General features: G+C 43.5%; 1 protein-coding gene across 5 annotated transcripts; it reads right to left on the reverse strand.

Annotated features, from left to right (window-relative positions):
- Positions 1–8,638: 8,638 nt before the first annotated feature.
- On the reverse strand, positions 8,639–103,139 carry ZFP64 (ZFP64 zinc finger protein). 5 transcript variants are annotated; one of them, XM_078375489.1, is made up of 9 exons: positions 102,953–103,139; positions 98,755–98,988; positions 77,368–77,529; positions 76,191–76,253; positions 72,027–72,278; positions 24,886–25,035; positions 23,959–24,021; positions 12,783–13,034; positions 8,639–9,905 (listed from the first exon to the last, which is right to left on the reverse strand). In XM_078375489.1, the coding sequence occupies exons 1-9, from the start codon at positions 102,996–102,998 to the stop codon at positions 9,196–9,198; spliced, it is 1,932 nt and encodes a 643-aa protein (XP_078231615.1). In that variant the 5' UTR covers positions 102,999–103,139; the 3' UTR covers positions 8,639–9,195. The 5 variants fall into 5 exon arrangements, with proteins under 5 accessions (XP_078231615.1, XP_002747723.5, XP_017827606.4 ...); XM_002747677.7 differs by having other exon boundaries at positions 98,755–98,994; XM_035298948.3 differs by lacking the exons at positions 8,639–9,905; positions 12,783–13,034; positions 23,959–24,021; positions 24,886–25,035 and adding an exon at positions 64,103–66,258.
- Between the last annotated feature and the right edge of the window lie 41,040 nt (positions 103,140–144,179).

Here is a 144,179-nt window from a genome sequence, read left to right on the forward strand (position 1 = left end):
AAATTAGCTGGGTGGGGTGGCATGCACCTGTAATCCGAGCTACTCAGGAGGCTGAGACAGGAGACTTGCTGGAACCTGGGAGGCAGAGGATGCAGTAAGCTGAGACTGTGCCACTGAACTCCAGCCTGGGAAACAGAGTAAGACTGCTTCAAAAAAAAAAAAAAAAAGAACTGATACTCAAGGTGATAGACACCCCCCAGAATACACTGACTAGGTCATGGCACATTCTATGCATGTAACAGAATATCACATGTACCCTACAGATAACTACACATATTAATAAAAAAATTTTTTAAAAAGAAAGTTTAAAATTTAATACCATATTTCATAAGCTGTCTGACCGGCTAGAGCAGGGGTTAGGAAATTAGGGCCTATGGGTCGACTCTAGCCAACAACCTGTTAGTTAAATTGAAATTGTTATTGAGATAATTGTAGATTCACGTGCAGTTGTAAGAAGTAACACAGACCAATCGCTTGTACGCTTCGCCCAGTTTCCCCAGTGGTAATCCACCTGTTTTAGGTAATCTACCACCATGAGCTAAGAATGGTTTTTAGATTTTTTTTGGAAACATGGAAACAGGATTTTTCTCTGTTGCCTGACCTGCTGTGCCTCTAGCTGGGCTAGAGACTGGGCTAAGATTCATGAAGGAATGAAAATTCTGGAATAAAAATTCTTTCAAAGATTAAAAATTCTAAATGACATTTGCACCATTGATTTTTTTAAACATTGATATAAAAACTGTTTTCTGGCAACCGGGGCAAATGGATAAGTGAAGTACAGCTGATATTTGTTTTTTCTCAAAATCCAGAGTTGTCCATTCATTCATTCATTCATTCATGACAATTTCTGTTGCCCAGGCTGTAGTGCAGTGGTGCAATCATACATCATAGAAGCCTCAATCTCCTGGGCTCCAGTGATCCTCCTGCTTCAGCTTCCTGTAGCTGGAACTACAGATGCACACCACCATACCTAATTTTTAAAGTTTTTTGTAGGGATGGGGTCTCCTTATGTTGGCTAAGCATTAGCGGGAAATCAGTCTTTTGTGACCTTTCAAGAAATACGTATCACACAGAGTGAGAAAGAGCACAAGTGCAATGCCTTTAGAATTTAGGGAATGACAAATGTACATCTGTTTTCTGTATGTCTAAGTCACTCAAACTAACACATGAAGATTGACCCATCTTAAGAGCAGTTTATGGGAAAAAGACTAATAGAGAGGTATTACAAAGAGCCCTGTTTGGAGAATCCTTCCCAAATGCAATGGTTTTTATAGACTTTTATTTTTTATAGAGACGAGGTCTCACTATGTTACCCAGGCTGGTCTCAAACTCCTGAGCTCAAGGGATCCTCCGGCCTTGGCTTCCCAAAGTGCTGGGATTACACGCGTAAGCCACTGTGCCTGGCCCAAAGGGTTTTCTTGATGTGGGAGTATTAAGTATTCAAATGCTGGTTCTACTTGTTCTGGTTAAGATGGAAGCAACTGCAAGTCAAAATTTTACCAAGAAAACTGGATCCTAGAAAATCCTTTAACATCAGAGACTTTTTTTTTGAAGACAGAGTTGCTCGTCACCCAGGCTGGAGTGCAGTGGTGTGATTTCAGCTCACTGCAACCTCTGCCTCCTTGGTTCAAGCGATTCTTGTGCATCAGCCTCCTGAGTAGCTGGGATTATAGGCACATGACACTATGCCTGGCTAATTTTTGCATTTTTAGGAGAAACAGGGTTTCACCATGTTGGCCAGGCTGGTCTCGAACTCCTGGTCTCAAATGATCTGCCAGCTGTGACCTCCTATAGTATTGGGATTATAGGTATGAGCCACAGTGCCCAACCTTAACATCAGAGACCTCATGTGAGCTCAGGGCGATGCTGTATAGAATTTTGCAAGTCTAGGAACTTGGATGTGCAATAAAATCCTTTATTTTAAAAAACTTTGTGTAGCGACAGGGTCTCATGAAGTTGTCCAGGCTGGTCTCAAACTCCTGGCCTCCAGTGATCTGCCCACCTTGGCCTCCCAAAGTACTTAGACTACAGGCATGAGCCACTGCACCTGGCCAGAAAATGAATCTTCAGTTTCACTAGGCTCTGAATGAAATCCAGTATTTCTGCCAATTTTGGATGTAGGCACCAAACCACATTAGCCAGACCTGTGCTTTAGTCAACAAAAGAAACTGGGTATTTTCATTAAACATCATGGCCATTGTAGATTGCTACTTCAAAATAAAAATAGTTACTAGATCTGCTGCAATAGCTTGCATTTAATGTTAATAAAAACATACCTAATAATTAAAAAATATTTTGGTAACTATTTTAATGGTTGTTTCCTTTTGCAAACTTATGCTTTTTTTTTTTGAGACGGAGTTTCGCTCGTTACCCAGGCTGGAGTGCAATGGCGCGATCTCGGCTCACCGCAACCTCTGCCTCCTGGGTTCAGGCAATTCTCCTGCCTCAGCCTCCTGAGTAGCTGGGATTACAGACACGCACCACCATGCCCAGCTAATTTTTTGTATTTTTAGTAAAGAAAGGGTTTCACCATGTTGACCAGGATGGTCTCGATCTCTTGACCCACGAGGTGATCCACCTGCCTCGGCCTCCCAAAGGCATTTTATTCTTTTAAACATCACTGAGCAGATTCATGAATTTCATCGAACTGCCAAAGGGGTCCATGACTCAATGACTGTGTCTCAAAGCAGGCCTCCTAAGCAGGGGGCATGGCGTACTGAAAGAGGCTCCATGTTGGAGACGACACATGGGTTCCAATCCTGACAAGCTGCTTGACCTCAGACAGGCTTCTCTGTTTCTCATGACTTCCCTTTCAGCTCTGCTAAAATAGAAGTGGGCTAGGTGCAGTGGCTCACACCTGCAGTCAGCACTTTGGGAGGCCAAGGCAGAAGGATAGCTTGAGGCCAGGAGTTGAGACCAGCCTGGTCAACAAAGCAAGACTCCCATCTCCACAAAAAAGAAGCGTCTGAAGCAGCACTCAGGGAAGTCAGCAAGATGCGATCCTGAGCATCTCCTGAGAGTGGCTTCTCGAGCTCAGGTGGCCACTTAAACTCAGGTAAATCCATGTTTGATTACCAAAGTTCAGCATTTAAGCAAAATTTACAATTTTGTAACCTGCCTACGTCAGGGAATGCAACGTCGGTCATTCCTACAATACTTGCGCCAGCACACAGGCAGCCCAGCCACATTTTTCCAACCTAATGATACATTTGAAATGCTTTCCCTTCCTACCATAGATCTTCCCCATCTTGCAAAAAAGACCTTGTTCTAAATGCCTCAACAGTTAGCTGTCCCTGAGCTGCCTACCTCTGCCAGTGGTGAGAGATTAAGGAAGCTGGCCAGGCACAGTGGCTCATGCCTGTAGTCCCAGCACTTTGGGAGGCAAAGGTGGGTGGATCACCTGAGGTCATGAGTTTGAGACCAGCCTAACCAACATGGAGAGACCCCGTTTCTACTAAAGATACAAAATAAGCCAGGTGTGGTGGTACGTGCCTGTAATCCCAGCTACTTGGGAGGCTGAGGCAGGAGAATCACTTGAACCTGGGAGGTGGAGGTTGCGGTGAGCCGAGATTGCGCCATTGCACTCCAGCCTGGGCAGCAAGAGCTAAACTCTGTCTCAAAAAAAAACCCCCAAAAAACAAAAAAAAGATTAAGGAAGCTAGTGGAAGGCCCAGCATGGTGGCTGACACCTGCAATTCCAGTACTTTGGGAAGCTGAAGCAGGTGGATCACTTGAGGTCAGGAGTTCCTGAGGTTGCGAGTTCGAGACCAGCCTGGTCAACATGGAGAAACCCTGTCTCTACTAAAAATACAAAATTAGCCAGGCATGATGGTACATGCCTGTAATCCCAGCTACTTGGGAGGCTGAGGCAGGAAAATCACTTGAACTTGGGAGGCGGTTTAAGCCTGAACTCAGGTGAGCTGAGATCCTGCCATTGCATTCCAGCCTGGGCGACAAGAGTGAAACTTCATCTCAAAAAAAAAAAAAACAAGTAGAGGTGCCCTTGTATCTCCCCCAAGAGACAGATTTCAAATACCAAAGAGGCTCCCGGGAACTGCTGCAGGCAGGCACTGCAGTAGAGCCTTAGAATGCCTTGGAAGCCTGTCATGGTCCATCAACCACAAGGAGCAGGCAAGACCGTCCCCATGAAGCCCTGATAAGACACACACTTGTGAACACCTCAGGGTCTTTAGGACCCATATCATGTGCCTCTCAGAAAAAGCAAGAGGCAACCTCCATGAGCCTGGCTTACTGTGCAGAGAGCAGAGGAGGCTCACGGGTCCAGCATCTCCCCTTCCAGGTTTTAACTGGCACAGACCAATCCAGAGGAACCTGCTTCCCAGTGTCCTTTTCAGAGCTATGGTGTGTGACTAGGTGGGGAGGTGAGCTGCAGCTTACGTGCGACTTTCCAGCAGTGTTCAGGACTCGACCTTCTCTCCTGGGTTGGAGCTTAAGGTGTCACCTAGGACTGCGTGTTGAAGATGTGGGGTGGGTGGGTGGGGGAAACGGGAAGATAGAAATAATGATCCCTGCTGATGGTAAGGCCACAGTATTTAGGTCATGGTTATCCCTCTTCCCCCTACAAAAGGGAAAAAGCAAGCAGGGGTCAGGGGGTGGGAGAGACAGAGAGAAGCCAACTTCCATTAAGTCAGTAGATTGCAGCATTAGGCCAAATGCCTGGCACGGCCCATTTTACAGAAGAGCAAAGACTCATATGACATCCCTCTAGCTGAACAAGGCAGGGGGTTTCCCATCTTCAGCCCTGTTAGCTTAAAACTAACAGGTGGCTTCTCAGAGCAGAAGGATGGTTGCCAGGAGCTGAAGAAACGGGGAGATGCTGATCAAAGGGTGCAATCTTTGTTATGACATAAACACGTGTTGGGTTGTAAGGCACAGCATGGGTGGCAGCGGCGGCTCTGTTGATCTAGTCATTACACGATGCTTAGGTATTTCCAATCAACGCATTTTATAGACACTGAATATATGCTGGCTTTATTTGTCAGTTAAATATTTAAAAGAGGCAGCTTCTGGCTGGGTGCAGCGGCTCATGCCTGTAATCCCAAGTAGTTTGGGAGGCTGAGGCGGGCAGATCATGAGGTCAGTAGTTTGAGACCAGCCTGGCCAACATAGTCAAATCCTGAATCCACTAAAAATAAAAAAATTAGCTGGGCGTGGTGGCAGGTGCATGCAATTCTAGCTACTTGGTAGGTTGAGGCAGGAGAATTGCTTGAACCCAGGAGGCAGAGGTTGCAGTGAGCCAAGAGTATGCCACTGCACTCCAGCCTGGGTAACAAGAGTGAAACTCCATCTCAAAAAAAAAGAGGCAGCTTCTTTAGGATGTTACCATCTTACTCAGAATTATTACTGGCTCATACTGTTCTGTTTTAGGAAGTTTCTTCCCCTTATCCTTCAGTTTCTGCATTTAAACAAGGGGCAGGGGTGAGGTGTGGTGGGAGAGGCCATGGCCTCAGGCACACACTGAAAGTGATATCCCAAATCTCAATGGATCAAGGTAAATACCATAACTTTTTAAAAACCAATAAATGCAAAAGAAACCTACAATGAGCAGAATGTCAGAACTGTAAATATGGGCTCCAACCCTGCTTACACAGCCCTGACTTGCCCTAACCCAGGCCAACTTTCCACAAAACTACGAAAACAAAGCAGATGACCTGTGAGGTCACCGTTTGCCAATGTGCATTAAAGTATTTTTTGAAGACTGAGTTCCCAGCACTCCCTTAAGTCTCCTATCCCAGGCGAGTGCCTCACCCTACCTCAGCTCTGGGCAGCGCCTGGGAGAAAGAAGCACCTGCGGACAGGTAAAGTCTTAGTGCAGTGCTCGGCTGAGTCATGAAGGCAACTTGAATTCAGGCTCATTTGCTTTCTTGGAAGAGGTTAAATACAGGGACATGTAAGATATTCATGTTCTGTAGCATCTAGAAGGCAGCAAGAAACCTTAAGCAGAGGGGCAGGAGACCACCTTGATTTCTAGACTCTTCAGTGGGGGTTTTACAAGCTGATCTGAGTAAAGTTCAAAAGGATCCAGTTTTCCCCAATACCTAACTGGAGATTCATCTGTGGCATGAAGCCACACCTTCCTTAAAGTGGCCCCACGGAATTGTTTTAAAGACAGAGTCACACTGTTACCCAGGCTGGACTTGAACTCCTGGGCTCAAAGAGTTCTTCCTGGCTCAGTTTCCCAAGTAGCCGGGACCACAGACACTCATTACTGATGCTGCCACAATTTTGTGTTAACATTTCTCCTTTGCCTTTTATCCAATCACGCCATTTGTTGCTTTTACGTAGGGTAAGGTTGGCAAACTGGCCTTCCAAATCATGTCCTTTTATAAGTAAAGTTTTATTGGCCCACAGCTAAACCCATTTCCTTCCCTATTCTCTGCAGCTGAATTTCAGTGGGCGAGTTGGAGCCGCTGTGCTACAACAGCAGGGGCAACGGAGCTGATGACGAGTGGGACCAGCAAAGCTGAAAACATTTACTCTCTTGCCCTTTAATAAAAAAGTTTGTGGACTCCCGGGGCTCAGGTGAAATCAAACTGCAAACATACTAAGTTTCCTTCCAGATCCAGAGTGCTCTGCCAATCAAGATAGGTGTAAGAATTGCCATTGTGCTCTGTGCCATGTCAGCTGTCTTTCTGAGAGTCTTGCTCTGTTGCAAGCTGGAGTGCCGTGGCGTGATCTCGGCTGATTGCAATCTCTGACTCCCTGGTTCAAGCGATTCTACTACCTCAGCCTCACGAGTAGCTGGGACTGCAGGCACGTGCCACCACGCCCAGCTCATTTTTGTATTTTTAGTAGAGACAGGGTTTCACCATGTTGGCCAGGATGGTCTCAATCTTCTGACCTCGTAATCCACCCGCTTCAGCCTCCCATAGTGCTGGGATTACAGGCATGAGCCACTGTGTTCTGCCAGTTATCCCTTTCTATTAAGGCTGTTCCTCACTTTTATTCGGTGATTACCTGTACATTTTCAGTCTCATTCTAGCAGGTTTAGACAGGTCAGCCCCCACTTCTGAATGATTTAACCCCACCCACCGTCACCTTCTAATTTCCTAGAAATGGAAAGGTAAGACTATCCCTACCCTAGAAGTTTGCTGGTCCTATGCTCCCTTCTTAGCCTACTTTTCTGAATCTTGGAATTTTTACCAGTCTCAAAAATTCCTTTACATTCTGAAATTTTTTAATACTCATTCAGCCTTATTCTCTTGAACTACATTCTCAGCTTTGTGCAAAGCCCATTTGTCTCTCTGCCAAAAATTTTGGTATCTTTTAATGTGTTTTACAAGTCACACTTGCCAGTTCAGAGCAAAATCCTCTGCAGGAGGGTTTGCTGTATTCCAAGATCACAGGGCCAAATCTAGCCTGCCACCTGTTTTTGTAAAGTTTTATTGGAACACAGACAATTGTTTTTCCTTGCAATCTATGGTTGCTTTTGTGCCAAAAGCGCAAAGCTGAGTTGTTGCAAAAAGACTTATGCCCCCCCACCCCACTGCCTGAAGTATTTAATATCGGGTTCACAGCTTTTTACTCACCTCTGCTCTATTGGCAGTCCGAGTTTGGTAGGCGATACCAGCTTGGATCTAAAACCCTTAAAGCCCACAGCTGTTAACAACAACAAAAGCCTTCTAAACAGGCTGATGTCTTTCCTTTTTATCTGAAGAGCTATAAAACAAGAAGTACGAGGAACGTTTCTGTGATTTCAATCTATGGGCTCCCCCTTGAAGGGTCAACAACCTTCTAGAACAGAAACGCAGCTCAGACTCATGACAAACAGCAGAAAGGTAACAATAGCACCAGCACTCAGTAACCAAACACTTTTCTGATCAAAACCATCATCTCCAAAGAGACTAATTCTACCCTGGGTCTCTGCCATCATTTTAATCTTTTCTTCTTACAATGGAGATTCAGCAGTATACCATCACCCACCTGATGTAAAACTTAACGGGGTCAGATTTGCCCAAATTACCACCATTAACAAAATAAACTAGGTTTCTCTATTTCCCAAGTGAAATAGTCTCTTCTATATAACCTATAAAAGTTGACATCTTTTTTTCCTAATTTATCAAGAACAGTGGATCTACTTAATCTATTTCACTTCCAGAGATATTCAGCTTGATGAGGGCACACAAGAATTTATATTAAAAAATACAGTATTTGAAGGGAAGATGCCAGAAGTAGAAACCAAGCAGCTGTGGGAAAGTTATATATCTCCACTGAGATTTCATAACCTCCTAAGGGTCCATCTATGAGAAAAGGCTGGATTTTCTGTTGTCAGTTCAGCAAACACTACACGCTTTCTGTGATGAAACAGATGCTGGTGTGAGGCTGCCCCACACATCACATATCCTGTCCCCAAGTCCAGGGCCCACTGGGGCTCTAGACTTTTCTCTCCAAATAGAAGTAAACAGTTTTGAATTCCACAGCAGATAATACGCACAGGCTGCGCTAGTTAGCTTGATATTTGGCGCCACCTCCAGGTCAAACTTCATTTCATTTTACTACAGTGGGAACTCACTGAGAAATCCAACGTGCGTTTATAATCAAGCTACTGAGTGGGGTGGGGGTTGGGGATGGAGACCCTTGCACCGTAACTGTCCACGGAGGAATGCAGAACTGAGTGTTCCTTATATCATGCTAGCATGAGTCTGCCTTTTTTATTGTAAGACAACAGGTAAAAGAAACCACACAAACATGTAAGGCAAACACTCTTAGAATGATCACCCAGGTTACGAAACAGAGGTTTTCCAGCAACCCCGGACCCTTCATATATACCTTCCTCACCTAAACCCTTCCTACTTTAGAGATTAGCTTCAGTTTTTCTATATCGTCTAACTAGTTTAATAATTCTACCAGAGATGGATCAGTTTTAAAATTGGAATCCATGACGTAGAAGCTATCCCCATTGGATAAGGAGGGCTCAGCAGACCCCCACGTTTGAATGACCAAGTCGACTTGCTCAATAATCCTTGGAGGAAGAGACAAAGGCGACAAGTGTTTCCAAAGCACTGCTTTGCTTTCATCCCTGTTGCCCCAGCCGTCGCCTCTGGAGGCCTGTGATGTGGGAGCAACCAGCCCTGGAAGTGGTGCCCAGAGCCTGTGTCACTGGCCTCGCTTTTAGAGAGCTGGGCAACAGCACTGGTCAGAAGTCCTGATAGCTGATGATCCTCTTCGGCTGAGCTAGAGGTCTTGGCTGGACTCCAGGGGGACCTCGAGCTGCCCCACAGAGACCAGGGTGCTGAGCTGCCCCGAGGCACTGCTTTCCGGTGGGAAGGTGACCAAGTCTGAGTTCCTGTTCTCACTCTGATCACTATGCTGCTTCTTGTGGCATCTCAGAGAGTCATCCCTGACGAAGGAGGCGCCACAGGTCTCACAGCGAAAAGCCCTCTGCGTCACGATCTTGGCCATGTGTTGGGAGCTGCTCTCTCTGGGCACTTCCTTGCCCGGTGGGGCCCAGTTCTCTGTTTTGGTCTCGTCCCTGTGCACCTTGTCGATGTGCTTGGCCAGGCTGCTGGGCCGCTTTGTGTCGAAGCTGCAGAAGTCACACTTGAAGGGACGGTCCTTACAATGGACTCTGCTGTGCACGCGCAGGGCGGCCGCACTGGAGCAGGAGTAGCTGCACTCAGGACACTTCTCCGGGTGGTCGGCCTGGTGCAGCCGGCTGTGCTCCAGGAGGTCAGCCCGGTCCCGGCCCTGGAAGGCACAGTGCAGACACTTGAAGGTGTGCTTGATGCGGATGTGCGATTTGAGGTTCGCCTTCATGGTGCAGCGGACGTCACAGAACTCGCACTTGAAAGGCTTCTCCCCCGAGTGCACGATCATGTGCCTTTTCAAGTCTGAGCTGATTTTGAACTTGGCGCTACAGAGCCAGCACTGGAAGGGGGTATCCCCTAGCAATGGAAGGTGTGTTTCCATTAGAACAGGCAGGAAAAACAGACCATCCCACCCCAACCTGCCTCAGCACACTTGACTGCAATGAGATGGTTGGGTTTTGTGAACTCCTAACTACCCACAACCTCCTAATGACAATGCTTATTGTGCATATTAATGCAATCCTCACAGCAGTCCTCTGAGTGGGTACCATTACCCCCGTTTTACACATGGGGCAACTGAGGCTCAGAGAGGTCAAGTGACTTGACTCAGGTCAAACAGCAGGGATTTGGAACCCAGGCACTATGGCACTCAAGTCCATACTCTTGATGACTCTTCAGCTGCAAATCTGAACTCCCATTTAACTTGACATCCCAAAATTGAATGTGGAAGAGATGAGATTTAAATTACAAACAACTGCTTCAAATCAAGCTAAGTCCTGTGAACATGCTTAATATAGTGTCTAACCTATACATCAGTTATTCAGCTTGTACTTCAAGTTAAAGGTTCTTACTTTTATAACTACAGGCTGAATTTTACTTATAACATTAATGCATAATTATGGCAGTAGGGGATAAATAATGAAGAGCCATGGTCTCTTCTCTAATTTAGATTCCCATTCCCTGGAGACATTGCTAAGGGTTTTAGTTGTTTTGGAGGTTGCTGCTTTAAATGTCAGTTGACTGTAAGCAAAGATAAGCATCATATCCTACACATCCTCATCCTTTCCCCAACCTCTGCCTGCTCCTACACACCCATCCTTTCCCCAGCCTCTGTCTGCCTTCTGGTGGTTGTAACTTTTACACTTTTAGTAGCTGAGTAGTAGCCTCACATCTTATTCCATCAGCTTGTGAGAATTTTTGAGGAATCACTCCTCTTCTCCACACTTAACTCCTCACTTGTTAAAAGTAGCACTCTTTAAGTAAAAAAAAAAAAAAAAAAAAAAAAAATTCCATTCTGTCTGGTGAATTCTCATACTTTCATCATTTTCAGATATCAAGTTCAGAAGCCAACTATAAACAATTAATTGTGACTGGGAATGTTATATTCAGAGCCAAACACTGTATCAGGATTACAACCACTTCCTTGCAAGTCTGCTGTCACACTTGGGCCAGTGGATGGAGTAACTACCCATCAATATCATTTTCTTTTCATGCAGGCTGCTCATTTTGGGGCATATTTTAGCTTGCTTCTTGATTAGACTATTTCTTGTAAAAAGGAATCTCAATTTCAGACGTCATCCACTCTCATAATTTTGTAACTTTCACAAGGAGTGTTTAAAATGGATTTTTAGAATTTCTGATTTAGTTTCTCTTGATCTTCTACACAACTATCACCCTGGTATTTCTCTTTGCTGCAATCCCAGTTAGCCATATCAGATATTCACATATCAAATGTCTCATACCAGATGTTTTCTCCCTTCCTTTGCTAGAATTTATCTTCTAGTAACTTCCACTAGCATGGTGGCTGGGAGTAAAGTCTTGAGTCCTTGAACATCATTCTATTTTGGTCTCATACTTGAGATAGTTTGGCTGGGTATAGAATTCTAAGTTCAAAATCATTTCCCACCTTTTGAGGGCACTGTTCCATTGTCTCCTAGGAGCCAATACTACAAGTCATATTTTCAGATATAGATCTCTCCTGTCTACTCCCTTCCATCCTGATTGGAATCTTGTGAGCACTTTTACTCTCCTGGCCCCTTAGAATTGTGGACTTCATTTTTCATATGATTTTCTATTTTCACTCTATTTTCTTCTCATTTCCATTTTCTTTTATTCCTAGACCTGGTCAGAAACCAGACTTCAGGAATGGCTGTTATTCTCAGTTCATTCACCCAACTCCCCCCCCCCCCCAATCTCTGAGAAATTAATGTTATAGCTAGCAATCCTAGTTTTATTTCATACCTCTTTGTTCTCATTATCTCTTCATAGGTCTCTATTTGGATGCAACATTTCTGTCAGTGGATAGATGCCAAATAGAATGTGAAAATTACCCAAGTACTCTTTACTTCCAGGATTAGTTATTAGACTTGGCTTATTTTTTATTTCACTAATTTCCTATAAATGACTCATTATCCTTGGTTGACTATATTTGGGAAAGTAGACTGGTTTAATGATTAGACATGGATGCCAGGGATTTCACCTGCTACTGGGTTGGTTGGGCAGTTTTGCCAATAGGCCTTGGCTAGTCCCCCAAGCTTTGTGGCCCTGGCTGTCTACATGCTTGTTCCAAGCCCAGGGCTCTTGGGGCACTTGGATATTGATTGGGAACATTGGCTCCCAACTGTATGGCTGCCTCCCATTTGTCTGTTAGGACACAGTTTTCTATACTCAATTTTAGACATCACTATATTCTTGTCTGTTTACCATTTTCCAGGAATTCATTGGAAAATTTCAACTTGTGAGTATCCTTATGAGTATCCCAAATCCCATTTTTATGTGCCATGATCAGTTAGTCCTATTGTTATTTCAGTGGGGTTTCAAAAAGAAGGGAAGGAGTTGCTAAGATTACAAGTTTGTGATTTTAGTTATACTCAACTGATCTTGCTATATTTCCAAATTAAGCCATGCAGTCAATGTGTACATTTACTAAAACATCTAGTTTATAGGTCTGACTTATCTGGGATACATCCTTGGCTTTCTGGTGGTTATGGTGGGTATCTACCCCCAGCTGGATTCTATACAGTCAAGATATAAAACCTAGCTGTCAGTCATATTTTACCAAAAGCTGTTGTTCCAGCAACAGAAAAATGACAAACCTCATGATCATCACAGAAGTTCCAAATTCTTGTACTTCTACCACACCCCATCATTTAAGTTGCTTGTGTTGTTAAGCAAATAAAGGCTAAGAAACTAGAGAAAAAATAAGAGACCGAGGTTTCTGGGTCAGGGACTCACCCGTGTGGGACCGCAGGTGGACAGTGAGCTGGCTGGAGTTGCGGCTGGCATAGGGGCAGAGCTGGCATTTGTATGGCCGCTCGTCCGAGTGGATCCGCAGGTGCTTCTTGAGGCTGCTGCTGTCCACGGCGGCATAGTCGCACAGGTGACACTTGTGTGGCTTCACACTGGTGTGACACCGCATGTGCATGGTCAGGTTGTCCTTCCGGCTGAAGCACTTGTCACAGAACTCACACTTGTGCGGTTTGTCTCCTTCAAACACATAAGGAGTCAAAGTTAAAGGTTTTTTGGTCAAGATGACTCCAGAGATTTGACCCAGATGGTAGCCTGGGCACATGGTGTGCCTCCTCCTGTCCAAATACCTAGAGAGAAAGACACTGAACTCTACATCAGCATTTTGGGAAACAAGAATGTATGCCATTCATTGGTAGCTCAGAGATCCTAAGGGACAGATTACATAAATATCAGATTGATGGAGAACATTATAGGCCAAACCCTGTTTGGGAAAATGGCAGTGGTTATAGAAGTGCTCAGGGTTAAAAAGTGTCAGCTGTAGGGATCTTGGGCAGCTTCATGAACCACATGGAGAATGGTCAGGTTGACCCCTTCCTCTCATTTCTTCCAACAAGCAAGCAGCGCAGCATCTCTCCCTAAGCTGTCGGTCAAAGGGTGCTGAGGTCAGAAAAAGAATACAAGGGCCTGGTAGTTAGAGATGCCATGGACAGCAGAGGACCACATACCCAGAATATTTCCATCCAGCCAGGTTTCACTATTACACCCTAGCCCAACAATTCCAGGCTGATCTTATCTAAATAAAAGTTAGCTTACCCAATAACCAAATGCTTGGGGAAAGTCAGAACCAGAAAGAGATGCCCAACTCAAGAATAACTTAGTTACTAAAGCCAAGAAAGGAAGTGAAATTACAGAAATGAAAACTATGGATATCAAAATAAAAGTGCTAATAAGGTGACCAGCAAAAAAGGGTGTCAAATGACAGCTATTGGTGGACATGCCATCATACATTTGTCCAAACCCACAGAACGTACAACACCAAGAGTGAACCTTGGTAAGTGTGGTGGCTCACACCTGTAATCCCAGTGCTTTACACTGGGAGGCTGAGGTGGGTGAATCGCTTGAGCCCAGGAGTCTGAGACCAGCCTGGGCAACATGGCAAAACCCTGTCTCTACACAAAAAAAATACAAAATATTAGCTGGATGTGGTGGTGCATGCCTGTAGTTCCAGCTACATGGGAGGCTGAGGTGGGAAGATCATCTGAACCCAGGAGGTTGAGGTTGTCAGTCGAGATGGTGCCACTGCATTCCGGATTGGGTGACAAAGCGAGACCCTGTCTCAAAAAGAAAAGTGGACCTTACTATAAACTATGGTCTTTGGTTGAGAATGTTGTGTCAGTGCAGGTTCATCTATCGTAAAAATGCATGACTCTGGTGAAGGATGTTGGTAATGGGGAAGGCTGTGCATGTATAGGAGCAGGGGGCACATGGGAAATATCTGTATCATTTTTGTTTTTAGACAGAATCTCACTCTGTTGCCTAGGCTGGAGTGCAGTGGTGCAATATCGGCTCACTACAACCTCCACCTCCCTGGTTTAAGCAATTCTTCTGCCTTAGCCTCCTGAGTGGCTGGGACTATAGGCATCCACCACCATGCCCAGCTAATTTTTTGTATTTTTAGTAGAGATGGGGTTTCACTGTGTTAGCCAGATAGTCTCAATCTCCTGACCTCGTGATCTGCCTGCCTCAGCCTCCCAAAGTGCTGGGATTACAGGCATGAGCCACACCACGTCTGGCTGGAAATATCCGTATATTCTGGTCTTTAGGTTCACTTTTGCTGTGAACCGAAAACTGCTCTTATAAAAAAATAAAACAAAACCAAACCAAAAAACCATCTATTAAAAAGTCTTAGAAGTAAAAGATACAGCTAAAGAATCTCCCAAAAGGACAAGAGGGAAAAAATGCCAAAAGGTAAGACATGAAAGCTCGTTCTAGACGGTCCAGGATAGCACAGAGAAGAGTTATTTCCTGACACTGAAGACAGACGTGCATCTTATTTAGAAGCAGTGTGGTCCAATTTCAGAACCCTAAGAATGGTGATATCTGGAAGCTTCCAGAAAGAAAATCAGCAGAAAAATGCTCACATCAGCATAAATCTCCTCAGAACGGCAGATGCTAGCAAGATAGAAACAGGATCTTCAACGTTCTATAGAAACAGTTTTAATAGAATCTTTTTATTTACTTATTTTTAAATTTTCCTGGCAACTTCCATTTAATTAATGGAATCTTATACTTGAATTAGCATTCAGTGAGAAGAGGAGATAGTTGATATGACTTGGTATCACACTTAAAAAACATACACCAGAATAAAAAATAAGGGTGATGGTAAAGGTTACATGGGAATATGAGAAAATAGTACAATGGACAAAGTAGAACTTTCAGATGAGAAAAAACCACCATCAAAGGACTTGGGCACAATGGCTCACATCTGTAATCCTGTAATCCCAACACTTTGAGAGTGTCACTTAAGTCCAGAAGTTTCAAACCAGCCTGGGCAACATACCGAGACTATGACTCCACCAAAAAAAAAAAAAAAAAAAAAAAAACGGATTAGCTGGGTGTGGTGGCATACCCTTGTAGTCCCAGCTATTTGGGAGGCTCAGGTATCAGGTAGGAGGATCGCTTGAGCCCAGGAGGTGAGCTCTGATTACACCAGTGCACTCTAGCCTATGTGGCAGAACAAGAACTAGTCTCAAAAAAACAAAAAAACCAAACACGGACAGCACAAAATAAAAATCACATCAAATATCAGATCACTAGATGTCAAACTAAATATTATAAACAAAAATGTATCACATTTCCCTCTTAAAGATTTAAATTATAGGTCAGGTGCTGTGGCTCACACCTGTAATCCCAGCATTTTGGGAGTCCGAGGCAGGAGGACTGCTTGAGGCCAGAAGGTTGAAGGTTGAGACCAGTCTGGGCAACACAGGGAGATCCTGTCTCTACTTTAATAAAGTTAAAAAATATATTTAAGTTAAACTAAGGAAAAAAGTCTCTAAATTCTCTTTAGATACCTAAATCAAAGTGATAAGAACAGAATAGAAATTCTAGAAAAACGCTTTTTAAAAAGTAGGAATATCAATTTTAACATTAGGCAAAAAGTAGAAATCATGGTGAAATTCATTAAAAATTTCATATGGATGAGAGAATTCAGTATGCAGATAAAAGTCAGAATTCTCTGAATGTAACATGGCTTCACAAACGGTTTTTCAAAAATATCAGCTTGGGGCCGGGCGTGGTGGCTCAAGCCTGTAATCCCAGCATTTTGGGAGGCCGAGGCGAGTGGATCATGAGGTCAAGATATCGAGACCATCCTGGTCAACATGGTGAAACCCCGTCTCTACTAAAAAAATACAAAAAAATTAGCTGGGCATGGTGGCGCGTGCCTGTAATCCCAGCTACTCAGGAGGCTGAGGCAGGAGAATTGCCTGAACCCAGGAGGCGGAGGTTGCGGTGAGCCGAGATCGTGCCATTGCACTCCAGCCTGGGTAACAAGAGCCAAACTCCGTCTCAAAAAAAAAAAAAAAAAAAAAAAAAAAGTCAGCTTGGAAGTTTTAGAATGTCTTTTAGGACAGTTTTTGTCAAAATTAGGTTACAAACTCTAGAACCAGATAAGAGTTTTGTATTTCAAAACATTATCTCTAAAGCCTATAATGGCTTTAGAGAAGTTTGTAGACTTAAATTCATTTTTAACGAAATGCTGAAATCAAGTGAACAGAATGCAATTCAAGAAACAAAAGAAAGAATTGAGACTGCATACAGCACTTGATCAACAAAAGGAAAAAGGGTGCTTAAAAAGGAAGGCTTAGGTCACAAAGAGGATACCAAGAGACCAGGGTTCTTCATCTCAACACTATTGGCAAGTCTCTGCTGTTTGGCGCTTTCTTCTGCATTGTAGGATGTTCAGCAGCATCCCTGGCCTCTACCCACCAGATGCCAGTAGGACCCTTCCTTCCCTAGTTGTGATGGCCAAAGATGTTTCCAGATATTGTCCCCTTGGGGGGGCAAAATTTTACTTAGTCATTCCAATAGACTTCGGAAAAGCAGAAGGGGACTAAAGATAGACAATGTCAATGGTGACTGTTAAACTTTACCCCAATAAATTTAGAAGACTCAGTAAGATGGGTGATGATCCAGGAAGAGGTAACATTGCAAAATCTGGATTAAAAGATTGAAAACAGGCTGGGCACAGTGGCTCATGCCTGTAATCCCAGCACTTTGGGAGGCTAAGGCAGGTGGATCACTTGAGGTCAGGAGTTTGAGACCAGCCTGGCCAACATGGTGAAACAGTGTCAACACTAAAAATACAAAAATTCGCCAGGCATGGTGGTGCAAAGCTGTAATCCCAGCTACTCAGGAGGCTGAGGCAGGAGAATCACTTGAACCTGGGAGACAGAAGTTGCAGTGAGCCAAGACTGCACCACTGTACTCCAGCCTGGGTGAGAGCAAGACTCAGTCTCTCCAAAGAAAGAAACAGATTGGTAACAATAAAAAATGATGTTAAAGATCTACTCTCTAAGGTAAATTGTTTCTTGTTCTCAAGTATTTGCTGTAACTTCAGGGGAGAATTATGCTTCCCTGTCCCAATAGCCTCTGCTTTGGGCATGACTGACTTTGGCTAGTGAAATACGACAGAAAGTGACAAGAATTGTTGTCAAGGGCCACTGTGTGGTTCCTCATACTGGTTTCTCTTGCCCAAGAGGAAAGAAAACTCCAAGTCAGGAGTTTTTTTTTTTTTTTTTTTAAAGACAGAGTCTCACTGTAATCCAGGCTGGAGTACAGTGGCAGCAGGATCTCAGCTCACTGCAACCGCTACCTCTGAGGTTCAAGTGATTCTCCTGCCTCAGCCTTCTGAGTAGCTGGGATTACTGGTGCCAGCCACCACGACTGGCTAATGTTTGTATTTTTAATAGAGACGGGGTTTCACCATGTTGGCCAGGCTGGTCTTGAACTCCTGACCTCAGGTGATCCACCCGCCTCAGCCTCCCAAAGTACTGGGATCACAGGAATGAGCCACTGCACCTGGCCATCAAGAGATTTTATCTGGGGTCTGTGTATAAAATTTCAGGGGTCTAAGACCTTACATGGGAAATGATTACATTTTTATCTTCCCTACCTCTAACTGCAGTTTAGCATTGCCTCCAATTACAAATGCAGGCAACAAATCACACTAATAACAGTGCTGGGAGACCGATCCAAGATGGCTGATCGCTAACATCTCGGGACTGTAGCTCTCAGTGAAGGTGCAGAGAACTAGACGATGCCACAGTTTCAGACAAATTCTGGTCGCTCATGGAGAAGATGATCCCCAGTGGAGGAATCACATGGGTGGCCAGCGCGACTTTTGTGGGCTCAGCGGTTCCACCGGCGCCTCGGTGCGGCAGCTCTTGGAGCAGAGTAAACAGGTTCGGAGGACCCACAAGGGCCCCCAGCACGACACCAGGGCCGGGCGCAGCAGTGCTTGGCGCAGAGTAAACGGGACCGGCTCCCCTTCTGACCGAGGTTTGGAGCCCCGGGAAGGCAGAGTCGCCCACTACGGGCACAAGAAGGCAGCCAGACAAAAGAATCCTGGGCAGAAAAGCACCATCAGTTTTAACGCGCTGCTCTGGCCCTGGGAACTAACAACCTGGACACCCACTTGAGAGACCTAATCTGAAAGTTGGTAAATTCAAAGACCACAGGAGGATAAACTTACAATGACGGGAAGAAACCAGCGTAAAAAAGCTGAGAATACTCAAAGTCAGAACGCCTCTCCCTCTAAAGATGATCACAGTTCCACATCAACAATGGAACAAGGCTTGATGGAGAACGAGCGCATCCCAATGCTAGAATATCGCTTCAGGGAATGGATAATAACAAACTTCGGTGAGTTAAAAGAACATGTTGTAGCCCAACGTAAAGAAACTAGGAACTTTGAAAAAAAGTTTGATGAAATCCTATTGAGAATGGACAACTTAGAGAGGAGTATGAGTGAAATAATGGAAGTGAAGAATACAATACAGGAACTCCGAGAAGTTTGCACAGGTTTAAACACTCGAATTGTTCGAGCAGAAGAAGGGATATCAGAGGTCAAAGTCCAACTTAATGAAATAAAACGCGAAAAAAAGATTAGAGAAAAAAAGGATAAAAAGGAATGAGCAAAGTCTCCAAGAAATGTGGGACTATGTGAAAAGACCAAATCTACGTTTGATAGGTGTACCTGAATGAGACAGAAAGAATGAATCCAAGATGGAAAATACCCTTCAGGAAATTATTCAGGAAAATTTTCCTAAACTAGCAAAGCAGGTCAATATCCAACCCCAGGTAATACAGAGAACACCACAAAGATATTCCTCAAGAAGAGCAACCCCAAGGCACATAATCATTAGATTCACCAGGGTTGAAACGAAGGAGAAAATACTAAGGGCAGCCAGAGAGAAAGGTCAGGTTACCCACAAAGGCAAGCCTATTAGACTTACAGCAGATCTCTCAGCAGAAACTCTACAAGCCAGAAGAGAGTGGGGGCCAATATTCAACATCCTCAAAGAACAGAACCTTCAGCCCAGAATTTCATATCCAGCCAAACTAAGCTTCACAACCGAAGGAAAAATAAAATCTTTTATGAACAAGCAAGAACTCAGAGATTTTATTACCACCAGGCCTGCTTTACAAGAGCTTCTGAAAGAAGCATTACACACAGAAAGAAACAACCAGTATCAGCCCTTCTAAAAATATACCAAAAAATAAAGAGCACCAACATAAAGAAGAATTTATACCAACGAATGGATAAAACAGCCAGTTAACATCAAAGGGCAGTAACCCTAAATTTAAATCAACTAAATCCCCCAATCAAAAGACACAGCCAAAACCCAACGGCATGTTACATCCAGACCTGTTTCACAGGCAAGGATACACAAAGACTCAAAACAAAGGGATGGAGAAAGATTTACCAACCAAATGGAGAGCAAAAGTAAATAAATAAATAAATAATAAAAAAAAAAGCAGGAGTTGCAATTCTCGTATCGGATAAAATAGATTTTAAAGCAACAAAGATATAGTGGTAAAAGGATCAATGCAACAACAAGAGCTAACGATCCTAACACCCAGATACAGAGACTTAGACACAATGAGACAGAAAATTAATAAGGATATCAAGGACTCGAACTCAGATCTGGAACAAGTAAACTTAATAAATATTTATAGAGCTCTCCACTTCAAGTACACAAAATATACATTCTAGTCAATACCACATCACACGTACTCATAGGTTTAAATGAAACATTGGCCATTACTAATACCCATTTTTTTTAAGAATAAAGCAATATTTCCACTCACTCTCCCTCTTTCTCTTCCTCTCCTTTACTCATTTTTTTTTGTTTCCTTCACTCAAAAAAAAAAACAAAAAAACAAAAAAACAAACAAAAAAAAAAAAACAGTGCTGGAGACCCTCGTCAATGGACATGAAATGTGGTCGTACCACATTACATTCGCTGTAGTTCTCCAAATAATCACTTACGCTCATCACTTTTGCAATTAGGGTAGTTAACATGCTAGCCACTAACTCCTGACATTAAATTCAGGGCTTCTCTGGGACTCCTGCGCATACTAATCACCCGGGCTTAGGAGGGTCTCATCAAGATGCAGATTCTGATTCAAGAGGTCTGCGGTGCAGGCTGGGTTCCTGCATTTTGATCTACCAAGCTCGCAGCTGAGGTGGACATTTCTGGTCTTTGTACCACAGTTTGGGTAGCAAGGGTTTAAAGTATGAAAACTGCATATGTAACATTGATGACCAAATCATAATATGGTTTTTTAAAATGTGATACATCTTATTAGATATAAAGACATCTTTTTGAGAAGAGTCCACCCAAATTGCCATGAGTGCATAGCAGAAGGAAGGTCACAAATGCCTTCACCTGGCTGTTCTGGATGGAGACAGATCTACCAACTGGGTCCTGGAGAGAAGACCATAAGGAATGCAGCTGGGGCTGACTGTGGGGGACAGTGGCATATACAGAGCAGTCTTCAGTTGTCACTGATGTTGACATTGCTATCTCAGCCTAATCTATGCCTCCTCCTGTGCTTCTAAGGATTGCAGCAGAGAGGGGATTGTGTGGAAGTTCTACCAAACTTTCAAGGAAAGACATTTCTGTGGTCAACTGTTTCACAGCAAAGAGAAAGATTTTTCTTCAGCTCACTTTATAACAGCTACACGATACCAATGCCAAATGAAGAAATACAAAGTGGGATAAAAACACAAACATAAATCAGTCTCCTTTATGAAGTTATATAGATGCCACAGGACCATCTTAAGCTAGTGATATCGGTGGGGAGAAGGGTGGCTCACACCTGTAATCCCAGCACTTTGGGAGGCCAAGGCAGGAGGATCCCTTGAGGCAGGAGTCTGAGACCAGCCTTGACAACGTAGTGAGACCTCATTGCTACAAAACATAAAATAAAATCAGCTGGGTGTAATGGGCCATGCATGAGGCACAGGCATGAGGATCACTTGAGCCTGATCACCTTCCAGCCTGGGTGACAAAGCAAGACCTTGACTCAAAAAAAAAAAGGAGGGAAATGCAATCCATTTGAAACGCAACCACTATTCCCAATTAAATACACACCTCCGAAAACCAGCCTCAGAAGGCTAAGAATAAACTTGAATGCCATGAGTGATCTTGCCCAAAGTCCCAGGGATTCTAACCCTACAGTGATGGCGACGTCAAAGCATGCCCATAAGGAGGAAGACAGACGATTTGTTTTGACTGCTACTCTTCAATGTGAACTGAAGCACCAGCACCAAGGCACACAAGGTCAAGTATAATGCAGAAAGAGAAAAGTTATTTGCATATGTTCATTTACTTAGGCAATCCAAAAGAACTACATGTTAGAATCCCTGCCTCCCACTCAGAGCTGGGTCAGAGACATGCTGACCTTTTCCCCTCTTCTCTTGGTAACAGAACCTTCTTTGTAGCTGGGTACCCAGCGACACAGGAGTGAACTGCCTTTTCCCAGCCTTCATTTCCACAGCTGGGGGTGGCCATGTGATTAAGTTCTGGCCCAAGAGGTGAGCCTAAGTGATGTGCCTTTAGGGTGGCAGGAGGCCATTGTGGGATGACCAAGCAATGCAGGAATCTGTGTCCCTGAAACCACGGGGCTGGTGCCACCCCAGCCTGATCACTTACATCTGGAACATCACGGGGCAGAAATACTTTGGCTTTAAACTGCCATTACTTGAGTCCCACTAGTCACAAGGGATGCTACTTCTGGATCATGCCCCAAGGGAGAAATACCAGGAGGCCCCCATACCTCTTCTCCTACTTTCCATTAGTTCAATTCAGAGAACTAAAGCAGTCACCTTGAGCCCAGGGAAGCAGCCTCAGTTTACTTACACTAGGAAGGTGCATCTGCTTCCCCGACTCAAGAACAATGCCTTACCTTCTATGTCCTGGATCCCCAGCATGCCCTGCACTACCTCAAGGAAACCTTAACCCAGCTCCTGTGCCTCTCTTGGGTCGACCCCAGCACTGCGGATGTTGCGGGCCTTTAGTTCTTGTGAAGGCTAGCTTGTGAAAGTTAAGATTCTTGGCCTCCGCCCGCTGAATGGCAGTAGCCTAGCCCCAGTTGAGAACAATCGCTCAAGTTATTTTCAGGATTGAGTTACCCATTCTGAAATTCCTTAATCCGAGCTGTCTCATCTTTCCTGAAAGGGCCCCACAAATCTGCATGCCTTTACTGACATCATCATCCTGGTAGCCTGTCTTCCAAGGTGTCCAACATTTCCTTGCTAACACGCTTGTCATGATCCACTGTCCCCAGGCAAAAGTGGCTATCTCTTCTATGATAGCACAATGCCCATCTTTCTGGACAGAGACCTCTGTCTTTGTCTAGAAAGCTCTGTCCTCTCAGTGAAGGGGCTCCAGAGGCTCATCTGGGCACGTGTTGCCCTCTTGAAACCATTCCTCATGCCCCCTTGACGCTTGGTATGGACATCACTAAGTCTTGCTCATGTTTCCCTAAGTCACAAGGGCTACTGCTTCTGGGTCACAGCCCAAGGGAGGTATGCTGTGGCCTGCTTCCATTGCCCACTGGTTAAGAGATGCAGAGAACTAGAGCAGCTGCCTGGGACCCAGAGGCTAAGTCACATGTCCAGGATGGCAGAGCCATTGGACCAGCTGTGGACTATCTGCCGCTGAAGTTGTACTTGAGAAATAAACCAGACTAGGTTTAAGTCACTTAGAGTGGTTTCTGAAAGAACAAACCAATATCCTTGTTCAAACACGCAAGTATAGGATTTGTATTACAGACTAAGGGTTGCCAAAGTGTTTTATAAAGGGCAAGATAGCATTTTAGGCAGGATGGGCATGGTGGCTCATGCCTGTAATCCCAACACTTTAGGAGGCTGAGGCGGGTGGATTGCCTCAGGTCAGGAGTTCAAGATCAGCCCAGCCAACATGGCAAAACCCCATTTCTACTAAAAATACAAAAATTAGCCGGGCATGGTGGTGGACACTTGTAATCCCAGCTACTCAGGAGGCTGAGGCAGCAGAATCACTTGAACCTGGGAGGTGGAGGTTGCAGTGAGCTGAGATTGCACCATTGCACTCCAGCCTGGATGACAGAGCAGGAGACTCTGTCTCAAAAAAAAAAAAAAAAGAAAAAAAAAGTATTTTAGGCTTTGTGTGCCCTACAGTCCCTGTAGTAACTACCCTGCACTTGTAGGGCCAGAAAGCTGCAAACAACAGGGAAACCAAGGAGCATGCCAACAGGCTGGAGCTGCCTGTGGAGTCTGTGGACTCCTGGTATAGATCATGGCACTCCTTTGCTCAGCACATCTTATTTCTCTTCTCAGCAGCTAGCTGCCCTAAAAAAAAAAGCACCTTTAAGAAGCCACCTTATTACTCTATTAAGATTACTACAGCCATAGGTCTGTGTGGCTCTGGCAGGCTCTTTATTTTCATTTCACACCCCTTTTGCTCCTTCTCCCAAGCCCACCCCACTAGACTAAGTTTCACGAGGCAGATGCGGCAGAGACCATCCCATTCATTACTGTGTCCCTAGCACTTAATTCACATTCCCTTCCTATCTTCTTACTGCGCTGTTGAACAGAGTGGATACCTACCCGTGTGGATTCTAAGATGGCGGTCCAAGTCTTTCATGCCGTGGACAGTTTTGAAGTGGCAACCTAGAAAAGAAAAATATAATTTTTTTTTTTTTTTTTGAGAGAGGCAGTGGCATAATCTTGGCTCACTGCAACCTCTGCCTCCCGGGTTCAAGTGATTCTCCTGCCTCAGTCTCCTGAGTAGCTAGGATTACAGGTACCCGCCAATACGCCTGGCTAATTTTTGTATTTTTGGTGAAGACAGGGTTTCACCATTTTGGCCAGGTTGGTCTCGAACTCCTGACCTCAGGTGATCCACCCACCTCGGTCTCCCAAAGTGCTGGGATTATAGGCGTGAGCCACCACGCCCGCCCTGAAAATACAATGCTTAAAACAGAATCTCAGTTGAGTGTGGTGGCTCATGCCTGTCATCCCAGAGCTTGGAAGATCAAGGTGGGAGGATCACTTGAGGCCAGGAGTTTGAGACCAGCCTAGGCAACATCAAGAGACCCTCACCCCCATTAAAAAAAAGTTACCCAGACATGATGGTGCATGCCTGTAGTCCCAATTACTCAGGAAGCCAAAGAGGGAAGATCATATGCACTCACTGAGTGAATTGGAGGCTGCAGTGAGTTATAATCATGCTACTATATTCCAGCCTTAACACAGCAAGACATCATCTTGGGGGCAAAAAAAAGTGTGCCTGTAAATGTATAACCTCAAGATGGAAACGACTATGAATCCGACGTTCTGGTAAGTGCCATGCTGAGCTCTGGATGCTACAAGGACTCTTAGGGCCTCAGAGAAGGCTGTGTGTGCTGATGTGGATGGTCGCGCGTTGACAGCATGCAAGAGTGACAGGAGCAGTTAGCACGAGGATTCACGAAGGGCCTGCTTATCAGCGCTTGGAACGGAGAAGGGGCTCAGCGCGCCGGGTTTTCTTCTTACCTGGGTAGCAACAGTTGAATGTCCTCTCTCCAAGGGTGGCCGTTTGTTCCCTTGACTCTGAGGCAAGAGTGATGACAGGGGCCTTCTGAGGGTCACTACCTTCAGTGGAGAGGCAGGTCGCTTTTGGAACATCATTATCAAGTTCCGAAGCTGAAATCGAGGCACGAGGTTTTGCTTAGTTTCTCAACTATAACCACCATGCTGAGTCTCAGAATACAGTAGGTTTGGCTTATTTCACCTCCCTTCACCTTTCCAAAAAAGTTTAAAACATGAAAGCCATGTATGCCCTAACTAGTCTTGCAAAAGTCCTTTTCTCCTTACTATAGTTCCCAAGAAGTACAAGGGCCAGGACACTGTCACATAAACGGGAAAAATGGCAAAATCCAGACTAAAAAATTTAACATTTGAGTACTTCTTAAATGGTATGAAAAACTAGTTTTTTAAAACAATCCACCACAGGCTGATATTTCTGTAAAATATAAGCACGAATTAGGAGAGAGGTGAAATAAGACACAAAAGAGCCCAAATATCACTACATAGAGCAAAAAGCTGGATGCCATGGCAATGTCAGGTTTTTTTTTTTTTTGAGATGGAGTCTCAGTGTGTAGCCCAGGCTGGAGTGCAGTGGTGTGATCTCGGCTCACTGCAACCTCTGCCTCCCAGGTCCCAGTTCAAGCAATTCTACCTCAGCCTCCCAAGTAGCTGTGATTACAGGTATGAGCCACCATGCCCAGCTAATTATTGTATTTTTTAGTAGAGATGGGGTTTCACCATATTGGTCAGTCTGGTCTTGTGCTCCTGACCTCGTGATCCACCCGCCTCGGCCTCCCAAAGTGCTGGGATTACAGGTGTGAGCCACCACGCCCAGCCCTTTTTTTTTTTTTTTTTTTAAAGATGTTTATTCTGGATTTCTTATTTGTTTTGCCTCAGTTCAGCAAAAGGTCACAGGCCACACATCACTGATCTCCAGAATAAAACACAGTTGTTTCAAAAAATAACTTGAAAGAAGAAAGATGGTTTGCAGGGACATGGATGAACCTGGAAACCATCATTCTCAGCAAACTGACACAAGAACAGAAAATCAAACACCGTATGTTCTCACTCATAGGTGGGTGTTGAACAATGAGAACACATGGACACAGGGAGGGGAATATCACACACAGGTTCTGTAGGGGGCAAACAGGGGAGGGACAGTGGGGGGATGGGGAGTTGGAGAGAGATAGCATGAGAAGCACCAGATATAGGTGATGGGGAAGAAGACAGCACATCACACTGCCATCTGTGTACCTATGCAACAATCTTGCATGTTTTTCACATGTACCCCCAAACCTAAAATGCCAAGAAAAAGAAAGGAAGAAAGAAAGAAAGATGGAAGAGGAGAAAAACCAAAGATTGAGAGACTTGAGATGATTGACAATATTGGGACTTGACTTGGCTCCTGATTAGAATATATGGGAAAAGCTATTTGAGATAGAAGTGTGCTCAGTCACTGAAGAGGTTGTATACTTTTGTGTGAAAATGGAATTAGAGTTTAAAAAGCATTCCCACAATCTAAGGATGAATGCTGAAACATTTACAAGTTGTATGATATGCAAGTTTTTCTGCAAAATAATCCAGGGTGAGAGCTGGGATAAGGAGAAATGAAGGTGGCCACATGCTACTGGTCCTGGTAGATCAATGGCTCTGTGAGAGTTCACTGTATTATTGTTTTTAGGAGGGTTGGACCACGTGAAATTGCCATTTTTGTTAGCCAAAACGGTCACAAAATTTCAGGTTTCAATCTAATATGTAGGTTTTAAGATTTCTATAGCAAAGATTAAGTACTCCTAGAAGATTCTGAAATAACTTATCTCAAAATAGACTTAAATCCGAAAGGAAAAAAGGTCCTATCAGTATCTGAAAATGTTTTCTTGAAGTAGTGTCTCACTCTATTGCTCAGACTGGTGTGCTGTGGCATGATCTCGGCTCACTGCAACCTCTGTATCCCGAGTTCAAGTGATTCACCTGCCTCAGCCTCCTGAGTAGCTGGGATCACAGGTGTGCCATACAACGCCTGTCTAATTTTTGCATTTTTAGTAGAGACAGTGTTTCACCATGTTGGCCAAGTTGGTCTTGAACTTCTGACATCAAGTGATCCACCTGCCTTGGTCTCCCCAAGTGTTGGGATTATAGGCGTGAGTCACCGTGCAAAGCCATCTGAAGCCTTAAAAGATTGACTAGCTTATGAATTATAGGTCAAGGTCTGGAACTTTCTGTCCCAAGATTATCAAAGGTGAATTTCACTTTTTAAAAATTGTTTTTTAGAGATGGGGTTTCAGCATGTTGGCCAGGATGGTCTCGATCTCTTGACCTTGTGATCTACCCGCCTCGGTCTCCCAAAGTGCTAGGATTATAGGCATGAGCCACTGCACCCTGCCTTTTTGTTTTTTAAACAGTAGATCCAGGAAATTTTTAGACGAAGTCTTGCCCCGTTGCCCAGGCTGGAGTGCAGTGGTACCATCTCAGCTCACTGCGACCTCCGCCTCCTGGGTTCAAGCAATTCTTCCACCTCAGCCTCCTGAGTAACTGGGATTACAGGTGCGTGCCACCATGCTCAACTCATTTTTTAGTATTTTCTTTTAGTAGAGGCGGAGTTTAACCATGTTGGCCAGGCTGGTCTCGAACTCCTGACTTGTGGTCCACCTGCCTTGGCCTCCCAGTGTTGGGATTACAGGCGTGAGCCACTGTGCCGGGCCAGATTTCACTTTTATTGAGAGGTTTCTGGGGGCAAAGGGATCTTAGCATGAGAAGTTGTAGAGCACAGTGGTGAGGGCTTCAGCTTTAGGCAGAGGGTATGCTCAGCTACGTGCTGTGGGACTATTGGTGAACTACTTAACCTTTCTGAGCTTCAGTTCACTAGTTTGCAAAAGGAGATAACATACGTGTTGCAGAGTTAAATGTAAAAAAAAAAAAGTAAGTTCTCAGTACAGTGCCCAGTCTGAGTTGAGTAAATGCTCACAACTGTGTGTCTTCAGATGTCACACGTTAGGGGGACTACAGATGTCATGTCACAGCAGTTGTGCTCAAAGACTCTTAACAAGTGATCTAGTCCCATGGGGGCCATTCTACCACCAGAGGACACTCAGTGATGCCTGGAAACATTTTTTTAATTTTAATTTTTACTTTTTGGAGATGGAGTCTTGCTCTGTCGCATAGGTTGGAGTGCAGTGGCATGATCTCAGCTCACTGCAACCTCTGCCTCCTGGGTTCAAGCAATTCTCTGTCTCAGCCTCCCAAGTAGGTACATGCCACTATGCCCAGCTAATTTTTGTATTTTAGTAGAGACGGGGTATCACCATGTTGGCCAGGTTGGTCAACACGCTAGGATTACAGGTGTCACTGCTCCTGGCCCAACATTTTCAATTGTCATAATTCTGTTTGCATGCATATGTGAGAGTGGCATCCAGTTGGTCAAGGCCAGGGATGCTGCTAGACATCCTATAATGTGTAGGACAGCCCCCACAAGGAAGCAATGCAGCCCAAAAGGTCAATAGGGATAGGGCTGACAAAGTCTGCACTAGTCCTATTCCCAGTGTTTCTTCCAAGTGTAATCCTGACACTATCTGTGTCAGTCATGTAGATCATGACTTCAGTGTTGTTTCCCAGGCTTTACCCTAGACTCACTGAAAACTTATGGCAGGGGGAAGGGTGGTAGTGTGGATCAAGTAGAGGTAGATTCCAGGGACTTGCAATTTTTTTTTGAGACAGGGTTTTTTGGTCACCCAAGCTGGAGTACAATGGCACAAATGTGGCTCACTGCAACCTCTGCCTCCCAGGCTCAAGCCATCCTCCTTCCTCAGCCTCCCAAGTAGCTGGGACCACAGGCATGCACCACACCTAATTTTTGTATTTTTTGCCAGTGGTTCTCAGACATAAGTGTGTATCAAAATTGCCTAGAAGGCGGCTTAAAACTGAGGCGGCATGGGCACCCCCTTTGCAGTTCCCGATTGAGTAGGTCTAGGGTGGAGTTGGTGATTTCTCACTTCTAACAAGTTCTCAATTGATGCCCATGCAGGTCTGGGAACCATACTTTGGAGACTTTTGCTCTGTGAGCAAGAAACTGGCTCAAATGCTCAAGGCTGCAGGACTGGAAGTTTTCAGTTCATTGGAACCCACACTCACCAGATCTGCAGCCCATCCTATGGCCCTCAGGGGAAGACAGAAACAAAACTTCTTTACTTAGCAACTCACATACTAGAAAACCATTAAACTTTTTTTTTTGAGATGGAGTTTTGCTCTTGTTACCCAGGCTGGAGTGTAATGGCACAATCTCGGCTCACCACAACCTCTGCCTCCTTGTTCAGGCAATTCTCTTGCCTCAGCTTCCTGGGTAGCTGGGATTACAGGCACGCGCCACCATGCCCAGCTAATTTTTTTTTGTATTTTTAGTAGAGACGGGGTTTCACCTTGTTGACCAGGATGGTCTCGATCTCTCGACCTCGTGATCCACCCGCCTTGGCCTCCCAAAGTGCTGGGATTACAGGCGTGAGCCACCGTGCCTGGCCCAAAAAACCATTAAACTCTTGAGGGTTTTAACTCCACAGAAGTTAAGCAAGACTGAAAACAAATCTAAGTGAGGCACTGTATAACAAAGTGGTTTTGGGGAACAGACTGGGAAGCCAGCTGGTAAGTTTCAAATTTCATTTATTATGCAGTCTTGATCTGGTTGCCCAGTTTGGAGTGCAATGGCATGATCTTGGCTCACTACAACCTCTGCCTCCCAGGTTGAAGCGATCGTCTCGCCTCAGCCTCCTGAGTAGCCAGGATTACAGGAGTGCACCACCATACCTGGCTAACTTTAGTATTTTTAGTAGAGACGGGTTTTACCATGTTGGCCAGGCTGGTCTCGAACTCCTGACCTTGTGATCTGCCCACCTCGGCCTCTCAAAGTGCTGGTATTACAGGTGTGAGCCACTGCACCTGGCCTCAAATTCCAGTTTTACCATTTATTAGTTGTTGCCTCCTGGGTAAGCTACTCAACTTCCCTGTTCCTCAGTTTCCACATCTGTGAAATGGGGATTATGGCCCCTGTTGTCATTGGCTTAGATGAAGTTCTTTAGTATATGTAAGAGAACCTTCTGTGTTAGTCAACACTGTATAAATGTTATTAGTGTTATTCACTGATGTACACACATAAGATTCTACTAGATTCTCGGGGAGAAAAATGCATGTTTTCAAAGAAACTAGATAATAAATAAAAGAGGTGAGTTAAAAGATGACCCAGATAATGCCTCTGATGGGAAGGTGTGAGGGGCCTCAGAAAGGTTTCTTTTACATTTAGACATCCAGGAAACTAAGGAAGAACTGAAGCCCATTCTCCTGGGAAAGGTCTAGCTGGGGACCCACTGCATCTGGAAGTAGGGGTGGGCCACATTTAACAATTGGAAACCAGGTTATCACAGCCAGTGTTTTAACCCCTGGGGAAAGGATGACGTTCCCTCAGTAAGGTTCCTCCCATGGCTCTGTCATTTTATTGGTGGTGATGGGAAGTCTAATTACTTTCCACCGTATTTTCCTCCAAAAGCTACTTGAGTTGCAAAGACACCTGCAAATTAAGAGTGGCCCAACCTTAGTAAAACATGCCAGTGTCGAGAGCAGACCGAAGATGCTAGGATACGACGTCAGTTGGAAGACTGCTTCCTCCCCCTCCCCCCACCAAGTGGCGGCTGGAGTTCAGGCACACTACTAGGCAGGCAGACTTTGCATCCTGCTCCCACAGGAAGGCACCTCAGTACTCCAGGACGCACAACACCCTCCCCGTGCCCGAAACGCTGGGTGCAGCTCCAGAAGGCGCCTTGCAGTGTTGGCTGCAGGAATCAAAAGGAGCTCAGTGCACTGACTTTCAACTCCAGCCCGGGGTTATTCAGCAATTCTCTTCTATAAACATCTCCAGTACCTCCCCAACTTCCCCTAGACGCAGAGAATGAGCAAGAGCCCCGCCCCTCGCCCTAGGGGGCTTGGTCCTGTAAGTCGCACCTCCCTGTCTCTATCCCAGGGAACAAGTGTGATTACGCTATTCTAGTTATGGTAGCTCCACCCGAACAAGCTTTATTTTAATAAACTATTAATTTAGTGGAGCCTTCATTCATCTACTGCCCTCCACCACCTCTTCGGGAAGGTGTGGTCAAAGCCCACCAGACCGACTGCTCTGGAAGTTGGTGCGGAAGCTCGTGCGCCTCTGGAGGTGGGAGGCCTCCCCGGAGAGGGGACCCAACATCCCCCTTTCCGCCCGCGCCAGGAAAGAGCCGGGGAGAAGAGGAAGTCAAGTTACAACTCCTTTCCCTACTCCGTTAAAGGAAAGGCCTCGGCTAACCACGAGGAGCTGGTAGGCAGAAGAGAAAGTAGGAACCTGCAATGTCTTAATCTAAGCGCAAGAGAAGCAGAAAGTGAAGCGCTTTAGAAATGCAGATTCCCCAACCCCACCCCGAGAGTCCAGTGGAGGCAGGGTGTCCCGAGGCGCACGAGGAAACTGGAGAGCCACAAAAGCTCCCTCTCGCAGGCTCTTCTGAAGCAGAGGATCCCCGGACGAGAAACGCTGCCCAGGGGGCTTAGGGTAGCCGAGGATCTCCTTGCTACATCCCGTGTCCACGTGGCAGCCAAGGAGGCGGTGCGGGCCCGCCTGCTAAGTGCAACAGTATCACTGCTCTGCCCCCACCATGACTTTCACTTCGCTCAAATAAAACGCAGAGCTCTTACCGGGGCTCACGGCCGCCCCCCATCCCCAGCCGTCTCCCTCCCCCGCCCGTCACCTCTCCGGCCTCCCCAGATCTCTCGGGCTGCAGCAGTGCTGGCGTTCCTTCCGCCTGGAATGCTCTTACCCCCGCTACCTGCACGGCTCGCCCCCTCCCATCCTTCGGGTCTTCACTTGGAGGTCCGCTCCTCAGTGAGGCCTTCCCTAGACAACGCATTTGAAACGTAACCCCACGGCAAGGAGCCACCTTCTAGGCGCGCAGCCGAAGCCCGGTGACAAGGAGGCCGGGAACTCGGGTGCCCCTGCACCCCAAAAATAGTGTGAGGGGTCCTCAGAGCATCCTTCCAGCGTGTTTGGGAGGCAAACTCGTAGACCAGCTAGCTGTTGAGAGGAGTGGCTGGAGGGATCCAGGAGGGGAGGGGTACGGTTGACTCGAGGAGGGTGTAATTTACAAGGCGGTGGCGGGGACGCCCAGGTCTGAGTCCCAAGACTCCGCGCCGGACTCTTCGCCAGCCCTTCCAGCCCCCCTGCCCCGGTCCCCGTACGCGCGCGGGTCCGGAGAACCTCGGAGCACCAGCCCTCAGCTCCAGGGCGGGGCTCCGGCAGCGCTACTCACCGGGCTCCCCCGCCACCTGCGGGGCCACCTCCGCGCACTCCCGGCGCGCAGGCCGCGGCTCCTCGGAGTTGAGATGCTGGGGATTGGCCTGCTTGCGCCGCGACATGGCGCGAGGACCGGGCTCCCGGCGCGTCCCTAGGAGTGGCCTACTTCACACAACGAATTCCCGGAGTTCGGAAATTACCCCCCTTCAGCGGGAACGCGCATGTCCCAGCAATTCTGCTCATCAGCCGAGCAGGGCGATTTATCAAGAGTCCTGACGGCTGATTGGCCTGGAGCCAAGACCCCAGGGGTCCCGAGGACTTGCGGTCCGCGCCCTGGCAGCCCGCGCCACCTGGGAGCTCGTTAGAAATGCAGACTCTCGGGCTCCGCCCCAGACCCGCTGAATCAGAATCTGCATTTTAACAAGATCCCCAGGTGATTCGCATGCACATTAAAGTTTGAGAAACCGTGTCTGCATTTTAACGAGATCCCCAGGTGATTCGTTTGCCCATTAAAATTTCAGAAGCGCAGCTCTCCTCCAACTTTAATGTGCGTACGAGTCACTGGGGATCTCGTTAAAATGCAGATTCTGACTCAGTGGGTCTGGGGTGGGGCCTGAGCTCCTGTATTTCTAACGAGCTCCCAGGTGGCGCTGTGGCTGCCGCGCTACACAGGCTGCGCTTGTAGATTCGGACTTAATTGGTTTGGGCTGGGACCTGGGCACTGGGATATATTTTAAAAGCCGTCTCCCCGCCGCTCACCACCCCCATCACACACACAGGTTATTCTGAGTGCATCCGAGCTGAGAAGCACGACCTCCTCTCCTAGTTCTCAGCCCCGGCTGCATACCCAAATTTAAATTTTAAATGAGGCAAGAGTGTCTCCAACTGCAGGGAGAACATGTTCTTGGAGGAGCCGGTTAAAAATGCAGATTCCGAAAGTTCTGGATTCCGGTGGCCGAGGCCAGGAATGTGTATTTTTATCCATAAGCGTCCGCTCCAGCCCGGTGACTCGGCCGCATCGGGTCTCGGACCACACAGGAGAACTTGGGGGGCCAACCCGGCGTAGGCCCCGCCCGACAGGTGACAGAGGCACTGTCCTCGGGGGGTTGAGCTAATTAGCTTTCGTGCTCAGACTGGCTGGGACCCTGCTGAGACCCGAGGGAGACCGTTCCTGGCACCAGGTAAGTGACATCAACGGGGATCGAGAAAGCCACCTACAGCCCCCAGGTGTTTACTTTCTTCAGATTGGGGAGTTACTTAAGACAGGGCTGTGCCCCGAGCTTGCCCGAACCTGAGAATCACGTGGGGGCCCTGGTTTCAAAAAGACCTAGCCAGGCTTAGCTCTGAGTTTTTGGGGCGGGGCCTGAGAATCTGTATTTTTAATAGCGCCGCTTTTGAGTTTTACCGGGTGGTCCTGGGGGGTCAGCAGCGTCTGAAATGCGCAGTCTGTGAGGTTACTGTTGGCGAACCCCAGGGCAGGGCCTGCGAGAACAGCATTTTGGCTTGTTTCCATTTCTCAAAAGCTGACCTGTTTTCCTCAAACTCCCTCCTGATTTTCAGGTTGTGAATCGACTTAGGAATGTTTGTGTAATGCCGGCTGAAGTCACTTCAGGTTAAATTTCCGATACTTAAACTTCTTCCTTTTTTTTTTTTTTTTTTTTGAGACGGGGTTTCGCTCTTGTTACCCAGACTGGAGTGCAATGGCACAATCTCGGCTCACCGAAACCTCCGCCTTCTGGGTTCAGGCAATTCTCCTGCCTCAGTCTCCCAAGTAGCTGGGACTACAGGCGCGCACCACCATGCCCAGCTAATTTTTGTATTTTTAGTAGAGACGGGGTTTCACCATGTTGACCAGGATGGTCTCGATCTCTTGACCTCGTGATCCACCCGCCTCGGCCTCCCAAAGTGCTGGGATTATAGGCATGAGCCCCCGCACCCGGCCAAACTTCTTAAAAAACACAAAACTTCGTCTTCTTTGGGAAGTATGTGTAGTTACACGTATCTGTAAAGACATTTGAAAATACATACGTGTGGCCAGGCGCGGTGGCTCACGGCTTGTAATCCCAGCACTTTGGGAGGTTGAGGTGGGTGGATCACATGAGATCAGGAATTCTAGACCAGCCTAGCCAACATGATTAAACCTTGTCTCTACTAAAAATACAAAAAATTAGCTGAGGGTGGTGGTGGGGACCTGTAATCCTAGCTACTGGGGAAACCGAGGCAGGAGAATCGCTTTAATTGGGAGGTGGAGCTAAGATTGCACCACTGCACTCCAGTCTGGGTGACAGAGTGAGACTCTGTCTCAAAAAAAAAAAAAATGCATATATATGTACACACACACACACACACACACACACACTCATGTTTATTGTGTCTCCTTTTGAGGAGACTGGATAAACAGTGGTTGCCTCTGGGGTGAAAGAGGGGTGCGTTGGGGAGATGGGAGACATCTGATACCCCCTTAAACTGCTTGAGGTGTGTCTGTGTGTTTGTATTTGTTGCTATTGTTTCACCTCAGGTGTGCACAATCAATTATTGGTACATGAATCATTATTGGCCTACTCTTAGCCTACACTTGCTTACATTTTTTAGGCTGCTTGCTTGCACCTCTGTTCATTATGATATAATCAGTACCAGGGAATGGAAGGTACTGCCCAAAAGTAGGACCTTAACCACAACATACCTCTCTCTCTATATGGCCTCCTGATGTCCCTTCTCTGAAACTTGACTCCTACAGATCTCATTCGCTTTTTCTCTTAAGCGAGTTTTATTGCAACTACATGCATTCCTTAAAAAATACAATTTTAACATTTAATGAATATAAAAAGGGTATGTCATCTTCCAATAATTACTTTTTTTCACTTAATATTATTTTGCTGAGATCATCCAAATTGCTGTCACTGTTTATTGATTTTTGACTGCTCTGTAAATCTTCCAGTGTGAAAATGCCACCGTTTCCGCACTTACTCTCCTGTCCATGGGCACTTGGGCCTTTGCTGGGTCTTTGCCATCGTGAACAGTGCTGCTATGATCTTCCTAAAAAGTGTCAGAGTTTCTCTTGAGTGAATGTATACCGTGGGGTGGTATAAGAGATAATGCCAAAATGATTGTATTAACTTTCACTTTCCCAGCAAGGTGTAAGAGAACAAAGGCCAGGGCAGTGGCTCACACCTGTAGCTCTAGCACTTTGGAAAGCTGAGGTAGGCAGATCACTTGAGCTCAGGAGTTCAAGACCAGCCTGGGCGACATGGCAGAACTCTGTCTCTACCGAAAATATACAAAAATTAGCTGGGCGGTGACACGCACCTGTGGTCCCAGCTCCTCTGGAAGCTGAGGCAGGAGGATGGCTTGAGCCTTGGAGGTCGAGGCTGCAGTGAGCCATGTTTGCGCCACTGCACTCTAGCCTGGGCAACAGAGTAAGACATTGTCTCAAAAACAAAAACTCCCAAGTTGCACCACTGCACTCCAGCCTGGGCAACAGCAAGACTCTGCCTCAAAAAAAAAAAAAAAAAAAAAATCCATTGCTAGGTTTAAACATGTAGATTGAGGTTCTTATAGGTGACAACTTTTTAATGTGTTCAGCAACCATATCACATAAGAGAATCATAGCCAAACATGCATTTTCTTTTCTTTTTTTTTTTTTTTTTGAGATGGAGTCTTGTTCTGTTACCTAGGCTGGAATGCAGTGGTGGGATCTCGGCTCACTGCAACCTCCTCCTGGGTTCAAGTGATTCTCCAGCCTCAGCCTCCCGAGTAGCTGGGATTACAGGTACATGCCACCGAGTCTGGCTAATTTTTGTATTTTTAGTAGAGACGGGGTTTCGCCATGTTGGCCAGGCTGGTCTTGAACTCCTGACCTCAGGTGATCCGCCTGCCTTTGCCTCATAAAGTGCTGGGATTACAGGCGTCAGCGACCATGCCTGGCCCAAACATGCATTTACAAGTACTTTCTCCATAGGATGTTTCTATTGAAAACTAGTTACTTCCTCATTCTTCATGTATCACCTGTGTCCTGATTTTTATTTTTAATGGGTGTTAGATAATCCCTTTGTTCACACAGAAAGTCAATAAATTTTCAAACATTATCGCTTTGTGGAAGAAAAATGGAGAATATCTGTAATTCTCATAACTCTTAAGTATTTTGCCAAGAGATAAACAGTATACCTCTGAATTATACAACAGATCCTTCTGGTCACTCTACCTCTCTTTACAAACATTATAAAGATTCCAGAGGCAGGATAATGTAGTAACTAAGAGCACAGTCTGGAACCAACCTGAGTTAGAATCCTGGCTCTGGCCAGGCGCAGTGGCTCACACCTGTAATCCCAGCATTTTGGGAAGCTGAGGCGGGTGGATCACCTGAGGTCAGGAGTTTGAGACCAGCCTAGACAACATGGGGAAATCCCATCTCTACTAAAAATACAGAAAAATTAGCCTGGGTGTGGTGGCGGTCGCCTGTAATTCAACTACTCAGGAGGCTGAGGCACGAAAATCGATTGAACCCAGGAGACAGAGGTTGGAGTAAGCCAAAAATCGCACCACTGCACTCCAGGCTGGTAACAGACAGCGAGACTCCATCTCCAAAAAAAATATCCCGGCTCCTGGCTCTGTTTACATCCCACCTGTGTGATCTCAAGAAAGCTGTTCTGTGCCCCATTTTTCTCATGAATAAAATGTCAATGCCAATGCAGTGAGGGTGGCCTGAGAATTAGTGAATTTATATAGTAAACGACATAGAACAATGTCTCCTACAGAGGTACTACTCTAAGTATGAACAGTTATTTATGACAATGGGGTAAAAGTTACAGTTACCTATGAAAATAGCACTCATCTGTAATTGGTTATTCCACTTAACTAGGCACAGATACTGTTGTGCATGGAAATAGATTTGAAGCAAACAAGCATGTGTGATTTTACTTAACTCTGATTTGCAGAATTCCCATGCATTTCAGAGTTTCAATCCATATATTAAATGAGGAAAGCTTACTCTTCTTTTTAAAGAGAAAAAGACTAAAACAAAGTGTCAATAGAACGTTGTCTCTGATTGTCCTGGGCCTCTCAGGATGTGGGCACCCGAGCTCTCTTTCCTTTCAAATTTTTTTTTTTTGGCGGCAGGGGTGGGTGGAGACCGGGAAGGCAGGGTCTTGCTCTGTTACTCAGGCTGGAGTGCAGTGGTATGATCTTGGCTCACTGCAGTCTCAACTTCTCTGTCTCAAGCGATCCTCCCACCTTAGCCTCCTGAGTACAGGCACATGCCACCACACCCAGGCTATTTTTTGTGTGCGTAGAGAATGTGTTTCACCATATTGGTCTTGAACTCCTGGGCTCAAGTGATCCTCCCATCTCGGCCTCCCAAAGTGCTGGGATTATAGGTACAAGCCACTATGCTTGGCTGGGTTCTCCTTCCTAAGCTTCCTCATTTAACTTGTAACATTAATACTACCACTCCACTATGAATACCAGAAGGAACAAATAAATGTTTATCCAGGTACAAATGATTCCCCAAAGGGGTGTAAAACTAGACAGGAACAAATCTGATTTCTAGATCATTACCCTTGCCAGGAATTTATTTATTTTTTCTTAATTTTTGAGATGGAGTCTCGCTCTGGTGCCCAGACTAGAGCGCAGTGGCACAATCTTGGCTCACTGCAACTTCAGTCTCCTGGGTTCAATTGATTATCCTGCCCCAGCCTCCCAAGTAGCTGAGATTGCAGGCACCTGCCACCATACCTGGCTATTTATTTATTTTTGAATTTTTAGTAGAGATGGGGTTTCCCCATGTTGTCCAGGCTGGTCTCAAACTGCTGACCTCAGGTGATCCACCTGCCTCGGCCTCCTGAAGTGTTGGGATTACAGGCATGAGCCACCTCACCAGCAGGAATTCATTTATTAGTTCATTTGATAACAATTCTTTGAGCCCACTTTATTGTCTGGTTCTGTTCTAGGTGCTGGAGATAGAATGATGTCCAAGACAGACAAGATCCAGAGGGGATTCAGAGAAGTAACCAGAGAATGTACAAGGTCACTTTAGATAGCAATAGGTGCTAGGATCAAAACACCCATGGCAGCGTGATCGGGAGTGACTGGGTGGTAGTGGTGGGCACCTGACTTTGGCTAGAAGTGACCTTTGAGCTAAAAAATGAATGCAATAGCCAGCCATGGAAAGAACCAGGGAGCGAGCATTCCTGGGGGAGGGAGGAGCAACAGCAAAGACTCTTAAGAGAGCAACTTTAGGGCTGGGTGTGGTGGCTCATGCCTGTAATCCCAGCACTTTGGGAGGCTGAGGTGGGCAGATGACGAGGTCAAGAGATTGAGACCATCCTAGCCAATATGGTGAAACTCCATCTCTACTAAAAATATAAAAAAATTAGCTGGGTGTGGTGGTGTGCACCTGTAGTCCCATCTACTTAGGAGGCTGAGGCAAGAGAATCACTTGAACCCAGGAGGTGGAGGTTGCAGTGAGCTGAGATGGCACCAGTGCACTCCAGCCAGGTGTCAGAGTGAGACTCTGTCTCAAAAAAAAAAAAAAAAAAAAGACCAACTTTAATATGATTGAAGCAAACTAAGACAATTCAGAGACTAGGTATCTCCCAGATAAGAGAAACATGATATGTAAAAATTTGAAAAAAAATGTTCAAGGTCACTTATGACTAAAGAAACGTAAGTTCAAATAAACCAAAACACTGGTTTCCACATGTCCCGATAGAAAAGATTAAACACACACATGCTGAGCAGGAGCCAGCTATTCTATGCCTTGGCTGTATTTTTCAAACTCATTGTGCAGAGAAGTCACCTAGGGATCTTGTTACAATGCAGATTCTGATGCCAGTGTGTCTCAAAATGTAACATATATACGGATCACCTGGGGACCTTGTTAAAAGTCAGATTCTGACTTCAGTGCTTCTCAAACTTTAACGTACGGAGGAATCATCGGGGGATCTTGTTAAATGCAGATTCTGAGCAACGAACATGGAAGGGTGTTCAATCTTACTAATTGTAAAGGGAATGGGTAGTAAAGCTCATACCCACTGTTTTTTTTTTCATCTATCAGATCAATAAAAATTAAAAACACTCCGGACATCTACTGTTAGCAAGAGTACAAGGAAATTGGTTTTCAAATGCATTGCTAGTGAAAGCATGAATGTTTATAGCCACTTTCGAGGGCAATTTGGCAATATGTTTTAAAATCTGTCCTGCCAGTCTATCAATTCTGCTTTCCATCCATTCTCCTCCAGAGAAACATTTGCACAGGCATGCAAGGGAGAATGTCCAAGAGTGTTAGTTGCAAGTCATTGTTGTAGCAAAAAAAAAAAAAAGAAAAAACATCCTCAATGTCCGACAATAGGGAAGAAGCTACAATAAATTGGGGTTTAGCCATATCATGGAATACCAGGCCAGATTTATTAATATAAGCATGGATAGAGCACTAAGATACATTGCATTAAAGAAAAAAAGCAAGCCCCACATAGTTATATAAACCTAAACACATATTCAAATCTATATTTTCAATGGTGAAATACATATTCATGTAAACCCAGTGAAAAAAATACTGAAAGAATACATGCTAGCTACAGCTCTTTTTTTCTTGGAGACAGGTTCTCACTCTGTTGCCCAGTCTGGAGTGCCATGGCATGATCATGGCCCACTGAAACCTCGACTTATCAGGTTCCAGCTATCCTCAAGCTTCAGCCTCCCAAGTAGCTGGGACTACAGGCATATGCTACCACACCTGGCTAATTTTTATATTTTTAGTAGAGACGGAGTTTCACCATGTTGGCCAGGCTGGTCTTGAACTCCTGAGCTCAAGCGATTCATCCACCTTGGCCTCCCAAAGTGCTGGGATTACAGGTGTGAGCCATGGTGCCTGGCTTATACTAGCTATATCTTAAGCAAGGTGGGGAAAGGAGAGGAGTTTGGAGGAGGGAGGATTGGAAAACCTAAATTTTTTCTCTCTCTCTCTCTCTCTCTCTCTCTCTCTCTCTCTCTCTCTCTCTCTGTGTGTGTGTGTGTGTGTGTGTGTGTGTGTGTGTGTGTGTGTGAGCGCGTGTGTGTGGACATTATGCATAGTAATATTTCTTTTTTTCGTTTCACTCCTATTGCCTAGGCTGGAGTGCAATAGTGTGATCTCGGCTCACTGCAACCTCCACCTCCCGGGTTCAAGTGATTCTCCTGCCTCAGCCTCCGGAGTTGTTGGGATTACAGGCATGCACCACCACACCCAGCTAATTTTGTATTTTTAGTAGAGGCAGGTTTTCTCCATGTTGGTCAGGCTGGTCTCAAACTCCTGACCTCAGGTGATCTGACTGCCTTAGCCTCCTAAAGTGCTGGGATTACAGGCCTGAGCCACTGTGCCTGCCCAGTTTTTCTTTTTCTTTTTCCTTTCCTTTTCTTTCTTTCTTTGATAATACGGATTGTATTCATATGCTACTTTACAGTTAAGAATTAATAATTAAAATAAATAATGATATACTTACTTTTTTTTTTTTTTTTTAAACAGAGTCTTGCTCTGTTGCCAGGCTGGAGTGCAGTGACTCAATCTCAGCTCACTGCAACCTCCGCCTCCCGGGTTCACGAGATTCTCCTGCCTCAGCCTCTCGAGTAGCTGGCACTACAGGCACGCGCTACCATGCCCAGCTAATTTTTGTATATATTTTTGGAGAGACGGGGTTTCACCATGTTGGTCAGGATGGTCTCAATCTCTTTACCTCGTGATCTGCCCACCTCAGCCTCCTGAAGTGCTGGGATTAATGGCATGAATCATCTTGCCCAGCCTATAATGATATACTTTCATACAACAGAATTCTATGAAACTATAAAAAATAATGCATTTCTATGGGCATTCATCTGGAATATTTTTTATGATATATTAAGTGAAACATCTAAAAATGTACAAATTGTGCTGTTGGGCATCTGTATATACACGTACACATACACATGTACACACACGTACACATACGCACATATGTACACACACACGCATGCACACATGCACACACACGCACACATACATACACGAACACACATGTACACACATACATGTACACAAGCACATGCACACATACATACACGCACAGGTACACACACACGCACACATACAGAAATGTACATATGCACACACACGCACATATGTACACACATGTAAACACACACCTATATGCACACACACATGTGTACACACACACCTATGTACACATGCACCTATATACATGCACATATGTACACATACCCAACAGCATAATTTGCATTATACATAATTTGTATATCATAATTTGTATAACAGCATCGCTATATAAATTTTAACACAAATTATATGTATAAACACACATCTCTAAATGGTAACACAAATTGTATGTATATGTACATCTATACACACACACATATAAACTAGTGAATGCATAGGGGACCAGAGAACTAGCAACTTGAGTTGTCCCTGGGAATGAAGACAGCAGTGTTGGCAGTGAGGCTAAGTGACTGAACATCTTACTATATATTTAACTGCAATCTTTTAAGTTATACAGTCTTAAACCATAAAATTTCGCATACATATGAGTGTAAAACGTAATTGTGCAATTTAAGGAATAAAATGAACACCTGTGTAATCACCACCAGCGAAAGACATGAAACATTCTTTGGGCAAAAGAAACCCTTCTGCCAATCCTTCAGCCTCAGCCTCCCAAGTAGCTGGGACTACAGGTGTGTGCCAACATGCCCTGCTAATTTTTGTATTTTTAGTAGAGACAAGGCTTTGCCATGTTGCTTAGGTTAGTCCCGAACTCCTGAGCTCCTGCTTTACCAAACCCTTCACATCCATTAGCTTCTTGTTCCTTCTGCCACCTTCTTTCACCTTCCCTAATTTTATGTAATTATTGTTTAAAAGCTTTGTCGCCTAAACAATATTTGTTTAACTTTGCCTCTATGAACTTTGAGTGCTTTTTCTTCTTTAAGTTTGGGAGATTAAACATGCTGCTGCAGGCAGGTGTAGAGTGAGTTTTCACTTTCCACATCACCTCCACTATATGATTATACCACACTTTATACCTTCTACTGCTAGGAGGTGCTGTGCAATTTGATCTGGTCAACATTTGATTGTGAAACTGCATCTCTACAAAAAATGCAAAAAATTTGAAAACACGTCTCTACAAAAAATACAAAAAAATTAGCCGGGCATGGTAGTGTGTGCCTGTAGTCCCACCTACTCAGTAGGGTGAGGCAGGAGAATTGCTTTAACCTCGGAGGTGGAAGTTGCAGTGAACCGAAATCGTGCCACTGCACTCCAGCCTGGGTGACAGAGTGAGACTCTGTCTCAAAAAAAAAAAAAAACTACTGGTGTAGCTGTTAGCATTCTTTCACTGCTTTTCTGATTCACACATGAAAGTTTCTTTACATCTAGAATCTGTATTTAACAAGATCCTCAGGTGATTCTTCTGCAGTTTAAAATCATCTGCTGAAATCAGAATCGGCTTTTAACAGGGTCCCCAGTGATCCATATACATGGTAACTTTTGAGACACACTGGCATCAGAATCTGCGTTAAAAAAAAAATTCCCACGTGGGCCAGGTGCAGTGGTTCACGCCTGTAGTCCCAGCACTTTGGGAGGCCGAGGTGGGCAGATCACCTGAGGTCAGGAGTTTGAAACCTGCCTGGTCAACATGGTGAAACCTCATCTCTACTGAAAACTACAAAAATTAGCCGGTGTAGTGCCAGATGCCTGTAATCCCAGCTACTTGGGAGGTTGAGGCAGGAGAATTGCTTGAACCTGGGAGGTGGAGGTTACGGTGAGCTGAAGTCGCACCACTGCACTCCAGCCTGGGTGACAGAGCAAAAGTCTGCCTCAGAAAACGAAAGATCCCCTTGTGACTTCTGTGCACAGTAAGTTTGAGAAGTACAGCACAGGCATGGACTAGCTGGGCCATAGAATAGGCTCGAATTCAACCTGCCTAGAGATGCCAAGCTATACATTCCCATAATCATAAATTACCTTTGATGGCTGGGTGTGGTGGCTCACACCTCTAATCCCAGCACTTTGGGAGGCTGAGGCAGGTGGATAACAAGGTCAGATCGAGACCATTCCTGGTGAACATGGTAAAACCTTGTCTCTACTAAAAATACAAAAGGTTAGCTGGGAGTGGTGGCGGGCACCTGTAGTCCCAGCTACTTAGGATGCTGAGGCAGGAGAATTGCTTGAATCCCGGGAGGTGGAGGTTGCAGTGAGTCAAGACTGTGCCACCGCACTCCAGCCTGGGCGACAGAGCAGACTCCGTCTCAAAAGAAAAAAGAATTACTTTTTATTATTTGAGACGGGGTCTCACTGTGCTTGCTCTGTCACTCAGGCTGGATGGAGTGCAGTGGTGCCATCATAACTCACTGCAGTGTTGAACTCCCAGCCTTAAGCCATCCTCTTGCCTCAGCTTCCTTAGTAGCTGGGACTACAGGTGCATACCACCGCACCCAGAATTATTTTATTTTGAGAGACAAGGTCTCACTATGTTGCAGGCTGTCCTCAAACTCCGGGGCTTAAGCGATCCTCCTGCCCAGGCCTCCCAAAAAGCTGGGATTACAGGTGTGAGGCACCATGCCTGGACAATATTACTTTTAAATGAAAAAGACACTAGTTAAGTTACTAGTACAGAATCTTAGTTGAAAAGGGAAATAACCACTCTACAAATCCTAGCTTCTTCCTTCTCTTTCCTCTCTGCTCCCACACCTAATCCATCTTCATGGTTTAGAATTTGAAATGAAATATTGGTGGAGGAGGATTCTGTTTGGGCAACAATGTGGATACAGGTCTTTATTTATAGAGAAAACAGTCTCTAATTCACCTGCTGAGCTGAGGGGATGTTCTCCAAGAATAGGAATTCTAAGCTTCCAGACCCCAGGGCAGGGTGTGGCAGGCCTGGAGGGGTCAGTCATCTTGCCTACTCCTGAAAAGAATGAATTCCCCATCCTTTGTGGCAAGAGTGAAATCACACGATTGTTGTTAGTGTTCTCCTTATTTTTTGCCACATGGTCTGCCTGCCTGACATTTTCTGCTAGGGCATGTCCTGAAGCTATTCATTTGTTTAACAAACATTAATTGGGTTGCCACTGGGGGTAAGGCTCTGCTAACCTCTAGTTAGTCTTTAAAAAGCAAGTCTTTAAAAAAGCCACAGAGCAATCAGGAGGATAAATAAGGAAACAGCTATAGTACAGTGTGCGAATGTGGGATATAGGTTCTCACAAAGTGGGCAGGTAAAGCTTCCTGAGAGAGGTGGATTTGCAGCTCTGGCCAGGATGAGGTCTTGGGCAGGTAAAGAAGTGAAGTAGGTTGGGTGCGGTAGCTCGCACCTGTAATGCCAACACATTGGGAGGCCAAAGTGAATGGATTGCTCTCCCGCAGGAGTTATGGGCCGGCTGGAGCAACATAGTGAAACCCCATCTCTACAAAAAATACAATAATTAGCTGAGTGTGGTGGTATGCGCCTGTGGTCACAGCTACCAAAAAAGGCCGAGGGCAGGAGGATTGCTTGCGCCTGGGAGGTCGAGGCTGCAGTGAACTATGATCACGCCATTTCATTTCAGCCTGGGTGACAGAGCGAGACCGTGTCTCAAAAATAAAGTAAAATAAATAAGAAGTTAAGTGAAGTGGGTTTCAGGTAGAGGGGACAGCTTGTACAAAGACCAGGAGGTAGGCTAGGCATGGTGGTTCACGCCTGTAATCCCAGCACTTTGGGAGGCTGAGGTGGGTGGATCACCTGAGGTTAGGAGTTCGACATCAGCCTACAAATATGTTGAAACCCCAACTCTACTAAAAATATAAACTGCGTAGTATGGTGGTGCAGAGCTGTAATTCCAGCTACTCAGCTACTCAGGAGGCTGAGGCAAAAGAATTGCTTGAATCTGGGAGGCAGAGGTTGCAGTGAGCCAAGAATGTGCCACTGCACTCTAGTCTGGGCAATAGAGTGAGACTTTGTTTAAAAAAAAAAACAAAAAAACACAGACACACACACACACACATATACACAAAAATTAGTTGGGCGTGGTGGAGTGCATCTGTAGTCCCAGCTACCCTGGAGGCTAAAGCAGGAGAATTGCTTCATCCCGGGAGGTGGAGGTTGCAGTGAGCAGAGATCACCCCACTGCACTCCTGCCTTGGTGACAGAGTAAGACTCCATCTCAAAACAAAAATAAAAAACAACCCCTCCATCCCAAAGACCCGGAGGCAAAGAGGTGGCACTTTTAGAAACCTTAGTCTGACTAGCGATGGGGAGAGTATAGGCTATAGCGTGAAGGAGGTGGTGGGTGGGGAGCAGGTATGGAGGGGTTCATATGGCAAGAAGAATATGATTAAATCATTTCCTGTTTTTCCTTTTCGCTGTGAAGGTTTGTGCCTCCTCATGATGAATATGTTGAAATCCTAATGCCCACGTGATGGTATAAAGAATAGGGCTTTGCACAGGTGTTTCGGACCACATCTGGGTAATTTTTGCATTTTTTTTTTTTTTTTTTGTAGAGATGGGGTTTTTCCATATTGTTCAGGCTGGTCTTGAACTTCTGGGCTCAGGCGATCCTCCCGCCTTTGCCTCCCAAAGTGCTGGGACTACAGGTATTAGCCATCACGCCCAGCTTCAACATTTTTACAAAGTTCTACCACTATGATGAAATCAAAGGCCAGTCCTGAAGCGCTGGTACCTGTCCAGCTCTCAGAGGGAAGGAAAGCATTCCTGGTGTGCTGGGGCATCTTTCAGTGTAAAAGCACCTAGGTTTGTTTGCACTGTTCAAGTGAAACCACCTAAGCTGGTGTCCTTGACAAGGACAAGGGCTGAGTTCACAGCAATGAATTCTATGTTGGTATGGCCATAAATTCTACCCAACTAGGGTCCTCATTGTTGGTGACAACAGATGCAACCAGAGCTGCTTTCTCTGGGAATATATCAACTACAGTTTGTTGATTACATGTACCAGAAACTGACACTGGCCAGTTAAACCAGGGCAGGAATTTATAGCAGCATGTGAAGGAGCTGAGATCATTGATGGGAGGAGTGGAGAGCCAGGCTCAGGTGATGGGCAGAAAGTGAGGCAGGCCTGACAGCCATAACCATGACCAAGGCACTCCTCCAAGACTGCCTGTGATGCTGCAGGTGGCACACTGGAACGGATGCACTGGGAACCCCTCGGCTGCACCCCACTGCCCAGAAATACTGCAGCAGCCATCACACACTGGTTAAAGCTCTGCTGAAATGCTGGTACTGTGAACAAATATCAATCCCTTCTCATAGTTTTGTGTGATTCCTTGGTTTTGGGTGGCAGCAGTTGCCTGGCCAAGCCTATATTACCTGCTTGTCGTCCAGCTGCTAGGGCGTGGGAGGGGTGGCTGGTGCCTTCCAGCTTGTACAGTGTGGGGTGGGTCACTACCTTCCACGAAGATGAACGTAATGACTGATGCCTCTGCATAGGGAGAGGTTGGACCTGAGCAGCCCTAATGATGATGACTATAAGCCACTGATAGCTTAACACAAGATATATTGGGAAAGCAAATTATTAGAGCTGCCACTGAATATGGCTACATTAATTGACTGCCTGCTGACTGTGTGCCAGGTACTTAACATGTTTTTTTTTTTTTTTTGAGGCAGAGTCTCTGTGTCGCCCAGGCTGGAGTGCCGTGGCACGATCTTGGTTCACTGTAACCTCCGCCCCCTGGGTTCAAGTGATTTTCCTGCGTTAGTTTCCCTGGTAGTTGGGACTACAGGCACCTGCCACAACACCTGCCACAGCTCCCAAAGTGCTGGGGTTTCAGGTGTGAACTACCGTGGCTGGCCCACAGTATATGTTGTTTTATTTAATTTTTCCCTACAACATTATAAGGTAGGTACTTTTACTATCCCCATTATAGAGGAGAAGAAACTGAAATTCAGGGAAGTTATTTCATTCATCAGGGTCAGATATCAGGGAAGATGTGGCTGGAATTTGAACCCAGTTCTTTCTGACTTCAGAGCCCTTTGCTTAACCATTACCCTCTACTGCCAATCATTCTAGTTCTCCATGGGCCTGTTTAAAACTACAACTCAAGTTTAAAGTCTTTGAATGACAGCACCTGCCTACTTAAAGGTGATTCGGTTGCGTCTATGCTGTGTGCACCGGATTAGGTTGAAAGATGCCCTATAAAGATGACTGCTGGTTGGGTGCAAGAAATTTTAATATGGAGAAAAATTTAAATTCTCCTTGAGCATTCAACGTATCAGTCTTTCAAATTAATCTGAAGTCTGCCTCTCCTGGCGATAAGTGGTAACTTAGATTTAGTGCAAAATGAATAGAATCCTCTTGCGGATTTGATGTAAAGTCTCATAAAAGCTGAGGCATCTCCAACACTTTATTCCTTTCATGCTTCTTCCTTTGCGAGGTGCTGAGTCTCAGAGCCAATAGGGAAAATGGTGCCTTTAATGAAAGTCACCCATATGGAGGCAAATGAGTGGGGGCAGATGGGTGGGGACTTCTATGGGCAGGTTTTCCTTCAGTGGAAAGATAACTGTCCAGAATTATCTTTTTTTAAAGGAAGTGATATGGTTAGACTTTGTGTCCCCACCCAAATCTCATCTTGAGTTATGATCCCATAATCCCCGAATGACAAGGGAGAGACCAGGTAAAGGTAATTGGATCATGGGGGCGGATTCCCCTTTGCTGTTCTCGTGATAGTGAGTTCTCACGAGAGCTGATTGTTCTCTAAGGGGCTCTTCCCCCTTCACTCGGCACTTCTCTTTTCTGCCACCTTGTGAAAAAGGTGCTTTGCTTCCCCTTCACCTTCTGCCATGATTGTAAGTTTCCTGAGGCCTCCCCGAGTCATGCTAAACTGTGAGTTGATTAAACCTTTTTCTTTTATAAATTACTCAATATCACTTTTTTTTTTGACAGTTTCACTCTTGTCACCTGGGCTGGAGGCCAGTGGCATGGCCTCCACTCACGGCAACCTCTGCCTCCCGTGTTCAAGTGATTCTCCCGCCTCAGCCTCCTGAGTAGCTGGGATTATAGGCATGTGCTGCCATGCCTGGCTAATTTTGTATCTTTTATAGAGACAGGGTTTCACCACATTGGCCAGACTAGTCTCACCTCCTGACCTAGGTGATCCGCCCATCTCTGCCTCCCTAAGTGCTGGGATTACAGGCGAGAGCCACCATGCCTGGCCCTCATGCAGTTCTTTGCAGCAGTATGAAAATGGATTAATATAGGAAGCAACACAAGAAGATAGGATGGGAGGAAGTTTTACAAAGACAATTACTTTTTTCACCATACTTGGGTTGAGAGTGACTTTAAAGCAGTATTGTAGTGAAAACATGATTTCACTTACCCAAATATTGAGTACTGTCTATAGCAAATCAGTAGGAAATCATAAGTTGAAGATATTCACTAATAGTCTGTTTAAGACAGTTGTTGCTGTACAACAACCTCAAAGTCTCAGTGATTTTCCACACAAATGTTTATTTTTTTTCCTGGGTCTGTGGGTTCACTGTGGCTCTGTGGAGCTTGGCTCTGGGCTGTGGGTTTGGTTGAGGTCTTTTCCATGTTTGTTCATTTCTGCTTAGTCCATCAGTTACACAGGGTGTGTTTTAAGGCAGATCACTCCAGAGCAAGAGGCTGTGTCAATTTCTACAGCCACATTGAAAGCCCCTGTTCCTGGGCTACATATGGTGGCTCATGCCTCTAATCACAGCACTTTGGGAGGCCAAGACAGGAGGATTTCTTGAGGCCAGGAGTTTGAGACCAGCCTGGGCAACATAGCAAGACTCTCTCTATTAAAAAATAAAAATAAAAAAAAAAATAAAGCCCCTGTTCCCATTAGGTCCACTGATATTCCATTGGCCAAAGCGAGTCGAATGGTTTTGCCCCAAATTAAGGGGACAGGGAAGCACACTCCACCCACCATAATGTCAATGGACAAGGTGGGTAAATATTCTGTAGCTGGACAAAGTACAGAATTTGAGACTATTATCTAGCCTACCATAGCTACTAACATGAAAACAGGAATAAAATCATACAGCTGGGATGAGAACAGATTGATAAAGATGGATACATTTACAGTTTTAATAAGTGTATCTCTAAACTGCTTGGTGGAAAAACCAAACTCATCTGCTCTGTGGCACGTGACTCGTTATTCTTGGACAGCTGGCCGGAGGGAGCTGAAATTCGAAACTGCCTGTGTTGAGTTGCTGCACTCCACCGCTGGAGGGCAGCATTTGTCACCATTTTACAGCTTCTGAGCCTGGTCTTTGTCAGGAACAGGCCGATTTCCACCTGGTCTCCCACAGTTATGATCACTTTCAAAAGTGTCCCAGCTTGGATGATAAACTACACCATCGTCTTATAAACATGGCATAAATGTGGCATTTCTTCTCCAGAAATGAACAACATTCCCAGAAACTGACACTCCACAACGAGCTCTGATCTTTTTTTTTGAGATGGATCCTCATTCTGTCACCCAGGCTTTGCCTCTGGGGTTCAAACGATTCTCTTGCCTCAGCCTCCCCAGTAGTTGGGATTACAGGCGCACACCACCATTCCTGGCTAATTTTTTTGTATTTTTAGTACAGACGGGTTTTCGCTATTGTTGCCCAGGCTGGTCTCGAACTCCTGAGCTCAGGCAATCTGCCCGTCTCAGCCTCCCAAAGTGCTAGGATTACAGGTGTGAGCCCCCGTGCCCTGGTTAACATATTTTTAACTGGTTAACAAAAATCAAAAGAAAATTATATTTTGTGAAGTGAAAATTTTACAAAATTGAATTCTCAATTCCTGTGAACGGAATTTTATCGGGGCACAGCCACGACCACTGCCCTGAATATCGACTGTGGCTGCTTCCCTGCTACCGTAGCAGAGCTGAAGAGCTGTGACAGAGAAGGCCCACAAAGCTCAACTAATTTTTGCATTTTTAGCAGAGATGGGGTTTGCCATGTTGGCCAGGCTGCTCTCAAACTTCCGAACTCAGCCAAGGCATCCCAAAGTGCTGGGATTACAGTTGTGAGCCACTGTGCCTAGCCATAATGATAATTTGATATAGAAGAAATGTCTAAAGCTTGGAGCCCTATGATCACAGAAATAAACGATGTGAATTTCAATTTATATAACCATAATTTTGTTGCTGAGAAGCATGATGAAATAAATAATTTTTAAGATTAATAACATTTCCCACTTTCAAGCCCCTCTTTGTATTTGAGAAATTTTAGAGATTGGTTCTCTCGACCTGACTGGCTAGGATGAGCCAGTGCCTTGCTTTTTTTCTCAACTTTGCTGGGCCCCAGGACCTAGGGCAGCTAAGCAAGGGATCAGATTAGGATCAAACTTTTCATCTCTACCAGAACAGAGTTTAATGACTACTGAAGAGAAAAGAATCTTATGTCCAAGGGTATAATTCATCTGCCAGGACAAAAGAAGTCCCACCTATGTGCCCTTCTGAGGAATATGCTCCAGAAAGCACTCCACACAAATGGAAACGACATCAGAGTAAAGGTGCAACACAGGGAAGCTGAAGGGCATAAGAAATGATGGTGAACAAGGAATGCAGTCATTTTTGGTTAAATCTAAATGGAGATGGTAATTTGGGAATTTAAATGTAAGGAACATACTCTCGGGCAAAACTTAACAAAAGTCTAGAAATAAACTCACAAGCCACCTCAGCAGAACTCAGAATTTGAGGATGGGGGCTGTAGAAGATGATGAAGTCCAAAAGTTTCCTCTCATCAGGGAGGAGATTTCTTAATGGAAGACTGAGGCATGGTTAATATTTACTTTTTATACAGCAGTAGACAAATGTATATTTAACAATCATTGTTCAATATTAGAAAGTAGGCCGGGCGCCCTGGCTCATGCCTGAAATCCCAGCACTTTGGGAGGCCAAGGTGGGCAGATTGCTTGAGCCCAGGAGTTTGAGACCAGCCTGGGCAACATGGCAAAACCTCATCTTTACAAATAATATACAAAAATAAGCCAGGCATGGAGGCATACACCTGTAGTTCCAACTGCTTGGGAGGCTGAGGTGGGAAGATCAAGCCTGCAGTGAGCCAAGATCCTGCCACTGCACTCCAGCCTGGGAGACAGAGAAAGACCCTATCTCAAAAAAACAACAAAAAAATTGGAACATAACTGTCAGCAGAATGGAGATGAATATGTAACTTTCTAGAGAAAAGAAAAAGGAAGAAGGAGAAAACCACAAACTTTAATAAATAGAAAATATTTAAAAAGATGGAAGTGAATAATAGCACGTATATATTATTGTAAGAAATACAGATGATTTGAATTCTCCTATCTGAGACAAAGGGAAGCTGATAAAGATATTGAATAACAGAATGGACAAATATGAACCAGGCAAATGAAATATAATACAAAATAAGACTTAGACTGTTATTAACGAGATAAAGTATGATTTAAGGCCAAACGCTATTAAACAGAAGGAACAGGTACATAAGAATAAAAGAAAAAAATGGCAAAGAGCATAGAATAGCTACAAACGTTGTATGCATCAAATAACATATGGCAAAATCTCATGAAAAACTCATGCTGGTAATACAAGAAAAGCTTGGTTTTAAAAATGCAATCCTTGTGAGAGGTTCTTAAATATTTCCTTCAGAGTTTATCAAATAGACACAAACTAAGAGAAGATTAGAAGAATTGATTAATTCATAAAAATGTGAACTCTACAGAGACTATATATTCTTCTCTAATAGTCACCAAATACGTACAAAAATTGGTCATGTAAATGGCTGTACAGAAAACTATTAAATTATATTAAATTATAAGAAGACATACAAGCGGCCACCAAGCATATGAAAAAATGCTCAACATTCTAATCATGAGAGAAATGTAAATCAAAACCACAGTGAGATACCGTCTCACACCAGTCAGAATGGCTACCATGAAAAAGTCAGAAAATTAAAGATATTCACAAGGTTGAGGAGAAAAGGAAACATTTGTACGCTTCTTGTGGGAGTATGACTTAGTTTCATCACTGTGGAAAGCAGTTTGGAGACTTCTCAAAGAACTTAGAAATACCACTCGATTCAGCAATACCGTTAATACAAATCATTCTACCAAAGGACACATGCGCGCATATGTTCATGGCAGCACTATTCACAATGGCAACATGGAGTCAGCCTAGATGCCCATCAATGGTGGACTGGATAAAGGAGATGTGGTACATACACCATGGACTACTTCACAGCCACAACTACAGGAAATCAGGTACTTTGCAGCAACATGGATGCAGCTGGAGGTCATTATCCTAAGTGAATTAATGCAGGAACAGAAAACCAAATACCACATGTTCTCACTTAAAAGTGGGAGCTAAACATTGAGTACATGTGGACACAAAGATGGACCAGACACTGGGGCATACTTGAGGGTGGAGGGGGGCAGGAGGGTGAGGGTTGAAAAACTGCTTATTGGGTACTATGCTTGCTATCAGGGTGACCAAACCATTTATACCCCAAATCCCAGTGACATGCATTTACCCATGTAAAAAACCTGTACATATACCCCTTAAACCTAAAGTAGAAATTGGAAAAAAAAAAACAAAAAAAACCATGCCAAGCACGGTGGCTCACACCTATAATCCCAGCACTTTGGAAGGCTGAGTGGACAGATCACCTGAGGTCAGGAGTTCGAGACCAGCCTGACCAACATGAAGAAACCCTGTCTCTACTAAAAATACAGGCTGGCACATGCCTGTAATCCCAGCTACTTGGGAGGCTGAGGCAGAAGAATCGCTTGAACCTGGGAGGCAGAGGTTGTGGTGAGCTAAGATCGAGCCATTGCACTCCCTCCAGCCTGGGCAACAAGAGCAAAACTCCGTCTCAAAAAAAAAAAAAAAAAAAAAAAGGAGAAAAAACAAGTATTTTACGGGTGACATTTTCAGACCAAAACCCAGTAATATCAGAAACCAAAAACCAAAATATAGTTTCACAGGCACACCTTGTCTGATTGTCCTTAGCTTTATTGTGTTTTGTAGACACCGAGTTTTTCTTCAAATTGAAGTTTGTGGCAACCCTGCATCAAACAAGTCTTATCAGCACCATTTTCCAACACTAGGTGCTCACTTTGTGTTTCTGTCATATTCTGACACATTTCAAGCTTTTTATTACATGTGTTACATGATCTGTGATGGTGATCTTTGATATTACTATTGTAATTGCTTCGGGGTGCCATGAACCATGCTCATAGAAGACGGAGAACTTAATTGATAAATGTAGTGTGTGTTCTGACCGCTCTACAGAACAGCTGTTCCCCACCTCTCTCCTCTGCTTGGGCCTCCCTATTTCATAAGACTAAACAATGTTGAAATTAGGCCAGTTAACCCTACAATAGCCTCTAAGTGTTCAAGTCAAAGAAAGAGTCCCACATCTCTCACTTTAAATTGCAAGCTAGACGAGATGAAGCTTGGTGAGGAAGGCATGTTGAAAGCCAAGACAGGCTGGAAGCTGGGCCTTTTGCATCAGTTAGCCAAGCTGTGAATGCAAAGGAAAAGTTCTACAAAGAAATTAAAAGTGCTACTCTAGTGAACATAGGAATGATAAGAAAGTGGGCCGAGCATGATAGCTCATGCCTGTAATCCCAGCTCTTTGGGAGGCCGAGTCAGGCGGAAATCACAAGGTCAGGCGATTGAGAACATTCGGCTAACACGGTGAAACCCGTCTTTACTTAAAAGACAAAAGGGCGTGGTGGAATGTACCTGTAGTCCCAGCTACTCCGGAGGCTGAGGCAGGAGAATCGCTTGAACCTGGGAGGCAGAGGTTGTAGTGAGCCGAGATGGTGCCACTGCACTCTAGCCTGGTGACAGAGCTAGACTCCATCTCAAAAAAAAAAAAAAAAAGCCTCATTGCTGATATGAAGAACGTTTGAGTGGTCTGAATAGAAGATCAAACTAGCCATAACATTCTCTTCAGCCAAAGCCTAATCCAGAGCAAGGCCCTAACCCCTTCAATTCTATGAAGACTGAGAGAAGTGAGGAAGCTGCAGAAGAAAATTGAAAGCTAGCAGAAGTTGGTTCAGGAGGTTTAAAGAAAGCCATCTCCAGATCATAACAATGCAAAGCAAAGCAGCAGATGCTGATGCAGAAGCTGCAGCAAGTTACCCAGAAATCTAGCTAAGATCATTGATGAAAGAGGCTGCACTAAACAATAGATTTTTCAGTGTAGATAAAACAGTCTCCTACTGCAAGAAGATGCCCTCTAGGACTAACAGCTAGAGAGAAGTCAATGTCTGGCTTCAAAGCTTCAAAGGACAGGCTGACTTTCTTGCTAGGCGCTAGTGTAGCTGGTGACTTGAAGTTGAAGCCAATGCTCATTTACCATTCCAAAATCCAAAGGCCCTTAAGAATTATGCTAAATCTACTCTGTTAGGCTCTAGAAATGGAACCATGAAGACTGGATGGCAGCACCTCTCTTTACAGCATGGTTTATTGAATATTTTAAGCCCCATGTTGAGACCTACAGCTCAGAAAATAGGTTCCTTTCACAATATCACTGTTCATTGACAATGCACCTTGGTCACCCAAGAGCTCTCACAGAGATGTACAAGGAGATAAATGTTGTTTTCACGCCTGTTAACATAACCTCCATTCTGTAGCCCTTGGATAAGGGGGTAATTCTGACTTTCAAGTCTTATTATTGAAGTAATACATTTTGTAAGACTATAGCTGTCATAGATAGTGATTCCTCTGACACATCTGGGCAAAGTAAATTGGAAACCTTCTAAAAAGGATTCACTATTCACTTTTTAGTTTTTTCATCAGAACATCAAGATGAAGGATTCTCCATTCTAAATGCCATCAAGATCATTCATGATTCTTGGGAGGAGGTCAAAATACCAACAGCAGGAGTTTGTAAGAAGTTGATTCCAACCATCATAAATGACCTTGAGGGGGTTCAAGACCTCAGTGGAGGAAGTAACTGCAGAGATGGTGGACATAGCAAGAGAACTAGAGTTAGAAGTGGAACCTGAAGATGTGACTGAGTTGCTGTAATCTTATGAGAGAACTTGAATGGATGAGGAGTTGCTTCTTAGGGCTGAGCAAAGGAAGTGGTTCCTTGAGATAGAGTCTACTCGTGGTGAAGATGTTCTGAACAAGGTGAAAATGACAACACACTGTTAAAAATGTTACATAGCCTTAGTTGATTAAGCAGTGGCAGGGTTTGAGAGGATTGATTCCAATTTTGAAAGCAGTCCTACTGTGAGTAGAATGATATCCAACAGCACTGGATGTTGCAGACAAATCTTTCATGAAAATGAGATTTAATTATGTCTTTTGTAGTGGCACAGATGAAACTGAAGGCTATTATTTTACATGAAATAACTGAGAAATGGAGAGTCAAATACTGCATTGTCTCACTTATAAGTGGGAGCTCAATAATGTTTATACATGGGCATACAATGTGGAATAATAGACATTACAGACTGAGAAGGATGGGACAGAGGTAAGGGATAAGAAATTGCTTAATGGGCCATTTCCTAAATAAGATCTTAGACCTCTGAAATTTCATAAACAGACCCCAGATGAAAATCTCTTGACGGCTGGGTGCAGTAGCTCATGCCTGTAATTTCAGCACTTTGGGAGGCTAAGGTGGGTGGATCACCTGAGGTCAGGAGTTCAAGACCAGTCTGGCCAACATGGTAAAACCCCATCTCTACTAAAAAATACAAAAATTAGATGGGTGTGGTGGCACATGCCTGTAATCCCAGCTACATGGGAGACTGAGGCAAGAGAATCACTTAAACCTGGGTGGCGGACGCTGCACTCTAGCCTAGGTGACAAGAGTGAGACTCCATTGCCCTCTCCCACAAAATAAGAAATTGCTTAATGGGTAAAATGTACATTATTTGGGTGATGGTTACATTAAAAGCCCAGGTTTCACCTCTATGCAATATATCCAAGTAACAAAACTGCATGCATGTGTACCCCTTACATTTATACCAAAAAAGGCAAAAAAGAGGAAGAGTCAGTTGATGTGGCAAACTTTGTTGTTGTCTTATTTTAAGAAATGACCACAGCTACCCCAGCCTTCAGCAACCACAACCCTGATCAGTCAGTAGCTATCAACACTGAGGAACACCCTTTATCAGCAAAGTGACTGCAGCTTGCTAAGGGCTCACGTGATTGTTAGCATTTTTAGCAATATTGTATTTTTAAAGTGTGTAGTTTGTACAGTCATAATGCTACTGTACCCTTAATAGACTATAGTATAGTATAAACATAACTTTTATATGCGCTGGGAAATTAAAAAATATATGTGACTCCCTTTATTGCGACATTTACTTTATTGTGATCTGGAACCAAATTCACAATTTCTTCAAAATATGCCTGTCCTTGAAAAATAGGATACATACCTTTATATAACCCCTGGATTCTGGCCCTATCCCCTTCAAAGCAACCAACTAACCATCCCTAAAACTGAAATAACCAAGTATCTAGAAATTTATGGAAAGAAGGGTATGTCCTATAAAAGTTTGTAGGGATGCATATAAGGACAATTTTTGAATGATTTTGCAGGCTATAAAGATTACAGGATGTCCTGTCATTTCCCAGTTCTAGATTATCTGCTTCTATAGAGGTTAATGCCCTTTATTGTTTTTGAGCTGTTTTATGATGTGGATTTTTTTTTTTTTTTTTTTTTTAAAGACGTCTCACTCTGTCACCAAGCCTAGAGTACAGTGGCACATGATCACAGCTCACTGCAGCCTCAACCTCCTTGGCTCAAGTGATCCTCTAATCTCAGCCTGTAGGGTACCTAGGACTACAGGTATGCACCACCATGCTGGGCGAATTTTTAAAAATTATTAATATTATTCATAGAGACAGGGTCTCTCTGTGTAGCTCAGGCTGGTCTTGAACTCTTGGGCTCCCAAACTGCAGCGATTATAGGAGTGAACCACTGTGCCTGGCCATTTTACAACTTTGTAGGTTACAGAAACAGTATTGAAAATAACTCATCCACAGGACTGCAAACAGATTTTGTTTGATGGAACACAGCTGATTACAATGCTGGAGATACCAGTTTTGCATCTGTTAGCGAATTTATTTCAGCATTTCTGATTGCCTATAGGTAATCATGCATTTGTTTGTTCTCCTTTGAACCTGCTATGATATCTTACTAACTCCCCCTTTAATTAATGAAATAAATAAAATATTTGACATGTGTTAATCTTATATTTTGATGACAGTCATGATTTTAACTGAAAAAATGATCTTTTAACACAGGTGAAAGCATAATGGACAACATATAGCTTTAAATGTTTTCATTATTAAAGACTGAATAAGTGAACTTAATACATGAAATCAGAATTACAAAATAAAATGAAAGAAAAGCAAGGGAAAGAATTATTAAAAATAAAAGCTGAGGCTGGGTGTGGTGGCTCATGCCTGTAATCCTAGCACTTTGGGAGGCCAAGGCAGGTGAATCACAAGGTCAGGAGTTCAAGACCAGCCTGGCCAACATGGTGAAACTCTCTCTACTAAGAACACAAAAATCATCTGGGCGAGTTGGCAGGTGCCTGTAATCCCAGCTACTTGGGAGGCTGAGGCAGGAGAATCACTTGAACCCGGGGGGCGCAGGTTGCAGTGAGCTGAGATTGCATCACTGCACTCCAGCCTGGTGACAGAGTGAGACTTTGTCTAAAAAAATAATTACAATAATAAAAGCTGAAAGCTGAAATAAGTGAAATGCAGAAGGGTAGAGACATAAATAAAAGCGAAAGTTCTATTTTTACTTCGATACAACTGACTAAATAAACTCTTAGATACTAAGTTGAAGATTAAAAACACAACAAAAAAGAAACCTGAAAACCGGTAGTAACAAGAAAGGAGATGAATGCCAGATGCCAAAGGTATTAAAATATTTCAAAAAGAAAGTTAACTGGAATCATAGAGCCACATAATTAAAAGTTTAGAGCAGAGGGGTTTTGTTTTCCTTTTGCAAAATATAAATTACTAAAATGGATCCAGATAAGGTATATGACCTGAACAGATCAGTAATTACAGAAAATAATTGGGAAATTTGTTAAGAATGTTATAATGAAAAGCATCAGCCAAGATAACCCAACAGATAATTTGTGAAATAGTCAAACTATTACAGGTCACTGAAAAAGAAGAAAAGAGCTCCAGTTTATTTTTAGAGTTGTACAAGCTCCAGTTTATTTTTAGAGTTGCATAAGAAGCAAGCAAAAATCAGGCAGAGATAGCACTAAAAAAGAAAACTAGAGACCAGCTGCATGTCTGTGTATACAGTCATCACCACTTATCAACAGGGATCCATTCTGAGAAATACGGTGCAGCCTAGTGCTCCTAGGCTAGAAATCCATACAGCGTGTGAATGTGCTGAGTACTGTAGGTAATGGTAACACAATGGTTAAGTACTTGTCTATCTAAATATAACTAAACATAGAAAATATACAGTAGGCTAGGCATGAGCCATCATGCCTGTAATCCCAGCACTCTGGGAGGCTGAGGTGGGTGGATCACTTAAGCCCAGGAGTTCAAGACCAGCCTGGGCAGCATGGCAACATCCCATCTCTACAAAAAAATATGTGGTGGTGAGTGCCTGTGGTCCCAGCTACTTGGGAGTCTGAGGTGGGAGGATCAGGCTGGGGAGGTCGAGGCTGCAGTGAGCTGTAATTGTGCCACTGTAGTCCAGCCTGGGAGACAGAGTAAGACCCTGTCTCAAAAACAAGACAGAAGTACAGTAAAAATATGGTATAAAAGATAAAATATATGGTACACCTGTTTAGGACACTTACCATGAATGGAGCTTACAGGATTGGAAGTTGCTCTGGGTGAGTCGGTGGGTGAGTGGTGAGTGAATGTGAAGGCCTAGGGCATGACTGTGTACTACTGCAGACTTTATGAACACTGCACACTTAGACTCTTCTAAATGTATGTAAAAAATTCTTTCTTCAGTACTAAGTATAGCTTATTGTAACATTTTTACTTTATACATGGATTCATTATAAAAATTCTGACTCTTTTGTAATAACACTTGGCTTAAAACACAAGCATTGTACAACCGTACAAAAATATACTTTCTCTATATCCTTGTTCTATAAACGTTTTCTATTTTTTTTTTTTTTTTTTACCTTTTCAACTTAAAAAAAAAATGAAGAGACAAACATGCACATTAGCCTCAGCCTATGTAGCGTCGGGATCATCAAGAAATCAGTAGGCAACTGGAATTTTTCAGCTCTATTATTATTGTGAGATCACCATTGTAATATGCAGTCTGTCGTTGGCCAAAATGCTGTTATGCATCACATGACTGGAGTTGTAAAACTTCCAAATAAGATATTAGAAAATGAAATCCAGCAGTGTTTTGGAAGAATACTCCACCAAACCAAGAGGATTTGTTCCAGGAATGCAAGGTGACTTAATATACGAGGCTATGTGCTACATGAATTCACTGTGTCAACATATTGAAGTGCAAAACCCAAATACGGCTAACGGTTTTAAGAAGATATTTGATAAAATTCAGCAACCCACCCTGATAAACACTCAAAGTGAAAACTGGAGTGAAAGAAAATGACCTAAGTTCCATAAAAACCATTATCCAAAGGAATGGTGTATATCACAATGGAAAATTCTGAAGATAGAATTAGGGACACAGCAAGGATGCCAGCTGTATCAGCACCGTTTGCAGATTCTGGCTTAGGCAACAGGACAAGAAAACAAAATAAGTAGTACAAGTATTCTAAGGGAAGAGATAAAACAATCTAGAAATAAAAGACTATATCATATAATTATAAATAATATTTATCAGAGATCAAGAATTTCTAATAAATACTATTAATTACTGAGAATTTTTCTTTAATATAGACATACCGTATTTTGACTTTTCTTGATGTTTGCAACAAATGCAAAAATTCCTATTCACAATTACAATAAAATTATGGAATAATAAGGAAACACAGGGCTGGGAACAGTGGCTCACGCCTGTAATCCCAGCACTTTGGAAGGCTGAGGCAGGTGGATCACTTCAGGCCGGGTTCAAGATCAGCCTGGCCAACATGGCAAAACCCCATCTCTACTAAAAATAAAAAAAAAATTAAAAAGAAAATTAGCCGGGTGGGGTGGCAGGCATCTGTAATTCCAGCTACTTAAGAGGCTGAGGTGGGAGAATTGCTTGAGCCCAGGAGGCCGAGGCTGCAGTGAGCCAAAATTGCACCACTGCATTCCAGCCTGGGTGACATAGCAAGACTCCGTCTCAAGAAAAAAAAAAAAAAAGAGAAACATAGACCTTATAATAATATAATAATAATAATAATAGACTACAATAATTTGACTGAATATGGTTTATAATAGGAATTACATAAAGGGTAGAAGACAATATTTTTATAGTCATTCTTTTTATAAGTTCATATACAATACTGATGCAATTTCAATAAAAATCTCCAAAAGGTTTTCTTTTTAGGTGGGGGTGGTTTAGATATGGGATAAAATAACAGTTCCTTTGGAAGAATAAACAAGAATTGCTAAGAAAATCTGGGAAAGTAATAGCTACAGGGAAGCTTTGTAAGTATAAAAGATTAAGCTTAATGCTAATATGATCGAATATGTGATTTTGGCAAGCTAGGTCTTCTTCTGGAATCTCAGATCTTTAATCTTCCAGATTAAAGAAGTTCGGAAGTATATTTATGAACTTTACACTATGGGTTAAATTAGGATTTCAGTTTTCAGGAAAATAATATCTTATTTAACAAATGGTCCTGGCATAAGCAAGCAGTCAAACCTGTTCATCAGAACATAGGGAGTTCTAGGCTGGATGTGGTGGCTCATGCCTGTAATCCCAGCACTTTGGGAGGCTGAGGTGGGCAGATCACTGGAGGCCAGGAGTTCGAGACCAGCATGGCCAACATGGCAAAATCTTGTCTCTACTAAAGATATAAAAATTTATATATTTTTTAAAAATTATATAGGCCGCGGTGGCTCACACCTATAATCCCAGCACTTTGGAAGGTCAAGGCGGGTGGATCACGAGGTCAAGAGATCAAGACCATCCTGGTCAACAAGGTGAAACCCTGTCTCTACTAAAAATACAAAAATTAGCTGGGCATGGTGGTGCACGCGCCTGTAGTCCCAGCTACGCGGGAGGCTGAGGCAGGAGAATTGCTTGAACCCAGAAGGCGGAGGTTGCAGTGAACCGAGATCGTGCCATTGCACTCCAGTCTGGGCAACAGCGAAAGTCTGTCTCAAAAAAAAAAATTATATTTTATAAATGAAAATATAATATGTTGGCACATGCCTGTGACCCCAGATACTTAGGAGGCTGAGGCAGGAGAATCACCTGAACCTGGGACGAAGAGGGTGGAGTGAGCTGAGATCATGCTACTGCACTCCAGGCTGGGCGGCAAAGTGAGACTCCATCTCAAAACAAGAAAAAATAAAAAAAGAATTCTGGCTGCAGCAAGATGCTAACTAAAAACAAACAAGCAAGCAGTAAAAACACTAAAGAGAAAACCAATTTAATCTTGGGGGAAGGATGAACATTCTTAGAAAATACAGCTGCCACAAATGAAACAACAGAAGACTCTAACTACATAAAAAGACAGTCATTTTACATGGTGACAGTACAACAAGTCAAAAGACAATGACAGGAGGGGAGGAAACTCAGTAATGTGTGACCGAGGTCGGGTTAATGTCCCCAACTTCCCAACAAGCAAGGAGAAAAAGGAGGGAGTAAGAGTTCTGAGTTCATAGAAGAGAGAAGCACACACGGTCAACCAACCTATGCAGAGATGTCCCAGAAAACGCAGACCACACCACCAGCTGGGGGAGTGCGCGAAGCCCAGATAACTGTTTTCACACAGTAGATTGACAAAACTTCCAAGGGTAGTTGGGCCCACATCATAGATGAGACTATCATGTGAAAGTTAATCCGTATTTATGCAAGTACAAACTACGGAAACTCCGTGAAACTTACTCTTTTGAATCTACTTATGGAAAAAAAAAAAGGCAATTACGAAAAATAATGTGGAATGTTTAGTGTGGTAGTTTGTAATGGCAGAAATATTCCGCAAACAACCTAAATAATCATAATAGCAAGATGACGGACTAAAGCCTGCATATCTATAACTTTTGTTTAAAAAAATTAGGTCTAGTTGTATTGACTCATAGGACTGTCAGATGGAATAATAAAAGCAAGTTGCAGAGAAATGTACAGAGTATGATATAATTACTATAGAAATAGGAAAAACCTTTTCTATGCTGTCTTTTGAGTCTATGTATATGGGTAAGAACAAAGAGGACCTAACATGACTTACCTTAGGTGGGGTGAGAATAGGGAGGGGCTGGAAGTTGTTGGCTTGGTTTTTGTGTATACATAATTATACACAATTCTGCATATAATTTATTCCGAAGAATAAATTTTACTGTTGTAGTTTGTAAAAAGACAAAACAACAAGTAAAATATGCATGTGTGTCCATGTCTATGCATGCATATGTACGTATGTGTATGTATATGTATGGAAGGCATCTAGTAGGTAGAGATTTACAGATACAAAAGGAAATATAGAATATGAAAAAATTATGCCTAATTACAACTTTATAACTGGAGTAGAAAACATATATACATAAGCATAAAAAAGATTGAAGGGAAGTCCATCAAAATGATTATAATCTGTATAGTTTGTATCTGGACAGTAAGATTATTAGTAACTTCTATTTCTTTCCTAATAATATTCTGTTTTTCATATTTTCTATCTTGAACATACACTATAATCAGGAAAAAATTCTTTACAGTTGAAAAAAATGGGAAAAAAAGAGAGATGTAGAAAATAGGCCCATGACAGTGGAAATTTCTCAGCTGAAATTCAGTAGCAGAACAGTTTTCTAAAGAGCTGTAACCAGTAAGTCTAAAGTGACAAAATTGCTAAAATCACTAACATTGTACACTCCAACCCTTTTCTGTTCCTTACCAAAAATCATAGTTAACAACTATTATCATTGCTGACAGGAAAATAAAGAAATTATGGCAAATATAATACAGCAAGTCATCAAAACTGTTTTCAAATATTATGGCTCAAAAAAGGAAGGCAAGGCGGCAAAACCCAGCTCTAACTCTGTAGCTATTCCCAAAGGAAGTGAACGTTGCCTTTTCTAACAGGAAAACTAGCGAAGTTTCTAACATCATTATTTTATGTTTCTTTAGCTTGTCATTGCCAAATAAATAAATAAAATCATATCTTCATATAAAAGTGAGATGATCTCCCTAACAATTTTGATTAAATAAGTTTATGTTAGAGAAGAATTAAAGTGGTGACAACTCCGGTAAAAATGTATCTAATGATTCTCATAATATTCTAAATACGCTTCTGTCACAACAGTAAGCTCCCCTCCTCACCAATCCTTGCTGACAGCAGCAGAAATGAGTGCTGTTACAACCTAGAGAATGATTTAAGGTACAAATATAGGTGATTCTAGGTTGCTCTCTGGCGCCACCTACTGATCAAACAGCATTTCACTGTTTCACTGTAAAGCAACACAATTTGAATTTTCCTCTTCTCAATATCTCCTAGGCGTTGGAAAAAAAAATCAATCTAGATACTTTCTCAATCCATTCATCTGGATTCTGCAGAGATATTTACATCTCCAAAATGGTATTCTAGAAAATTCTGTCTTAATCGTTAGTAGGAACTTTGATTATATTTACAACTAAACAGAAATGCCAGGATTGTCAGTCTGAAGTTTCAAAATGAAAAAAACACTTGGCTGGATCACTTTATCACTTGAGGTACCACATCTATTTAGTGTGACTGTGGAGGAGGTAAGATGTTTGTGTGATGTTTATGAGAGGACTCAAAACCTTTGCTGCTTCAAGTTCTCTTTGACCAATGACTCACATCCCATCATCCCCAATCCTACCTTGACTCTAAAGAATCATTAACATTTAGTATATTTTAATCAGGTATCAATTTATTAGGGAACGATTCATTTTCTGCTCATTAGCACTAAACATTTTTTTAGGTCAAGTATCCATGTGACATTATGTAGAAAATGGTCCTTCATGCCAACAGACTTACATGTATGTTATAAAACATGAATACCCCCAAACTCTGTGGGGTATTCCAGAATGGGGTAAAAGAGAGGCTAGGAAGTACCATTTACTACACAAATTTAATAAGATGGACAAAAACCTTTATTCGGGTTGGAAAATTAAGTTGGAACTAAACACATATATTCACTACTTAATGCATTTAATTCCAACCCCTCATTGGAATCGTCTTGGTAACATTTAAGATTCTACAACAGTTATATATGACCATTCAGAGGTGGTCTCAAAGTTGTTACAGTATTAAAAAAAATTATAGTAAGCAGTATAAAATTACAATTTATTATGGGGTCAGGGGGATTCACAACCAACCTTAAAAACATTAAGGGCAAACCACAGCCAGGCACGGTGGCTCACAGCACTTTGGGAGGCCGAGATGGGCAGATCACTTGAGGTCAGGAGTTCAAGACCGGCCTGGCCAACATGATGAAACCCCGTCTCACTAAAAAGACAAAAATTAGCCAGGCATGGTGGCGTACACCTGTGGTCCCAGGTACTTGGGAGGATGAGGCATGAGAATCGCTTGAACCTGGGAGGCAGAAGTTGCAGTGAGCCAAGATCATGCCACTGCACTCCAGCCTGGGTGACAGAGCTGGAGTCTGTCTCAAAAACAAAACGAAACAAAGAAAACATTAAGAGCAAAGCTTTTAAGGAATTCTACTTATGATTTCTTTTTCTGTAATTCACTTCTCCCACCCCTTTTGTTTCTTAAGCACTAATCTGGTATGGAGTCTGCGGGACAGAGCAAAGCTGGATGGGCTGCCCCTTGGATGATGGAGTAGGTCTGCTTGGGTAGTTCCTGCTGGGAAGAGGAGGAGAAGATCGGTGGTGCTGTGGTGGCCACTGCGATGTTCTGGCCTCCATCGCTCACCACGGTCACTTCTGCTGTCCCCTCCTGAATCAAGGCGTTTAGGCCTTCAAAGTCAGTGCAAGTAATACCCGAACTGGTAATGAAAGTCTGATTGCCAGAGCCTTCCTGGGGGCCACCTGGGGCCGCGGGGATGAGAGTCTGGTGCAGAGTGGCTCCGTCTGTCTGGTCGTGAGTGGTCAGCAGGACAGCCGGCTGGGTCATCGCACCCACCTCGCTGGGACACCGCGAGGACTGAGTGGGGGCGATCAGACTGACCTGGCGCAGGATCTGCAGCCGGCTGTTCCCTGGGAGTTCCTCTGGGTTCTGGGCCACCAAGGCTGGCGGGACGATGTTCACTGCAGCGGCAGCAGCCTGGACGATGGTGTTTGCCTGGGGCACCTGATGCCCAACGATGATTTTGACTCTTCCCTCGCTGAACTGAGGCACTTGGCTGGGCTGGAGGGGCACCTGGAGGTGTCCCACAGTGAGGGGCGCGGCGGGCTGCTTGCTGGGGTCGATCTGAAACTGGAGGACGGTCACGTCCGAGTTCTTACTCTCACTGTACTCACTGTGCTGTCTCTTGTGGCTGCGGAGCGAGTCCTCCCGCATGAAGGAGGCATCACAGATATCGCAGTGGAAAGTCTTCTTGGCATCCAGCTTGGCCACCTGCCGGCTGCTCTGCCTGCCCGTGTCCTTCCTCTCCGGAGCCTCCGTCTTAACCATGTCCCCATGGAACTTCTTCATGTGCTTGCTCAGGTTGCTGGGCTGTTTGGTGTCGAAGCTGCAGTAGCTGCACTTGAAAGGGCGGTCGGTGCAGTGGATGCGCTCGTGAATGCGCAGGGCAGCCTTGCTGGAGCAGGAGTAGCTGCATTCCGAGCACTTCTCAGGATGCTCCGACTGGTGCACGCGGCTGTGCTTCCGGAGGGTGGCTTTGCTGTCACCCAGGAAGTCGCAATGTGGACACTTGAAGTTATTCCCGCTGTGCTTGATGCGGATGTGCGACTTGAGGTTCCCCTTCATGGTGCAGCGGACATTGCAGAACTCGCACTTGAAAGGCTTCTCCCCCGAGTGCACCCGCATGTGCCTTTTCAAGTCCGAGCTGATTTTGAACTTGGCGCTACAGAGCCAGCACTGGAAGGGGGCGTCGCCTGTCAACACAAGGTGAGTTTCGATAAGAACAGGCAGGCAACAACCACAGCGGATCCCCCCGAAGCACACACCAGAAAACCGCTTATACCAAGGCGGGTGGGTGCAGAGTTTCAGCAGCCCCTGGGAGCGGGGGAAAGAGGGGCAGGGCTTCTTTTCTTTCCCCAGACCCAAACCACCACCAATACCAGCATCAAACCCAGAAGAAAAATGGGAGACTGAAAAGAGCAATTTAACTGTCCCAAATAAAATAAGATTTGCAAATATGCATGTTATATTCTTTAAATCACTCAAACTATCGTTCATACAATTAATGTGCCCACTCTGCTAGGTAATGGTTCACAGTTGCAGACTTTTGCATAACCCGTTGATTTGGACTGAGTTACATATTGTAACAGATTCAACGATACATTTTCAAATGGGCCAGTTCCGAGCTGCACTCACTGGAGTATGGTTTTACAATGATTGAAACACCCAACTTATATTTCATGCAGAGCTTTATTAATAAAGATGTCTTTATTGCACAAAATTTATTTATCCCATATTGCCAGCTGCGTTCTTTACTTGTGAAGTTACAAAATCCAGCTGCTTGATTTTGTTTTTTAAATTCATATTCGCCGAAAGATGAGCAGGGAAAGTGAAATTGCAAACATCTGAATGGATACCATATTCCAAATTTACTTCCTCAATGAATGTCAAGTCCAAATTATCTGAAGCAATGACAATTCAAGCAAATTGGCGACCTCTCATTTCGATATTGTTTAAGCAAGCAAAAAGCAGCTAAGATTCTTCAATTGCTTCCAGGATGGCAGGCGCTATGCTGAGCACTCCACAAGCATGGTCTCTCGTGATGCTGGGAAGATCGCCCACTATTATTAATATTGTTTTTTTAAATACAATCACACAGAGGAGAAGGCTGAGACCCCGAGAGACTATATAACTTGTTCTTGGCTGCCCCGTAGTACAAGGCAGGGGTTGGATTCCAAACCAGGCTGACTTCAAATCTGGTATCTTTAGATGCTAGGTAATTATCTGTGCATATAATGATGTTTGCTTTCTCAGGCCGTAAACTCAAAAGACTGGGATGGTGTTCCAGCTTTTTGACATAGGGTCTGCTACTTCACCATGAGCTGCTGAATGAATGCAAACCAAGATGGCACGGGGCAACTGAACAAGCTTCTAGAACACCGAGAAGCCTAAACCTAAACCTAAAAAAAAATGCTTTGTATGATTGAATACCACCAAGATCATGTATATGAAACTCTAGAACAAGGAGCAGTAGGCTACAGCCTATGGGCTAGAGCCTGTCTCTATAAATAAAGTTTTATAAAGTTTTATTTATAGAGACAGGCTCTAGCCCACAGCTTATCTCTGTAAATCAAGTTTTACTGAAACACAGCCATGCCCATTTGTTTACATATGGTTACCTGCCTGCCATAATGGTAGAGGTGAGTATTTGTGATAGATACTGCATGGCCCACAAAGCCTAAAATATTTACTATCTGGCCCTTTTCAGAAAAAGGGCCTTTTGCTGCCTTAGAATGTTGCTCTTAACCTTTTTGATGCCATTACAACTCTTTTTGGCAGTTTAGTGAAGCCCGTGGAACCCTTCTCAGATAATGTTTTAAATGTAACAAATAAAGTGAAAACCAACAGGAATATAAAAGAAACCAATTATATTAAAATAGTTATCAAAGAAAAAAATTGTGATATGCCAATGTGTGTTTTATTAATGCATTCAAGAATAAAACCCAGCGGCAGGTCTACTAACTACAGTTATTACTAAATAGAGTGTAAAAGATATTTTGCTCTATCTGAGACAGTGATCATTATGAAAAGATTTTTGATTTCTGCTGGCAACAAGTTTACATGCACTGTTATCAGATTGGTTGCCTGTTTTCATAATTGAAGGACATGTAAGATTTCAATACAGGCTAGTGAACATAAAGATGTAATTTCTTTTTCTCTCATCCATGGACCTCCCTCTCAAATCTTCTCATGGATTTCTCAGGGGCAGACGTCTGTAGACTCAAAGACAGAATCCTCGCTCCAGAATGTTTTACCAGGTTTTCCAGTTACATCCCTGCCAAAATTATAGCGATTACCTTTTTCGTACTTTTTTAGCAATCTGCAGAGGTGAAACTCAGAAAATCCAGAAAACCAATTTCACAGCTAAGTTCAAGAACTTAACACTTATTGACATGAAAGCAAAGGTTTTAAACTCGTTTGCCTTATTATTTTTTAATTTAACATAAACATTTCTTCAGTGAGGCATACTGGACAAACAGTCCCACCGGACTCTAAGCTCTTCTTGCCTACCACCTGATTCCCACTGTGTCTGGCACATAGTGAGGTTTAAAGAATGTTGGATGAATAAGTGACATATATTTAAGCTGACAGATCTTTCTTGAGTTTGGGTTGCTACTAAAACAAGTGTTGACGGTGTCTATCAAATCGCCAAAAGGGTAAAAACAAACTCCTATTAATTTCCAGTTTTACAAGGGCCACAGATTTATAAACGGGAAAGTGATCATTCTGCAAAGACCATGTGTAAATGGCACATATTTAAATTTTTGAAAAACATAACTCTTCTAGACCAATTTAAAGGTGCTGCTATAAATAGTAACTTCATCATAATAAGTCAAAATGAACCATTTTCATAAATGAATCTTTCAGCTTCTCTAACGTAGACTGGGGGAAATTTCTGAAGCAAATCAGTTTGGCATTGACTATGCCAATGTCTTCACTTGCTGTAGATGACAAAAATGTTCCCAAATCTCCCCACCTCCCACCCTCCTTGTAGCATGGCCTCTGTCATGTGCGTAGTTAGGCATGTTCTCTCATGATCCATGACAAAAGCTTCAATCATGTCGCTGGATTTGGCCAATGGCATGTTTAGTAACTTGAAAGAAGAAATTGCTTGAAATGGGCATGTGCACTGGGGCTCGCCTGCTTGCACCTTGGTTATCCCCATGAGGTCAATCCTGGCCAACCGGCTGGTCTCAGGAGAAGGCCAAGAGACACGTGGGGCAGAGCTAGTTTCCTCAGCCAAGACCAGTGGACAGCCAGCCCATAACCAGAAGCTCCTCTGACTAATAAGAGAGCCCAGCCAAGGTCAGCTGGTTTGCCCTGCTGATCCCTGCATGTAAACAGAAAAGGCTTTTTGCATCTATGAGGTTTTGTGGGTTATTATGTTGCATCACTGTGACAACAGACAATGGATACAGATATTGGTATCTAGAAATAGGGTGATGCCATAACAGAAAACCAAAATATAGAGCATTGGTTTTGAGATTGGGTTGCCTGTGGAGGCTGAAGAAATGGCAATGCAAACTACTTAATGGCAAACATTTTGTAAGACTGTCACTCGTGGTAGCTTAGAAGGCAGAAAATGTATATAATGAGTTTTGGACTTGAATAAAGAGATAAATTCTAAGCAGAACAGTGGAAGTGTTTTATAAGCTGCATGTGATAAAATGTTACAAAAAAGAGCCAAACTAAAAAAAAAAAAAAAAAAAAAAAGAACTAGATATTTTCTAAGCAGAATTTAGAAAGTCAAAGAGTTGCTGGATATAGTTTCTCATCTCCAGCCAGCTTTCCAAAGTAAGACAAAAGCCTGGGACAAAGACAGTACCCAGGAAACTGGTCTCAGAGTGAAGACCAAATGTGAAATAAAGAGTCTGAATGTAAGACTCTAGCAAAATCTCCAAAAGGGAATTAAGAATGGTGAGAATTAAGTTGGTGCCAAGTTTGTCCTCTCAGCTGGACAAAGGACTCCTAAAACCCACAGAGGGTTAAATGCCAAAAGTGCCTATAATTGAGCTTAGAAAAAGAGGCAAGATTCCAAAAGAACTGTGGGTATGGCTTTTGGCATATGGATGCATATGAAACTCACAATGTTTTTAAAGACAGCTCTACCACCAAAACTGTCACCAGCCTAGACTAAAACAAAAGGTAAAAAGACCTGCAGCTTTTGGTGGACAGGAAGCAAGCTGAGAAAGTTTCTCAAAGGTACATTTTGCAACCTTTTTCAGAAGTAGCTTCGGAAAGTGATGGAAAGGCTGTCCCAATGGGCAGGGTTAAGAACAAAAATTGCTGAGCCAAGGCCTAATCAAGAAACATTCCCTATCCCCTGAGTAGGGGAAACCTGGTAATATGTGCCCAGAAGAATTTGAGAAATGCTATGGACCAGGGACTGACAGATGCCTTCTGTTCTTCTATACTACTTTCCACAATAGCATTATGGCAATTATTTTGGCTTTTTGTTTTACAGCTGTATATTGGGTGTATCATGACAGACATGTCTTTTATTTCAACCATCTCCAGATGAAGAGGAACCAATCCGGACCCAAGGGAGATCACGCCATTGTGGTCTTTTAGCCTGATCCTATAATTGGATGAGACTTGTGGGGTTCTTGGGAAAGAGTGAGTGCATTTTGCCTGTCAGAGACGTGAATGATGGTGGGGATAAAGGTGGACTGTGGTTGTTTGCAAAAATGGTCCCAAGTCTTCACCTTCCCTGCATCCCTGACCTTTGCCATGTAACACTGTGGTGACCTCTCACTGTAGGGGAGCTCAGTCCCACCCCCGACACCAGATGAACCATGCCACTTGCTTTAGCCAATGTGATGCTTGACAGCTTATAGAAGCAGAGACTTGACATGGGTTAGACTGGGGCTTGCTTCACCTCTGCCATCCTCATGAGGACAAGCCTGGGTTAGTCCATGGTCCCAGGAGGAAGATGAGAGATGCATGGAACAGAGCCAGATTGCCTCAGCCAAGGCCAGTGAACAGCCAGCCAGTCCATGGCCAGCAGATCCCCAGGCGAGTCTGAAAGGCACCCCACCTTCCCCACACATGTGGTTAAGCCAAGCCAAGATCAACAGAGTTGTCCATTCAACTTCCTGCTGACCTAAAGTACGTTAGCAACACATGTTTATTATACACCACTGAGATTTTACGGTTGTTACTGCAGCATTACCGAATCATTATCTAAATGATACACCAAAGAAAAAGGTATGTAATTTGTTGAGTTACCTACTCTGCTGATTTTGCTCTATGTTTTCTGGTCAAGCTGTTCCATGCTGAACTAGAGTATACTTCAAAAATGATGGGAATGCCTATCCATAATGCAGAAATTTATCAAAGATACATGGCTTATACCTGTATTTCATTTTGTGCACCTCCTCAATTACATACTTTACTAGTGAATAGGTTATAAAGTTATATAAAGAGATATACCTATGTATAAAGTTATACACTTCATGGTTTTCCCCAATTTTACTGAGAAAAGCTCTTCAGGGCAGCTGAAAAGCAAAACTGCAAACAGGCCAGGCGCGGTGGCTCAAGCCTATAATCCCAGAACTTTGGGAGGCTGAGGTGGGCAGACCACTTCAGGTCAGAAGTTCAAGACCAGCCTGGCCAATATGGCAAAACCCCATTTCTACTAAAAATACAGAAAATTAGCTGGGCATGGTGCAACATGTCTGTAATCCCAGCTTCTTGGGAGGCTGAGGCACAAGAATTGCTTGAGCCTGGGAAGTGGAGACTGAAGTGAGCTGAGATAGCATCACTGCACCCAGCCAGGGCGACAGAGCGAGAGTCTGTCTCAAAACAAACGAACGAACAAACAAACAAAAACAAAACTGCAAACAAGATGAGCAAAGGTTCCAACTCGATTTCCTACATTGTGGCTGAATGCTTCAAGGTGCTTAAGATTTATGCCATAGAAAGTGAGGCACGTAGAGAGCAAATAACAGGTGGGACTTACCCGTGTGGGACCGCAGGTGCACGGTGAGCTGGCTGGAGTTGCGGCTGGCGTAGGGGCAGATCTGGCATTTGAAGGGCCGCTCGTCTGAGTGGATCCTCAGGTGTTTGTTGAGGCTGCTGCTGTCGGCAGCGGCGTAGTCACATGTCTTACACTTGTATGGCTTCACGCCCGTGTGGCACCGCATGTGAGTTTTCAGCTTGTCCTTCCGGCTAAAGCACTTGCCACAGACTTCACACTTATGGGGTTTGTCTCCTTCAAACACATACACACACAGATGGCAGCAGGAAACAAGATTAAAAAAGGAAAAGGCTTACTTCCCACTGCCTTAAGAAAAAAGTCATATACAACCACCAAAGAATGTTCAGAAAACCCTAAAACACTGAGTGGATGATTGGCAAAGAGCTAACATCTTGGGAGAGGGCAAGTTTCTTCTATTTTCCTTATTGATATTATTTGAATTTTTAAAATGATGAATGTAAATTTCTTAAAATTTTTTATAAATTAAAAATGGAAGGCAATTAAAATAAAAGTTTAAAGTATAGGTAAGTAAAAGAATAAGGTTTGTTAATTTTCTCTTACATTCACTCCCTCCTTTTTCCTTTTCACATCAGAGATGCACCCTAAAATTTAGAAGACCTAAGTTTCAGCAGAGTTCATGGATGACCAGGCAAAGATTACATTTCTCGGGCTCGCTTGCAGCTAGGTGTGATCTGTGACTAAGTTTTTATCAGAGGGATAGCAGAGAGAGTTCTCTTTCACAGAAGAAACCGCTTGTCTTTTACATTTTCTTTTCCTGCTTCTGGCCAAGGCATGGGGGTGAGGGAGCAGGTGAGAGCAGGTGAGTGAGCAGGTGAGGGCAGGTGAGTGAGCAGGTGAGGGTGGCACACCTGCAGATGGTGGAGTAATGTAACAGAATAAGGTGGGAGGAACTTAAGTGCCCTGGATGGTCCCTAGGACAGAGCTGCCTGCCTGTCCTAGCCTGCCTGCTCACCTCTGGCCAGTTACACAGGACAGACACAAACCTTTATCTTGTTTGAGCTGGTGTTTCAGTTTCACTCTTATAGCAGCTTAATCTGAACCTCACTAATGCATATGTCAACTTGCCACCTGTGAACTGCTAACTTTTTGATGTATATTTTTCCAGTTTGTGTGTGTATACGTTTTTGGTACATGAAAAATTCTGGCTAACATTAATTTAAACACTTACTTTTTGAATGGCACTGTGCCTTTGAATTACTTTATGTAATTCTTGCAACAACTGGGATTAGAACTCAGGACTATCTTTTATTTATTTTTTTGCCAAATACTGCACTACCTCCCTGTTGACTACTTTCTTGCACTTACAGCAATTTTGTTTCATATCACTCCATATCCACAACATGGTTTTTAAGGGTGAAGTATTTCACTGTATGGATGTGCATAAATTACTGAACCAATTCCTTATCTGGCCATGAAAAAGAGTAAGTGGATATGACATACTGTGTGAAATGATGTGCAACAGTAAATGCAAAACAGCAAGTTGCACCGAGAGCGTGTATCATGTTAACTTAATAAGACATGGAAAAAATTAAATTTGTGAGGTTTTAGACCTGGTCTAGGCAGGCAAAAATTTCAGAATGAGACATGGAGAACTATTAGGACAGCTGACTTTTGGTCATGGAAGGAGGTGGCTGTCACTTTTTTTCTTTATATATCAAATATATATTTTGAGCAAATTGTAACAAGCCAAGTGCTAAAATAATTAGCCAAAGCTGATCACTGTCATTATAAAATAAATATTTGAGATTTAACAATACATCTACAAGTTTTTTAACAATCAGTATTTTGGCTGGGCATGCTGGATCTCGCCTGTAATTCCAGCACTTTGGGAGGCCAAGCCAGCCTGATCATTTGAAGTCAGGAGTTCAAGACCAGCCTGGCCAAGATGACGAAACCCCGTGTCTACTTAAAATACAAAACTTAGCCGGATGTGGTAGCAGGTCCCTGTAATCCCAGCTACTTGGGAGGCCGAGGCAGGAGAATCACTTAAACCTGGAAGGCGGAGGTTGCAGTGAGCCAAGATTGTGCCACTGCACTCCAGCCTGGGCAACATAGTGAGACTCTGTCTCAAAAAGAAAAAAAAAAATAGCATTTTGATTATTAAACATTTAAGTCATCAAATTTAAAAATCCAGGAACAATAATTTACCAGCATTGTCAGTGGTTCAGTAGTTCCTGTGGTCACTACATTATGTCTTTGCAACACTGAGCAGATGCTGGACGTTGGCAGAGCTCAGTGGTTTTCAGCCAGCTTTCCTGGTAAAGAGCCCTATTGCTGTTGCTTCTCCAAACCCCAGGGGTGATTAAGCACAACCCCACTCTCTGAGGGTAACTAAGGTAAGGATACTTCCTTGTTAATCTTTGAACTTGAAAATGTAGCCAGAGACGCTGTAGTTATGCAGAAGCTATTGTACAGACACAAAATGGGCTAACTTGTGTAGAAGATATTTTTGGCAGATTTGCAGAAACAGACAAAGTTGCAGCCCTAACTTGTACTTTCACAATGCTTTCCCTATCATTATTAATAATTATAGTACTTTATTCTTTCTATAATAAATATGCTATGGCTTGATGGATGGAACTTCAACATAGAAAACCCACATGAAGAGTTTCATTGCTTATTACACTAGAATGCTTGCCAATACTTGAAACTTAACATTTGGATAATTAGAATAAATCCAAATGACATGACACTGTGAGGCTGATTAGATATGATGGTGACCCAGTGCAATAAGGCACCTGTTGGTCATGGCCAAGGAATATAAGAAATAACTGTTGGCTATTTCATCTTCCAAACACTGAGGCTAAATAGCAGGCTTTGTGCATTTAGTGAAGCCAAAGCCAAAATTCACTGCATCTTATACATATTTATACTTTTAAAATTTAAATCTGCATCATTTAAATACAAGCATCTAACACTTTTTTAAAAAAGAGTCTAGGCCGGGCGCGGTGGCCCACGCCTACAATCCCAGCACTTTGGCCAAGGTATACGGATCATGAGTTCAGGAGTTTGAGACCAGCCTGGCCAACGTGGTGAAACTCCATCTCTACTAAAAAGAAAATACAAAAATTAGCTGGGTGTGGTGGCAGGCACCTGTAATTCCAGCTACTCGGGAGGCTGAAGCAGAACTGCTTGAACCTGGTATGCATAGGTTGCAGTGCGCTGAGATCATGTCACTGAACTCTAGCCTGGGTGACAGAGTAAGACTCTGTCTTGAAAAAAAAAAAAGAGTCTAAAGGCAATTCTTTTCCATGCAGAAAATCTGGGAAACATAAAAATAATATATTACAGATAAATAAAATCACCAGAAATAATCACTTTTCTCTTTTCCCATGCACTGATCTTTTTCTCTCCTTTTAAAACAAGTATTTATTAAACTCTCCTTTTTAAATTACAAAAATAACACACTCATTGTATTCAGTGGTATAATGTAAAGATATATAAAAGGAAAGTTTTGGCCAGGTGTGGTGGCTCACACCTGTAATCCTAGCACGTTGGGAGGCCGAGGTGGGTGGATCACTTGAGTCTAGCCTGGGCAATATGGTGAGACCCCCGCACCCTGCCTCTACAAAAAAATTAGCAAGGTATAGTGGAGCCTGCCTGTAGTCCCAGCTATTCCAGAGGCTGAGGTGGGTGAGTCGTTTGAGCCTGGGAGGCAGAGGTTGCAGTGAGGTGAGATTGTGCTACTGCACTCCAGCCTGGGTGACAGAGTAAGACCCTGTCTCGAAAAAAAAAAGAAAAAGTTTCTTTCCTCTCCCCTTATTCCCTTCTTTACTAATCATCACACACACATACGCACTTGTAGGATCATCTCAAAATGCAAAAAAGTACATTCAAATTTTAATTAATTTTGGCAGAATAATTTTCCCAAAATGGCTGCAGCAGTTCACATTCCCACTTAGCTAACTTTGCTCACGTCCTCTCCAGAGCCGGATTTTATTATGTTAAAGATTTTCTGCCAAAATCATGTGTACAAATGGCACCTTATTTTTTAAAATCTGGACTTGCATTCCCGTAAGAGCCAGTGACGTTTGGAGTGGTATCATTCGTCTGACCTATGTGGATCCCCAGCTCCTAGCACAGAGCAGGTGTTTAGGGCACATGTGCTAAAGAACTGCTACTTACCCGTGTGAATTTTTAAATGCCGCTCCATGTCCTTCATGCCATAAGCAGTCTTGAATTGGCAACCTAAAGACAAAAAAAAACCAAAAAGCAAAAAACAAGGAAAGATTAATTACAAAGGGAAATGTAATAACTTTTAGAGGGGAGCTGGCAGGAACATCCTTAACCGAGGGACAAGAGTTAACACCACAGTAATGGGAAAAAGAGACCTCATGTGCCTTTGTACGTGATGACCAGGAAAGACAGAACATCATTTTGTGATGTTTTTTCCTGCTAAAACTGCATAACCTGAATCTAATCACAAAGAAACATCAAATAAACCCAAACTGAGGCCCTTTTGACAAAATCTCTTGCCTATACTTTTCAAAAATGTCAAGCTTATGAAAGATAAATGCCTAACTGTTCCTGATTAGTGGAAATGAAAGACATAAAATCTAAATATAATTAGTGATCATTGGTTGGAGCCTGGACCAGAGGGGGAAAATGTCATTCTTTTGATACGGATAAAAAGGACATTAGTGGGACACTTGATGATGAAATCTGACTAAGGTCAGTAGGTTAGATAATAGTATCTATAAATGTTAATTTTCTGATCTTGATGATTATCCTGTGTTTATTTAAAAGAATATTCTGTTTTTTAGGAAATATACATTGAAATATTTAGGAATAAAGGGGCAACATGTTGTCAGCAACTTTCAAATGGTTTGGGGAAAACTATATATACTTGTATATATAAAGAATGACAAAGCAAATATAATAAAATGGTAACATTTGGGGAATCTAGGTGAAGGGCATACAGGGATTTCTTGGGTACAATTTTTGCAAATTTTCTGTACATCTGAAATTATTTCCAAATAAAACCAAAGTAAAGAAAGAAAATTCTTACTGGATATCTTCCTAAGCTATAGCATAGGAAAAAAAATTTACAGCAACCTGAAATTTTCACGAGTTCCACTTCAAAGGCCTATGGCTAGAAAAATCTTAGAACCCACATGCAGAATGACCACAGAAAGTGGGAGATAGGTTGTATGTGCTGATGCGAATGCCAGGGGGCTCTGATTTTTAGGCCAGGTAGTTTGGAGCACATCCATGAGCAGTTGTCAGGAACTCATGAGGAAGAGCCCTGGAGCCTGGTTAAATGTACAATCTCTATACAAGTAGGACATAATGCTGCCTTTACCTGGATAGCAGCAGTTAAGCCTTTTCTGAGCAGGTGGCGTCGTGGGCTTTTTGGTGCGTGACTTGGCAGGGAGAGAAATGACAGTGGCTGTCTGGTTTTCATTACTTTCCGTGGGCAGATAAGTTTGATAGCCATGTTCAAAAACAAATTCTGGAGCTGAAACTAAAAGATATGGTGATTATTAATTTTCATAATATAAATGCCCTCTAACTATGCCTCAGTCTACCTTCCTTTGAAGAGAGAATGCACATGCTAGTTTGCTTTCGCAGCCTCCCTTGCAGCTCAGAGTGATCATGTGACCCAGTTCTAGCTAATGAGGCACTAGAGAGCATCTGCTGGGAGGCTTCTGTAAAAGATTTTCCTCCCTGATTTAAAATGGCAGGGGAGGGGGGAGGAGGCAGGGCAGGTGGAAAAAGAAGCAGTTGAGAAATGCTCATTCTTGCTGCCCTGGCTGCCCTAATTCCTGTACTTTATACATGCTAGAGTGATGATTCGATGCCTGGATCTGTGGCAGCCATTCTGTAACCATTGGGTAAACACGAAAATCAGATGCCGAGTCAGCTCTGAAACCACTTTTGAGAAAATTGGATTAGAAAGAAAAATCTGTACAAAGAAAAATCTACACTTTTTTTTTTTTCTGAGATAGGGTCTCACTTTGTCACCTAGGCTGGAGTGCAGTGGCATGAACACATCTCACTGCAGCTGTGACATCCCAGGCTTGAGCAATCCTCCCACCTCAGCCTCACAAGTAGCTGGGACTCCAGGCAGGCACCACCATGCCTAGCTAATTTTTATATTTTTTTGTAGAGACTAGGGTGTCGCCATGCTGCACAGGTTGGTCTCAAACTCCTGAGCTCAAGCGATCTACCTGTCTCAGCCTCCCACAGTGTTAGCCACCATGTCTGCCCTAGACTTCTTAAATGAACAGGAAGTGTCCCTATAATTTATGTACCTGTAATTTATGCCAGGTAAGTTTTCTGTTAACTGCAGCCAAATGCATTAGGTGCTTTCATAAGCTAGATGACAAAATCCTAATAAAACACCATAAAGGAACTGATAGAAGGGATTTGGGGCAAAACTAGTTCCAATTAACTTTCTCCACAGCATTTAAGTATCTCCCCCCTCAAAAAACTCCTTGTACTCTGAGGTTCTGATGCAAAAAGAAAAAAAAAAATTGCAAAATACAGACTAAATATAAAACATAATTGTGGGCCTGGCATGGTGGCTCACACCTGTAATCCAGCACTTTGGGAGGCCCAGGTGGGTGGATCGCCTTAGGCCAGGAGTTTGAGACCAGCCTGGCCAACATGGTGAAACCCCGTCTCTACTAAAAATACAAAAATTAGCTGGGCGTGGTGGTGGGCGCCTGAAATCCCAGCTACTCTGGAGGCTGAGGCAAGAGAATTGCTGGAACCTGGGAGGAGGAGGTTGCAGTGAGCCAAGATCTTGTTGCACTCCAGCCTGGGCAACAAGAGCATAACTCTGTCTCAAAAAAAAAAAAAAAAAAAAAATAATAATAAAATGTAATTGTAAAAGATAAGATAGGCAGTCTCAAATTTTTTTGTTATAAAAAATTCTGTGACTACTTTTTGTTAACTACATTTATAGTCTGGGACTTAGGCATGTTTCTCCTCTCCCCTCCCTCCTTCCCTCTCCCTCCTACCTTCCTTCTTTGCTAAATTCATCTGATAGAGTTCTGAAACTTGTTATGTTATGTTGAACATAACCTTCCTCCCTCCCTCCTTTCCCTCCTTTCCTCCCTCCCTCCCACTCCCCCTCTCCCCTTCTCCCATCCTTTCCTTCCTCCCCCACCGCTTTCTCTTTCTGGTTCTTTCTTTCTTAGAATGTAATTTGTCACATGAAGATTTGGCTTCAAATAAGGAGTAAATATGACAATGGAGGCTTGCTCATTGGGTGAACCTGTCAGACTAGGAGGCCCTAATGATGATTTTGAGAGATGCTGTAATATTCTATTTCCCAAACTTCAATCACTCAGACACCACCTTTGACATTTTGGACATTTTATTTACAGAATATGTTTATTTAAGTCAACACAGGCCTAACATCACTATTTATTTTAGCTTTGTCCAAAGCACTCACAGCCATGCCACAGGTTCCAGGTGCTAGTTATGTTTTCTCTTAAACACTAGGCCAAGGGTGGTGGCTCATGCCTGTAATTCCAGCACTTTGGGAAGCCAACGCAGGCAGATCACGAGGTCAGGAGATGGAAACCATCCTGGCCAACATGGTGAAACCCCATCTCTACAAAAATATTAAAAAATTAGCTGGGCGTGGTGGTGGGCACCGGTAATCCCAGCTACTCGGGAGGCTGAGGCAGGGGAATCGCTTGAACCGGGGAGGCAGAGGTTGCAGTAAGCCAAGATCGTGCCACTGCATTCGAACCTAGAGACAGAGCAAGACTCTGTCTCAAAACAGAAACAGAAACAAAAGACCAATTATATGTCTTTGAATCTACGATGGTTTAGATTGTAAAATGCTTCGTAATTTCATATATGAGAAAACTGCTGCCAATTAAACACCTTATGACAACGCTTTCATATTTTTTAGGTATTTTATTTTATATTTATTGAATGGGCTTTTCTTGACTTCTTTGGACATTTGGCAGGAAACCCAGGTTCCTGATCTCCATCTTTTTGGCAGCTTCAGTAGTGACCGTATCACTCTGATAAATGTCAAATGATACCTTGATTCCATAAGCATTTGGTATTTGAATAAAGCCACAGTTTTTGTTTTTTTTAATGAATATATGTAGGGAAGTCAAGGGCTTTGGTTTAAAGTTGGTTGGAAGATTCTGACACACTGATGTTTCCTGTCTTCATGCCAAGTATCTCTGATGCATGAATCAGCTGCACCTGGCTCTTGTTGAGATGTTTTCATTTACTCCGTGAGATCTGGCTGTTTCTCCTGGTTTCCCTTGCTCTACTTGGTTCTCAAAGCATGGTCTGCAGCCAGCAGCACTGGAGTGGTTCTCAAAGCATGGTCCGCAGCCAGCAGCACTGGATTTGCCTGGGAACTTGTTACCAAAGCAAATTTTTGGGCCCCATCTCAGACCTACTGAATCAGACACTCTGGGGGTGCACCCAACAATGTGAGCTCTGACAAGCCTTCCAGGTGACCCTGATGCAGGCTGAAGTTTAAGAACCACTAGCAGAGACCATCCTTTTCCATCCAGCTCAGCAGTCAAACTTAACCCAGCTCTGTCTACATGAGGAAATCCACCTTTCTTGGTTGCTGCTTTGCAAGAACATACAACTGCAGACATTCCTCCAACAATGAAGATTTGCTTCAGTTATATCAAATTTACCCTCGTTACTGTTTACAGGCATTTCTGGGTAAAGCAATTACTTTTCATCTTCAACTTGCTTAATCATGCAGTATCTTGGAAGACATTTTAAACAGCAATTAAAATTCAATACATATAGTTCCAAAATCGCACACGACATAGCTGAGGTGAGAAAAATGTGACCCACTGAAATTGAGTTTGTTCACATGCACAGGAAGGTAATTTTTTTGGACTGCCTGTTGGTTGACAGAGATCTCACTGATTCTAAAATGCATCATTGTTTCAGATATGTTAAAGTGTGTCTTCAAACTGATATAAGCTCAGGTTTGGCCATTCACTGTGTATGTGACTTCAGGCCAGTCATGTGACTTCACTGAACTTGTTTCCTCACTATAAATGGGGATAATCACCATGCCCACTTCAAAAGGATGCCACAAAGTTTACCAAGAGAATTGAGTAGCACAGGATGTGTGATGGTCAAATCTCAATAAATGTCAAGGGGGATATAAGACAGTTCAGTAGAACCAGACTCTGGCACTTGTGCATCGAACTCTCAACTGAAATGCTCATGAGCTAGGATGATCAACCATCCCTGTTTGCCTTGGACTGGGGTTTCTCAAGACAAAGAACTTTTGTTGCTAAAACCAGGGTCCTGGGTCATGGTCTTGCTAACATGACCTCCCAACGTTCCGCTCTACAACTTCCTGCCCAAGTGACCCCCTGTGCTGGAAGGTGCTCACAGTGGGATGACTGGGTGGCCAGGCCTTCCTGACAAGTCAGCTCATGGGGTCCTCAGCACTTTCTTGGAAGGTAGGTGGTAGACCCTGCACCGCCCTGCCACTTTCTTCTCTCCCCAGAGACTGGCTGGGCTCCATCTCTCAACTGTCCTCACCATGAGCCTGAGCCCATCAGCACAGGGAAACATGGGAGTATTTTGGATATTAACCCCTTCCCAGATGTATAATTTGCAAATATTTTCTCATTCCATAGGCTGCATTTTCATTTCTGCCGTTTCCTTTGATGCACACAAGTCTTAAATGTTATGTAGCCCTCGCTGGGCATGGTGGCTCATGCCTGGAATCCCAGCACTTTGGGAGGCCAAGGTGGGTGAATCCTCTGAAGTCAGAGTTCGAGACCAGCCTGACCAAAATGGAGAAACTCTGTCTCTATTAAAAATACAAAATTAGCTGGGTGTGGTGGCACATGCCTGTTATCCCAGCTACTCGGGAGACTGAGACGGGAGAATCGCTTGAACTGGGAGACAGGTTGCGGTGAGCAGAGATTGCGCCATTGCACTCCAGCCTAGGCAAAAGAGCGAAACTCTATCTAAAAAAAAAATATTAATTTAGCCCCATTTGTCTATTTTTACTTTTGTTGCCTCTTAGAGAGGCAGCAGGGAGCATCATGCGTGGGCAGTTAAACACAGCAAAGGGCTGGGCTCAGTGGCTCACGCCTGTAACCCCAGCACTTTGGAAGGCCAAGGTGGGTGAATCATTTGAGGTCAGGGGTTCAAGACTAGCCTGACCAACATGGTGAGACCCCCATCTCTACTAAAAACACAAAAATTAGCTGGGTGTGGTGTCACGCACCTGTAGTCCCAGCTACTTGGAAGGCTGAGGCAGGAGAATCACTTGGACCCAGGAGACAGAGGTTGCCGTGAGCTGAGATTGTGCCACTGCACTCCAGTCTAGGTGACAGAGGGAGACTCCATCTCCAAAACAAATGAAACAAAACAAAACACACACACACACAAACTCCAACAGCAAAGGAGTCAGGCACCCAACGGCAGGGATGATTTTGGGAGCAGGGCTAATCCCATGTAACCTGTGAGTCACCGCAAGGTAGATGGCTACTAGACCAAAGAGGGTTTGCTCCAGAGCTTAGGCTGTGAGGTCTTACCTCCTTGAGCCTCAGTTTCTTTACTTGGAGAATGGGGACAATTTCCATTTTTATCTCCTAGGGCTGTTGTGAGGATCAGAGACCAGGCATGGAAAGCTGTTGTTGCTGTTGACATTATTCATGAATTGATTCAGCAAATGTTTATTAAGTACTGACTTTGTGCCAGGAACTGTTGTAAGCAGTAGAAACAGAGAAGTGACTCAAAGAGACGAAAATCCCTGCCCTCATGGAGCTGACATTCTAGTTAGGAGTGGTGCATGCAATAAGTATTTAAATATATAGTATGTCAATCAGGTGGTGTAAATATTATGGAGAAAAATAAAGCAGGGAAGGGAACCAGGAAATGCTGTGGGCATGCAATTTTAAGTAGGTCCAGGAAGGCCTCAGTGAGAAGGTAATATCTGAATATAAAACATGGAAGCATATAATTATATTAATGGTATTCTGTTGCAGGTGTCTGGAATTCAACAGCAACAAAGAGGCATTGGGTGTTGAAGACTCTCACCGGGATAGCAAGCTTGCTGGCGCCTCCTGGCTGACTTTATCAAGGGCATCCCTTCTCACACATATGGCCTTTCTAGAATCCGCTGTAAACAGCAGGACCTGCAGAGACACCTCAGGGAAAGGCATATGGTAATCACTGAGGGACTGCTGGTGACCAGATGCCTCCCTCACTCCCTTTGGTTGTTTGCATGTGATTTGATGCTGGAGTACCCACTCATCCACAGGGTGTGTGTGTGTGTGTGTGTTGCATGTGTGAGCAAGCATAGTCAGACTGACCGATTTTTTTTGAGATGGAGTCTTGCTCTGTCACCTAGGCTGAAGTGCAATGGTGTGATCTCAGTTCACCGCAACCTCTGCCTCCCGGATTCAAGTTATTCTCCTGCTTCATCATCCCGAGTAGCTGAGATTACAGGCATACACCACCACACCCAACTAATTTTTGAATTTTTAGTAAAGATAGAGTTTCATCATGTTGGCCAAGCTGGTCTCAAACTCCTGACCTCAGGTGATCCACCTGCCTTGGCCTCCCCAATTTTTTTTTTGAGATAGTGTCTTGCTCTGTCCCCAAGGCTGGAGTGCAGTGGTACAATCTCAGCTCACTGCAACTTCCACCTCCTGGGTTCAAGCGATTCTTCTGCCTCAGCCTCCTGAGTAGCTGGGACTACAGGTGCCTACCACCACACCCAGCTAATTTTAGTATTTTTAGTAGAGATGGAGTTTTACCAAGTTGGCCAGGCTGGTCTCAAACTCCTGACCTTAGGTGATCTGCCTGCCTCGGTCTCCCAAAGTGCTGTGATTACACACGTGAGCCACTGCACCCAACCAGTTGGGTGTTTGTATGCAATTTCATGCCAGAGTAGCCACTCATCCCCACTGTGTGTGGGGAAGCAGGGGAGGGGCAGGGTGTGTGTAGTCATACTGACCTTGGATTACCTTGAGTGTTTGCACATGATTTGATGCTGGAGTCACCACTCATTGCCGTGTGTGTGTGTGTGTGTGTGTGTGTGCGCGCGCGCGCGCGCACAGACTGACCCTGGACCAACTTCTGTCTCTACTCACTAGCTGTAGGGTCTTGACCAAGTCATTTCTCTGCTCTTCAGTTCTTTTGTCAATAAAATGGGGATATTAGCAGTGATCTCAGAGCTCAGATCCTGTTGTTCGAGTAAATATTTAAGGGAAGGATAAGGCATACTGCGAGCTGGGCATGCTGTAAGTTCTTGATAGTTCTCAGTGGACATTATGGTAGTTACGCACAATAGGTTATTATTTATCTGCATTCATGTTTGGCATAATGAGCGGCATGGGCCTCGCGGGGAAGTGCTTTAGTAGAGGCATGACTTGCCCCCACAAGAATATTCTCTAGTCCCTCTTTTCACCGAGGATGCAGTAAGGACCACCTCTTTATGTGGGGGTCTTATTTCTAACTTTTTGCAAGAGTTCAGGGCCTCAGCCCCTACCCTGGTGTGGCCATTAAAATTAAGTCTCCTGTTTAGTGAGATTGGACCCCTTCCCCAATACCCAAAAAGCTCACAGCCTCATACACCTCTTGCCGCTTTCGGGTTTGTTTTCTGGCATGAGGGGATTTCCCATGCTTTCCTGAGTGCTCAGGTGTGCATCTGAGAGTTGCTTACTGTATTTAGTTCTGGTCTGTAGCAGGGGCATATTCAGTTATTTGACCACAATGTTGCTTAAAATATATGATTGTTATATGCATTTCATAGAGAATCCAAATCTATTCCTCTGAAGTTTGTATCTGCGGGCTCACATGAACCAACTGTAGCTCCTTTTCTACCAAATTGCCATTCAGATATCTTAAGAGCCTGGATATCTCCCTATCTAATTTGCTTCCCCTTTCCTTCTTCAACTTAAAAACTCCATTTAACAAATCCTTTTCTCTTTTTAAATTGCAATGTTTATTTTTGCAAAACAAAAGTTAACATAAATTTTAGAATATCTGCAAAGTACAGAAAAGTGTAGAGAAGAGAAAATAGGCTAAGTGTGGTGGCTGATGCCTGTAATCCCAGCAATTAGAGACCCTGAGGCAGGATGATCACTTGCGACCAGAAGTTTGAGACAAGCCTGACCAACACAGGGAGACCCCATCTCCACAAAACACACAAAAAATAGCTCGATGTGGTGGTGTGTGTCTGTATTCCCTGCTAATTGTGGGGCTGAGGTGGAAGGATGACTTAAGCTCAGGAGTTCCAGGCTGCAGAGAGCTCTGATTGCACCACTGCACTCCAGCCTGGGTGACAGAGCAAGACTGTTTCTAGAAAAACAAAACAAAAACTTTCCAGTGCTGTCAGAACATGGCAATATACATCTGAGTAGCTGGGACTAGAGGTGTGTGTCACCACTGGCTAAATTTTGTATTTTTAGCAGAGATGGGGGTTTCACCATGTTGGCCAGCCTGGTCTTGAACTCCTGACCTCAAGTGATCTGCCTGCCTTGGCCTACGTCCTTATTTTTTATACAAAGCCTCTATTGCTACTGGGATTAAATACTTATTTGTGAAATTATTTAATGACTATTCTCTTTTCCATTTGGTTGGATGAGTTAAGTGAGGACAGACCCTTGTTTCTTTCCATTACTGTTCCCCTGCACCCACCACAGAACCTAGTGAAGGGCAGGAGCTCAAAGAACATTTGTTGCATTAATGATCAGCTAAAGGGCTAACCTCTTTTATATAAAGAAAGGCTGAGCCCAGAGGCTCACGCCTCTAATCCCAGCACTTTGGGTTGCTGAGGCCGGCAGATCACCTGCAGTCAGGAGTTCTAGACCAGCCTGGCAAAATGTCTCTACTAAAAATAAAAAAAATTAGCTGGGCATGGTGGTGGGGCCTATAATCTCAGCTACTCAGGAGGCTGAGGCAGGAGAATCACTTGAACCCAGGAGGCGGAGGGTGCAGTGAGCCAAGACTGCGCCACTGCACTCAGCCTGGGCAATAGAGTGAGACTCTGTCTCAAAAAAGAAAGAAAATAGGCCGAGCGCAGTGGCTCACACCTGTAATCCCAGCACTTTGGGAGGCCATGGTGGGCGGATCACCTGAGGTCAGGAGTTCAAGACCAGCCTGACCAATATGGAGAAACCCCGTCTCTACTAAAAATATAAAAAATTAGCTGGGCATGGTGGTGCATGCCTTTAATCCCAGCTACTTGGGAGGCTGAGGCAGGAGAATGTCTTGAACTTGGGAGGCAGAGATTGTGGTCAGCCAAGATCATGCCATTTGCACTCCAGCCTGGGCAACAAGAGTGAAACTCTGTCTCAAAAAAAAAAAAAAAAAAAATATATATATATATATATATATATATGTATTGTTTTTGAAGTATAAAACTAGGATCATGGCTTAAATCATCCATCCAAAATACAGCCCCTAATGGCCACATATTTCATCATTTTGGTTGCTGATAGTTTAATTAACCATTTCCCTTTCTTGGACATGGAGGAGACATCTAGGAATTGACATCTATGTATAATGCCTATGCAGAATTTTAAAAGTGTCCCTCGTTTCTTTGGGTACATTCCTTGAAGAGCTGGGTCAAAATGATACGGATGTTTTATTACTTGGTGATTATAAAATTATGACATCCTTTCAGAAAACTGAAATCATCTGCATTTTCCCTTTAACCTTGGCTATCATAGGGATGACTTGACAGGACAAAATGAGATCACTTATGTTTAATTTGCATTTCCTTTATATGTAATTAGTGAGATTGAACTCCCTTTCAACATTTGTTTTTCCAAGGACAGGCCCTGTTTGGTGAACTTCCTGTTTATTCTATTAGCTCATTCTTTCCTACTGGAATTTTTATTTTTTTTTCTTGATTTGAAAATGCTTTTTACAGATTAAGGATACTGTCTTTCGTTTTGTTTGGATTTTGAGACAGGGTCTGGTTTTATTTCCCAGAATGGAAGGCAGCAGCATGATCTCGGCTCACTGCAACCTTTACCTCCTGGGTTCAAGGGATTCTCCTGCCTCAGCTTCCTAAGTAGCTGGGATAACAGGTGTGTGCCACCATGCCCAGTTAATTTTTGTATTTTTTGTAGAGATGGGGTTTTGCCATGTTGGCCAGCCTGGTCTTGCGCTCCAGAGCTCAAGCGATCCTCCCACCTCCCAAAGTGCTGGGATTCCAGGGATGCCCCACCGCGCCCAGCAGGTTATTATCATATATTCAGGTCTCATGATTTTGTGTGTGTGTGTGTGTTGTTTTTTGCAGTGTTGTTCATGCTTAGGATTCTCATTTAGGGTTCCTGATCTCCAGGCAAGCATCCCGACTGCAAACTGAGAATTCACTTTCTGAGGCCGGGCATGGTGGCTCACGCCTTTAATCCCAGAACTTTGGGAGATTGAGGAGAGCAGATCCCTTGAGGCCAAGAGTTTGAGACCAGCCTGGCCAGCATGGTTAAACCCCGTCTCTGCTGAAATATAAAATTTAGCCAGGCATGGTGGCTGGCTCCTACTCAGGAGGCTGAGGCAGGAGAAAAGTTTGAATCAGGGAGGCGGAGGTTGCAGGGAGCCGAGATGGCGCCGCTGCACTGCAGCCTGGGTGACAGAGCGAGACTCTGACCCCCTCCCCGCCCCTGCTCCCACTCCCGCCCCCAAAAGAGTTCACTTTCTGAGAGAACCCCTTTCACTTACACTGTTCTCAAAAGGGCCTTTACTCTCCACAGTGGGCCTTACAACCAGCCCAAACGCCCCTCCCCAGGGGTGAGCGGCCGCCATGTTGGAAACTCACCACGCCCCCACTCTGCCATCGCTGATTGGTGCAGTGCAAGACACCTGACAGCAACTGGGCCAATCGACTCTCTTGCTCTGAAATGGAATACTGCAGCCAGGCGCATTGACGGCTAAGTCTCAACTATGACCGAGGCTGAGGCAGGAGCATTGCCGGAGTCCAAGAGTTCGAGTCCAACCTGGGCGACATAGTGGGACCATTCCCAATCTCTTAAAAAAACTCAAACTGGGACTAAGACGCTCAGGTTTGATATGGACTTTCCTTCTGAACAAAGAAGGTATAAACTCGGGGAATGGTCACGGGGGCAGCAGTTTTTCTCCAGCCACAATCTCTCTAAAATGCGGATCCTGATCAGCAGTTCTGGGTGGGGTCGAGACTCTGCCTTCCCAGCATTTCCAACAAGTTCTTTGAGCTGTACAATCTGGAAACCCTGAAATACTTCTAGCTTCTGGTTCAATCTCCTTTTCCTTTTCTTTCTTTTTTTTTTTTTTTTGAGACGGAGTTTCGCTCTTGTTGCCAGGCTGGAGTCCAATGGCGCAATCTTGGCTCACCGAATCTTCACTTCCTTGGTTCAAGTGATTCTCCTGCCTCAGCCTCCCGAGTAGGTGGCATCACAGGCATGCGCCACCACACCTGGCTAATTTTGTATTTTTAGTAGAGACAGTTTCTCCATGTTGGTCAGGCTGGTCTCAAACTCCCGAACTCAGGTGATCCACCGTGCCCGGTCCCAATCTCTGAGATTCAGCTGCGTGCCTGCCCGCAATTCTCCCTTATGTCTATATCCTGCTAAACGAAGTCTCCCCTTTGGCTTGAACTATAGCCAAAGTATGGAATCTGTTCTAAGCAAACAAACATGTAACAGCAAATTAACATGCCCTATACTGGGACTTTGCCAAACAGGAAAAATAAACCATGTGTGGAACTGAGCTTCCTTCCACATCCCACCCTACCCTCCTTCCCACAGTGGGCTGTTTTTTCATTCCTCACATCTATTGAGCACCTATTATGAACTAGACTGTAGTACCAGTGGGTTTCCATCCTTTTATCCCCTTCTGGTTAAGTGGTTCTCAAACTTGATCATGCATCCCAGATTCTGATGCAGAGATTTGGGGTAAAGTTTAGATAGCTTTATAGCTGTATTTTACACACATTTTCCGAGTAATTTTTTGCACAGCAGCATCTGAGAACTGCCACTCTAGTCCCTTTAATGGGGCAGTGGTAGGAGTGTGGCCCTGCAGAGGGGGCTTGGGATTGGGGTCCACTGGTAGGTCCCTTCTCCCTTGTCCCTTGGCAGACTAGCTGCCTCCACTACAGTGCAACTGGGCAAAGCCACGTGTCCCAATTTTGGCCAGCAGTATCTGGAATTTTGGGAGTTTTTCAGGGAGCATTTCCTCCCAGATACAAATAACTTGCTCCTTTCCCTGCTTGTGGGTGTTCTAGAGAGACTGAATGCCCAAGGCATTAGCAGCCACCATTTGGCCATTGAGGGTGGGAGGATAAAAAGGATAAAGGCCCGCCACCGAGAACAGGAGGAAGATGCAAAGGAGCCGGCACCTTTGAGCTGCCGAACTGACCTTGGCTCTATCTGCCTTGCCTGTTCTGGCTATGAGAGATAATACGTGTCTTAACTGTTCTGCACACTTTTAGTTTGGTGTTGTTAAGAGCAACAGAAAGCATCTGATCTGACCCAACCATTCCCTGGCTGGTTCAGATTCCCAGGACCTTGCTCAGATCCCTTATTATCTCCAGGAAAGATCTGATATCTTCATTTTTCACCGAAGCTTCAGATGGTTCTTGTGCACAAGCAAGTTTGAGAAACATTGCAATGAGGAATTTACTAAGCAGCGGTACTGATGAAGAGCACAGGCTTTGCAACCAGACAGCCTGGGTTTGAGACCTGGTTCTGCCACTTTCTGTTTCTGACATCTTGGACAAGTGATGTCCTCAGTTTCATTATTGGTAAAATGGGGATAATAATTATTATTACCTAACTTTGGGTTATGAAAAACTACTCCATATAGAGTACTTAGAAAAGTGCATGGCAAAGAATAAGCACTGTATAAGAATTTACAGATCCTTCTGGCAATCACTACATAGTTTGTCTTATTAAATCACTCATGTGCTCAGGAACTTTCAATGGCTCCCCAGCTGCTTCAAAATAAAGGCCAGAGCTGAAGCACGACTTCCACCACATCCTCCTGTGCCATTTCTAGCTACTGTTTTCCAGTCTTGCCCTGAGCTTCTCCCACCCCCTCCAAACCACCATTAGGAAATGCCCCCTTTCCTGTCATCTTTCTCCCAGAAGCCAATGTGTCTTTCAAAGCCAGTTACATGTTTGCTCTCATTCACAATTCTCCCCACTGAGTTTCCCAGTTAGAACCAACAGACTCTGAATTCTTGCACCTTTAAGACTATACTTGCTGGCCAGGCTTGGTGGCTCATGCCTGTAATGCCAGTACTTTTGGGAGGCTGAGGCAGGTGGATCACTTGAGGTCAGGAGTTTGAGACCAGCCTGGCCAACATGGTGAAACCCCATCTCTACTAAAAATATAAAAATTAGCCAGGTGTGGTGGCACATGCCTGTCATCTCAGATACTTGGGAGGCTGAGGCACAAGAATCTCTTGAACCCAGGAGGGGGAGGCTGCAGCAAGCTGAAATTGCACCACTGCACTCCAGCCTGGGCAAGAGTGAGACTTCATCTCAAAAAAAAAAAAAAAAAGATTACACTTGTCACAAACAGGTGGGCTTGAATGTCTTACAACTAAATCCTCCTCTTCCTGAAAGGCTTGGAATTCTCCAAGGACAAGCATCTCCATTATCTGAGTTCCATCATTTGGCACACAATGGCCCTAATGCCACTGATAGGGTTTGGCTGTGTCCTCACCCAAATCTCATCTTGAATTGTAACTCCCACAATTCCCATGTGTCATGGGAGGAACCCACGGGAGGTGATTGAGTTATGGGGGTGGGTCTTTACTGTGCTGTTCTTGTGATAGTAAATGAGTCTTATGAGAGCCGATGGTTTTAAAAAGGGGAGTGTCCCTGCACAAGCTCTTTTCTCTTGTCTGCCGCTATATGAGATGTTTTTCACCATTTGCCATGATTGTGAGACCTCCCCAGCCATGTGAAACTTGAGTCCAATAAACCTCTTTCTTTTGTAAACTGTTCAGTCTCGGGTATGTCTTTATCAGCAGCATGAAAATGGACTAATACAGCCACCGTCACCAAGCCCTCATGATGAGGCACATGCCATACACACCATGTGCTTCAGCGGCATGAATACATTTAATCCTCACAGCCGCCCTTGCCTGCCCTCATTCAATAGCTGTTTTATTGAGTGCCCATGATGTGCCAGACCTAGTGTTGGGTGCCAGGAAAATAAGACTGAGTAGGTCTCTGCATGCAGAGAGATTCACAGTCTAGTAAACTAGAAATTGAGCCACTAATTTGGGGCTCATAGGCCAAACTGAACCATCAGATTATTTTTTAAGGCTTTCGAATTCAATTAGGTAGGCAGGGCCTTCCCTAAGTCATTGTCCTTTGGCCAAAGACCAATAGGGACAACACCCCTCTCACTGAATAAGTTTATTACTCATTGCAGTAAGGGCAACCTCAGAGAGTGCTAGAAAGAACTTACTTTATTTTAGGTTTGGGGCTGATGTTAGGTGCTTTTGGAGGTTTAAGAAAACCTGCATCAGAGGCACCAGCAAGGGGGGCTAATTCTATGATTTGTTATTTTAATAAATATCATCAAGAGGGAAAGAAGGCTAGAGAGAGCAAGGCTCCATCTTTAATAGGTAAAGAAGTAACTGTCGCTCAGATTAACAGGGGGAGGAGGATGTTTGGGATTTCGTGGCTTGGACAGCGTTCCCATTTTGTCCAGGCTCACACATGATGACATATGTGGTTTTGTTTTTGTCTTGCCCACCACGGTCACAGAGTGGCCTTGTCTGTTGTTGGTGTTTTGTAAATCTGTGAACAATGATGTATGTTCAACAGTAACACAGCATGGCCTACCTGTGAGCCAGCCCAGCTCCTAGCAACACCCAGACCCAGCTGATGATGGCTGCTGGCTGTCAGGAGTGCTTTCCTCTTTCTAGGTTAGTTGCCACAGGCCCTCTCCCTCTCTACTGCAGTGTCTGCTGCTGCAAATGCTCTGTTGACTGCCCCTACAACTGCCTTGGGATTCACGGCTCTGTAACTAATTAAAGACTAATTTGTTACAATTGTGATACATATTCGCTGAGAAAACAGAAACCTAGTTGCAAGAGTAGGGAGAGGGGGAAATCAGAGCTGCCTTCTAGGTGGAGGTGACTTTAACCTGGGACTTAAAGAGTAGGAATTAACCAGAAGTGGCAGGAAAAACCATTCTTGGTCAAGTGATCAATTCAATTAACATTGACAGAGGGCTTGTCATGAGCTCTGTGCTAACACTATGCAGTGTGCTGTTTTGTTTACTTTTACAGCCCCCTGAGTAAGTAATGAGAGCTAACAGTGACAGCTTGAAATGTCTTCCATGAAGCCTGGCTGGAACTATCGGAAATGAGTTCTTTTATCACTTTGATTTTACTATTGGGGAAATGGAAACACAAACAATGAAAGTACCCTGCCCAAGGTCACATGGTTAGCAAGTGGCACAGCCAGGATTTGAACCCAAGCAGTCTGTCTCAGGACCCCAGACTCTTCATAACCAAACCCTTTTCCCTCTCTGTTTATCTTTATCCTCACTTTGAAATGAGTGTAATGTAATTTGCCATGGTCATGGGGTTACTAAGGCCTTATGCAGCCAAGATTCAAACTCAGGGACCTGACTGCAAAGCTCCATGATTTGAAGCCATGAACTTAGAAAATGCACATGGGATGCATTTCCACCAGCATCCACATTTAATTTTACAGTTCCCATACAAAAATTCTTAAATCATATGCCAAACAACAGGCAGCTTTCAAAGCTAGCAGGCAGATGATAAATTTTACTTTAAACCTGAGTATTATCAGGCAGAGGAGACACTGGAGAATGAGAAAGCGTTTGGTTTAATCAAGACCAAACACATCTGGAAAATGTCTGGATGAAGATATCTGCAGAAATTCACCATTTGGGGGATTGGTGGTCTTGGGTAGTGAGTAACTCTCCAACCTGGCTGAGACCTGGAATCCCCCAGGAGCTTGTTACAAATATAGATGCCTGAGCCTCAGCTCCAGACATTCAGATTCAGGAGGTAGAGCCTGGGGATCTTGGTCCGTAGGCAGGTCTGGGAACTGCCAGCCACTGGAAACTTGAAGCACAATAGGAAGAAATGCACCCAGAAAACCAACCTAATAAGTGCAAAAAAGAGAAGGAAGCAGAATTCAGCTTGTCTAGTTGGCACAGAGGCAGGAACCATCAGGAGGAACAGCTGAGTCAGGCAAAGAGAATGCACGCTGCAGATCGTGCCATCCTTTCGCCACCTGTTTATCAGTCTCTACATTAATAAAAGCGATCACTCACTGAACCCAGTTTCTCCATCTCAGGCCCTTTATGTGGATTATCGCAGAATTCTCACAATAACCCAGTGATGATTAGGTATTATAACCTCTTTTTACAGATGGGGAGTGTTAAGTGAGAGGGAGAGTAAATGATTTGCCCACAGCCCTGGGCGGGTAGGTGGTGGATTGGGATGCAAGTCTGTCTCTGAGCTGGTAGCTCCCTTCAGCACTGTGTGCTGGGCACAAACAGGACCCCAGGACTGGCCTGAGCATTCAGGGCAGTCAACAAAATTCAGGTATGGCAAGATCCAATGATCGCAGGGTCATGGAAATGCTAAGAGAAGGGTGAACTTCTTTGAACAAAGAAATAGAAGTGCTGGGTGCAGTGGCTCATGCCTGTAATCTCAGCACTTTGGGAGCCCAAGATTAGCAGATCATCTGAGCCCAGAAGTTCAAGACCAGACTATGCAACGTAGCAAAACCCAATCTCTACAAATAATTTAAAAATTGGCTGGACGAGGTGGCGGCGCATGCCTGTAGTCCAAGCTACTTGGGAGACTGAGGTGGGAGGACTGCTTGAGCACAGGAGATCAAGACTGCAGTGAGCCATGACTGCGCTACTGCACTCCAGCCTGAGCAACAGAACAACACTCTGTCTCAACAAACAAAACAAAGAAACAAACAAAAACTAGGAGAACAAAAGATGGAGCAGTTATTTGGTTGTGAGGTCACCTTTCCTGATGTTTTTGCAATTTGAGCAGTTGCTCACACTCAGCAAATAATAAGTGCCTTGGTGCTGGGATCCAGTGTGAGCAGGAGAGGGGCTTACAGGTCAGCGATAGAGACAGACCTCAAAGTCATTCCTCTAGTAATCATTTAAATATGGGGCATGACCTGATCTGAGAGAAGAGGGTGTGGTGCAGAGAAGGGGTCTTTGAGAAAATACCCTTAAGCCTAGCTCTGACATAAGCATTAAGGCAGTTCCAGCTGGGTACAGTGGCTCATGCTTGTAATCCCAGCACTTTGGGAGGCCGAGGTGGGCGGATCATGAAGTCAGGAGTTCAAGACCAGCCTGACCAACATGGAGAAACCCTGTCTCTACTAAAAATACAAAAATTAGCCAGGCGTGGTGACGCACACCTGTAGTTCCAGCTACTCAGGAGGCTGAGGCAGGAGAATTGCTTGAACCCGGGAGGCGGAGGTTGCAGTGAGCCAAGATCACGCCACTGTACTCCAGCCTGCGCGACACAGCTGAGACTCTATCTCAAAATAAAATAAAAGAAAAATAAAAATTAAGGCAGTTCCAGACAGAAGGAACAATGCAGGCAAGGGTCTGAGCCTGGTGGAAATGTGGTTCATTCCAAAAATAGAAAATAGTTCATCATGGCTGCTGCAATACAGAGGAGAGGGAGGTGTCCCAAGAGGAAGGCAGATCCTTTTTTGTGAAAATTGTCATGAAACCTAAGGTCTTGAGGTTGAGTTGGCATCAGCCAGGCCAAGGTGGGAAAGTTATTTCAGGCAGAGGAAACAGCATCAGTGAAGGCTCAGAACCCACAAAGAAGCAAAGGCCCCAAGTACAAAGTGTGGGCCTGGAAACCTCCCATGCCGCAGGACACGTGTTTTATAAGGTCGCACCCAGCGTGAGAGGTACCGGGACTTTGGCTTTTTTTTTTTTTTTTTTTTTCTGCAACTGTCTTGATTGAGGGACTTTGGTTTTTGGGAGGCCGAGGTGGGTGGATCACGAGGTCAAGAGATCGAGACCATCCTGGTCACCATGGTAAAATCCCGTCTCCACCAGAAATACAAAAAATTAGCTGGGCATGGTGGCACATGCCTGTAATCCCAGCTACTCAGGAGGCTGAGGCAGGAGAATTGCCAGAACCCAGGAGGCAGAGGTTGCGGTGAGCCGAGATTGCACCATTGCACTCCAGCCTGGGTGAGAAACTCCATCTCAAAAAAAAGAAAGCAAACACCGTCCTTGGGAAGAAGACTGCTAGGATAAGGGAAAAAACACATGTCCCAGGACTGTCCTCAGGTTGTGGTGGGACCTTGGCCATGTCCCTTCCCCAAAGGCAGCTTTGCTTGGTTCTGCTGCAAAATAATCAGGCCCTACCAGGCCCATCTTTAAGGGTTTTCTGGTTTTCACCTTTTCTTGGTGACTTCCTTTAAGATGGGAAGGAAGATAAACTTAGGAGATAGTGGGAAGATCTCAATGTACTTTTGCTAAGGTTTGTGAGGGGATCCGTTTTATTGTATTTCAAAATGTCTACTGTTTAAAAAACTCAGTAGAAACATTAATTTGGATGCGTTAAGGAAAAACCCCATAGAACTTTCCTTATTGCCAAAAAAATTCAAACATCACCCCAGTAGATACCTCATAAGGGGAAAGTTGGATTCCCCCCTCCTTTGTTTTTATTTGAGTTGGAGTCTCATTCTGTTGCCCAGTGTGGGGTGCAGTGGCATGATCACTGCAACCTCTACCTCCCAGGTTTAAGAGATTCTTGTGCCTCAGCCTCCAAAGTAGCAGGGACTACAGGTGGACGCCACCAATTTTGGTATTTTTAGTAGAGACGAAGTTTTGCAGTGTTGGCCAGGCTGGTCTTGAATTCCTGAGAAGACTTCAAGTGATCCGCCTCGGTCTCCCAAAGTGCTGGGACTACAGGCATGAAGCACTGCACTGGCTGATTCCCTGACCTCTGATGCTCCTCACTCTTCAGCTCCAGACTATGGGGTAAACATTCTCTGAGAATAAGCTAGAAGGACCTTATGGACTCACTCAGGCTCAGAGATGTATCCTGTTTGGCAACAAAGTTTTATATGTGGAAAATGTCACATTTTCAGTTTCCCTCAAAAACTCAAATATTTAACTCGCTGGATCCAAAGAACAGCTGCACTTTTGGACAAGGCATGCTGATTTCTCCACTTCACCACAGTCCCCACCACTCTCTAACACCTCCCCCACAGGCAACTTCTCTCATTTACATTACCTGCCCCATCCCTGTTCTAGAAACTTCCCTTGAATATAATACCATATAATATATATGCATATGCATTTCTTTTTACACATAATTTTGAGAATCTTTCTGTGACTACACACAGATCCAACCCCCCTCCTTTCCAAAGCCAAGTCATATTCCATTGTTGGAATCTTTGGTATTTATTTATTTAACTCCCTCTTTTTTTTTTTTTTTAGAAACAGGGTATCACCTGTCACCCAGGCTGGAGTGCAGTGGTGTGATCACAGCTCATTGCAGCCTCAAACTCTTGGGCTCAAGCGATCCTCCTGCCTCAGCCTCCTGAGCAGCTAGGACTACAAGTGTGTGCTATAACACCGGCTAATCTTTAAAATTTAATGTAGAGGTGGAGTCTTGCTATGTTGACCAGGCTGGTCTTGAACTCCTGACCTCAAGCGATCCTCCGGCTTGGCCTCACAAAGGGTTGGGATTACAGGTGTGAGCCACTGTGCCTGGCCATATCTAACTGTCTCTTGATGTGTACATACAAAGGCTCCACTTTCTCTATAGTATATGCTATAAGTGAATATCTTTATACATTTGTTTATGAAGTTTTTTATTGTTATATTTTTGAAACAGAGTCTCACTCTGTTGTCTAGGCTGGAGTGCAGTGGCATGATCTCTACTCACTGCAACCTCTGCCTTCTAGGTTCAAGCGATTCTCCTGCCTCAGTCTCCCGAGTAGCTGGGATTACAGGCATGTGCCACCACCCCCGGCTAATTTTCGTATTTTCAGTAGAGACAGGCTGGTCTCGAACTCCAGACCTCAGGTGATCCACCCACCTCAGCCTCCCAAAGTGCTGGGATTACAGGTGTGAGCTACTGCGCCTGGACTGTTTATGAAGTTTTATAGGATAAACGCCTAGCTGTAGGCTTATTGGATAAATGTCTATGTACATTTTAAAACTAAGAAATTTTAAATTTAATATTTGAAAGCTATCACAAAATTGCTTTTGTGGTTATAGGAATTTACATCCCTAGAAATGAAATCAGTGTCCTTCCCCAAGCCTTGTTTTGATTTGCATTTCTGAAATTACTAAGGTGACCAAGCCTCCCTTTAATCCAATTGTCCCCTGTAAATCATCCACTGACTTTTCACCTTCTTACTTTTCATCTCCTTTTACTGGCGGCAGGAGTTCTCTGTATAGGAGGGACATTAGGCCTTAATCACATATGCCACAAAGTTTCCCCCAGGTGATTCTTTTTAGACTTTGTATTTTACTTTGGAAAAATTGTAACTTCATTCACAATCACATTATGATTCTTTTTCTTTGAGGGGGTGGTTCACAACCTGCCTTGTTTGGTTGCATATTAATATATTTTTTTAGAATCAAATGCCTTTAGCTAATACATTATCTGTTTCCCCCACAGGATCCAGGACTATCTCATAAACGGGCTACTTCATAATGTTCAAGTTTTCTTCCTGCCCCCAAGACAGATTATACAGGTATAACGGTGCGGGTGTATTTCCTCTAGAACTTTTATGGTTTCCTTCCTTCCCTCCTTCCCTCCCTCCCTCCCTCCCTCCCTCCTTTCTTCCTTCCTTCCTTCCCTCCTTCCTTCCTTCCTGACAGAGTCTTGCTCTGTCACCCGGGCTGGAGTGCAATGATGCTGTCTTGGCTCACTGCAACCTCTGCCTCCCGGGTTCAAGCAATTCTCCTGCCTCAGCCTCCCTAGGAGCTGGGGTTACAGGCGCCCACCACCATGCCCAGCTAATTTTTGTATTTTTAGTAGCGACAGGGTTGCACCATGTTGGCTAGGTTGGTCTTGAACTTCTGACCTCGTGATCCGCCCGCCTTGGCCTCCCAAAGTGCTGGGATTACAGGCATGAGCCACCACGCCCGGCCTGCTTTTATGGTTTTCTTATGCACATTTAAATTTTGGACCCATTTGTAATTTATTTTTGGTGGAGTGAGCGTACACCACAGAGAACAGGGATGTTTTCCTGATCAGCAGTATAAGGGGAGGGAGATATCAATGCCTGTTTACAGGTTTTTTTTAAAAAACAACAACATGCTTTTTGTCCCTTTACACAAGTAATGCAAACTCAAGGATTATACACATACTTCCACACCTAAAACAACCACTTTTTAAAAAATTGCAACGTATTTTCTGCTATCTTTTTTTCCTTAGTATGTAGATTGTTTCAGAAATCTTCTTTTAATTGTTTTTCTCTTCTTTTAAAATTTTACTTGAATGACCAGATCTCGTGAGATGTTTCAGAAATCTTTTGTCTGTTATTTTGTAACATGTGACAACATTTATAACTGCTAACATTTAACGTTTTAACCTAGCAGCTCCCAAACCTGGCTGGGCAGCTGGCTTCCCAGTGGAGCTTGTTAAAAATAATGAATCAGCAACCCCAGGGGGTGGGCTCTGGGAATCTATATTTTTAACAAGTTCCGTGGAGGTGTTTGAGACATAGCCAGGCCAACGCTGGCCGACTCCCCCATGCTCCAGTGGTACCTGTGATTGTCTGGGTTTCTGAGGTGATGGTTCTGGTGGTGGTCTGCGTCTGGGTGGCAGGCACCGTTTCCTCCGATACAAACTGGACTGTGCTGGGGGCTGTCGCGGATGTGCCTGTTAGCTGGCAGCCACTTTGCTTGTGAGCGACAAAGGCATCCAGGTTGTTAAACTGCTGCTTGCAGATGCCACAGATATGGATGTCTGGAGTCAGCTCCACCAGCACCGTTGTGCCGCCTGGAACTCCATGGGACAAAGGGAAAGGAACATATTAATTCCAAATAGCTTTGAATTCTAATGCAAACCAGATTCATAGTTAGGAAGAAAAGGCATGGTGGCAGGCATGGCTAGGTGGTGGCCCAATATCCACTCCATCTCCCTCTTCTCACGAACAGAATTCCAATTGTGTCCTACCAGCAAGGTATTATATTTCCATACAGAGACATCTTGCCTTAGTTAGACCTGGGGAAAATTGGACATAATGTAAATATCTTAGAAATTTTCATAAAATTGGCTGGGTCCAGTGGCTCATGCCTGTAATCCTAGCACTTTGGGAGGCTGAGACTGGTGAATCACCTGAGGTCAGGAGTTCAAGACCAGCCTGGCCAACATGGTAAAATCCAGTCTCTACTAAAACTACAAAAATTAGCAGGGCATGGTGGTGTGTGCCTATAATCCCAGCTACTCGGGAGGCTGAGGCAGGAGAACCGCTTGAAGCCAGGAGGCAGAGGTTGCAGCAAGCCTAGATCATGCTTTGCAGTCCAGCCGGGGGGAGTTAAAAAAAAAAAGAGCAAAACTCCATCTCAAAATAAAAAAAAAAAGACATTTTTAGAAAATTATGATGCATAATTTTGTCTAACCATATATGCACAAAGGTAGCTTTGTATTATTTAACTTGGGGAATATTGGAAATAATGTACAGCAACCATCCACGTGATGGTTCATGCTGCATTGTTTCCCATGGGCACTAGTGGCGCTGTTTGCAAGAAAGTTACTGGACCTGCAGGGCTGCCCTGCACTTTGCAGAGCCAGCAGCCATCTCCTATCTCAACTAAAAGGTCATCATGAAAACTGAGCCTCCCGCACATTTGCAAATATACTCACCCAACACACATACTATGAGAACCACTAGTCTAAATAATCTTGATCCCCTACATGCTTGTGAACTTCTCCAGTACACAGCTGAAAGAGTTTCTGGGAAAAGTTTGGCATTCATGATAAAAAGGGAGCAGATATGGCTAGCACTGTGCGCATTTTCTTCTGGCTTTGGATGCAAATGTGATGGTGGAGCTTCTGCAGCCATCTTGTAACTATGAGGAAAATGCCAAGATCCCTGCAGGCTCTGCCCCTTACTTCATGGATTCCCCTGATTCAACCCTGGAATCAACCAATTCCAGATTTAATGAGGCCAGTATAATTTGGGTTTCTGTCACTTGTAGCCCAAATGCATTCCTAACTGGCAGGAACATTATTTCTTGATAGTAGTAATATCAAGAGTTAATACTGTATTAATACCTGCAAAGCATTTAGCATAGTACTTGGCACTGTATTAGAAAGTACTATATAAATATTTGTTCAATAAAGACATAGAACTAATTAATAAGTCTCTCACTAGTATGATTACCTTAACTTTTATTTAAAAATTTTTCTTTGCCTTATTATAAGAAAACTCGGCCAACTGTGGTCGTTCACACCTGTAATCCCAACACTTTGGGAGGCCAAGGTGGGTCGATCACAAGGTCAGGAGATTGAGACCATCCTGGCTAACACAGTGAAACCCCATCTCTACTAAAAATACAAAAAAAAAATTTGCCAGGCATTGTGGCACAGCCGTATATCCCAGCTGCTTGGGAGGCTGAGGCAGGAGAGTTGCTTAAACCAGGAGGTGGAGGTTGCAGTGAACCGAGATCAAGCCACTGCACTCCAGCCTGGGTGACAGAGATTCCATCTCAAAAAAAAAAAAAGAAAAAAGAAAACTCACATTTAAAAGGGGAAAATTGCTTAATATTTCCATCTCTGCCTACCATAAAAATTGTAAAATATTTTCTGGCTAAGCGTGGTGGCTCACATCTATAATCCCAGCACTCTGGGAGTCCAAGGTGGGCAAATCATGAGGTTAGGAGATTGAGACCATCCTGGCCAACATAGTGAAACCCCGTTCCTACTTAAAAAAAAAAAAAAAATTAGCCAGGCATGGTGGCACACCTGTAGTCCCAGCTACTTGGGAGGCTGATGTAGGGGAATTGCTTGAACCTAGGAGGTGGAGGTTGCAGTGAGCTGAGATTGCGCTACTGCACTTCAACCTGGCAACAGAGCAAGACTCTGTCTCAAAAAAAAAAAAATTTCTTCCATTCATTTTCTTTACACTTAAAAGTTGCATAAGATCATAATGTATTGTAACACTAATTTTTTTCCTAAATATTGCATAAACATTATGCTACATCATTAAAATACCTTCATAGATATCAGTATTTAATGGTAATATATTATTCCATGGTGTCCATGCATTATAATCTTCTCAGCAACAATAAGGGGTTAACATAATTTCCAATTTTTCCAAAGTTAAATGATACAAGATTACCTTTGAGCATATACTGTTAGATAAAATTACGCACCATAATTTTCTGAAAATTTCTAAGATATTTACATTAGGTCCAATTTTCCCCAGGTCTAACTAAGACAAGACATCTCTGTTCAGAAATACAATTTGGTTGACTTGCTCAGGAGACTGGGCCAAGCACTGTGATAAATCATCTTGCAGAGATGCACTTAAGCACCTGGCAATCAATGGATGGAAGGAATGAAACTGAGAGATAGATACGCATGGAACTAACAAGAAGACAAGGAAGTGAGACATGAAGTAGCTTGCATTGCTGACCATTCCTTAATGATGGAACAGGACTGACACCCAGAATGAAAGAATTTTAACAATAAATAATATTACTGCTATATGGAAAGTGCAAAAGTAATGACATAGACCTTTGTCAACATCTTGACACTGTCACTTAAAAACAATGACTTTGTGCTTGGGTTTTCTCATCTGAAAAATGAGAGAAGAGAGGTTTCTACTTCATGGGGTTTTTATTTGTTTGTTTTCAATTTCCCCAAGAAAAACACGGGCTTGTTATGAGAATTAAATGGGATGGTGTTCCTAACAGCTCAGTCCTCCCTCCCGCCAATACCCCAGCATGTTACCTGCTGGGGTTATTACTGAGGTACACTATTTAAACATGGACAAATCTGAGCCCCACCTAGGAGATACTGAGTCATAACAGGGTGGGGTGGGGAGGATGGCATTTAGGAAAATCTGTGCTTTTCACAGTAATGCAAGGAATACCCCGCCAAATTTGGGACCCAATGTCTCCCAAACTGTTAACAGTAGCAGCGAACAAGCTGAGAGCTTACTCTGTGCCAGGTGTCCCCAAATCCCTGGTACAGGGTTTTTCAAATTTCACGTGCTTCGGAGCTAGGAAGGGCAGCGGATCCCTGGCCCCACCCCCGAGATTGAATGGGTGGGGCCCAGAAAGCTGTTTTAAAATACACGCTCGCGCTTCCAGGTGGCTGGTTGCACTCAGTCTCTGGACCACACTTTGGGAAACAATACGCCGGGAGAAATAAGGGACTTGAAAAACGCTGATGTCCTCATCAGTTAAATAAAAACTGAATCCCAAACCCAATGAAAGCGTCCACGGCCGTGTTTCCCATTCGGATCTCCACCCTTAATGTGGAAAAGCCTTTGCAATGCACCGGCGGGACCTCGTGAGACCTGGCGATTCCCTCAGTCTCCAGGGTCTAATTGTGAGCCACTGAGGCAGAAGTTTTCCCATCAGTGTTACCCCGTTTACCCCAGATTCCTCCCTCTCTCCCACCCGCCCCCAACTCCGCCTGGTGGGGCAGGAATGCCCTGAGGGGTTGGCGATTGTCTGCACGAAATGCCCTCCCCCGCCGTTCCCTTCCCAGGGGTCGCGCAGGGCTGGAGAGCGCCCCCCGTCTTGCGTCAGGTCGGGTGCGCCCCCACCCCAAGCCCACTCCGGCGCCCCCTGCACCGCGCGCCCGCTGCGATCCCCGAGACGCGGCTCCGGGCCGTCACCCCGATTTCGGGGCCCCGGGCCTGCTGGCTGCGTCGCAGACGTGCTTGGGCCCGGGCCCCGGAGCGCGCACTGGGCCCCGGAGCGCTCACTGCGCCCGGAAAAGCACTTACTTTGCACGGAGCCCGCGAAGCTCTCGCCCTCGCTGCTAGCGTTCATCGCCGCAGACTGGGAGGTCCCCGGCCGGCCGGGGTGCCAGTGTGGGGGACGCTGATCTACATGGTGCAAGGACTTTTCCTTTTATTTTTCCACACCCCCCAGCCTGCCTTCTCCCAACTCTGCGAGGCGGGGAGGACGGATGTAAAGCAAGCTGCACTTCCGCTGCCTAGAGGGCGCTGGCCGGGCCCGGAGCCCCAACCTGGCTTTGCAGCAGCGGCTCCCGGGGGAAGCGGCAGGCGAATCCCGAGGCCCAGGCCCGCGGAGCCCCCACCACACCCCCGGGGAGCTGGATGGCCACGCGCATCCGGGCGTGCTGGGCGACCGCGGGCGGCGAGGGATGCGCCCCTGCCCACACCCTGCGTTCTCCGCGGAAGCGATTGGCCTCCCCGGCTCGGGGCGCCTTTTGCACCTGCAGCTGGAGCGTCTGGGCCCCCGACGCGGTGGTGTAGCCGCGCTGCTCGCGGGACGCCTGGGTGGTCTGTGGGGGGACCCGGGCGCGACTGCAGTTGCGGGGTGGGGGCGCGGGGCGCGGCGGGCAACAGAGAAACCCAGGTTGGGCGTCAGCGCTGGGCAAATCAGCAGAGCGCTGGGCGGGTCCCCTGCCCCGCTAGGGAGACTGAGAGGACCGCGATGATCTGGGGTCCTAGCGAGAAGGGACCCCTTCTCCAGGGGCTGGCAACTTTCTCGTGCATCACAGTCTCCTGGAAGGCTTATTAGAACAAATGCTGCTGGGCCCACCCCAGCGTTTCTGCTTCAGAAGTCTGGGGCGAGGCCTGAGAACGAGCATTTCTAAGTTCCCAGGTGCTGTCCCTAACGTGGGTCGGCGCCCACACTCAGGACACTGCCCTCTCTGCTCTGTCCCTCATGCCTTACTACTATCTCCCACTGGCTCCTGCGTCAGCCGTCAGCCCTATTGTCTCTCTGCCGACCCTCCCAAGTTCCAGACCTCTCCAGCCTCGAGGCATTTGCTCAGAGAATCAGCCCTGCTTTTGAAGGTCAGCATTCAAAAATTCACATTCAGGGAGGCCATGCTTGGCCTAATCTAATCATTCTAATATTGCAGCTCCCTCTTCCCCCTCCAACCACTCCCGGTCTTCTTCCTGTCTGCTTTGTCTGTCTTTCCTTTCTTTCTTTCTTTCTTTCTTTCTTTCTTTCTTTCTTTCTTTCCTTCCTTCCTTCCTTCCTTCCTTCCTTCCTTCCTTCCTTCCTTCCTTCCTTCCTTCCTTCCCTCCCTCCCTCCCTCCCTCCTTCCTTCCTTCCTTTTTCTTTCTTTTTTTCCCTCCCCGCTCCTTCCCTCCCTCCCTCCCTCCCTCCCTCCCTTCCTTCCTTTCCACTGGATCTTGCTCTGTCTCTCAGGCTGGAGTGCAGTGGTCAGATCCTAGCTCATTGCAGCCTCCGGCTCCTCTGCTCAAGCAATGCTCCTTACAAGCTTGGCCCACCACCCCTGGGTCACTTTTTAATTTTTATTTTTGTGGAGATGGGGTATTGTTATGTTGCCCAGGCTGGTCTCAAACTCCTGGCCTCAAGCAATCCTTCTGCATCAGCCTCCCAAAGTGCTGGAATTGCAGGTGTGAGCCACCATGCCTGGCCTGCTTTGTCCTTCTTAAAAGGAATTACATGGAACATACTATTTCTCTCTCTGAGTATGTATATCTATCTGCATAGATAGATATAGTTTAGTTGTATATCATCTGTGCCCTCCTCCCCCTTATTTTCAATAAGTCCCTGTAAAAATGGGGATTAAAACAAAATCTCTTTGCTTTACTGATGTATTCCAGTGATTTGACTGGTGCTTGACACATAGTAGGCTCTCGGAAAATATGGCTTGTATAGCAAATGGGATTTCCCCAGCTGCTTCCTTTAAGGCTTCGTTTCTACCTGCAGCAGCTGTTTATTCTCAAGTGTTCGTGATGTGCCAGGCACTGGGCTAGTCCCTGGAGGTAGGCCAGAGAGGCAGCCAACATGAAACAATCAAATCAGTACGGTAATATTTTATATATAGATGGCCAGGTGCGGTGGCTCATGCCTGTAATCCCAGCATTTTGAGAGGCCGAGGCAGGTGGATCACCTGAGGTCAGGAGTTGGAGACCAGGCTGGCCAACATAGTGAAACCCTGTCTCTTCTGAAAATACAAAAAATTAGCCAGGTGTGGTGGCATGCACCTGTAATCCCAGCTACTCAGGAGAATTGCTTGAACTCAGGAAGTGGAGGTTGCAGTGAGCTGAGATTGTGCCATTGCACTCCAGCCTGGGCGACAGTGTAAGACTCCATCTCAAAAAAAAAAATTGTATATAGATATACATATCATGTACTTCTTTTTAAAAAAAATTTATTTGAGTTCTGGAATACATGGGCAGAACGTGCAGGTTTGTTACACAAGTATACATGTGCCATGGTAGTTTGCTGCACCTATCAACCCGTCATCTAGGTTTTAAACCCCACATGCATTAGGTATTTGTCCTAATGTTCCCCCTTCCATCATGGGCCCTGGTGTGTGATGTTCCCCTCCCTGTGTCCATGTGTTCTCAATATTTTGGTAGTGATAAGGGCTTGAAAGACCATAATATGGGGATGTAATAGTGTCTGTAGGAGTGATCACCATAGGCCTTTCTGAGCAGGTAATAGCTAAACCAGGAGCTGGGCAGGGCACAGCCATGTGAGGATGAAGTAGGAGCAACTCCAGCCTGAGGAACTGGAGGGAGCAAAAGCCCTGGGGCAGGACTGAGCTAGATGTAAGTGGTTGTGGCCTGCCAGTCCCACTGCAGGTCATACCATTCTCACCCTGCGCTGCCCAGGCCAGCTCCACCAGGCTGCTTGCTGTTGTTCAAACAAGCCCAGCCCTTCCTGACCAGGGACTCTGCATCTGCTGCTCCTCTCTCTGCCTGGATTTCTGTTTCCTGGTCTTTGCAGGACTGGCTTTTTTTTAGGTCATCCAGCACCGAAGGAAATGTCACCTTCCCAGAGAGACCTTTCCTGTGTCTTACCTAAAGCATTTACTCCCCCCGCGACTCTACCATGTCACCTTCATGATACCTATCTAGCTAACATGACCCACCAGGGCACTGCAGCTTATGGCAATACTTATTCTTTATTGCTTGATGAATATTTACATATGTGCACACCTGCTTGGCACCCATCCAAGACACACAACATTCCAACCCTGATCGGCTCCCTCATGCACCTTCTCAGCCAATAATACTATTCCCAGCAGGGCCAGTGGCTAATGCCTGTAATCCCAGCACTTTGGGAGGCCGAGGTGAGCAGGTCACCTGAGGTCAGCAGTTTGAGACCAGCCTGGCCAACATAGTGAAACCCCATTTCTACAGTACAAAAGTTAGCCAGGTGTGGTGGTGCATGCCTGTAATCCCAGCTACTCCCGAGGCTGAGACAAGAAAATCACTTGAACCCAGGAGGCAGAGGTTGCAATGAGCCAAGATGGTGCTACTGCACTCCAGCCTAGGTGACAGAGGGGGACTCTGTCTCAAAAAAGAAAAAAAGAAAAAAGAAATGTGACAGAATAAACCATAGGAATTGCTGATATTTATCTTTTTTTCTTACTTAAAATGATAATTTTTATGTGGTTCAAACCAATATGTACTCATAATATTAATATTATACTTTTTTTTTTTTCCTTGAGATGGAGTTTCACTCTGTCACCCAAGCTGGAGTACAGTGATGCCATCTCAGCCCACTGCAAAGTCCACCTCCTGGGTTAATGAGATTTTCCTGCCTCAGCCACCTGCTTAGCTAGGATTACAGGTGCCTGCCACCAGCCTGGCTAATTTTTGTGTTTTTAGTAGAGATAGGTTTCACCATGTTGTCTAGGCTGGTCTTGAACTCCTGACCTCAAGTGATCCACCTGCCTCAGCCTCCCAAAGTGTTGGGATTACAGGTGTGAGCCACTGAGCCTGGCCTAATATTATACTTTTGATAGAGATTTCCGTTTGTGTACTCCGTGTCTGTTCTCTCAAATTTTCTCTTCTTTCCTTCTCTCTCTCTCTCTTTTTGAGATGGAGTCTTGCTCTGTCACCCAGTCTGGAGTGCAGTGGTGCGAACTTGGCTCACTGCAACCTCTGCCTCCTGGATTCCTCTATTCTCCTGCCTTATGTCCTGAGTAGCTGGGATTATAGGTGCCCCCCCACCATGCCCAGCTAATGTTTGCATTTCTAGTAGAGACAGGATTTGGCTATGTTGGCCAGGCTGGCCTCAAACACCTGACCTCATGATCTGCCCATCTTGGCCTCCCAAAATGCTGGGATTACAGGTGAGCCACTGTGCCCAAACTCAAATTTTTTAAATAATAGAATTTCTGATTTATAGCTCAGCACATGGCCTCCTGAAAAGAGACTTTTCCCAGCTTCCTTTGTAGGTAGGCATAGCTATATGACTCAATTCTGACAACGTAAATGAAATGCGATGCAACTTTTGCGAAATATTCTAAAATAACAGTTGATGTATGCTATTTGCCCCTTCTGTTTCTCTTCCTCTTCTCCTTGTTTGGGATGAGGATATGATGGCTGGAGCTCCAGCTGCCATTTTGGACTACAAGCATGAGGCTTGTAGGTGTGGCAGAATAGTGAGCTGGAAGGAGCCTAGGCCCCTAACTTCTGTGTGGAATTGCCAACTGGATTGCCGATTTCCAGATATCATTTATGTGAGAAATGAACTTTTTTCAGCTGTTGTTATTTGGGGTGGGGGAATGTTTCTTTCACATGCACCGGAATCAAATCTTATTCTAACACAATGCTATGCAAACTATTCCACGATTGACTTTTGATCTTGAGTTGGTCGGTTACATTAGAATCACCTGAGAAATTATTAAATATCCCAGCCCCATTTGCGTAGCCTCTCCTTCAGAAGGATTGGGATGAGGTCTGGGTATCTGTACATTTGACAGTCTTTCTGAGTTATTTAATCAGCACTTGGTGTTTGCAAACCTCTGCTCCCTACCATTAGTTTTAATGGTTACATAATATTTCATTATAGGGTTGCATCATAATTTATTTGCTATGTTACTGGATGTTAATGATTTTTTTTTTTTTTGAGATGAAGTCTCGCTGTGTCACCCAGGCTGGAGGGAAGTGGCATGATCTTGGCTCACTGCAACCTCCACCTCCTGGGTTCAAGTGATTGTCCTGCCTCAGCCTCCCAAGTAGCTGGGACTACAGGCACATACCACCACACCCAGCTAATTTTCTGTATTTTTAGTAGAGATGGGGGTTTCACCATATTGGCCAGGCTAGTCTTGAACTCCTGATCTTGTGATCCACCCGCCTTGGCCTCCCAAAGAGCTGAGATTATAGGCGTGAGCCACTGCACCCACCATTAATGATTTTTTTAAATATCATAAGTAATACACCATAGTAGCTTTTTTAATTGGCCTGTGTGAACACTTTATTTCTTTATGCCAGCCATCCTGAAGAGCTGCCAGAATAACTTGTTTCAACACCATGTGGAAGGGCTTTTTCTTCCTTTCTTTTTTCAGGTTATTTTTTTCAATGTGGATTCTATCCAGATCTATTTCTCAGTAAGAATCACAGTTCTTGAAAAGTTAACAGGCTTTGTTTGACTAGAAAGCTCACGATTTCTTCTGTTCTCAAGTTTTTGACCACTTCTCATTTAATAGATAAAACATAATATAGAAATGGCAAATGTCTTGCAGGGCACAGACATACTGGTAATCCTACTCCATGTTCTAAATCTGGCAACTAAAATAAATTTGAATTTGTTACCAGTGCTTAAAAGTTGATGTATTTCTCATAAGAATTGGGATGTATAGCTTTTTACAAAAATGGAAAAATCTGGAGAATCGGGGCCTGGATTGTCAAATGGTAACTCTTGGCTGGGACTGAGAAGCTCCTGTGGTTGAAGCCCAACCTCTCTGATGGACCCCAGTCCCCACTCCTCCCTGTTATTCTTGATAACAAGGCTGAGAATCACCTTCCATCATTCATTGCCTCCAAGAGCCATGTTGAATTTAACCAAAATGTGAATATGTTTCTGATAGAAAAAAAGGACTCTTCCCTCTCCAGGGTTTCAATATTTCAGTTAACTAAAAGACTTCACTAAGTGACTCACATTAACTCCACTCTGTCATTTAATCCTCAGAACAATAGTCAAGAGGTAGACGCTATTATCAGTATTTCATAGAAGCAGAAATGAATCTCATAAAGCCTAAATAAATTTTCTTCAGGCAAAAGACCAATAAAAGACTATGTCACAGTTAAGAATCTTTGGTTGGGCACGGTGGCTCATGCCTATAATCCCAGCACTTTGAGAGGCAGGCCAGGACTTCAAGACCGGCCTGGCAACATAGAAAGACCCTGTCTCTACAAAAAAATATCAAAATTATCTGGGCATGGTGGCATGCACCTGTAGTCCCAGCTACATAAGAGGCTGAGATGGGAGGATCCCTTTGGCCCAGAAAGTTTAGGCTGCAGTGAGCTGTGATGGCACTACTCTGCTCTGGCCTGGGTGACTGAGCAGTTTATTGCAATTTAGAGACCCTGTCTCTAAATTTAAATAAATAAATAAGTAAGAATCACTGATTGCAAGTAGAACAGATTTTCACAGTATTTAAAAATCAATCTATTAGAATTACTTATTTGCTTAAATTGTTTCTGGCAAGAGACTTTCAGATACTTTCTTAAAGTATTAAGAGAACATGCAGGTTTTTTTTTTCCTGGTAATCTTGATAACAAGAATAATGAGGACATAGTAACTGAATTAATTACTGTAAGTCTTTCGAGCAAATATATCCTTCTCCTAACAAAATACAGATGCTCTTCAGCATATATATCAGCACTATGACCTGATAAACTCATTGTAAGTTGGAAATATTGTTAAGTTGAAAATTCATTTAATGCACCTGACCTACCAAATATCGTAACTTAAATGTCCCCAGAACACTTATATTAGCCTATGGCTGGGCAAAATCATCTAAAAAAAAAAGCCTATTTTGGCCAAGCGGGGTGGCTCAGGCCTGTAATCCCAGTACTTTGGGAGGCTGAAGCTGGTGGATCTCCTGAGGTCTGGAGTTCAAGACCAGTCTGGCCAATATGGTGAAACCCTGTCCATACTAAAAATACAAAAAATCAGCTGAGCATGGTGGCATGCGCCTGTAGTCCCAGCTACTCGGGAGGCTGAGGTACAAGAATTGCTTGAACCCAGGAGGTAGAGGTTGCAGTGAGTTGAGATCGTGCCACTGCACTCCAGCCTGGGTGACAGAGTAAGACTCTGTCTCAAAATAAATAAATAAATAGCCTATTTTATAACAAAGTGTCAGATGCCTCATGTAATTTATTTGATACTGTACTGAAAATGAAAAACAGAATGGCCCACACGTGACGGCTGGCAGCATGAGAGGGTATCACACTGAATATCACTAGCCCAGGAAAGTATTTAAAAATCCAACTGGAAAGTGTGGGTTTCTACTGAATGGGTATCACTTTCACACCCATTGTGAAGTCGAACAATCATCAACTGTATTATTTTACATCATGAATTGTCTGTACTTTATAATTTTAAGTGACCAAAATTTTTCCACAGTAAATATTTTAACATTTGTAGTTTCCTATAGTAATCATTCGTAGTTAGTAAAATGTCAACTCTCAAGGCAGGAAGTATTATTTTCTTCCTTGTATTCCAGCACCTATAACAGTGCATGGTATTTAGAAAAGGTTGGATGGATATGTGGATGAATGAATGAATACCTCTTGTCAAGGTTGCTTCAGAATATATTAAAGCAAACATTGAACTATTATGGGAAAATATTTTTTTTTCCTTTTTAGTAAACATACAGAGAAAAAAAGTGACATAATAACAGAATACAGCAAATTATAGATTCCATTTAGACTTCATGATAACTGGTATTTTTAAACCTCCTTTATTTTTCTAGACCATGGCTAACAACAATGGCTAACCCGGAGCTTGGCGTTTTCCAAAAGTACTTATGTCAACAACCTCTCCACTTAGAAAGTACTACAGAAAATTGTGGCTCAGGTTTCAATGATAAATTTATCCAAGGCTGGTGGGCTGGTCTAGAGGCTGTTGCTCTGTGATTCTTTCCTTGCTCTGCCTGCTCGGCTCTGCATGTCAGGGACGCTGACCCTTGCTTCTTTTCTCCCAAGTTCTGCAGCTTCTAGCTTCCTGTCGGGTTTGGCTAAGGGGTGGAAGGGAGAAGGCAGAGTATTTCTCATTTCCCCCCTCTATCTTGGTGACAGTGGCTATGTCTCCTCAATGGCCCTAGATCCTATAGGATGGGCCCACTGTGGTCTCACTTCTGCCAGGTGACTGTTCACCTCCTCCCTTTGTCTCTCTCCCTGCCACCTTCCCTGGAGAGAAAAGGCAATGGCTTCCAGGTGGTGTTAATCTCTGGGCTGCCTAACCATTCCCATTTGGTTTCTCAGCTCTTGCATCACTTGGATATCAGATTCCCTGTGTTACGTTTAGTGGAATTCTTAGAGTTGCTTTTCTTTCTCTGGTTAGTCCCTGACTGATATAGCTGTATTAAAGTTTGCAGGGATTATACTTTTATTCTTGTTTTTCTGGACCCTCTGTGGGTGATTCTTACCCGGAGAGTGTCTCAATCTTTTCAGGGAACTTGTTGAGAACACATATGCTTGGGGACCATCCAGGGCTCCTGGGACAGAATCTTGGGACCTGTGGTTCAGACATGTACAGTGTGGAGAGATGCCTCAGTGACTCCAGCAGCTCCTCTTGACACCACTGTCACTGAATCCTGATCCCACATCTTGGAAGGGGACTAAGGGAATTTTCTCTTCCAAAAATTGATTCACTAACAATATTTAGCAACTGCCTGCAATCCTTTACATAAACATAAATGATGAAGAAACACTTGAAATTTAACCTAAGTGCTAAATTCTTTGTAATGAGATATGATCCAGACTAAACCCACTGGGCATTAAATGGTAGTTACACAACCAATCATTTTGATGAGAACTGGCTTTGAGTCTTGTCTGGCACATAACTGACTGTGCACACCTGTGTTTTAATAATATACTCACTCTGATAATTTCACACAAGCAAGCAGGCTTAGGCCTGTTTTTTTGGTTGTTCTTTTATATAATTAATGCCTGAACATAGAAATTCTCAAACAGTGCAAAAGGGTGTATAGTGAAAAGTAGATGTCCCTTCAACCTTCCTCAGCTCCCTAATATTTTTTAGAAAGCAACATTGTTACCAGTTTCTTGGTTGTTCTTCAGAACTTTCCAACATATATACAAAAAGAGATATACATATTCATCCCCCCACTTTTTAAAAAAACAAATTATACTCTAATGCAAATAGTATTCTATACCCTGCTTTTTTGCACAACAATGTATCTTGGAAAAGATTAGTTACCATTGCATCTAGCTTTGCCTCGTTGCTTTAGGAAAAATTCAGTTTTTCATGGTACATGTACACATACACTAAAATTTACTTAAGCAACTCCCATTAATGGGCACTGTTTCTCGTTTTTTTTTTTCTATAAATACAGCTATAATGAATATCTATTTATATCTATACATGAAAGGGTCTATCTGTAGACTCATTTGCTAAAATAGAATTGCTAGGTTAAAGGTGGATTTGATATTTTGACATTTTCAGTGGGGTTGTACTGCTTAGAACTCTCACCAAGAACTTATCAGAGCATCTGTTTCCTACAGCCTCACTCACACAAAGTGCCATCAAACCCCTGATATTTTATCAATCTGATGGGTAAAATATGGTTTTCCACAGGGTTAATTTGCATATCTGAATTTAAATTAAAAAAATCACATACTTAACACCCACCTCCAACAAAATCGTGCAGTTACTAACAATCTGTAGTTATTGACTCAGAAGAGGTGCAAATACTGTGCAGAGATGGCAAAGCAGACACTGTCACAAAGTTTGAATGCCAAAGAGCACAGCTGAAAGTGCAGGTGAATTCGTTGGAAGCCTCCAAGTGGTAGAAGTTAGAATGTAACACTTTTGAGTGTGTTTTCAAATGTATCAAATATAATTGTTTTTAATTTTCATTAAAATATCCTAAGAAGGATTTTAGCAAGGACCCCACTGGCTGCTAAAAATCAACAGTCCCCCAAGTAAACAGGCTTAAAGTCATAGACCTGTATTTCTCATTCTCAACGGTCTGAGACAGGTATTACTGTCAGTAGGAGGTTTTCTGTCAAAGGCCCAGACCCCTTCCGTCTTATGGCTCTGTCATCCCATGGGGCTTGTCCTGGAGAAGGCCACTCACTTCCTACAGGCTTTGTCTGTCATACACCTATTTTCTGCTTAAGTGTCATTGGCAGAATCCAGTCACACAGTCCAGTATGGAAGAAAGTGGGCAGGGCTGGGAAATGTAGCCTCTGGAAGGGCAGCAGCTTCTCAGCTGCAACTCTACATGAAATGTGGGGCAAATTTTGATAGTTGCCTCTGCCACAGAAAGGGTTTTCTTCTTTTGTGCATGTAGAGATCCGTGGAGCCAGATTTTAATTTGGACAATTATAACTTAGCTAACTCTAGTGGAATTTTTTTTTTTTTTGAGACAGAGTCTTGCTCTGTTGCCCAGGCTGGAGTGCAGTCGTGTGATTTTGGCTGACTGCAACCTCTTTGCCTTTCAAGTTCAAGTGACTCTCATGCCTCAGCCTCCCAGGTAGCAGGAATTAGAGGCAACCACTACTATGCCTGGCTAATTTTGTATTTTTAGTAGAGACAGGGTTTCACCATGTTGGCTAGGCTGGTCTTGAACTCCTGAGCTCAAGTGATCCACCCACTTCAGCCTCCCAAAGTGCTGGAGTTACAGGTGTGAGCCACCATGTCCAGCCTCTGATGGACTTCTTTTGTTTTTTGATTTTGTCAGCCTGGCATCCCTTTCCTACTTCTGATAACAGGATTTTTGTTCCATGATTTCCTTTGGGGGAAATAATTCCCCACTATTTCACATGATGTTAATCACAGTCTTCCATCCCAGTGGTCACAAATGTGGTCATGTCACCCAGACATAGCCAACATCTCCTGCAGTGCTGAATTATTCTGAAGCTCCTCCCAGCTTCTGCACCATGTAGTTTGTTCTGTTTCCCATCTGAAATTCTGTTTCCCATTTGATTTCCTGGGATCACTTCTACTGCTTCCATTTGAGCTCAAGAACTACCTTACGTAAAACCTCTTTGAGGATCTCCTAGACTGATTTGGGATCTCCTTCCTAGATCCCTAAGGGTGGCTACACTCCAGCATTCACCACAGTGGATTGTGTTGCTTGATTTGTTGGTCTGCCTCAGTTAAGACACCTTTGGCTGCAAGTACCTTACATGCAGCTTTTCTCGGGTCTGCCTTAAGATGCATATGCCATCAGTCCTTCCAGCAGCTGGAGAGGACTGGGTTTACTGGAGCTCTTAGACTGGTTTTCATTGGCAGGATTAGCTTTTGGCTGGGGCTGTGCTCAGTGTAAACTCTACGTGGTTCTTTTCCTTTTGCCAGTGATTGGGCTCCCAGTGGACCAAGTTCTGCTCAATAAGACACAGAGGAATGCTCCTGGTGGCTTTTGAGAAAGATTTTCCTTCCTGGAAAGAAAGAGGCATGTGAGAAGAAAGCTCTTGCCTGCCCTTTTCCCCACCTCCATCCTTTCTGGTCTGGTCATTGCCATAGTAGACCTGGTTTCCAAGGTGGCAGCAGCCATGTGGTAGACATCCTATGCAGGCCTTGGGAGTAGGCTGGGACACTGAGGTCAGTGGAGTACAAGGATGAAAAGAAACTGGGTTTTTACTGATGGTGCTGGACCATTGAATTCACTCGGGGACTGCCTACCTTCTGATTTTTCATTAAATATTATAATAGGCCAGGCACGGTGGCTCACATCTGTAATCCCAGGACTTTAGGAGGCTGAGGCAGGTGGATCACAAAGTCAGGAGTTCGAGACCAACCTGGCCAATATGGTGAAACTCCATCTCTACCAAAAATACAAAAATTAGCTGGGTGTGGTGGTGAGTGCCTGTAGTCCCAGCGACTTGGGAGTCTGAGGCAGGAGAATTGCTTGAACCTGGGAGGCAGAGGTTGCAATGAGCTGAAATTGTGCCACTGCACTCCAGCCTGGGTGACAGAGTGAGACTCCATAAAAAAAAAAAAAAAAAAAAATATATATATATATATATATATATATAGTAATAAATGTCCTTAGGATTTAAGGCAGTTCTCCCAAAACTTTTTTCCACTGGGACACATAATTAAAATAATAACAATTGTGTAACTGGGGTAAACAGCAGAAAATTTGGGCTTTAATATGGAGACTGATTACAGAACTTAATTGTATTTCTGTATGTTGTTTTCTTAAGATATAAAAAATACAAAAAATAAAATTGAAAAATTTAAAAATAAGTAATGCATTTTTATAAAAACATCGCATTTTAAATTTACATGAGAAACTTAAGTTTGCTTTTCACAGATAGAAGTTTCCTGTGTCAGATTTTATGCTTAAAGTAACTACATGCAATTTCTGTTCAGGCCTTTTCGATGATGACCTGGCCACATATTTGACAGACACTATCCACAAAAAGCTTTATTAGTGCAAAGAAGCTACATAAAAATAAAAAACTTCTTTTTTTTTTGGAGATGGGTTCTGTTTTTTTCCTTTGAGATGGGAGTTTCACTCTTGTTGCCCAGGCTGGAGTGCAGTGGTGCAATCTCAGCTTACTGTAACTTCTACCTCCTGGGTTCAAGTGATTCTCCTGCTTCAGCCTCTTGAGTAGCTGGGATTACTGGCACCCACCACCATGCCTGGCTAATTTTTTTTGTATTTTTAGTAGAGATGGGGTTTCATCATGTTGGCCAGGCTGATCTTGAACTTCTGATTTCAGGTGATCCGCCCGCCTCAGCCTCTCAAAGTGTAGGGATTTATAGGTGTGAGCCACCGTGCCCGGCTGAGACAGGTTTTTGATGTGTTATCCAGGCTGGAGTACAGTAGTGCTACCGTTGCTCACTGTAGCCTTGAATCCTTGGGCTCAAGCAATCCTCCCACCTTGGCCTCTTAAGTAGCTGGGATTACAGGTGCATGTCACCATGCCTGGCTACTACCTCTATTTAAAAAAAAACCTTTTTTTTTTTTTTAAGTAGAGGTAGTATCTCGTTCAGGCTGGTCTCAAACTCCTGGACTGAAGTGATCCTCTCATCTTGGCCTCCCAAAGTGCAGAGGTTACAGGCACGAGCCTCTGCCCCTGGCCAAAACTAATTTTTGAAACACCTTTTCAGAAATTCCTAATGCTAACATTTTATTTAAAGGCTCTATGAGCAAGCATCTTCTTTTCTTTTCTTTTTTTTTTAAATTTTTTATTGCATTTTAGGTTTTGGGGTATATGTGCAGAACATGCAAGACAGTTGCATAGGTACACACATGGCAGTGTGTTTTGCTTCCTTTCTCCCCTTCACCCACATTTGGCATTTCTCCCCAGGCTATCCCTCCCCACCTCCCCCTCCCACTGGCCCTCCCCTTTTCCCCCCAACAAACCCCAGTGTTTAGTACTCCCCTCCCTGTGTCCATGTTTTCTCATTTTTCATCACCCGCCTATGAGTGAGAATATGCGGTGTTTCATTTTCTGTTCTTGTGTCAGTTTGCTGAGAATGATGTTCTCCAGATTCATCCATGTCCCTACAAATGACACAAACTCATCATTTCTGATTGCTGCATAATATTCCATGGTGTATATGTGCCACATTTTCCCAATCTAGTCTATCATTAATGGGCATTTGGGTTGATTCCAGGTCTTTGCTATTGTAAACAGTGCTGCAATGAACATTCGTGTGCATGTGTCCTTATAGTAGAATGATTTATAGTCCTTTGGATATATACCCAGCAATGGGATTGCTGGGTCAAATGGAATTTCTATTTCTAAGGCCTTGAGGAATCGCCACACTGTCTTCCACAATGGTTGAACTAATTTACACTCCCACCAACAGTGTAAAAGTGTTCCTTTTTCTCCACATCCTCTCCAGCATCTGTTGTCTCCAGATTTTTTAATGATCGCCATTCTAACTGGCGTGAGATGGTATCTCAATGTGGTTTTGATTTGCATCTCTCTGATGACCAGTGATGATGAGCATTTTTTCATATGATTGTCGGCCTCATATATGTCTTCTTTCGTAAAGCGTCTGTTCATATCCTTTGCCCAATTTTGAATGGGCTTGTTTGTTTTTTTCCTGTAAATCTGTTTGAGTTATTTGTAAATTCTGGATATCAGCCCTTTGTCAGATGGGTAGACTGCAAAATTTTTTTCCCATTCTGTTGGTTGCCGATTCACTCTAGTGACGGTTTCTTTTGCCATGCAGAAACTGTGGAGTTTCATTAGGTCCCATTTGTCTATTTGGGCTTTTGTTGCCAATGCTTTTAGTGTTTTGTTCATGAAGTCCTTGCCTACTCCTATGTCCTGGATGGTTTTGCCTAGATTTTCTTCTAGGGTTTTTATGGTGCCAGGTCTTATGTTTAAGTCTTTAATCCATCTGGAATTAATTTTAGTGTAAGGTGTCAGGAAGGGGTCCAGTTTCTGCTTTCTGCACATGGCTAGCCAGTTTTCCCAACACCATTTGTTAAACATGGAATCCTTTCTCCATTGCTGGTTTTTGTCAGGTTTATCAAAGATTGTATGGTTGTAGATATGTTGTGTTGCCTCCGATGCCTCTGTTTTGTTCCATTGGTCTATATCTCTGTTTTAGTACCAGTACCATGCTGTTTTGATTACTGTAGCCTTGTAGTCTAGTTTGAAATCCGGTAGTGTGATGCCCCCCGCTGTGTTCTTTTTGCTTAGAATTGACTTGGCTATGCGGGCTCTCTTTTGGTTCCATATGAAGTTCATGGTGGTTTTTTCCAGTTCTGTGAAGAAAGTCAATGGTAGCTTGATGGGTATAGCGTTGATTCTGTAAATTACTTTGTGCAGTATAGCCATTTTCATGATATTAATTCTTCCTAACCATGAACATGGAATGTTTCTCCATCTGTTTGTGTCCTCTCTGATTTCATTGAGCAGTGGTTTGTAGTTCTCCTTGAAGAGGTCCCTTACGTTCCTTGTGAGTTGTATTCCAAGGTATTTTATTCTTTTTGTAGCAATTGTGAATGGCAGTTCATTCTTGATTTGGCTTTCTTTAAGTCTGTTATTGGCGTAGAGGAAGGCTTGTGATTTTTGCACATTGATTTTATATCCTGAGACTTTGCTGAAGTTGCTTATCAGTTTCAGGAGTTTTTGGGCTGAGGCGATGGGGTCTTTTAGGTATACTATCATGTCGTCTGCAAATAGAGACAATTTGGCTTCCACCTTTCCTATTCGAATACCCTTTATTTCTTTTTCTTGCCTGATTGCTGTGGCTAGAACTTCCAGTACTATATTGAATAGGAGTGGTGAAAGAGGGCATCCTTGTCTAGTGCCAGATTTCAAAGGGAATGCTTCCAGTTTTTGCCCATTCAGTATGATATTGGCTGTTGGTTTGTCATAAATAGCTTTTATTACTTTGAGATACGTTCCATCGATACCGAGTTTGTTGAGGGTTTTTAGCATAAAGGGCTGTTGAATTTTGTCAAATGCCTTCTCTGCATCAATTGAGATAATCATGTGGTTTTTGTTTTTGGTTCTGTTTATGTGGTGAATTACGTTTATAGACTTGTGTATGTTGAACCAGCCTTGCATCCCCAGGATGAATCCTACTTGATCATGATGAATGAGTTTTTTGATTTGCTGTTGCAATCGGCTTGCCAATATTTTATTGAAGATTTTTGCATCTATGTTCATCATGAATATTGGCCTGAAGTTTTCTTTTCTTGTTGGGTCTCTGCCGGGTTTTGGTATCAGGATGATATTGGTCTCATAAAATGATTTGGGAAGGATTCCTTCTTTTTGGATTATTTGGAATAGTTTCAGAAGGAATGGTACCAGCTCCTCTTTGTGTGTCTGGTAGAATTCGGCGGTGAACCCGTCTGGACCTGGGCTTTTTTTGTGTGGTAGGCCCTTAATTGCTGCCTCGACTTCTGACCTTGTTATTGGTCTATTCATAGTTTCAGCTTCCTTCTGGTTTAGGCTTGGGAGGACACGGGAGTCCAGGAATTTATCCATTTCTTCCAGGTTTACTAGTTTATGTGCATAGAGTTGTTTGTAATGTTCTCTGATGATGGTTTGAATTTCTGTGGAATCTGTGGTGATTTCCCCTTTATCATTTTTTATTGCATCTATTTGGTTGTTCTCTCTTTTATTTTTAATCAATCTGGCTAGTGGTCTGTCTATTTTGTTGATCTTTTCAAAACACCAGCTCTTGGATTTATTGATTTTTTGAAGGGTTTTTCGTGTCTCAATCTCCTTCAGTTCAGCTCTAATCTTAGTTATTTCTTGTCTTCTGCTGGGTTTTGAGTTTTTTTGATCTTGCTCCTCTAGCTCTTTCAGTTTTGACGATAGGGTGTCAATTTTGGATCTCTCCATTCTTCTCATATGGGCACTTATTGCTATATACTTTCCTCTAGAGATTGCTTTAAATGTGTCCCAGAGATTCTGGCATGTTGTGTCTTCATTCTCATTGGTTTCGAAGAACTTCTTTATTTCTGCCTTCATTTCATTGTTTATCCAGTCAACATTCAAGAGCCAGTTGTTCAGTTTCCATGAAGCTGTGCAGTTCTGAGTTAGTTTCTGAGTTCTAACCTGATTGCACTATGGTCTGAGAGGCTGTTTGTTATGATTTCAGTTGTTTTGCATTTGCTGAGCAGTGCTTTACTTCTGATTATGTGGTCAATTTTAGAGTAGGTGTGATGTGGTGCTGAGAAGAATGTATATTCTGTGGATTTGGGGTGGAGAGTTCTGTAAATGTCTATCAGGTTTGCTTGCTCCAGGTCTGAGTTCAAGCCCTGGATATCCTTGTTGATGTTCTGTCTGGTTGATCTGTCTAATATTGACAGTGGAGTGTTAAAGTCTCCCACTATTATTGTGTGGGAGTCTAAGTCTCTTTGTAAGTCATTAAGAACTTGCCTTATGTATCTGGGTGCTCCTGTATTGGGTCCATATATGTTTAGGATCGTTAGCTCTTCTTTTTGTATCGATCCTTTTACCATGATGTAATGGCCTTCTTTGTCTCTTTTGATCTTTGTTGCTTTAAAGTCTATTTTATCAGAGATCAGAACTGCAACTCCTGCTTTTTTTTTGCTCTCCATTTGCTTGGTAAATCTTCCTCCATCCCTTTATTTTGAGCCTTTGTGTATCCTTGCATGTAAGAAGGGTTTCCTGGATACAGCACACTGATGGGTTTTGGATTTTTATCCAGTTTGCCAGTCTGTGTCTTTTGGTTGGTGCATTTAGTCCATTTACATTTAGGGTTAATATTGTTATGTGTGAATTTGATACTGCCATTTTGATGCTAGCTGGCTGTTTTGCCCGTTAGTTGTTGTAGATTCTTCATTATGTTGATGCTCTTTAGCGTTTAGTGTGATTTTGGAATGGCTGGTACTGGTTGTTCCTTTCTATTTGTAGTGCCTCTTTCAGGAGCTCTTGTAAAGCAGGCCTGGTGGTGACAAAATCTCTGAGTACTTGCTTGTTCACAAAGGATTTTATTTTTCCTTCACTTCTGAAGCTCAGTTTGGCTGGATATGAGATTCTGGGTTGAAAGTTCTTTTCTTTAAGGATGTTGAATATTGGCCCCCACTCTCTTCTGGCTTGTAGTGTTTCTGCCGAGAGATCTGCTGTGAGTCTGATGGGCTTCCCTTTGTGGGTGACCCGACCTTTCTCGCTGGCTGCCCTTAGTATTTTCTCCTTTATTTCAACCTTGTTGAATCTGACAATTATGTGCCTTGGGGTTGCTCTTCTTGCAGAATATCTTTGTGGTGTTCTCTGCATTTCCTGCATTTGAGTGTTGGCCTGTCTTGCTAGGTGGGGGAAATTTTCCTGGATAATGTCCTGAAGAGTATTTTCCAGCTTGGATTCATTCTCTTCATCACATTCTGGTACGCCTATCAAACGTAGGTTAGGTCTCTTCACATAGTCCCACATTTCTTGGGGACTTTGTTCATTCCTTTTTGCGCTTTTTTCTCTGATCTTGGTTTCTCGTTCTATTTCATTGAGTTGATCTTCGACTTCTGATATTCTTTCTTCTGCTTGGTCAATTTGGCTATTGAAACTTGTGCATGCTTCACGAAGTTCTCGTATTGTGTTTTTCAGCTCCTTTAATTCATTCATATTCCTCTCTAAGTTATCCATTCTTGTTATCATTTCCTAGAATCTTTTTTCTTATCTTTTTTCAAGATTCTTAGTTTCTTTGCATTGATTTAAAACATGTTCTTTTAGCTCACAAAAGTTTCTCATTATCCACCTTCTGAAGTCTAATTCCGTCATTTCGTCACAGTCATTCTCTGTCCAGCTTTGTTCCCTTGCTGGTGAGGAGTTTTGGTCCTTTGTAGGAGGTGAGGTGTTCTGGTTTCGGGTGTTTTCCTCCTTTTTGAACTGGTTTCTTCCCATCTTTGTGGATTTATCTACCTGTCGTCTGTGTAGTTGCTGACTTTTCGGTTGGGTCTCTGAGTGGACACCCAGATTGTTGATGATGAAGTGTTTCTGTTACTTGGTTTTCCTCCTACCAGTCTAGCCCCTTCGCTGTACGACTGCTGATGTCCACTCCAGGCCCTGCTTGTCTGGGGTGCACCTATAGCAGCTGCGGAACAGTGAGGGATGCTACCAGTTTCTTTTTCTGCTGTCTTTGTCCCAGAATGATGCCTGCCAAATGTCAGTCTTTTGGATATAGAGGGGTCAGGGAGCTGCTTGAGGAGACAGTCTGTACTTTATAGGAGCTCAATTGCTGAGCTGTGAGCTCTGTGGTTCATTCAAAGCTGTTAGGCTGCTATGTTTAATTCTGCTGCAACAGAACTCATTAAAAAAACCCTTTTTTTTTCTCAGATGCTCTGTCTGGGGGGGTTGGGGCTTTATTTATGAGTGTCCGTTGTGCTGTCCTGCCCAGCTAGGAGGCAGTCTAGTCACTATTTGCCTGCCGAGGCTCCGCCATGCTGGTGTGAGGTTCGCCCTGTTGCTGCAGGCTCTGCCCTTCTGCTGCGGTCTCCGCCCTGCTGCCACAGGCTACGCCCTGCGGCGGAGTCTCTCTGTTGTAGCGGGTTGCCTTGGCAATGGCAGGCTGCGTCAGCAATGGGTGTGCACCTCAGTAGGGGCGGTTTGCCTTGGTAATGGTGGACGCCTCTCCCCCACGGAGCTCACCCTCAGGGACCCTCTCCACCGGGAGTGTTTGGAATCGCTGTTTTGTTTGTCCCACTGCGCTACCCCAAACACCGTGTCCCTGGAATCTCCTGGGCTGGCTCACTGTCCAAGTCCCGTTCAGTCTCAAGTTCAGCCCTCTCAAGTCTCTGGTTGCCAGTTCAACAGGGCACCCGGACCGGTGCACTTTGTGCGGAGCGCTGTGTAGCGCCCCTACAGCGCAGGCCCCCACTGCACCAGCTGCCGGCTGCACCAGCCTAAACCTCTGCCTGGCGTCCCGCGTCTCTTTTATATCTGGGAATTTCCCCGTTATGTGGGCAACAAAGATCCATCTGGAAATGCGGCCCTGACACCCTCTCTGCGCATTGACCGTGAGCTTCAATCCTGGGTTGTTCTCACAGCGCCATCTTGAGTCCTCCAAAAAGCATCTTCTTTTCTTTCATTGACAAATGTTGGGATTTCTTGTGATAATGCAGATGGCTTCCAAATCCAGTGAGATTTTTATAGATGGAATACCATCTATTTCACAATAGTGTGAAGTGCCCCTTGGCAGAACACACAAGCTTGGTTAGATCAATTCCCTGCTGCTAGCTTAGATTCACTCAAAGAGCATAGATGAGAAAGTACAGAAGAAACTAGGTTATATAAAGACAGAAATCAGAACAACTACCTGGAAATGAATTCAGCAGGAGTTCTGGCCAGACTTTTAACCAATGTCATATTGGCTTGGACATCATGTTCCTTGGCATTTGGAACACAAATCTCCATTGCCCCTTGGCCACTGTACACAGCAGCAAGCCTTGTGACTGGCCCTAAAGCAGATGTCTGACTGGTGGAACACCTTTTGACCACACTGCATGCAACGAGCACCATCAGCGCTGTTCAGTGGGGGACCTAATCAAAGACTGGTACTGCCTTTTGGCATGGAAGGTCCATACCTATTGTATTTGTCAGGATTCTACTGATTGCTAATGAGAAAAAACCCAAATTTGAACTGGCTTTAAACAAAGGAGGAAATATGATTTTAGCTTCGGAGATGGCTTTTATGAAGACATCATAGGAATGGCTCTCTCTTTCTTAGCTATAATTTAGAAAAGAAAAACTTTTTTTTTTTGCTTCATCATGTTAAATTAATTTTTTTTTTTTTGAGATAGTCTTGCTCTGTCACCCTGCTGGAGTGCAATGGTGCAATCTCAGCTCACTGCAACCTCTGTCTCCCGGGTTCAAATGATTCTCTGGCCTCAGCCTCCCAAATAGCTGGAATTACAGGTACCCACCATCATGCCTGGATAATTTTTGTATTTTTGTAGAGACGGGTTTTCACCATGTTGGCCAGGCTGGTCATGAACTCCTCACCTCAAGTGATCCACACACCTGTGCCTCCCAAAGTGCCGGGATTACAGACGTGAGCCACTGTGCCTGGTCTAAAATTTAAAATTAAATTTCAACTTTTATCTACATTATAAAGGCACATAAAAAGTTAAATATTCTACTAGGTTTGTTATGAAAAAGATCTTCTCATTCCTATTTCTCAGGCCTCAAAGGAATCATGGCGTAATTATGTTTAGACAAATATTCAATGTTTACATTATGTAAATAGTAGTCACTGCTGAGCCATGGTACATTCTGATTACTTTGCCTTTTCTGCAACCTTTTTGTTTTTGTTACAGTTAAAAAAATTTTTATTTTCTGTTTGTTTGCTTACTTTTCTATGCATGGACTTAACTGAATTATTAACCATTGGTTGTGCAAATCCCCCTCAATGTATTCAAACACATTACAATCTCTATCCACTTGATTTTTATGAGGAGGATTCTTCAATCTGGATTGGGGCAGCTGAGCAGTGACTGTCTTAACATATTGTCTTCATGGTTATCCAGGAATTACTTCCTAATGAGAGAGCCTCTGGTTTATAGATCTTATGTCTTCACTTTTTCAGTTTTTTACCTTTTTTTGGTGCAGTAGACTCCTGAGACAATGTACAAGTGAGGTACATTTTAAGACTTAAGATATGTATTTTTATACTTTATTGATAATTTGCTTTTAAAATTTTATGCTAGTTAGAATATTACTCAGCAGTAAAAAGGAGCAAACTATTAATACAAGTAAAAACTTAGGTGACTCAAAGACATATTGATAAGAGGAGCCGGTTTCAAAAGCTTACATACTGTGTGATTGCATTTTTATGATGTTCTCTAGAAGACAAAACAATGGTGATGGAGAACAGATTAGTGGTTGCCAGGTTTAACTGTGAAGGGAGGGTATGACCACAAACGGACAACACGAGGGAGTTTTTAGGAGTGATGGAAATGTTCTGTATTCTGATCTTGGTGGTGGTGATGGATATGGCTGTGATGAGAGGAGGAACTCTAGGGCTCTTGTCTCACGCCAATCAGATAAAATGACACGGACACATGTGGAGTGGTTTTAAGGAGCGGAGACGTTAATAGGCAAGAAAGAAGGGAGAAAAAGGAAGAAGCTCCCCTGTACAGAGACAGAGGGGAGGCTCCAAAGCCAAGAGAGGAGACCCCAAGTGCAGCAGATACCAGCCAGTTAAATGAGGAGGCTGGAGGAGGTGGTGTCTGATTTGCACAGGGCTCAGGGGATTGGTTTGACCAGGCATGTCATTCATGTAGCCCACGGAAAAAACTGGCCCTCCCACCCTAGCTTTTTAACATGCAAATGAAGGTCGCCATGATGTTCTATACATGTTGGGATATGTGGGGGCAGACATGTTGCCAGGTCCATGTGGGGCAAGGGCAAGAGAACAACGTGGGAACTGCCATGTTTGGGTGGACCCAGTTTTAAATGACCTGCATTTGCATATCAAAGGTTGCCAGTCTGGCTCTAAGAGATGGGGCTTTCCTGCTAGACAAGAAAAATTTTGGAGCTGCTTTGAAAGAAACAAAAACTGGCCAGGCACTGTGGCTCATGCCTGTGATTCCAGCACTTTGGGAGGCTGAGGATCACCTGAGGTCGGGAGTTTGAGACCAGCCTGACCAACATGGAGAAACCCTTTCACTACTAAAAATACAAAATTAGCAGGGCGTGGTGTTGCATGCTTGTAATCCCAGCTACTTGGGAGGCTGAGGCAGGAGGTTGTGGAGATCGTGCCATTGCATGCTAGCCTGGGCAAGGAGAGCAAAACTCCATCTCAAACAAACACCAAAAACTTCCCAAAGACCTCTTTTCTTCTCTATCTGCCTAAAATAATTTCTTAATAACCCCTATAATAGTTACACAAATCTATATATCTGCTAAAATCTGTAGAAGTGTACACTGAAAATAAGTCATTATATATATTATAATTTAAAATAAAACAAAGAATTCTACATTATAAAGGAGGTACAGTTGATTCTTACATTCTATAAAGTCATCATGAACACTGAATTTATGAATACTGAGCCATTGCTCCTAGGGGGAGTATAGGATTAGGTTCCTGTGAAGCCCAGGTACAACATTTCATCAACCAGTCAATACATAGCCTTATTTTAGGTGTGTTTCTGGCGTGGTGGCTCACGCCTGTAATCCCAGCACTTTGGGAGGCTGAGGCGGGTGGATCACGAAGTCAAGAGATCGAGACCATCCTGGTTAACATGGTGAAACCCTGTCTCTACTAAAAATACAAAAATTAGCTGGGCATGGTGGTGCCTGCCTGTAATCCCAGCTACTCAGGAGGCTGAGGCAGGAGAATTGCCTGAATCCAGGAGGCGGAGGTTGCAGTGAGCCGAAATCGCACCATTGCACTCCAGCCTGGGTAACAAGAGCGAAACTCGGTCTCAAAAAAAAAAAAAAAAGACACCTTATTTAATGTATAGTGTGATTCATTATCATGAAACTCTCAGCCAACAGCACTGGAATGCACGCCTGAAGGATATGCTCATCTAACATGCTAATGTTCTCTGTAAGGCACATCACAGACTTCCTGCACTTAGGAACACTACACAGCACTTCCTCTCTAAGCTTAGGGGGCGTTTTTTTTTTTTTTGACAGAGTCTTGCTCTGTCACCCAGGCTGGAGTGCAGTGGTGCGATCTCAGCTCAATGCAACCTCCACCTCCTGGGTTCAAGTGATTCTCCTGCCTCAGCCTCCCGAGTAGCTGTGATTGCAGGTGGGTGCCACCACGCCCAGCTATTTTTTGTATTTTTAGTAGAGACAGGATTTCACCGTGTTAGCTAGGATAGTCTTGATCTCCTGACCTTGTGATCTGCTTGCCTCAACCTCCCAAAGTGCTGGGATCACAGGTGTGAGCCACTGTGCCCGGCCTGGCATTTTAAACAGTGAACTCACCAACAAAAGGCATGAAAATGCAAAAAAAAGATGCAGCACAGCACTAAATAGACTGTGAAGAGGACCCTTGCTTGCAGTATGGGATGTGGAACAAGAAGGCAGAGCACTACCGCCTTCAACCTCAGCTAGGAATATGTGCATTGGGCAAGTCAATTTTCTGCTGCTCTGTGCATGTCCATGAAAGCACTGGGAGCATTGATTTTGAGCTTGCAAATTAGTTTTGATGGGTCAGCAAATTTGCAAATATTGAACTCACAGTAATGAGAACTGATTGTAATTGACCCTTAGAAATGTGAAGGTCTGAGGTCAGGAGTTCAAGACCAGCCTGGCTAACATGGTGAAACCCCATCTCTACCAAAAAATACAAAAACAATTAGCTGGATGTGGTGGTGTGTGCCTGTAATCCCAGCTACTTGGGAGGCTGAGGCAGGAGAATTGCTTGAACCCGGGAGGCAGAGGTTGCAGTGAGACCAGATCACACCATTGCACTTCAGCCTAGGCAACAGAGACTTTGTCTTAAAAAAAAAAAAAAAAAAAAAAATTGAAGGTAGAGCTGGGCACGGTGGTTCACTCCTATAATCCCAGCAATTTGGGAGGCCAAAGTGGGAGGATCTCTTGAGCCCACCAGTTCAAGATCAGCCTGGGCAACATGATAAAATCTGGTTTCTAAAAAAAAAAAAGAAATCAAAAATTACCATGGTGTGGTGGGGCACGCCTTTAATCCCAGCTGCTCAGGAGGCTGAGGCAAGAGATTGCTTGAGGCTGGGAGGAGGAGGTTTCAGTGAACCATGATTTCGCCCCTGCACTCCAGCCTGGATGACTGAGTGAAATTTGGTCTCAAAAACAAAAAAAAAACTGTGATGCTATTCTGATTGTTACATGTCTCAGAGAAAATTTTATTTTTTTAAACCCACTTTTAGTTACTTTCCTTGCTCCTTAATAATCTAAAACTTAATTATAGTATTTATTGGTTGGGTCTATTTCAACATATTGCATATGATACTCATGTCTACTATCTAATAACTTCTGTTCCCTGCTGGTTCTCGGACAATTTATTAACATTTTTTCCTGCCCTCCTGGTTGTTTTGTTCTCTGTCTGGAACTCCTGCTGTCTGGAATAGGAACTCTTGTACTAGTCCTCTCATTTTTAAATTTATCTTTTCTCTCCAATATGCATGTCTTTATTTTTCTGCTCAACTTGCTGGAATATTTCCTTAAGTTTATTTTTCAACCTTTCTATTTAATTTTTCATTTCTGCTGTCATATTTTTAATTTCTCAGAACCTTTTCTGTTATTTGAATGAAAACACACTGGCATCTTACCATATTGGTCAGGCTGGTCTTGAACTCCTGACTTCAATTGATCCACACACATTGGCCTCTCAAAGTGCTGGGACTACAGGTATGAGCCACCACTCCCAGCCTTAACTTTAATTATATATACAAACTCTACACCCCTCTAAATTTATGTTCTCAATGCCACAAATTACATCTTTTTATAATTTGTATCCATTAGCATAGTTTTATAGTTATAGTTTTTAATGCTTTTATCTTCTAAATTCGATACCAGAATTAAAACTGACTCGCATATCACCATTACAGGATTATATGATTCTGTAATTGTCTATACATTTACCTTTACCAGTGAGTTTTACATAATCATGGGCTTTTGTGTTGCTTTCTAGCATTCTTTCATTTCAGCTTGAAAATCTCCCCTTAGCAATTCTTATAAGGTAGGTTACTGGTGACGAACTCCCTCAGCTTTTATCCAGGAATACTTAATTTCTCCCTCACCTTTGAATAATTGTTTCCCTGAATATAGCATTTTTTTTTTGAGATGGATGCTGGCTCTATCACTCAGGCTGGAGTGCAGTGGCACAATCTTGGCTCAAGGCAGCCTCTGCCTCGCATGCTAAAGTGATTCTCCTGCCTCAGCTTTCCAAGTAGCTAGCAGGGATTACAGGCATGTATCATCACACACAGCTAATATTAGTATTTTTGGTAGAGATGGGGTTTCATCATGTTAGCCAGGCTGATCTCAAACACCTGATCTCAAGTGATCCACCCAACTCATTCTCCCAAAGTGCTGGGATTACAGGCATGAGCCACTGCTCCTGGCCCTGGATATCGTATTCTTGATTGACAGCTTTTTCCTTTTGGCACTTTGGAAAAATTACCCCACTCCGTCTTGGCCTGCAGTGTTTCTGCTGAGAAATCCACAGAAAAGCTCCCTTGCACATGACTAATTATTTTTCTCTTGCTTCTTTTAAAAGTCTCTTTTTGTCTCCAACTTGCGACATCATCATCATAATACATCTCAGAGTCGGCCTGCTTGGGTTCATCCTAGTTGGAATCTTCCGAGCTTCTTGAATTTGGATAGCTATTTCCTTCCTCAGATTTAGAAGGTTTTAGTCATTATTTCTTCAAATAAGCTCTATGATGCCCCTTTCTATTTCTATTCTCCTTTTGAGACTTCTGCAATACCTATATTGGTCCACATAATGGTGTCTCATAAGTTACTTAGGCTTTCTTCACTTTTCTTCATTATTTTTTTGTTTTGAACTTCTGACTCAATAATTTCATATGAGCTTTTTGAGTTTGCTGATTCTTTCTTCCCAAATCTCATGTCTTCACATTTCAAAACACATCATCTCGTCCCAACAGTACCCCAATGTCTTAACTCATTCCAGTATTAAACCAAAAGTCCAAGGGCAAGTCCCTTCCACATTGGAGCCTATAAAATCAAAAGCAAGTTGGTTAATTGCAAGAACAATGGGGGTACAAGCTTTGAATAAATGCACTCATTTCAAAGGGGAGAAATTGGCCAAAACAAAGGAGCTACAGGCCACATGCAAGTCTGAAATCTAGTGGAGAAGTCATATAATCTTAAAGCTCTCACAATCTTGGGCAGCTCCACCCCTGTGGCTTTGCAGAGTACAGTCCCCCTCCCATCTGCTTTCATGGGCTGGCATTGAGTGTCTGTGGCTTTTCCAGGTGCATGATGCAAGTTATCAGTGGATCTACCATTCTGGGGTCTGGATGACTGTGGCTGTCTTCTGACAACTCCACTAGGCAGTACCCCAGTGGGGACTCTGTGTGGGGGCTCCAACCCCACATTTCCCTTCCTCACTGCCCTAGCAGAGGTTCTCCATGAGGGTTCCTCTCCAGCAAATTTCTGCCTGGACATTCAGGCATTTCCATACATCCTCTGAAATCTAGGAGCAGGTTCTCAAACCTCAGTTCTTGACTTCTGTGTACTCACAGGCCCAACATCACATAGAAACCACCAAGGCTTGGGGCTTGCACCCTCTGAAGCAATGGCCTGAGCTGTACATTAACCCTTTTAGCCATAGCTGGGATGCAGGGCACCAAATACAGAGACTGCACAAAGCAGTAAGGTGCTGTGCCCAGCTCATGAAACCATTTTTCCCTCCTAGACCTCGGGCCTGTGATGGGAAGGCCTGCCATGAAGACCTCTGACATGCCCTGGAGATATTTTCTCCATTGTGTTGTGAGTAACATTTGGCTTCTTGTTATTCTTGCAAATTTCTGCAGCCAGCTTGTATTTCTCCCCAGAAAATGGGTCTTTCTTTTTTATTGCATCATCAGGCTGCAAATTTTTCAAACTTTTATGCTCTGCTTCCATTTTAAATGTAAGTTCCAATCTCAGATCATCTCTCTTAAGTTAGAAGTTCCATAGATCTCTAGGACAGGGGCAAAATGCCACCCGTCTCTTTGCTAAAACATAGCAAGTGACGTTTACTCCAGTTCCCACCAAGTTCCTCATTGCCATCTGAGATTACCTCAGCCTGGACTTCACTGTCCATGTCACTGATGGCGTTTTGGTCAAAACTATTCAACGACTTTCTAGGAAATTCCAAGCTTTCCCACATTTTTCTGTCTTTTTCTGAGCCCTCAAAACTCTTCCAACCTCTGCTTGTTATCCAGTTGCAAAGTTGCTTCCACATTTTTGGCTATTTTTATAGCAGTACCGCACTTCCAGTACCAATTTACTGTATTAGTCTGTTCTCACACTGCTATAAAAATACAACCTGAAGACTGGTTCATGCCTAGAATCCCAGCACTTTGGGAGGCCCAGGTGGGAAAATGACCCATAGTCAGGAGTTTGAGATCAGCGTGGCCAGCATGGTGAAACCCCATTTCTATTAAAAATACAAAAAAATTAGCTGGTTGTGGTGGCATGTGCCTATAATCCTAGCTACTCAGGTGGCTGAGGCAGGAGAATTGCTTGAACCTGCAGTGAACTGAGATTGCGCCACTGCACTCCAACCTGGGTGACAGAGAAAGACTCCATCTCAAAAAAAAACATACTACCCGAGACTGGGTGGTTTGTAAAGGAAAGATGTTTGACTCACAGTTCTGCATGACCGGAGAGGCCTCAGGAAACTTACAATCACGGCTAAAGGAGAAGCAAGTACCTCCTTCACAAGGCAGCAGGAAAGCGTGTGAGCAAAGCAACTTGCTTAAAACACCATCAGCTCTCATGAGCACTCACTATCACGAGAACAGCATGGGGGAATCCCCATACACCCCCCACTTTGCCCACTTTCTCTCTGGGATGCTGATTTAGAAGCAGACTTTGACATACAGATATTAATAAACAGGCCCTGATTCAATAAATATGGCAGATGTCACCTTACATAGTCTCCTTGGGTGATTTTTGGGTGAGCAAATCTACCAAGATGATAAGTGATTTTTCTCATGATTGAAGTAGGAACATTAGAGGTATGGATTTTATACTACATGTCCACATTAATATTAACTATTAACACCCATAATGTTATATATCCATAATAATAAATATTAATATTATTAATATATATTAATATAGAATAAGAGCTCAAACTGCAGAAACAGTTTTTATTCACTGGGATTCATTTATTCAACTAAATAATGTTTTCATGGTTGTTCTAAGGACTTTTCATATTTCTCTTATTTAATTCTCAACCTATGATGTAGTTACTTCTATTATTTTCCTGTTACAGATGAAAAATTAAGGTGCAAAAGGGTTAATTAACTTTTTCTAGTTATATAATTGGTAAACAGCAGAGTTTAAAGGACACTAAAATGGTATAGTAGTTATAAAGCATGTCTGCAAATTCTTCGACATTCTTCCCATAGATTTTTTCCAGCCAATCTAAAAACCTGGCCAAGAGTTCAAAGAGATGCTGAGAAACTCTGGAGACCAGTGCTTTCCAAACTGTACTGAATGTATAAATCATCTGGGGATCACGTTCAAGTGTAGATTGTGATTTAGTAGTTGTGGGGTCCTGCATTTCTAACAAGCTCCCAACAGATACTGATGCTGTGGGTCATGGAATGCATAGAGCAGCAGGGCTGTCGCTTTCTTTATGAGAAGAACAAGGCTAAGGAAAGTAACTTCTCCAAAGCCAATGGCTGGTTTAGGGACAGAGCCTGAATAAGTAATTATAGGTGAAATTCAAAGATACACTTGATGAAAGATTTGAATCCAATGCCAATAAAAGCACTAAATATTGAGGTGATTTTTTTTTTTTTGAGACAGGATCTCACTCTGTTGCCCAGGCTGAAGTGTAGTGGTGCAATCACAGCTCACTACAGTTTTGATCTCCCAGGCTCAATTGATCCTCCCACCTTAGCCTCCTGAGGAGCTGGGACTACAGGCACAAGTCACCAGCCTGGCTAATTTTGGTATTTTTTGCAGATACAGGGTATCACCATGCTGCCCAGGCTGGCCTCGAACTCCTGCACTCAAGCAATCCACCCAGGCTGACTCCGAAGTGCCAGGATAACAGACATGAACCACCATACCAGGCACAGATAATTTTTAAGGCAATCTTGGATCCACAGGTATTGATAAGTGATTACAGAAATGAGTATTACCTAAAAATTACTTGCTTATTACTTTCACATTTCTTTTCTATACCCATGTTTTGGGTTGAGCTCCTTAGAAGCAGAGCCTAAGACAAAGATTGCTTGTGAGAGTGGTTTATGAGGATGTGATCCCAGGGAAGCCAGTGGGGAGTGGAAGCTAGTGGGGATTTGTGACAGGGAAAGAGGCCAAGGAAGGAGGGAGTATCCGGCAAAGTCCTATGGAGGGTAACTTTCATTGAATTCCCCTGGGAACTCTGTGGACAGTGTAGGGCATACTCAGCTGATGTCTTAGTTTAGGTTGCTGTAAAAAAAAAATTTCCACCGACTGGAGGGTTTAAATAACAGAAATTTATTTGTCATAGTTCTGGAGGCTGGAATATTCAAGATCATGGCGCTGGCCCATTTGGTTACTGGTGAAGATCTTCTTGTATTCTCACATGGTGGAGAGAGAGATCATCTTTCTCATGCCTCTACTTATAGGGGAACTAATCCCATTTATGAGAGTTTTACCATCATGACCTAGTTTCCTTCCAATTCTCCCACCCATCAAGTACCATCACAAGGGTATTAAAGATTCAATGTACGAATCTGGGGGGGCTCGCTCGGTCCATAGCAGCTGTCTAGAACTGTGCTGTTCAAGATAGCAATCCCTAGCCACATGTGGCCATTGAGCCCTTGAAATGAGGCCAGTCCAAAGTCAGTATGCTGTAAGTATGAATTATGCACTTAATTTTGAAGACTTAGTACAAAAAAGTAAACTATATCACTAGTCATTTTTAATATTGGTTACATGTTGAAATAATAATATTTGGACTATCATGGTTTAATAAAATGTATAATAAAATTTATTTTACCTGTTTATTTTTGCTTTTTAAAAAATGTAGTTGCTAGAAAATTTACAATTGCATTGGTGGATGACACTGTATTTCCTTTCTTTTCTTTCTTTCTTTCTTTTTTTTGAGAGGGAGTTTCGCGCTTGTCACCCAGGCTGGAGTGCAATGGCACAATCTCAGCTCACTGCAACCTCCACCTCCTGGGTCCAAGCAATCCTACTGGAAGGTGCTAGTTTATGTTCTTGCACACATCAGTCACTAGATAAGGACACTGGTTAAGGCATTTCTAGTTCTCCCTGATCCAAGGAAAAACTGGATTCAGCAGCTTAAGATGGACAATAAGCCACAGGTGCTTGGCTGGTGGGCAGAGAAGCACACTGGGATTCTACGTGCAGGAAAACGGGGAAGAGATGCCAAGAGATATGGCGGTATCCTGACAGTGCCTGTTATGATCTGTGTAACGACTTAGTGATGTTTTATTTATATGAACTTCTTTTTAAAACAAAGTTCATCATAAGCAATAATATTGGTGGCATCTCAGGCTTCATATGCTAGAAATATTTATTTCTAAGAGACATTAAAATAAACACATAACTATTAAAATAGAACAATATTTATCTCCTGTCTCAGCAGTGATGTACATTGTGAAACATTCTGGCAAAAACCAATGTTCATTCATCTTCAGCAAAGGAATTCTGTTGAAAGAATAGTTAATCATTCTCTGATATGTTTAATTATGACTCTCCTTCCCTTCGATTTTATGAAGCCATTTGAATTCCTTCAATGTGTTACTTTGACACTTAATGCAATGTTTATGCAACAATCTCCAAAATTAATTGTGTTCCTTTTGGAAATCATTTAAAATTCCCATCTTTGGCCAGCCTTATTGACATGTGCACATTAAAGTATGACTATGCGACAATAATACTTTTACAGCAATGAATAAATGTCAAATCAATTATGTCAAAATTGTAATTTGTCTGCTTTCTTTCTAATATGTATAATTATTAATTTGGGGGAAGTGTGTAGAAAATCTTAAGTATATTGTCAGATCCGAAGCTCAATATCTAAAGTGAGGTTTACTTTTCCTCTGAAATGTATTCTTTGGGGTTTCCTTTTTGGCAGAATTTGTTACTTGGTGGCCAGTGTCTTTTAGGGAAATTCCATACTCTATTTCTTATTACAAACCCATGGCTAGAAAGTATCAGTGAAAATATCGTCAGGATTTTCTGTTTATAAAAACTTTGGCATTCTTTTGAGTAGGGTTCCTTTTTCTTTTGGTGTGAATAGGATCGCACCATCTTCTAATTTACCTTGCCAGGCTAGGTATCTAGCTAACAATGGAAAGTGCACCTGCTTCTTTTCATTCTTTAAATATTATCTGATGTCCACATCCTCAGAGAATCTCTCCCCATTTTGGCTGCACATTTTTGATGGTGCCCTTCGTCCATTATCTCAGATGGTAGGAATAGATGAACCGACTGCCTCTTTCTAGTTTTTTTTTTTTAATTGTGCTTCGTTTATAACTTTTACATGCATACATTTTCATATATAGTATTTCCATAGTATTCTTTAATTGGAGGTGGCTTCAGTGACAAGCACTGGGGACATAAATGGGGTTTGGGTGAGGGCTGTGGCAGATTCTTCTGTTGTAGTGCAGTAAGAAATTACAGGGTACAACTTTCAGTGTGATTTTAGCAAAGTTAGAGGAGGCACGAGACCATTAGAGCTGTGAAGTGTGAGTGTTTGCCTAACCCACAGACCCAGGCATGTTCTCAGGACCCCTGCCTAATCCCCTGTTAGCACACAGCCTGCCTATTTTTTGCAGGGGCCGGCTAAGCTCCAGTTTCCATGGATGTTCTGGGCAATCCACTTTCCTCTCTTCCAGGCTGCCTCTGAGTGCTGATCTCTCTTTTCCACCTTCTCTCTTTTTCCTCTCTCTCTTCCACCCTCATTTCCCTTTTCTAGAATGCAGGACTTTGGACTAGAGTGGGTGCTTAAGGTGAAGTGTGCAGGTGCAGCGGCAGGTCCTAATTTATTACAATTTTGGCTACCGTACATTTCATGGCCAGAATGTAGCACAAGGATATGGCCAGCCCCTTACTGATGGGCATTTAGCTGTCTCCAGTGCTTTCCTGTTGTAGATTGTGCACCAGGAATAATTCTGAAATGTCCACCTTTATGCTCATGTACAAGGGCATTTGTTGGGCTGATGCACAGACGGGAATTACTCAAACAAGGGAAATATTTTAATGCTACAGAATACTACACTCTCATGACAAAAGTTTTCATCTGTATAGAAGGGTTCAATTGGAAATGAATGAAGACCTCTGATACGTTTGGTTGTGTCCCCACCCAAATCTCATCTTGAACTGTAACTCCCACGATTCCCACATGTCACAGCAGGAACCTGGTGGGAGGTGATTGAATTATGGGGGCGGGTCTTTCCTGTGCTGTTCTTATGATGGTGCATGAGATCTGATGGTTTTAAAAAGAGGATTTCCCTTGCACAAAATCTCTTTGCCTGCTGCCATCCAAGTAAGATGTGACTTGCTTCTCCTTGCCTTCCGACATGATTCTGGGGCTCCCTCAGCTACATGGAACTGTAAGTCCAATTAAATCTCTTTCTTTTGTAAATTGCCCAGTTTTAGGTATATCTTTATCAGCAGCATGAAAATGAATTAATACAACCTCTTTTGAGGTATTTCTTTGAAATGACAGTTTTTCTGGTTTTAAAAACTGTAGGGACTAGTTCTAATCCTGCCTCTGCTCCAAGAGAGGCATCTTCCTCATGCACAGAGCTTAGCCCTTCAATGTGGTAAGGGAAGATCAATTTCCCCTTTCCTCATTATCGCTCTTTTTTTAAAAAAATTAATTTTATTTTATATATTTAAGGTATACATTATGATGTTATAAGTGGGATACACGCGGATAGTAAAACGTTTACTATGGTGAGGTAAATTACCGTATCCATTCTCTCACATAGTTACACATTACTTTTTTGTGTGTGGCAAGAGCAGCTGAAACCTACTCAATTAGCAAAAATCTTGAATATAATACAATATTATTAATTATAGTCCTTATGACTCAATAAAACAAACCTGGTCCATATATGTATGTTCCATAAGTCATGGGTCCTGGTCCATGGCTTGTTAAAAACCAGGGTCACACAGCAGGAGGTGAGTGATGGGCAAGTGAGCATGACTGCCTGGGTCCCACCTCCTTGTCAGGTCAGGGGAAGCATTAGATGCTCATAGTTCTCATAGGTGCAGGAACCCTATTGTGAACTATGCATGGAAAGGATCTAGGTTGTGTCCTCTTTATGAGAATCAAATGCCTGATGATCTGAGGTGGAAACCCTCTCCCCCACCCCTCCAACCCTCACTGCCCTGTCCATGGAAAAACTTTCTTCCATAAAACCAGTCCCTGGTGCCAAAAAGGTTATGGACTGCTGTTATAAATAATACAAAAATTAGCCCAACATGGTGGTGCAAACCTGTGGTCCCAGTTACTTGGGTGGCTGAAGTGGGAGGATAGCTTGAGCCCAGTAGGTTGAGGTTGCAGTGAGCCTCCACTGGGTTCCATTCCAGCCTGGGCAATAGAGTAAGACCAGATCTATATCTATATGTATATCTATCTATAAATCTCTCTTTCTCTATACATATATTATTCTCTATACAGAGATATGTATATATATCTATATATAGATATATATATTGAATAGATACATATAGTGAATAAATGAATCTATTCTTGTTATAAGAATACAAACAATGCTCAAATACATCTATGAGTACTTATTTATGCCTGACATCTTAACATATGTACTAAATGCTGGATACTTTTTCATTCAACAATATGTCATGGGTATCACATTGTATACCTGTATCAAAATATCTCATGTATCCTGTAAATATATACACTAAATATGTACCCGCGAAGATTAAAAACAATTTTTTCCTTAAAAAAATATGTCATGGATAAACTTTCACAGGAGTATACGCAGATCTACAATTTTTTCTCTTTCTTTTTTTTAGAGACTTGCTCTGTTGCCCAGGCTGGAAGGCAGTGGTGTGATCATTGCTCACTGAAACTTCAAACTCCTGGGCTCAAGGAATCCTCCCACACCAGCCTCCTGAGTAGCTAGGACCATAGAAGTGTGCCACTGCACCTGGCTAATTTTCTTAATTTTTTTTTTTTTTTTTTTTTTGAGACGAAGTTTCACTCTTGTTACCCAGGCTGGAGTGCAATGGCGTGATCTTGGTTCGCCACAACCTCTGCCTTCCGGGTTCAGGCAATTCTCCTGCCTCAGCCTCCTGAGTAGCTGAGATTACAGGCACGCGCCACCATGCCCAGCTAATTTTTTGTATTTTTTAGTAGAGACGGGGTTTCACCATGTTGACCAGGATGGTCTCGATCTCTTGACCTCGTGATCCACCCACCTCGGCCACCCAAAGTGCTGGGATTACAGGCGTGAGCCACTGCGCCTGACCCTTCTTAATTTTTTGTACAGATAGAGTTTCACTATGTTGCCCGGACTGTCTCAAACTCCTGGCCTTAAGTAATCCTCTTGATTTGGCCTTCCAAAGTGCTGAGATTACAGGTGTGAGCCACGGCACCTGACCCGTACCAATTTTCCAAAATGGCTGCAAAGTATTCTATATCCTGATTTTATGATTCTGATAAAAATTTATTAGCCATTCCCTAATGATGGATAATTGTCTGCAGTTTATTAATATAATTTGATACATTCAACATCTACAGGTGGCTCACACCTGTAATCCCAGCACTTTGGGAGGCTGAAGCAGGCGGATCATGAGGTCAGGAGCTCGAGACCAGCCTGACCAACATGGTGAAACACTGTTTCTACTAAAAACACAAAATTTAGCCAGGTGTGGTGGCGCATGCTTGTAATCCCGGCTATTCAGGAGGCTGAGGCAGGAGAATCGCTTGAAGCCAGGAGATGGAGGTTGCAATGAGCCAAGATCATGCCATTGCACTCCGGCCTGGGTGACAGAGTGAGACTCGGTCTCAAAGAAAAAAAAAAAACCACACACACAACCAAAATACCCCCAATATCTTTGTACCTATACGTTTGCTTATTTGTATGTGGATATATATCACAACGTGGAATTGTTGGGCTGATTTATTTAAAAATGCCATAAACAAAGATCAAGTTAAGATTTGAGACAGGCCGGGCGCCGGTGGCTCAAGCCTGTAATCCCAGCACTTTGGGAGGCCGATCCTGGTCAACATGGTGAAACCCCGTCTCTACTACAAATACAAAAAATTAGCTGGGCATGGTGGCGCTTGCCTGTAATCCCAGCTACTCGGGAGGCTGAGGCAGGAGAATTGCCTGAACCCAGGAGGTGGAGGTTGCGGTGAGCCGAGATCGCGCCATTGCACTCCAGCCTGGGTAACAAGAGCGAAACTCCGTCTCAAAAAAAAAAAAAAAAAAAAAAAAAGATTTGAGATAATAAAGTTGCAATTTCTCTTTTTCTCCAGTAGGTGTCTAAGGTATTACAGAATAAATAATAACTGTGCTTAATGAAAAACCAAAATTAGCCAAGCAAAAATACCACCCCTGCCCAAATTTCATTTTTAAATTCGTATTTACAAACATTGTTTGTTATTTTCCTGCCTTTGCTGTGAACTTTAATTTTTAAGTGTAACCTAAACCACCTTTAAAACAAATCATTTATTCCTAAGGTTTGCTATGTCATAATTGCCTGGTTATTTGGATGATAGATGTGTCATATCTGAAAACTAACTAGTTATCTTTTGAAATTTATTTCAACATGCATTATCTAAAGCACCAAAGGTGAGAACGCTGCATGGATAAATATGATAAAAAATATGATGGATTTAGAAGCACAGTGCTCAGGTTTAGTATTTAGTCATTTTTATTGTGTTGTTGGGTCGAAAATGTAAAAGAAGATCAGCAGAGGAACTGTTAAAACTCCTTGGAGTTTTTGCCTGCCCTCCTGCCTGGGGATGGAGGTAATTCCAGCCTAGAAACTCTTGAATGCTTTACAAATAATAGAAACCAAGCGGGAAAAGCATGTTCTATATTTTAATGCTGACATCCTGATAGAAAAAAAAATTAAAGATTCAGAATACTTGGCTGTGATTCAGTACCTAAACACTTCCTGGTGTTTCTCAGAATCCCCCGGAGACTCATAAATGCTTCTGTTGAAGGTACCCATTGCTGCTGCACACTTAGGCCAGTTTGTCAAACTAACGAGCTCAAGAGCGATGCTATTTCTAGGTTCAACCCCATGGGGGAGGAACAGAGAGAAAACAAAACCAAAATTCAGACAGAAGAGTAATCCTAAAGGCCAGTTGACAAAAAATTTATTAACTCATATATACCAAATCTCACCCAGAGTAATATCCTTTGTGGAGATTTCACTCCACAAATCTTTTGCTAGCTCCTTGAGTCCAAGCATTAGAGATCAGGTGGTGTGGTTTTCACACTGTGTGTGTTTATTGATCTGGACTTAAAAAACAGCACTGTCTGGCTTTTTTCACTAACAGAATATTTGCAAATAACTATGCAATGGAGAGAATGTGTTTTTCTCTTGTTAAGGCCTATTGTTTTTTTTTTCTTTATTGCATTTTCGATTTTGGGGTACATGTGAAGAACATGCAAGATTGTTGCATAGGTACACACGTGGCAGTGTGATTTGCTGCCTTCCTCCCCATCACCTATATCTGGCATTTCTCCCCATTCTATCTTTCCCCAACTCCCCACCCCCTGCTGTCCCTCCTCTATTTCCCCCCAACAGACCCTAGTGTGTAGTGCTCCCCTCCCTGTGTCCATGTGTTCTCATTGTTCAACACCCGCCTATGAGTGAGAACATGTGGTGTTTGATTTTCTGCTCTTGTGTCAGTTTGCTGAGAATAATGGTTTTCAGGTTCATCCATGTCCCTACAAAGGACACGAACTCATCGTTTTTGATTTTTTTAAGAAAATTAACAAAAGGGAGGAAGAAGCTTTAAAAGTCATTTAGAGAGACTTTTTACCCCGGAATTTGATATGTGAAATTGGGGAAGCTAGTGAGTTCTGGTGTAATTGGTGTCATCGAAACAACCCCTGTATCAGAGCAGGAGATACAGTATCAATAGATAATGAGAAAAGAAAATGAAACTTGTACAGATGTGTATTTCTTAAAAGCTTTTGCTACCTATTATTTTCTAGCCTATAGGCAAAATTTAGACACATATAATGGATACGCTTATATTGATAGTAACATATCAGGTAATTTAAAAGGCTAAGTCCACCTTACAGATTTGCCTCATGCCGTGATGAATCATTTTGAAATTTGATTGGTCTTTTAAGGTATTGTTCAAAGATTGTCTGTCAATCATAGACAAAAAAAAATCTATGAGTTTGGTTTTGATGTTTACAACGTAACAAAACGTGAACTTTTGAGCTTGAAGTTGTTCTTTCAGCATTATAAGTTTGGGGGCTTCCTCTTCCTCCCTCTCTTCTCCTCCTCCTCTTTTTTCTTCTCCTTATCTTCCCTTCCTTCTTCAACAAATTCACAGAAATAGGTGGCCTGCTGTATTAATTTTATTGTGTGCTTACTTTAAAATCTTTTCTTTCCGGCATATTTCAACATATAATTCATATGAAGTGTGACAATTTTTAATTTGTGTTGACTTTTAAAATTTTATGATTGAAAATGAAAACCAACATATATATATAATCTACTAATATTTCTTAAGCTTTATATATGTGCTCAAGAGAAGACTTTTTTTCCCTGTGGAATGAATTTTTTTTTAAGAAAATCAAGTATTATATATACAGCTTTTGCATTCTTGGATGCATTTTTCAAACTTTCAAACTTTATGATTTACATTAATGTTTGAAGTATTTCACCTTGAGGAACTACCTTCACTTTTTTGCACAATGACCTAGGTTTCAATAGTAACATTTTATAGAAGCTGATGGTAAAATTTATGTCCTCGGAACTTCAGGCCATAATTAATTCTATTTTGGACTTAAGAACAGTTCTTTTCTCAGCGAAATGGCCATGTCTTATATTTATCCTAGCCACACGATTTGCTATTTCTTCCTTAAAGAGGTGTAATTGTTTTATTACGTTTTTAAGTCATCAGTAATTTCATGTGTTAGTCATGAATCTCATAGTCATGCTAAAATACACTTATTTATTGATTGATTGGCTATACAATTGGCTCTCTGTATTTATGAGTTCTGCATCCAGGGATTCAACCAACTTCGATTTGAAAATATTAGGGGGAAAAACACAAGAAAAAATACAATAATAAAAAATACATATTTAAAAAATTCAGTGTAAAGACTATTTACCTAGCATTTACATTATATTAGATATTATAAGTAATCTAGAGACGATTTGGAATATACAGGAGGATGTGCATAGGTTATATACAAATACGATGCGATTTCATGTAAGGGACTTGAGCATTTGTGGATTTTTTGGAGAGTTTCTGGAACCAATCCCCCATGAATACCCAGGGATGACTGTATATAGTTGATACTCTGGGAAGATTTTAGATGTAGTATAAATGGAAACTTAAATCCTAGGCTTGCAATTAAATATATTGAACTGCCATCATTCTAGATACCAAGAGTTGAAAAAGCCCTTTAGGGACTTAATTGCGTTCTTTCCGTAAATGTGTGGAGCACAGCTGCCCCAACCTAGCTCGTCACCAGAGCTTCCTGGGGACCTCTTAATAATGTAGGTTCCAGGGTCAGCCCCAGGAGAACATGGCTCAGCAGGTTTGGGGTACAGTCAGTGAGCTTCATTCAACAAAACCAAACCCAGTCCCAAAAATAATCCAGATGCTTTTGATAATCAGCTCTGTTTGGGAATCACTGATGTTTAGCAGGGCATGTGAAAGGAGAAGGGTACAATTATAAACCAAGAAAATGCAGGTGTTTTTTATAAAGTCATTATGCAATTTTGGGGGTGTTTAAAAAATTTTTTTAATTGACAAATGAAAGTTGTATTTGTTTGTCATGTACCACACACTGTTTTGAAATATGTTTACATCCTGGAATGGCTAATTAACAGATGCCTAACTTCACATGCCCTTTTTTTGTGGTGATAACACATATCTACTCTTTTGGCAATGTTCAATAATACAACGTTACATTGTAATTAACTATACTAACCATGTTGCACAATAGCTCTCTTGAATTTATTCCTTCTTTCCAACTGATTTTTTTTTTTTTTTGAGACTGGATCTCACTCTGTTGCCCAGGATAGAGTGCAGTGGCGTGATCACGGCTCACTGCGCCTCCAACTTGTGGGCTAAAGGGATGCTTCCACATCAGCCTCCCCAACAGCTGGGACTACATGCACACACCACCACGCCCAGCTAATTTTTGCATTTTTTTTTTTTTTTGAGATGGAGTTTCACTCTTGTTACCCAGGCTGGAGTGCAATGGTGCAATCTTGGCTTCATTGCAACCTCTGCCTCCCGGGTTCAAGCAATTCTCCTGCCTCAGCCTCCTCAGTAGCTGGGACTACAGGTGTCACCATGCCCGGCTAATTTTGCATTTTTAGTAGAGATAGGGTTTCTCCATGTTGGTCAGGCTGGTCTCTAACTCCTGACCTCAGGTGATCTGCCCACCCTGGCCTCTCAAAGTGCTGGGATTACAGGTGTGAGCCACTGCACCTGGCCAAATTTTGCATTTTTTTTTTTTTTTGTAGAGATGGGGTTTCTGTATGCTGCTCAGGCTGAAATTTTTTATTCATTGACCAATGGCTCCCCAATCCTCTTACTCACTAGCTTCTGGTACCCATCATTCTTCTCTCTGCTTCTCAGTTCAGCTTTTTAGATTCTACATAGAAGTGGGATCATGCCATATCTCTCTTTTTGTGCTTTGCTTATTCATTTAACACAATGTTCTTTATATTGTTGGAAGTGACAAGATTTCCTTTTAATGAAAGGCTGAAAAGAACTCCTTTATGTGTATGTGCCACACTTTATCTACTCGTTGGTTGGTGGATACCTAGGTTGGTTCCATGTCTTTACAATTGCAAATTAATGTACCACATCTTCTTTATCCATTCATCTGGTGATGGACATGTAGGTTGATTTCACATCTTAGCTATTGTGAACAGTGCTCCAAGGAACATGGGAGTGCCGATGTCTCTTTGACAGACTGATTTCCTTTCCTTTGGATTGTACCCAGAAGTGGGATTGCTGAATCACTATGCTAATTTTGATATCATTAAACTAGCATCCTTCCACGTGCATATTCCTGATATTAAACTTCTTGGGAAACATGTATATATGTTCACCAGGGCACCTCTGGGGTATGTGGGTTCTAGATAAACACTTTTTTTTTTGCAGAGCTTTTGTCTGTATAAACAACTTGATGAAAAAGAAATATATATATTTTAGACAGTCTCCCTCTGTCACCCAGGCTGGAGTGCAATGGCATGCAATCCCTGCTCACTGCAACCTCCGCTTCGTGGGTTCAAGTGATTCTCCTGCCTTAGCCTCTGATTCAGCTGAGGCAGGAGAATCACTTGAACCCAGGAGGCGGAGGTGATTCGGCAATCCCACTTCTGGGATTAGGAGCTGGGATTATAGGCACCCACTACCGTGCCTGGCTAAGTTTAGTGTTTTAGTAGAGGCAGGGTTTCACTATGTTGGTCATGCTGGTCTCAAATTCCTGACCTCAAGTGATGTGCCCACGTAGGCCTCCCAAAGTGCTGGGATTACAGGCATGAGCCACTGTACCAGGCCTAAAAAATATATAAAACTCATGGGCCTGTGTAAGGTATGGTAGTCATCAAAGAAGAGAAGAGGCAGTCACACATTTGTTTTTTGTCCAATTAGCACATGGGAATATTCTAGTGTCCAGGCTCCACTGTGTCCTGTTAAGGTCCAGCAGCCATCGCTTCATATTCTTTATTATCTATTGTGCTGATTCAGGCTAATTTCATGTCTTCCACCAGGAGAATGAGGGAGCCACACTGTTTTTAT

The sequence above is a fragment of the Callithrix jacchus genome, chromosome 5, assembly GCF_049354715.1.
Source record: "Callithrix jacchus isolate 240 chromosome 5, calJac240_pri, whole genome shotgun sequence".
NCBI classification, from domain to species: Eukaryota; Metazoa; Chordata; class Mammalia; order Primates; family Cebidae; genus Callithrix; species Callithrix jacchus.

Bases quoted from the DNA above. Each gene is read 5' to 3' on its own strand.
- ZFP64 (XM_008996138.5), bottom strand. From the start codon at position 102,998: ATGAACGCTAGCAGCGAGGGCGAGAGCTTCGCGGGCTCCGTGCAAA. The intron at 98,995-102,952 runs GTAAGTGCTTTT...TGTCCCATGGAG, and splicing joins CTTCGCGGGCTCCGTGCAAA to TTCCAGGCGGCACAACGGTG. The intron at 76,254-77,367 runs GTAAAGGCAGCA...TTTTGTCTTTAG, and splicing joins GCTTAACTGCTGCTATCCAG to GTTGCCAATTCAAGACTGCT.